Raw genomic sequence first — 138,418 nt, 5'->3', positions numbered from 1 at the left:
CCAAAGTCAAAGCGCGGGCAGCTGCTCGCGGCTCAGGAGCCCCCCCCGCGCTGGTCGTGTGCTGCCGGGCCCCCGCGCGCGTTTGTCCAGTACAAGGAGTCGCCCGGACGTCGAGTGGCTGGCAAAGGCCGCCGAACGCCCGGTACCCCAAAGAGACCTCGCTCTTTAAGGATTCGTAAGACCCGGGAACGTTTGTAATGAACGTCAGTGATTCACAGTGCTTCATTGGAAGCTTTGGCTTTGTTTGAAGGTTTACTTTACATTCAGCTTTAATGTCGATTGCAAAACTATCAGATCACGCATGCTGTTTATTTGTTGTTCCAGGGACGCTCGAAAACATACAATTTGTTCATGTTTTGTCACCCCCCCCCCTTAGGTGGGATCATGAAAATCCAGATTCTCCTGATTACACTGCTGAGAAACAACATTCAAACACATTTCCATTCAACATCTCCACCATACGTCACTCTGAACCTGCACTCATTTTTATTTCGATCAAATCCAGACGTATTATACCAAGACATCTAAGGTGAAATAGTTCACTCACCCTCAGCTCAGGTCATTATGTGCAGTAAGCAAGACCACCGCAAACATGAGCTCCAAGGCTGAAACGCGACAAAAGGTAGATGCTGATCATAGCGTTGACGTGCACGCGACGTACAATGAAGGCCAGAGTTGGGATTGTAGTAAAAGGTGTTTCATGCAGGCGCCCACGCGCCGCGGCAGGGGTCTTCTTCAGGGCGGATCCGTAGGTGTGGGCTCACAGCTCGCCGGTGCTTCAGAGATCCCTTCCGCGCCTCCAGCCATCGACTCCAAACAGCAGCGTGGTTTGCCGAGCGAGAGGTTATTCATTCTTTTTTTTTTTTTTTTTTTTTTTTGTTCTTGTTTCATTTCTGAGATGCTAACTTTATTGATCGAAAACACAAAGACCATAAGGAATACACATATTAAAATTCATGGATTAAGAGTCTTCTTCTGCACCGCCGGTCCGTCCAAATCAAAACACAGAATTCGACCACCATCGCTATTCCACCTTGGCTTTGACGTGCCGCAAACTCTGAACGTATCTCTTAAGTCAGTGTTTTTCAACCTTTTTTGCGTCAAGGCACCAAAAAAAATATCCCGGCACACCAACAACCGGAGATGATATGAAAATCAATCCCAAACATAGTTTCAGCGTGAGCATAATATACTCTGAGAAATCAGGGAAACGCGTGTTCCATTTGTTGTGTTTTATTAAACTTAACATCATCCTGATGCCAAGATGGCACCGGCTTTATGCCCAGGTGTCTCTAAAGCCTGGTTTATGCTTCTACGTTGTCCCTTGCGTCGCTTTTCACGTCTCCTCGAGTCCTTGCGCGTGTCGAGACATTTTTCTAGGCGACGCAAGCCTGCGATCGGTCCGCTAACTGCGTCCTTTACGGAGTCTCACGTTTCCGCTTTCGCAGCCCGACGCCGCCATTATTAAAACGAAGGATGTCTACGAGAGAAACGGATCAGATTTAAGAACTTCTGTCGGAAGAAATGCGTAAATATGAGCGTTTCTACGAGCCGTCATTGGCGGGTTGTAGAAGCGGGTTGGATTCACGGAGGGAGATCGCCGCAGACGCCGGTTTGCCGGTCGAGAGGCGCACAAAGTTGTGGAGGAAAATACGGGACAAATGTGACCGCGATGAAAAGCAGCAGTGTGGATGCACGGGGCAATAAAGTCTATGATACATAAATAAATAGACGTGACTCTCTGGGTCGTCTTCGACAAAAACACGTCACTCCGCCTGTTGTTCTGGCGGTGAATCGCTCTGCAACACGCGCAGACCCACGAATTGAAACGAGTGCGTCGACGCAGACGCAGAAACATGCGCCGGCCTTAATCTTAATCTCACTTTTTTTAAATTGTCGCCTCAGCAAATCTGCCTGTTAATTACGCTGCGTAGCGCCACCCACAGGCAGAGGGGAGTATTGAGCCTTCACACCACCAACAGCGCGACGACACACACAAACACACAAGTTGGCTCTTTTTTTTTTCACCTAGCAAGTGACCGTATGTAAAAAATGATATTTTTTTTTCACGGCACACTGGTTGAAAAACACCGTCTTAAAGAAACAACGTTGCGGCCAAGGTGAGCTGGGCATAAAAAAAAAAACGGCTCCGTCTCGCCCACTGACCTCACGGGAGACGAGAGGTCTCCTCTGATCTCAACGCTGGTTATTTCCGGATCAGCGGTGCGGAGGAAGAACACGTGAGGAGGAAGCAATTCCTCCCGACTTTGCCGTTGGCCCGGCACCCCCCCGGGACACCTCCCAACGCGCAGCTGGTCCCGCGGAGGTGTGCCGCTCCGTCTGAGGAAGCGTGCGCTGCATGACCGATCGGATCACACATGCGATATTCTCTGGGAAACAACATTTCCTGTGTGTTTTTCACACGATGGCACGCATAGTTTCTTTGATTTGACTAGTTTTGAGATTTAAGTGTTGCATTAGTTGCTTGGCTGGTGTCCGCCTGGCGTTGACCACAGTCTAGTTTAAGTAGTTTAGGTGGAGAACGGGCTTCTCTGATCAGCGCGTCCCAGAGCGTCTTAGCAAGCGTTAATCTTCAGTGTCACCGGTCAAACCGAGAAGCTTTGGGAGAGAATGGCCAAGTTCTGATACCCGACTTAGATGATGGGATAAGTGGTCCATGGGATTCATTTTCCTCTCACGCACTTCTGCTTGGAAGGGCAAATCTTCTCATGTGTGCTATCTATTTAAAATTTTCCAACTTAACTTAAAACTTGTTTTCACAAGAGCATTTTTGGGTTGAAAAGACGTTGAAAAGACGTCTATGTTTAGACCACATTTCAACGTGATTTCTTTGAATACGGTAATATTTCGTCCTCTCTTGTGCGCCATATCAATATTTTAGAGGTTTAAAAAGAAGCCACGTCCACATTTGTAAGTTTACCACCGATATTATGAATCGCGTTGATTGTTTGGCTCTGGCGGTTCTTCTTGTCGGTAATCCTTGTGTGTAAAATACTTTGGTTTGGGTGATGGTTAAAGAACACAACATAGTCAAACACTGCAGGAAGCTGTTTTTAATTATAAGGCACTTTGAATACTAGTAAAGCACAATCATATGAGCTATGATACAACCATTGGACAGGTAATTCCACATAGTCTACCAATGAACAATTAACCGCTCTGTGGAATTAGGATCGATCCTCCGAAGTAAGTGCAGGTTGTGTTGAGCGCTTAGAATACGCCGGAGAGCATTGCTGCCTCTGGTGAGTCACGTTGAGCCGTGCGCGGCGACGCTTGGCGCCACGCTGCGTCGTCTCGGGCCTGCAGGGGTTGTTACCTTTATCTACGGAGGATTTGTTTTTCATGGGGTTTTCTTGGTATCTCGCCTCTGGCTCCTCTGCAGGATACAGATTAGCCGTCGGTGTGGCTCTTACGTGTCTCTATATTCAACCTGCGAGTGTTTGATCATCTTGGCGGGTCGCCGGGGTTCGTTGTAACGTCGCAGCTGTTGGTGTGTGTTAAAGCTGTCGCGTGTGCAGATATGTGGCTTCCGTCGACATCGTCCCATGAGAATCTGGAGGCTGGATGTAAAATGGTTTGCAGATACAATGTTGATGATTAAAGTATAAAGCAAAGAGCACTGAAAACATCAGCTGCTTAGACGCGCATTCCGCACTAGTCTCCTAAAAGAGACTCGTCCCAGATACATCAGCACTTTTATCTGCTGACGTCGAGGTTTTCTCGTTTGTTTGCTTCAGGATTTTAAAATGTTTGCCTGTAATTTGTCAGGTGAACACAAACATTTCATCTTTTTGCTTGCCGGCTGTAGCTCTTTGTTTTTGGTGTCATATTCTATTCTCTAAACGTTGCATGTTTGCCAACATGAGTCCACGTGTAAGAGAGGAGATAATGAGCAGAATTCTTTCATCCGGGATTCTGTTCAGTAAAAACGAGTATTGGCCAAATGTCCCAATGTGTTCAATTCAATGTGAGAGAAACTTTCAGACTACAGTATTACGTAGATCACAACCATCTCCGAGCAGACTAATACATATTCATTCCAAGAGGCGTTCAACATTAAACAACACGCAACCTTTTAAAATAGGATAGTTATTATTTACCATTAGCGAAGTGAGGGGACAACAGTTATCGCTCCTGAAGGTTCACGCTTACGTCACGACGTGTGAAATCATTCGTCTCACTGCTGTGAAGCTGCTCAAATAAACCAGAACAACAGAGTGAAAACTGAAATCGGCCAGAAGGACTCGCCGTTGATCCGCGTCCCCGCAGACCGCCCACAACACGGGACGGGTCGTCGCCGAACGCTATTCATCACCCCTCGCTTCCCTTCCTTTGACTCCAAACCCTCTGTGATCCATTTCTGCCCATTGATTAGATGAGTCTTCATTGCTCCCCGGGGGGACAGGGGGGCATCGTCAACTATCATGTGTGGGGTGCAAAAAATGTGGTAGGGGCACATAGTCGAATGTAAAAAAACTAAACATTGCCGTCATTTTTCATACTTGAATACTTTAATTTTCTGTTGTTTAATTAAGAACCCTGGTGTATAAGATAATTTAACTTTTGACTGTGCTTGTTTGGTTAACAGATTTTTGTATTACAATATTGTAATTTATGATTTCATAACAATGTATTATCATATGAAAAAAAGGACCTTAACTCTGATGTAATTTAATTACAAACAATGCAAATAAGGATATATTTCGGGATGGTGATAAGTAGTATCTGTCAGCTATAACAAAAAAAAAAAATAGAAATCACATCACCAGTTTCCAAAACCTGCCCACACATTCTGGAAAACAAAATGCTAAATTATTTAATATACCAGGGGAAATGCTCTAAGAACTCAAGCTGCATTGATGATTCAAGGCGGCTGTCACAGGTTGGAAGTATCCGACAGGAACATGGTTCACAAATACGCCACAGATTCCACCTTATAATGTAGATATCCCCGACCAGAAGGACACATGCATACATATATATATATATATATATATATATATATATATATATATATATGCACTGATGCCTGCAGAGATCCTTTGACCCGTTAGCGGCGCACACCTCTCCTCGGTTTTCTCCTGGATCAGACCACGAGGCCATGTGGGAGGCGATGCAGGGATCCCAGGCAACAGGAGCCTCGTGGAGAACACAGACATGCTTTTGAGAGGCCTGCGGAGAAAACGCAGCCAGGGACACTCCTTTTCTTCCGTCTCAGGAAAGCATTTCAATTATATTTCAGGTCTTTGTTTTCCTTGTGAAAGCGTTTGAGGAAATTATGCATCACGAGCGCATGGAGCTCGGTGAGTGCTTCAAACTGCTTAGTAGAGAGAGCTTGGTTACCTTCAGTGAGTTATGACTTGCATGAGTCAGTTGAGATGAGACTGTGACAGGGTGAGAGGTCCGCGGAGAAAATGCAAGGGCAGAAAGAAAAGACAAAAGGCTTCTATGCTCATGTGCCTCCAATGCACGAAAATCTTTAGGAAAAGAAATGGAAAGAATCAGGCGGAGGGGGACAAAGAGGGCAACGGATGGAGTGCTAGAATGGATTCTTTTTCAATTCTTTTTTTCAGACCCCAATGCAAGAGTAAGAACGGTATGTGTGCACACAACGTAATAACTGAGAGGCAGCTCTCCGTTTCAGAATCTCAGCTCGAGTTCCACGCAAAGTGGCGATACAGCGAGCCGCGAGGCCCCACTACACTGATAGTCCCGCTGCCCTTACTACTCTCTGAATCATAAATCATGCATGCCACTCTGGTAAGCAGATCGCCGACCGCATTTGAGGGTTTTTTTTCTGATTCGCAAGGACATCAGCGAGCTTTGGTTTGAATCACAGGGCCGACGCGAGGAGATGGAATGAAATCACACTGCGATGAACATGCAACCCGTGTGCTGCTTTCACATTAACATTCTAGAACATATTTTGCAATCCCCATTGCACGAGTCATGCAAAATGCAGTTGCGTGCAAGACAGATTGGAGTGTTGGTTAGCAAAGCAACCACAGGTTCCTAAGCTTTTCACTATTATTTTTCCCCCCCGACGCTCTACGCGAGGCCCCCGAACAGTCCGTCACATGCAGCCTGCAGAACACTCGCGGAGGAAGTGAAAATGGACGCCGCAATTACCGCTGCCGTTGGAACTCCTCCGACCACAATCCCAACTGCTCGAGCCCCCGCGGCTCTAATTCACCCGAGAGTGATTCTTAATGTTTGTCTGCGCAATGAAAGAATCAGTCGGCGCTACGACGTCAAGCCTAATTTATTCCTCGGACGCTGGAGGAGCGAGGTAAGACGCTCACAGGAGGTTTCTAAATGGCACCACAGCGATAACGCGAAGCTCTCCCACCGAAACACTTTTCCCGGCGAATGAGTTGCAGACAGAACACGCGGTGCCTGTTCGACGCCCACGTGTGAAAGCATGATAAATACTCTGACAGACTGCATTATATTCTCATAATGGGATTTCCTCTTTGAAATCGAAAAGACACATTTTCCTTACGTCACGGTTTATTGTTTAATGACATCACAATAATGTGGAATTTAATTACTCCTCCTAAGCAAAGCAACGCGCTACTTCTTCATTACATCCCACCAATTTTTTGCTTCAGCGTTCACCTGCTTTTGCTCAGCAAAAAAATGCCGAAAATATGCACAAACCAGGGCCTGATTTCTCTGTTCCTCCAGCTCCAACTGAAGACGCGTGATTGATGTGCGAAGCTGAGCTTGAAGGTTTTAGCAGGTTAAAGTTCCCCTGAGTCGAAATCAAATAGGGGTTTAAAGTCCTCTGACAACCGCCTTCTCTCTCATTTGTCAGCGCTGGGCAGAAATCTCTGTTTCAGGTCAGCGGGAGGTCAGGCGCTCGGCAGCGGCACGGGAACTGTTAAGTTTGCAAATATTTCAGGGAGCTCGTTACAGCCTTTTTAAAGGCTTGGAAGGTACAGGCTTTAATGCGAGCGAGCGCTAGATTTGTTTAGCGCAAAAAGGTGAAAGAAAACTGGCAATAGCCAGCGTAGGTTAGTAACCGTGACATTTATTGACCATCGAGTTACCCAACAAAAAACGAAGCGAGGACATGAGGGTCTCAAGAGGCCAAAACAATAAACAAAACTCCCCCCCCCCACTAACTGGAAACTAGAGTTCGGCTAACCTTTCGAAATAAGGACAAACAGTACTGACCTCGCTACTCTGGTATTTAGCTGGGCTGCATGAGGCGCAGCAAACAAAAAGGGCCTTTTCACGAGGACACGAGGAGGAGTTTATGTGGAGCGTTCCTGCGACGCGTCGCAGGTTTGCTCGTCGGGGACCCGAGAGGGCCGTGGCGGCCCTGAAACACACACACACACACACAGAGTGCATGCTGCATCACGTCAGGGGGACGTAACAGAGCCATTCAAAGATGTACTGCGGCATTTTCTTGGATGCTAATTAAAAAACGGTCTGTATGAGCGGAGACAATGTGTCCCTGATATTGGCAGTAATTGTTTTCAGCGTGCTCAGAAGTCAGAAGCACAGCAGGGTGGTTATATAGTGTGACCAAGTCCTTTTAATGATTGGCTGATTTCATTGCTTGTGAGGGAAATTACCATAATGAAATGTTATGCAGGGGAAAAGACTTGCAGCATTTTAAAAGGTGTGCAGATAAAAGCCGAATTGTGTTTTTTCACTGACTTTGCAAAAGTTCTAGATTCTTTTATGGTGTGACGAATACATTCAGCTCATCTTGTAGATTACGTTGGGGAAATGGCAAAGCAACAGGTCATCAAACTGCCACGGCGTTTTTATAAACTAAAAACCATTTTAATGACGTTTGAGAGAACTAAATGTAAGGAAAGCGTTTCAGTAAACTCATTATTGGACCATAAAATACAACATATCCTTGTTATTTGGTTGTACGGTTAATACTTAAATAAATGGAAACTGTGTCAGTGAATAGACTCACGGTCGCTTTTGCTTGCCGGAAGCCTTCAGGAGTGTGTTCATTTTGTATGAAGGACACGCACTATTGACGACATAATGTGATCATGGGCTGAATAGGGGCCACTTTCTAATCTTACAGACCTTCGACGATCTGTTTAAAAGAAATGAAATGGAATTTTTTTTTTTTTACGTCCACTCCTCTTTCTCCATGTCTCTGCAGGTAAGCAGCAGGATGGTGTTGGGCGAGGCAGGGGGGCACAGCTACTTGGTGGCATGCTGGCAGCCCATCCTGATCCTCATGCTTGGCACCGTTCTTTCCGGATCCACCACTGGCTGCCCCTCCCGCTGCGACTGCAACGGCCAGGAGCGCTCCGTCGTGTGCCACCGACGGCGACTGGCAGCCCTCCCCGAGGGCATACCCACCGAAACCAGGGTGCTCGACCTGAGCAAGAACCGCCTGAAAACGGTGGGAACCGAGGAGTTCATCGATTACCCTCAGCTGGAGGAGCTGCAGCTCAACGAGAACACTATTTCGTCCATCGAGCCCGGGGCCTTTGTCAACCTTATGAACCTTCGGACTCTTGGCTTGCGCAACAACCAGCTCAAGCTCATTCAGCTGGGGGTGTTCACAGGCCTGACCAACCTCACTCAACTGGATATAAGCGAAAACAAAATTGTCATCCTCCTTGATTATATGTTCCAGGAGCTGTACAACCTGAAGGCGCTGGAGGTCGGTGACAACGACCTAGTATTCATCTCGCCTCGATCATTTCACGGCCTAAGCAACCTTGAAAGCCTCAACATTGAGGGATGCAATCTGGCCTCAGTGCCCACTGACGCCCTCAGCCATCTTCATAACCTGCTCTCGCTGCGACTACGCTATCTCAACGTCACCGTCATAAAGGATTACTCCTTCAAGAGGCTGTATCGGCTCAGAGTGCTCGAGATTTCCCAAATGCCCGCTCTGGAGACCATGACCGGAAAATGCTTGTTTGGGCTGAACCTCACATCATTGTCCGTCACAAATTGCAGTCTTACCGGCATCCCCTACCAAGCCATCAGCCACGTCAGATACCTCCGCTTTTTGAATCTGTCTTTCAATCCCATTCGTACCGTGGAAGGGAACAAACTGTTCAATCTCCAGAAGCTTCAGGCTTTTCATTTGGCGGGTGGGCATTTGGATGCCATTGAGCCCTACTCGTTCCGGGGACTCAACCACCTCCGTGTGCTCAACGTATCCAGCAATAGCCTGAGCACCCTGGAGGAGTCCGTCTTCCACTCCGTGGGGAACCTGGAGACTCTGGCTTTGTACGAAAACCCGTTGGCGTGCGACTGCCGCTTGCTCTGGGTCTTCCGCCGGCGGTGGAGGCTCAACTTCAACAGACAACAGCCGATGTGCGCTTCACCAGAGGTTGTTCAAGGAAAAGAGTTCAAGGACTTCCCGGACATTCTCCCTCCTGACTATTTCACCTGCCAGAAATCAAAGATTATGGATTACAAGGTCCAAGAAAGCCATGTGGATGACGGAACAACGGTACATTTCACTTGCCAAGCTGAGGGCGATCCAGTCCCTGTGATAATGTGGCTATCCCCCAAGAAGGACTACATCACCACCAAAACTGCGGGGTCAAGACTTTCTGTGTCCAATGAGGGCACATTGGAGGTTCGCTACGCCCAGATCCAAGACAACGGTACCTACTTGTGCATCGCGAGCAACGCAGCAGGCAACGACACCAAAGCCGCTCACCTTTTTGTGCATAGCTACTCCCCCAACTGGCCCCACCAGCCAAACAAGACGTTCGCCTTCATTTCAAACCAGCCCAGCGACGAAGGTGGAAATGTGACCAGGGCCTCAGTTCCATTTCCATTTGATATAAAGACCCTCATTATCGCAACCACCATGGGATTTATCTCTTTCCTCGGAGTCGTCCTCTTCTGTCTTGTGATATTATTCCTCTGGAGTCGAGGGAAACAAAATAGAACAACAAGTATAGAGGTTGAGTACGTGCCGCCTAAAGACGAGCCAGAGGAGCCCAGTCCGACCGAGGCGGCCATACAATTCAACATGAAAATCATGTGAACTTTGAATGGATGCAATCTTACAAACTGCGGTTGGGATGCATACTATCTTCGCTTCAAACGTGTACTCAAGTTGATGAGCGATAGAAATGGCAGCGCAGCAAAAGCATCTTGACGATATACACTTGACTTTTAATTTGTTTTTTTACTTGGGGTGTCGAGTCTTTAAAAATAAATGTTGAAATGAAAATTTCTGTAAATTTGTATTGGCAATACTCAATCAGTATGTTAACATGCACACAACAACCCACTTATTCCGTTTAACCAAATTGAGGTGAAGGTTGAAATAAAGCACATGGGTCACAGCTGCTGGATTTACAAAAATGAACGTGAAAGGCGGGTCGATGTCTGGAAGGGTGTCAGTGCACAGATACAATCTCTCCATTAGCACCAGTTAAGACAAATATCTTGTCGTGATTTTAATGTTGTCTCTTGCTTTGATTGATGTTCAAAGCACGATAACCCACGTTCTGTTTTCTTGAATGATGTATAATGTCGCAACGAGCCACGATTCAGTCTTATGACGCGAGTGATATTGGGTAAATTAAAAAATATATGTAAAGAATATAGGTATATTTTAAGAAAATAAAGAAGTGTTTGAAATAAAAATGTATACATAGAACGTTGGGAGAGGAAAATAACAGTATTATAAGTGTTAAGTAACAGTTTGGGGGAACAGTTCTTACTATTTAGAGAAAGGTGTAAGATTATAACAAAATGTCATGTTCTTAAAATATTTATGGATTGTGATTTTACATGTTTTTATAGTTTTCTATTAACAATCATTTGGAGGCCTTGATGTTTTACATGGAAGAAAACTCAAAAACTCGTACCTCCGTTACTTATCACGGATCAAACACACTGTCCACTGGGCTTCATCTTAAAGACATATCAGTTGCATCATTTATTAACCTGGTAACAGTCCATTTGAGAATCTGTGCATGTTAACACACTGAGTAAAAGAACAATGAGCCATTTCTACAGTATGTGCTCCATTCTGCCAACAAAGGAGCTGTGTCATTAAATGTATTAACATGTTCAGCTATACATATTCTTTCTGTATTTTATTCGTTCCCTGTACATTATGCTATGGCACAATAGTGACGCTTTTAATGGCTGTGAGTTTTGGAAATATTACGATCTAAAGAGCAGATTCTGCTTGAGTTAGTGTTTTTGATGTGACTAAACTAAAAAAAGAGACTACTCTAGAAAGTTATCGGATTGACAATTTGTCATTAAGTGGAAAAAAAAAGGTTGTTTGCCCACTTGGCAGGTCGGCGGGTGCGAGCACTCGGTCCTGAGGTGATTTTGTCACTGGTTGATCAGAAAAACGCTGACGTTACTCATTTTTTGCCTTAAGTAACCCATTTTCCAGCTTTTAGCTGAGCACTACCCGATATTTATGCATTAAATGGAGTTTTGTGCCATAGGGACTTTATGTTGTCTAATTAATTTCACAGTCAAGGTCTGCTCTGAAGATAATATGTTCATTAACTCTTTAAATACTTGTTTAAATGGGATGGGCAGATGGAAATTCTATTAAAATAAAAAACATTTTATACTACTGGCTGCTTATTTCATAATCTAATTCACGATAGAATGAATGAATTTGAAGACACGCTGCTGAGAGGGGCTCTACTGTCTTGAATTTAGTCCACAGAGCTCCTTGCTTTCCTTACGAGGCACAAAGTGAATCACACTTCTCTGAATACCTCACTTGTTTTAATGTTGGTATCATCGGGATCACACAATGTCATACAGGGGGACTCGGGGACTGGATGTAATGTTAGACGTCCCGAACACACTTGTCCGAATGGCGTGGATCTACGGTGTTGTGCAAATGTGTAGAGATCTCGTCAGATTTTACGCGTGTAAATAGCCACACCTGGTTCGACTCGCATCCGTCTTGGCTTCATAGCGTAACCAGTCGGCTGCCCTTTGACCTCAACAGAAAACAGCACCGTGAGCAGCTTTTGCAATTTAGAAGTTGTGTCAGCAGTTGTGATGAGAAATGTACTAAAAGGGTTAAGACGCCCGTGAGAGTCAATAAAATTCAGACATACGTTTGCACTTACGGCCAAATGCCGCTTTAAACCACGAGTGATGCAATCTGATCGAGGCATCGTAACACCAACTAGCCAGGCGCTTTTTTTTTTTAATTAATAATGTAAGATGCTCTTTGTCTGTGCAATCTTAATTAGGATAACAAGGCCACGTGGATCCCGTCAGGCATTTCATTTCTTTCTATTACGCCTTTTCTCTAAAAAGGAGAGAGACCGCCCGGCCCATTGGACACGCCAGGTCTAGACCCAGTAGGACTAAGAGACAGGAAAAAACGGGAACAACACAAACGATGCGGAGACGGAATCCAGCTCAAAGTAGAACCGGCTCATTGGGCCACTGATCTCCGCCAGGTGTTTCTGACTGCGTGAGTGATGAATACAACCCACATTTAACCCCCCGCCGAGACCACCAGTGTGTCAGACGGCTTTATTACTGGCGCGTCTCACACCATCACGCCCCCCCTCGTTTCAAATCAACACGGACGTCCACACTGCCCGTCTCCGATCCGTCCCCCGATCGCCTCCGATCCGTCCCCTAATAACACCATACAATTATTGAAGTCTATTTTTTCCTACAACACATGGGAATGTTTACGTCAATAAAAAGGAACGGCATAACTGTGTCTCAATATTCACGATTATTTTCAATCGGTGGGTCATGATTAGATTTTTAACGATTTCCATCAAATGTGTTTCTAAATTCTTAGTGGAATAACGTTATATCGACTGATTGCAGTAACGCGGAGTCCTAACTATTAGGACTAAACCGGCACAAAGAGAGGTTTGGAGAACGTGGACACACCCAAACATGATGGAGTGGACTGCAGCAGAATGTGAGATCTGCTGTGGACGGACACAGAGACGCACAATCGATCATGGATGCACTCACACAAGCAATCGCATGATCTAATAATAACTTCACACACTCGCACAACGCAAGACAGCCTGAGGGCAAAAGGCAAAATGATTGACAACAGCGAGACAGAGCACAACTTATTTTAGGATACTGGTTTTTATACAAGAGAAAAAAAAACCTTACTCTTTCCTCTCGTGGTGGTCTTTTCCCTGCGGGACTGTTGAACACTATAAAGCAAGCCGTTTTATTTATTCCTACTGGGCTGCCACCATAACCGGCCACATGTGCTGATTGATGAAGATTTCTGTTTCATTTCCACGCCTCACTGCAGCTGCACTCGAGACATGTCCAGAAAGCTGGTGGAGTCCAGTGCAGGGAGCCGCTTGGTAGGAACGTGGAAGGGATGTGATATTATTCATACCGTGGTTTTCGTCCTGCAGGCCACGCGATCGCAGCTGCGCTCTGAGCTCACGGAGAGAGACAAGCAGCCAGGAATTACTGAGTCATGTAATCACCGGTTTCCCTTCGAGAAGAAGACAAAAAGATGCTGCTACGGAGGAATGATGAGTGTTTATTCATTATTACGAAAATAAGCAACTCACTGCCAGCTGAAACGCACTCGCGGCCACGGCTTTGCGAGGACAGACAGCAAATCATTTAAGAATTAAAAATGAGTCAGCTTCACCTATTGAATATTCCAAATTTGATTAATTAACGCTCCGGTTTATAATTTGAGTCAGGACATTTTGAATTAATGCGGGTGAACTCGATGTACAACTTGCGGGCTGTGTAACCAATTTGTTGATAAATATATTGAAACCATCGAGGAGGGCCATCGTTATGTGGAAGAGAAATGTTGACTGTTTCCACCGCGGCTTTTAGGGGATTGGATTATGATTTATAACACAGCCGAGAAATAACCAAAGGGGAGAGAACTAAAAAGGCACCGCCAGTAAATAATGAAGCAGGAAGAAATGTACACGCCCAAGGACTTCATATTTCCTCTTTGACAGGTAGCTGCATCTGGGGGTTCTCATGCGCTGTCAACAATTTAGAAATCAATTCCAAGGAGTGCATTGGTGATATAAGGCCTAGAAGAACTGCTAAAAGAGACGTATTGTGATCAATTAGATCCTTACAAGTAAATGAACGATTTCCATCAGATGAAGAATGAATCAGTCAACCGCACATGCGTTGATTGAGATATTGGCACAGGCGCAACACAAACAAATGGATCACTCTGCATTGCCTCGATGCACAGAAAAACACCAGATAAAGAAAACCAGCACGGGATCCCGTGTAAAAAGTGGGCTCCATCCCGCCATCGAGTCAGAGCGAGGTGAAGTCCTACGCGAGGTCCATTTCCAGTGGACTCAGCAACGTCATCGCGGGAAATGCAGGCGCAGAAATCTATAGGAACCCGAGAATGTGAAAGAGGATCCTTAACAACACAATCCATTCCTACAAATATTTTCCTGTGAAGATCTGACTTCTGAGAAGACATTATGCATGTAACATGATTCAGAGTGTAGACACATTGGAGTGAGACTGTGCTGGATATTAACGTGAAAACACACAGATTTGTGTTGGATGTTGAAAAGCTCGGGTTCGGTAACACTGGAGAAAACAGCGACAGCAAGACAGTTATTCAGAATTGAGTGGGTGAGGGTAGGTGGTCCGCCAGTAAACCCAGTTGGACTGAACGAAACGATTGGATAGCAATTTCATTTAGTGATCGCTGACGCGATATGAAGATAGTTTAAACATATTCATAATACGGCGTTTTGACTGGTTCAGAGTGGGTACATTATTGAGCGGTGACGTGCAGGTGCTGTTCACATTGACCCGAGCGTTCCGTATCACTGCGCACTCTAAGTAGCAGGTTAGATTTGGCATTTCACCTTTTACCTCTGTGACGATCGCCGTAAAAAAAAACCTGTAAATCCCACAAATGATCGGTTTGGGGCAATGCGAGCTTTGCCAACCGGACAATTGAGGTGGACGTCATCCGCCGTGTGAATGAACGAGATGGTGCGGGACCTGATGCTGTTTACATGCACGTACAGGAACTATTTGTTCTCCAGACTATTGAAATGAGATACACAACGTTTGGTGGCTACAACTATTTTGTGCTGAAAGGCAGCTATTTACTTAAAAGCAACAAGGTATAATAAGGCAATAAGGTAGCAGTACTTGAAGCAGTACTTTATCTTTAATAACGTAACAGTTCGTGGATTGTCGGGCCTAAAAAGACTCCCGAACTGTTGCATTACTGGACCTCTCGTACCTTATTGCTTTAATACACACCGAACGCACAATGAGAAGGGCATTGTTTACATGTCATCCTGTTATCACAAGGTTGGACAGTTCGACCCCCGGCCCGTTGACACGGGGGAAATGTTTGCCAAAAACTAAGGATGTCTGTGAATACTGTTTGTTTCATTATCCTTCAACGTTGTCACAAGGTCGTGGCTCTAGTGTCACTTCTACGCCATACGACGATGTATCGACCACCGTGTGAAGTAAACACAAACTACCTGCCACACCAATCCACCTCAAATTGTTCTTTATTGCAGGTATACTGCCGCTCGCTCTCTATTTATTCACATTATTTTATATATTCACATTTCTGAAATGTCTTTCGTCACTCATACTCGGTAATAAGCACAATAAGTTTTCACCTTCAAGGGAGAACGCGTTTAAAGTAACTGCCATTTCTATCTACAACTCTCTGTCTATGCTGGAATGTTTTGACAGAATTAGGTCATACAACAAAGTAAAACGATGGCAGTAATTTTGAAGTTCCTCCAAAACATGAAAGCATTCACGGGGGTTTTTCGGGAAGCGTCGCGAAAAAAAAGAACGGAACATTGTGACGATGCACTCACGACAAGACGACAGTCGCGGCTCTTTGCGACCGTTGTTTTGTCTCGTTAAAAGGGGCGACTGAAGAAGTGGCATTTCATTACACTCGGGGAGGGTTCTGTTGCTTCCATAAGGGCACAGCCACTTCCCTCAGGCAGAGTGAGCGGATGATGTAAGACGAGTTCGATCACATTGTTGCAGCAGAGCTGCTTACAGATCATCAACATGTTCGGGCAATTTGTTGGTGAGGATCAGGATGGCTGCTGTTTTCTGTGGTGTGAGGATGAGAAATAAAAGGTTGCTTGAATGTATTCTTATAAAAGCGGGAAGACAAAAACACACATAAAATGTCCAACCCAATAAAAGTGGGCAGGAATATCGACACAAAGGTATAGTTTGTAACACTGCAAATGCGAGCGCCACGCGATCTGTCTGGCCTCCAATTTCACCCAAAATGCGTCGTCTTGGTTGGTTCGATCGAAGGAAACAAAAAGCCGAGCCCCAAAAAAAACAGCTTACACCTGGACGAATGATGTTTTTAGAAGACTGAATATTCTTAAAAGTAATGTTCAGGTTGAGGTTTTTAGTATTCCCATCACACAAATCCATTGGATTTAAAAAAAAACAAAAAAGACAGGGGGATAAAGACGAGATGTGAGAGCGGCACCGTGTGTGGGTGTTGGAGGAGGTTGGATGGTGGGCGGACTAATCTGTTGTGACATATCTGGTTACTTTTCTCTGGATGAAGCACAGTATTTTGGCATCGCGGTGAGATTTCAATGCTTTACGGTTGGCTGCTGAGATGTGCATCTATTTACGGACCGATATTCTGGCAAAGCGGTTTAACTTAATGGATCCTCGTAAAAAAATAAAAACTAATTTGACAGGACAGATCTTGTTCTTGAGAGCAAAGGTACTGTAGAGTCTTTATTTATCTTCATCTCACTTTATCAAAGATGCAATTTCTCTTCGTTATCTGCCGACTGCTGATTCATTGTTAAGCAAAGTCTTTCATTTTTCACTCAGCGAATCATTTAATATCAATTCCCTCTTTATTAAATGATCACAGTTTGCAGTGAGAGACGTGTTTGCAATCAGTCAACGTTTACAAATTTGCACTGCACAGCTGTGTTTAGCAGGGAGCTACTTCATGATGCATTCAAGCCCAATCCTTTCAAATGTGATCCATTACGCTGTAAACAAAGATTTATATACAGTAAAGTACGCGTCAAACGTCTAGTCACAAATTCTCATTGAATGACAAAGTGTGTCCAGACTTTTGACTGGTACTGCAAATTATCTTAATTTTTATTCCGCTAATAACCACTATAAATGAACAAAGAATCAAAAATCAGAACCATCTGAAGCGGCGGTATGTTTTAATCACACTGTTTGAAGCCTGATTCCACAAAAGAAAATTCTAGTTTATTTTAAAAGGATTGAATACATGTGCAACGGAAAACACATCAGATAAAAAATATCAACCAGAAAAACTTTAAAGGAGGACAAAAAAACAAACCCGAGGAAAAAGATCTGACATATCAAGAGTTTGATCAGTGATGTTTTTTTAGGTTTTGCATTATGCACAGTGTGTATTTCATGTTATCCAAGGACAAATCTGAAACACATCAGATCACCACCTAATTAACATTCAACCGCAGTACAGTGGCCTCATAACTGCGTCTGACATTTCTGCAGGGCAGTGATACTTCAGTGTTTCCGACTTCTTAACACAGTTTTAAGTCTATCAAGGGTTTCTCACTGGCACTGAACCAACTGTGTGTTTTTATCAAAGTGAGATTCACAAGACTATTTCGCTTATTTTTAAATAAAATAATTAAGATAACGGGAGCACTGGCAACATGGGGGAAAAAAAGGCTTTTCTTTTTCACACTTTACAAGAAATCAGTGGTTGATCTATTGTGATCCCTTTGGATCAAAGGGATCGCAATGATGTATTTTGTTTTACACCTGGTGGGTTTGTTAGCCAGACGGTGGCGTAGCTTTCACGGGTTTCATTCAGAGTTGACTTTATCTTTATACTTTACATTTCCTAGCAGACTTGATGACATGATGATCATGTCACTTTAAATCCAAAGGTGGGCAGTCTCTCGAAATACTGCATTGTTAACAAACTGTTGAAAATGACTGGAGTTAGTAGCTAACGGCTAACGAACCGAGGTTCCATTCAATTGCTTTCTAATGAGTATTAGCTAACGGTAAATTATAACGTTAGCTCCTCAGTGAACCTTGAGTTTAATCATCCGCAGCAACAACACTGTTTGTATGCCCCAATGGCGCAAATCAATACCAAAAAAAATCATTTAAATCTCCGGCATGCAGTAGTTTAATCAAAGCACTTACGCCAGAAATATATATAATTCTATCCCAGTAGTTAGTGAACTCAACCGAACTGAGTTCAACCACATCAAGCGTTTTTTCCTTTGTTTTGCTGTTGCGGCATGCAGCTTCCAGCATGTTTATGTATGAAGTATAATTCTGCAGCGAGATGAACAGCCGGATGGACCACCGTCCCTTAGGACACTCGTGGAATTCATTAATCATTAGCAGCGGGCATCTGACCCACAAGCAATATTCCTGCCGTGAGGCCCGTTAAACTGAGCCACTCAGCTAGCGCCTTCACACGGAGCATCGGGTTGCACAAATATGGATCTCCCAGGAGGAACGAAGTGGCGTGAACGGGGCCTCGTCTCTGCGAGACCCGCCCATATGCCGTTCCAACGGGCCAACGCGCTCCCACTTGGCCCAACGATAATATGCAGCAGCACAGCGTGCAAGAGGGAGCCGAGGATTTTAAAATGGAACTAAGTCGCCCCGAAGCAGACCTCATAATTGAGAGTGATAAGAAATTATACGTCTCACACATTCAAGTGAAAAATAATGTTTTTTTTTTTTTTTTAAACCGCGTGACATTTCGTTGCGTGCCGTGTGATGCAAACAATAAGCCGTTGCAAGGAGTTCTGGGTTTGCCGTGCTGCAGAAGAGAGACGGAGGAACAAAAGGTCCCCCAGAGTTATCGGCGCCGCGAAGCGACATTCAAGATGAAAGAGCGGATCCCACGGACAAGCGCCGGGTGGTGTAGACAATGGTGGTGTTTGAGACGACTACGGGAATGCGGGACTTGGGGGGGGGAAGAAGGAGATAAAGAGAAAAAAAAAGGGACATGCAATTTGTGCCTTATGACGACAATAGAGCTGCGGGCGTTTGGCAAAGTTGTTCATCCACCAGGTGCTCAAACTTTGCTTAGATGCTGCAGCTTCTAGCTGGAGAAAGGAAAAAAAGGGAAGATCTCCTTTTGTTGTTCATGCTCTGGCAGGTAATCACAAGATGTATCTTGATCCGATAACCACGCTTCAAATCAACCACACTCATTCTGAGTGCGTAATAATTGTAAAAGAAGAAACAAGGTACTCAAGGTCACAGTGGAGCTGCAGGACATCTCCGTAGTATGAGAGCGCCGTTTATTTATCTGGACCAAGGGAATGATGTTATTTATCTGTCCTATTCCAGATTGAGAATTACAAACATGGCATTTTTAAAAGAAAGCTTGACTAATTTACTAAAACATCTGGTTAGTTTAATGAGCAAACATCACTCAAGGCGCGCACAACCACACCCCATCAAATTGCAGTCCTGAAGGTAACACTTTAAAGTTTCTTTAACGTTCCTTTAAACATCCAAGACACCTCTTCCACACGTGTGTTAGAGATAGATACTCACATCGGGATTTAAACGAGTTAGACCCTAAAGCACTTTTTTCTCAGATTTATGACTGGTTTGCCTGTGACGACTAATACATTTCCAGAACCCCTGGGGCCAAATGTCAGGAGTAGAGTTTCCATTAAAACAAAATGATGACTGGTGCGTTAACAGCAGTACAGCACACATATTGCCTCCTAAGTGATATGAGCGGGTGCCGGGGCTTTAACCTGCCAGCACTCATCACTTCCAACAAACCTACTGTTGGTAGAAATATCTCCACCGTGACAGATAGTAGTAAGAAATACTTTAAAATGTTTTTTTTTTCCATCTATTGAATGTATTTAATATGCAATTAATATGTCGAGCAACATAGTGCATAGTGCTCGCTTCCTTGGTAACATGTAACCGGTCTAAATCACCCGATCTTCTTCTCGGCACTTAAAACCCTCCCTCACGTCCCGCTGTCTGTTAACGGTTTCAAGGTCGAGAGTAAGTGCTATGTTAACCGTCTCCACACCGGAACACACGCAAAGGTAAGAAGTGACAAACATCCAGAGGAAATGGAACGTCTATATAGTCAGTTTGCAGATACTCGGTGGATCAAGGTTAGGGATACAGCAATTACACCTTTTATTCAGACCAAGTACAAGAGCTTACGCTTGAATGCCTGCACAACTACTCAATAAATGCAATACAATTTAAGAATAACAGTTTTTTCCTCAGCTTTTTGAATGCAACGCATTATTATTATACCTCGCTTTCAAAACAAAGAACCTGCTTTAAAGCAATAGAGAGTCATTGCAACCTTTGACCACAAGTCCCCGGGTATTCTTATTAAGGTTCGGGCAGGAGGCAGGAGGCTAATAAGGCAACTTCTTTGAATTAACGGTCTACCCCTAACCTCCAGATCTCTGGAGCCCCGCGGCTGTGAAAAGCTCTGAGAGCAGCAAAGAGTCAACATGATAAATCGGCTCTCGGGCTTCTGAATTCTTACTCGCAGACAATACAAGCAAAGGATTTATTCAGCAGCATTACCATTATGACTTCAACAAGACAAGAAACCGCAGTGAGGACATTAATGATGCCTGAGTAACATACTGCGGTTTCTATTTTCATGCAAATAGATTATTTTTGAGTTAAGAGCACCTTGGGTACAGGATGAAAGAATATTGCTCTCCTCACACAGAAACATTTGCACGCTCTGCAGACTTGACGATTGTTTGGCAGAGATTTAATGTCCCCGGTTGATGGCCAGCTTTCCAATTTCAGTGGAGTTCTTCCAATAGTTATAAACTCAGAATCAAGTTACGCTCATCGGAGATTAGATTATCCTCGCAATCATGTGAGATCTCTTTACAGTCAGAGCTGCACTAACAGGAAAATACACTTTTATATGGTTGGGTCATATTCCTGTGAGTACTACTGAAATTTAACTGATCGGTATGTCTGTTAATTAAATCTGAAATAGACACGGTTTTAAAATAACTGCAACGGAAAAACCAACACAACTTTTGACTCAAACACAGAATCCCTTTGTCTCACTAATGAAAGTAAAGGAAAAAATGTTTGATGGCATTTACAAAGAAATGATCCATTAAAATGAGATTTTGAGTGAAAACCGCCTTTGAGGACAAATAGGCCTCTGCGTGTAACCATAGCAACCTTCCCCTGTCAAACGTCCAATCAGAAAACACCTCTGGGCTCAACTTGTGTTACTTGATCAAACTGAATTAGTGTGAACAATGACCTCGTGTCATGAATTTGTCACGTCACTGCACAATAATATCCCTTTAGAATTATGGATAAGAGAACTTTGCTTTTGAATACATTTCAATTGAATACAAAATTGCAATGTAATCCAAATTGCATTGAAGAAGAGCTTAAAACAAGTGAATGGCTGCAACATGACGGTGGTCACAGTAAAACAGTCACATCGTGGGGGCAGCTAAACAACAAGCCCGGAGGATTTCATATTGTGAATGTTCTCATTTCAACTCTCACAAAACAACTACTTGCCTGTATTGTTATGGATGAATGAAAGGGTTGCAGAATCAGGGCAGCTGGGAGGAGACCTCTGGTCAAGAAAATGCATCAGCAGGGAGGATCAATGGCATGACTGTGCATTATGTGATCAATCGTTGAACCGGAGAGCACATGGGAGGCGTGACATGCATTGGGTTACTGCATACATCTGAAGGGATCGCTGAACAAAGCGCTCCTTGTACATTTACGGAGATGTGCTTGAATGGCCAATGAGAGCGCTTTGGCGGCCCGTAGGGGAGATTTAAAGAGGCCGTGCCGCTTCCATGACGTGTGTGTTACTAGTAAAAGCCCAGTGCCTTCCTTCGGCTGAATTTAAAGAGTATCGTATTGCTCATTATCATTTAAATTGAAGCTCTCTCTCATTGGAAATCAAATATTTAATCAGGCATCGGGCTGTTAGGTTCCAAATGTATGATAATGCACTTACGATAGTTACATCTAATCACACCCTCTTAAGCTAATGTTTAATGCATTATGTGAACTTCTGGTAAAGGCCACACAAATACTAAAATGAATATGTGAATTGACTGTACTAGAGAATCAAAACATTTTAATGTGTGGAAAAAGAGATGGTCATCAAGAGAGAAGCGTTTTCACGATATGATGTAGCGCACCATTAGCCATGGACGCTCATGAGCAGATCAGGGGTCCAGAAGACGGCTCAGATGTTCTTAAGTTCTTCCTTACACAAACAGTGGGGCTCTCTATATAAGATAATGACTGCTGTTGTCAGCAATGCTCAAAACATCACTGTCACTGTGAATGGCTGCTACCTCTACAAAATGTCTGGTCTGGAAGCACTTTGAAATGTGCTGTATAAATATTGCCTTGCCTTGAAACAGAAGGTTCTTCTGCACTTCAAGGCATCTGTAGCTCGTGCGCTCCTAAATGCAGGATCCATCAAAAAAGACCAAGTGCTACCCAGCCTCTTTGAAGACCAGAGCAGAGTCCAAGGCCCGCTCGAGATCGGGTTTGGTTCTGGAAACCACTGGAAACCGCTGGAAACCCCCGGCTCACTGAGGCACAAAATGCCAACGCCATGACGCTGCATTCACACAAAGAACCAAGTACATCAGCAATGCAGTGACTTTGTGCCCTGGGTTAGGGTAGGAAATATCATTTAGGGGGCAAATAAATCTACTTATTTGGGCTTACTGTATATGCAATTGTCATCAAACAGCAGTAATAACACTATTAGGCGGTAGGCTGCATATAGTAGTAGATTCAGTAGGAGTGTTTTCTTAGATTTTAACCAAAAACAGAAAACATAAGTCAGACTCATTCCATTTTATTCCTTTGTGTTTCGCAATATGTTGAGCTATCAAACAGCGTGACCATTTTTGAGCTGATCACGTCATGCTCCTGTAAAAACAAAGAACAAAACGTTTAAACCAGGGCTCTCAAGTTTATCAAGAAAACTTGGGAGTGAAATTTTGTCGGGGGTGGACGCTACGGCTGACGGGGGTCGGACCTCCTCGTAGGGGTCGTCTGGTGACGGAAGGACATGTATTTAATGTTTTCGCTCCCCTTAATTAAGTCAGCAGAAGAATTTGCGGTGCTGGTTGACAATGACGCTGGCGTTGTCGGCAAGTTAAAAGTGCCTCGAGTGCTTTTTATAAAATGCAGGTGGTTCTCTTGTCGTCTTCCTCCATCCAAAACTAATCTATCTTACATTTTTCAATGGTCGATGGGTGCGTGGATCCTTTCTTTTAAGAACGTTTAATTCTTGACGCACACGCAACATCAGCCAAGGTGAGAATCTAAAACATTGTATGGAAACTGGACTAGATCATTAACGCTACGATGTTTGACAAGTTTACTCAATTATTGTTAGAGGAAATTATGGGGGCATTTATTCTTCTCTCCCAGTGATATTGGGTGCAAAATTATGTTTCTTGCGGGCAATTTTGCCCTTGTGTATTTCCGACGTTGCCTGCGTGCTTTGCCATGTTCTTTGTGTTCACATATATTCTTTTATAGCTTTCGTATCTTCATATATTATTTTATTGATTTGTTTCGTTGAAGACATGTTTCTTCAGGTGAAAGCCCAAACGGATGCCATCTATCCACCTGAATGCACATGTAAAAATCTTTTTGAAAAAAAATGGATCAAAAAATCAAAGGGTTGTATAAAATGATCAAGGAAATAAGTGGAGGGTCCATCAATAATGGAAAAAGAAGCAGCTGAAGGAGATGCCTTTTTCAGACTGATAGCCAGCTGGTTGCTGGGACAACGGGCTCCTTCGCCGCGTGCTGCCGGTAACAGTAACACCGTGACTCGCCTCTGCTCAGGGCGCTCCTGCTGCTACAGCGCCGCAAAAAATGTCACATACATGTCAGGCTCCCCTTCAGGACAAAGTCTCCAATTATCCTGAGCGCTGAAAACCCTAGAGTGCACCCTGAAATGTGAGGAGGCCGATCTGATCCCCTTCAGGCCCGTAGACGCACTCGGTTTTTCCACCTTCTTTATCAAGAAAAGAAAAAAAGAGCCAGCTGAGGTCTCTTAATTAGGTATACTTAATAATTATTCATTTTGTCAGCTCTTCCGAGCAGAAAATCCCTGAACACATCACACACACGACATTAAATGCAGACGTTGTCATCGTGAAAGGATTGTCAGCCGAGTCAAGGTACAAGATAAGTAAGCGTTTTTTCGTCTGTGGTGCCGCATCTGGGCTTCTGCTCTCAGCCCGTGAGACTTCAACCTCTCCCCTACGATAATGTTTCTATTTATGGTTCTGTTCATACTTTAGGAGAGAATGCGTCATTAGCCACGAAAACAACTTGTCAAAGGCGACGTCACAGGTTGGATGGCCGAACTATTTCGAGCTGTACACGCCAAAAAGGAAAAAAAGGTTCACAAATAACAGCTCAGGACAACTGATCAAAAGGGCTTCTCTGAACGCTCCACTCATCGGACCTTGAGGCAGAGTGCCAATTTAAGTCGAGAAAAACGCTGTGCTCCTTTTCTGTTAGACAAGAGCAAGAAAATATGTTACAACAAGCCTCCGTTTCAAATGGGGAGGCTAGTCTGAAATGTCCAGGCTAATTGATTTGTTCCAGGTAGAAGGTACTTGCGGCTTGACTACAGGAAGTCATTTAAAAAAATTCAACTCCATACATCTTTCAGGCAATTGAGAGGGATCCCAGTCGTCAGGTGTAGTTTTTACGCAATCAAGTGGCAAAAAAAAAGGCTGTTTGAGGCCAAAAGTTTAGTATGGAAGAAAATTGGTCACATGTTTAGAGGGATTTCTGAGATATTTCTTGTTAATGTTACCTCTGCAAATGGGGAGAATTAATCACAAGAGTGATTTTATGGTGTTTCCTCAGTAAATTTACTAGAATAGATCTACATTTACAACATAGACCAGAGATCACTTAACTGGCGGACAGACGTACCACATCAACACACCTGCAAATGGGGAGAAACTATCACAACTATCAGGAAGGGGGGAATGCAGGACTCAAACGTAGAGTTTTTCAAAAACAAAAAGTCAAAAGCAAAGCAGGCCAAGGGGAAAAAACGGAGACAGGAACCAGGAACACTCTGACTAGAACTTCCGGACATGGAACAACGACGTGACAAGAGACACACATGGCTTAAATACACGAGGGAGGTGCAGGTGATTGGACACAGGTGGAAACAATCATGACACAACAGACAATCACAGGGGATGACAGGACAAGGCAGGAAGTGAAGTTACCCGGGGACACGAGTGGCAGAAAACTACAAAATAAAACAGGACGTGAACCCAAACCGTGACAACAACAGTGGTTTTACTTAGTTTAGTTTCCACGTATTTACCAGAATAAGAAACCTGTGAATTCCCAGAATATGCAGACATGATAAAAAGACATGATTAAAAATGATGAAACAATGGAGCTAGAAACCTCGAAGGAACTTGATGGATAATAGCTGTTCTTTACCAGACTGTAGCCATGTTTATTTCAGTTTTTTTAATGCTGGTCATTTCAGCATGGAAGTCAACGGAGATTGATCCGCTTTGTCTCAAAGCTGGAGGTTAATGGACTCAACCAACCACTACATATCTTTCATCCATTCCAAGCCGTTCATCCAATGATTGCAGGGGCTGCCTTGCAAGTCGGCCGCCACTATCGGCTCATTCATAACCGTTCATGCATCCCGGATCTGGGGTTCATCGACATGATCACTTAGCCACGACTTCTACACCAATCAATGGACCAACACTTGGGGCTTAAAAAATGACCAAGAACCGTAAACCAATTAGCAATGTGGATCAAACCAGGAAAGAGGCCAATTCTTCCTCGGGGTGTAAAGAAGGAAGGGGGGGGGGGGGACCATTTGCTCAGTCCACGACCTCATTCCATCTCGACCTTCATATCGACACACTGGCGGCTACAAAGTCACTTTCTTTGGTAGTTCTCGAAACAGGCGTCGGCTACAGCACCACGTTTTTCCACGAGGACGCCAGCAGACCCAGAATTGTCACAACAATAACAACAATAGCAACATAATCAACACCTCACATACAGTGTTTCAAATAGCATACAACATCCATCTTTGTGAGGCTAGGATGTATCGCAGGCTTCTTGCTCAATAATGGAGTGCATTAGTTTAAGCTACATGTTTCAGCTTGTTAATATTGTCTATTTTCTTTGCGGTTTTATTACAACTCTTTTCTTGATGTTTCGGGCAAAGTGCTTTGAATTGGAATTTTGCTGAAATTTGCTGTACAGATAAGCCTGCCTTACCTAGTAACCTGGCAACTGTTTGTACGCTCATTATCAAACATTTCAACAAAGAAAATTACATGAAATGTCATTTTGCAAAAACTAGTTTGATACCTGGCTGTCCACAACATCACCACTGCCTCTATATTACATTTGTTTTGCTTATTCACACTTCAAAAAGGGAACAATTTGTCGGCACTGTCGTCTTTCCTTTGAACACCACAGTCGAACCCCAGAAGTGCCGGCGATGATTACCGTGAGCACGCGTCACTCTTTAGGCATGGTTGTGATGGGAGAAAGATCACAAGGATAAGGGACCCTTCCTCTAAAAGCCGCCCCCCCTGGCCACACCGCCTCCTCGTTAGAGTCCCATTACACTTCTACTGTTCAGGCTCATTAGCTGCTCTGTGAGGGGGATTCCTGTTGAAGCGCACTGTACAGGCAACAGCCCTAATGAATTAGTCGTGATCCGGGAGGGGAAAAAAAAAAAACTGCTCTCCTTCTGCAGAGTTGAAAGAGGAATAATTTCGGGGGAAACGCCAAACAGCCCCTGTGTAAGCCCCGCGGCACGTCATCAAGCTGAAATCTAAGCGTGCCCTTTTCATCAGAATGTCTTTGTGTTTGTGAACACAGAATAAATATTTTAATAAATGAATGTTACACAGCATGGATCGTGTTCTTGGCCTTAACTCTTATGTGTACAGGAGAATTGCTTTCTCTATCGACACTCTCCCTGTTATTGCGGCAGCTTAAGTCTCGTCAGCTTACACGACAGCTGCTCGTTTCTACAGAGCGGCAATACGGCACGTAGATATAAGTGAAATATCTCAGCCTTCTGTCATTTCCCACTTTCATTTCTGTCTCTTATGCCTCCTTTCAAAAAGGACTTATTGCATTGCTTTTAATGCAAGAATGCAGCTAATATTTATTTTAGATTATGATCAATCCTTTGTGTTAGTGCTATAAATGATCTATAAAAAAGCTGCTCTATAAAACCTTCCTATCTCTCAATCAAACTTTATTTTTATAGGACCTTTCAGTCGGGTTTGTACGGCTTAAAGCGCTTCTACAAATCCAACATGCACACCAAAACCAACGACAAGTTGACTTCCTCTCTGGGGCTCGGCACTAAACCCATTAGTGCCTGAAGATCAGAAACATAGAGAACGTGGTCTCTAAGGTCTGAATCCAGATGCAAGCGGGTTGCCTTTTTCGGACCTTCCTTGACGATGAACACATACATTAGAGGAATAAATAAGAGAAAAAGGTAAAAGAATCACTTCTACTGATGCACGCAGGTATCAGTATGTAATGTTGTGCTGTTGCAAGAATCAATCAAATGATGTGATGAAATATATACATTATTAAATAATAGATTAACGCCATAGTAGTAAAGCTGTGTGAAAAATAAATTATATATATACATATTTGTATTTTATATATTTATTATTTTTAAGTCATATATATCTATATCAACTCAAATACAATTAAAAATATATATTAATTACAAAATTATAAGAAACAAAAAAAACTAATTGAACATTTTAATTGAAAATGTATATATTCATGTAAATCTATAACAGCCAATACAATATTTTACTCAAATCCTTGCAGATAAAATGAGTAATGCCCATGTCCCATGTAATAAATCACTCAGGAAGCATCACAATGTTTCTGGACTCGCTGTGGTTTCAGGAGAAGAAATATTTGGACTTGGCAGCATGAGCGCCGCCCGATGAAAATAAAGTACTTCAAGCCGGTGCCAGCGCCGGGCTGTCAGGCGTTTCCGGCTCCAATCGGCCCTGTCCCCGTACCTGTCAGAGGTTTCCTCTCACACCTCATATATATATATATATATATATATATATATATATATATATATATATATATATTGATCATCTCCTGTCATGGTACTCGGGATGCTGGAGTCAACTGAGAGCAGGGCAGCGCAATCCTCTCCGACTTAGGCGCCCCCACAGGACATTGTCACATCAGATTTAGCTGCAGAGTAGCACGTAGCTAATCAGATCATCAAAATTGTAGCTTCAAGTGTCCTCCTACAAAAGGACGCAACGCAGATGTTCCCTATTCTGCCTCACTCATTTCTGGGATGGTTGAATGAGGAGAGTTGCTCAAGAGAGCGAATGTGTTTCCACCACATAGCAAACTAAGCTTGTCCAATCAATCGATATAGCATGTGCAATCCAGTCATTAGTGGAACATCTGCAGTTATCAATACTATCTTTCTCCAATTTATTGGAGTTGGGCCTTTTACTGATTGCTTGTTCGTTCATTTGGTTATTTACTCTCCCCAGAATTCCCAATTTCATCACTAAAAATGAATCCCGCATGGCCGACCACTTCTAAAAACATTGTTCCGGTTTCATTTTAACACAAACTCACAAAAAAACAACCACTGCAGGTCTCAATATCAAATAATTCACCAAATGTCTCCATCTATGAATCCCACCGACTGATTCTTCACTCTTTTCTAAGAAATATTGTGAACATGTTGTGCTTCTAAAGTCATTACTTGACTCTGAACACTAATGGCAGTCAGTACAAGTTTGAATCAAACTGATGAATATTCATGAGTTTTACTGCTGTTCCATCACCCGCGGCCTCCATTTACAGCTAACGTAACGGTGTCCTGACCCGGGCAGCGAAAGCTAGCATTGCCCTAACCCGGACACACGCAATTTGACGCTGTTTTCCGGTATTTCTTTTGTCAATCAGCATGAAAACGTTAGAAATGTTAATTCATACATGTCAACAAATCTACGTGTCAAGTCTCAAGAACAAATATAAATATTTACTTGTCTAGCTACTGCAGGAAAGTTACTTTGATGAGAGAAAGTTGTAAGAACATGACTGTCGGGCAATGCTGGGGCCATGATGAAAGAGCTTTTATTGTGCTATTTGGAGGCGTTGAAGCGGGATATTTTAATTATAAAAGGTTAGAATCGGAGGTCTGTCCGGATTAGGACAATACCAGAGCACGGCTAATTCACCGGCGTTAGCGTCCTTTTTCCGACTGGTTAATACAATTTTAATTTTCAGAATTAAACTAGTATTTGGCTTGAAAGGTAAGGAGTTAACTATGTAATGACCTGTATGTATGTAATCACCTGAATACATCATACAATAATTGTAAGCAATCGTTTTACTGGATAGTTAGCTAAAAACTGCCTGGGTTAGAACACCGTTACGTCAACGTTAATGAGGAAAACACAAACACAACTTGGCATTACTTCAGTCAACCGGCTCACTCAATGGATTGGTGTGACTGAGAACCCAGTTGGGTTTTTCTTTGGCATCCCGTCCGACGTCGTCACTTCCCAAAGAGCAAAGCCCAGAGTGCAGACTGAGAGGTGGTGCTAATAACAAAAAAAAAAACGCCTGACCGTCGCTGGGAGCATGTAGCACCCCGGTGAGGCGAGAAGGACCGATCTGTGCGGGCCTCAAACCCCACCTGACACATGCAGCACGCCGACAAACACCAGCTCTGCACCGGATTATTATTCACTTGAGCGTGTCAAAACTGACACAAAGTCATGAGAGCGGTAAGCCGCTCCACGTGACGTGCTTTGGCGTTGTTTGATAAGCGGCGAATGACCATCAGTACACGGATTTAAGCTCCAGGTTGACTGAGGGAGCCGCTGAGCCAAGAGCAAAGGGCTCAGCGGTGTAGATGTAATTATGATAGTGCGAACAGTGCGAAAGCAAGCTGTCAAATAAAAGCTTTTGTTTTCACTTTAAACATGTCTTCCAAAATGAAGCTTAATATGAAGTGCGTGTGGAGAAAATGTGAATTGAAATGTAGTGTGTGTGTGTGTGTGTGTTTGTGTGACAAAAAACATGGGGAAACAAGAGCTATGTGGCGGACAACAGTTATACCCCCTAGGCCCGATATTTCACCACAACACGGGCGCACACAATGAGAGCATCGGTGCCAAAACACACACAAAGATACACAAAGCCTGAATTCCCAATCTGTGCCACTGCAGAGTTAATGTAACAGCAGGTTCATTAGCAGCCAGCATTCACAGTGTGGCATTAAAACAGCAGTAGTAGCAGATAACACTAATAGGAATAATAATAAAGACCCGAGCACCCACATTATGGAATAATTGAAATATATATATAATACAACACATTCACTTTCCAAGTTATACAGCACATCTTTGATAACATCTCCCTTCTGTCTTTTCAAAACGAACACGATTTTAAGTGATAAGAAGCCTCGCATCTTAATTTATTCAAATGGAATCTCTTTGTCTGCCTCCGCCATTCACACCTCACATATATCCTACATTGTGAGCAGAGGAATACTGTGGATTTCAGAACAACGCCCAGACAACAGAATAGGAAATGTGAACAAAAATAATTAAGCGCCTGGAAAGAAGAATTTAATGGTGAAAGGCAGTGCGAAGGCACTGCACTGATTTACATCCCTCCTGTTCTGTTGATTTGTCACTGTGCTAATCCACGAACAAAATGAGAACACAGTGAAGTAAAATGAGTGCAGATTATCCCCCAAAGACGGTCCCACGGAGGACAGAACCAACAGAAGTGATACGCCTTTATTTCACAAAGAATTTGAATTTACATTTACTGACCTTTGCGCGTCAAAAGGAGAGACACTTCCAAAAGAACTTTCCGAAATAGCCAGTGACAGCTGACAAAAGAAATGGCTGCCCGTAATCCTCCCGGAGATCCCGCATGTTTAAATGTCAACTCGTGACCCTTCGTTATGTGGACAAAGGCAGTTTTTTGGGGGGGTGGGAGGGCACTGTCTGCAAATTGGGATTTTTTTAATACAGAGCAGCTTCAAATATATTCCAAAGGGGAATGTTGAGATATTTAAGATACAGACTTGAATTTGCTCATGCCATCACATGCCATTTATTTTTCCAGAGAGCCTATCGGTGTCACGTAGAGTGAAAAGATCAATTCAGGAGCACAAATGTTTACATTCAGCTGTTGAAGGTTATTCAATCACTCATCTTATTCTTTATGCATCGGTGCAATAGAAGTGCCCAGTTTATTATTTACAAGAGGAAGTAGACACAAAAGACATCTGTTATTATTTGCACAAATATGTGTATTCCACCGGTCACTTTCTTTCTTTCATTCTGCACATGTCACTTTACTGTCATTTTTCACTTGTTCGCTAATGCACTTTATTTTTTAAATATTTTAATTTTTAACTTTATTCTCTTATTTTAAACTAACCCATAGCCTTATTCTACTAACCCATAGCATTTCATTTTATTTTATTTCATTACTTGTGCACTGCTGTCTTTGTCACAGGGGTCTCGAGGTGAGGACTCGGACGCAGAGTTAAGGTTCAGTAGAAGCTTTTATTGTCCATCAAAGAACGCAGGGACGACCCTGGAAACGTGAAACTTCTCCAAAGAGAGAAAAATGGAAAATGCTCCAGCAAAACTGAGCGAGCGGATCAGGAAACGAAAGAAAAAGGCCAAACTCTCGCTTATCAAGGAAATAATAACCAGTCAGTCTATTGAAGGCACTTAACAAACGTGAGGAGCTGTAGAACCATAAAAGGCTCATGATCCTCTATGGGGATCTCAAGGTGGCTCAGCAAGAGCATAAAACTGTGACCTGGGCATGAATCCTTCGTGGGGCGGGTGTGCACGGCAAAAGGACATAACACACTGGCACAGGACAAGGGGAGACGCAGACTATAAGTGCACATGAGGGACGTGTGGGAACAGGTGGACACGATCAGGGAAGACAATCAGACTGGTGACACACGAGGAGGGGCCCGGAACCTGAAACGAGAGGAGGGTTGATTATCAAAATAAAACAGGAAGTCACAAAACAACCATTGAGACGGGACAGAAGCCCAACTTGACCTGCAGGTGTGACAGTCTTGTTGTCTTGTTGTTTCACTGTCTAATTCAAAGTCAAATTCCTTGTATGTTTGACATATTTTGGCAATAAATGTTTCCTGATTCCTGATTTAGATACTAGATCCTGCTCTGTAGGCCGAGCTGTGAGCCTCGGCTGAACCTTCTCAGCCGTGCTTCCCTCTTGCTTGGTTTCAATAAGTAAAAGATAAACAACTCTCCTTCTCCAAAATATAAACACGGAGGTGGCACTTCTCCGACATTCGTTGAAACCAAAAGTAAATTAGTCGGCATCATCCCTCCCCACCTCTTTATTTAATTGCACCACGTCCCGGCAGTCCTCTCGGGGCCCCGTTGCCTTCAGCCCTCATGAGTGGGACTGATTTGTTTCTTCTCGGGTGGTTGGGTCACATTTTAAATGAAGCCTCAAAATTGAACGCTGTTATGTGGGGATGAATAATACGAGCATTGAGCATTGGGATTCCTGGATGCTGGACACTATATCGTCACAGCGGCGCCTCGGATTACCGGAGATTTCTTCAAGGTTTGTCTTGTGATCCGCTTACAGACTTGATCCAATTCCTTCAGCAGTTTGGGACAAAGGGACCTCCACGACAACGCGGCGACCCACTTCAGTCGCGCCGCTTCTTCCTGCCTCCGCCGTCGTTTTTTGCACGTTTTCCTGCACGTTCCGTAGCTGCCCTCGACCTGCTCCAAACCTGCCTTGGATCTCCAGCAGCCCTCCCGCCCCGCTGTGTGCAAGATCACCTCCCCGACTTGGATCGGAGCCTCGCCTCTTGTTCCCCGCCTGCCATGTTTTTCTCCCTGACCTGGTTCCAGTTCCCCCCCCCCCGCCCGCCGCCTGCCGAGCTCGCCCTCGCTGACTGATTACCTGTTGCCTCACTGCTTTGAACTCCGACCAACTCGACAGCGTGATTGCTTTCTGCCGCCCCGGCCTCTTCGCCCCGCTTGTGGGTCCACGTCTCTGCGTTGGGAGCTTCAAGAGTCGCCTGTATTTCTCCCCCGTTGCCATCTCACGCAAACACTCGCCGCCCCTCGCCTCCTCCCTGTCATCCCTCTTCAAAAAAAACCCTCGGTTCAATTTTTGTTGTGTTCTATTTCTTTGTCATTTAGCGCTATTCATTATACATCAACTTCTGCATTTCTTTGCTGTGGTCCTGCTCCTCTTCTCCCCCCCCCACGGCTGGAGGCTCGTCTCCCGTGTGATGTCTGGTGAAAATAACAGAAGAGCAGACTTGTGCTCCGTGGCACCGGCGAGACAAAAGGCCACAGAATGCATTTCCCAGAGTGCTGAGGCGAGCTTACGCGAGGGCCACGGGTCTCGCACATTTCTCGGCGAGGCGGTTGAGGCGTTGCTCCCCTCATTTTCAGTGCTGCAAAGCACGAGAGGCGACGTGACGCCTGTAAACTGGTTTTCTATGAGAAATATCTTAGTTCTTATGAAATCATCACGTACGTGCACGGTGAAGTAACCCCCCCCCCTGGAAACACGGTGCATCATTGCATGGAAAATACATACAACTAAAAGCTCCGAATGCCGTGTACTTTACATTTAATGTGTACAGCATTTATTGTCCCAAGGGGATCTATATTCATACACACAAAAGAAGTAGGAAATCTTTCCTATTCAACAAATGGGGAATAATTCTGTCGAGCCGATGTTCAAAGTGCACAAAAATCCATATTTTGTCTGATGATTGTGCCTTCAACTTCTGCCACACTGGCCAACACACTGAAAGGCAAATACAGAGGCAGATCGCTGTATCATCCCGGAAAACTGGCAACAATTAGATTAGGTGTGTCTTTTAAAGACAAAGGCTAATGCTTTAATGTCATTTTAAGCTGATTTAATCTTAGCTGCTCCCCAGCAAGTAGGTAATGCAATCCTGGTATTATTACTGATAATAACTGCTTGTCAGGTTCAGATTTGATTTATATATTTGACTGATCACTCCTACGGCTTGAACAGCTGTGGCTCTTATATCTTCCATACAGGTTATTCTTTCTCTACTTGAGCTCGTGCCTTGATTCCCCAGACAGTGTTTTGTTTGCTATTTGGATGAAGACACAACATGTAACACACATAAAACACTAGATGGATGCTCAGGTGAAATCTTAGTGACAATCATAAAAAATCAACGGTACGTAGGCCCATTATTTCCCTTTGATACGATACAATGGAAAAATAATGTTCCATGAAGCTAAGAGCTTCCATCTAACCCTTTGTATCTCTCCTGTTTACAACATTTCTTTTGGTCCTGATTGCATGAAACCGTATTTCAAAACAGAAGCTCCAAGCTAAATATAGATGTTGTTAAAAAAAAAAGAAAAGAAAATGACAGTATTCTCCTCTGCAGCTGTTTGGTTTCATCATCACAGCTGGTGGCCACTTTTATAATACAGTCAATCAGAAATAACAGAAGAGAAATTCAATCTCAATTCAAGCGCCATATATATATAGATATATACAGAATACATATAAATGTTTTATTCATCTATACAAGGCGAGAGTAAGTAATGAGAAAGTGTAATTACAGCTGAAGGGAATCTTGATCCACAGGAATAAATGGTAAATGATCTGTACTACGGCGCTTTTCTAACACTACATGACATCATTCACCCACAGAGCCACCTGCCCATCAGTAACCAACATTCACACTCAGTAGTCGCAGCTACAGGAGCAATGTTGGGTTAGACGTCTTGCCCGAGGACACATCGACACGCGGGTCAGCCGGGCCTGGGATCGAACCACCAACCCTCTGATTGGAGTTCGGTCCCACTCGCCCACAATCCAGCTCCTCTCAGCTTCTCATTTCATGCTCTGGGGGTTTGGCTTTGAGTGAGGTTCTGGCAAACACACCGGTGGGAAACCAGTGACAAACACTGGTGCCCAGACTGAGCAGCGCCTCCACAATTCAGAGATACTCAAACTGGGGTCTGTGGCCAAGGGATGCGTGAAATGAGCCGCCGCAGAACGACCGAATTCAGAGACACGGCCATTAAAAAGCATTTATCTGCGAACGGGGACCCAAAGATATCGCTTTGATTACTCCCACCTGACATGACTGGGAACATTACGTGAATCTTTTTTAAATCGGTCGCTGCAATCGGGGGGGGGGGGACGAGCCCTTCCAGTTAGCTCAGCCAAATAGCCTGCTAGCCGGATAGCTCGCGAGCACGGAGAAGCGTCATCGTCTAAGACCAAAACAGCAGAAATTGAGCAGATAAGATGGGAGTCTTAAATTTGATTGTAACGGCGACGTGAGACCATACTATGTAACTAATGGCTGTTTTTCATAGTTTCAGTCATGGAGACAAAGAACTCCGCGGCGACAGGCTGCTCCGTAAATAGTTTTTCAAATGGTTTTACTGTTGCTCTTTTCATAAAATGTGTCTAAGAGAATAAGAAAAATGTGCGCTGACCACTACTGCTGCTCTCTGGCATATTGTTATACCGCACGTCAGGTTCGATAGTCCTACACCGAAGGAACGTAGCTGTAACAATATGCCTCCACAGCTTCTTTTCGCTCTGCTGTCAGCATCATAAACGCCGCTTGGCCTCTCATCCTCTCTGCAGGACACAGCGACGGGAAGCACAAGCTCCCCGAGGACACCGCTGCCACGATTACACTTAACTCTCGGCCTTTGAATGACAAGGCAACTGATTGAGAAGTAACGTGTGGCGCAGAGAAGTGTCGGGTGTTAAAATCGTTTGCCCGTGGGGGAGTGGGAGCTCGGCCAACACAACAAGCAAGCTGCACAGGAACGTCTCCCCCTTCGAGCCCCTCAGAGGTTCTGCAGACATACAGCGATCTGCTTCCTGAGACACGGCATCTAGACGAGACGACACATCAGCCTGAACTGTGGACTCAACGCCGCCGAGTCTCCGGCTGGGGGAACGGACACACCGATGGGCTCCAGCCCGGATTTAATGGGAGAAATGTTTAAATCATGACTTTCACTCTGTGCAGCCGAATCAGGTAGATGCGCTCGAGGTGCCGGGTTGCATCGATGGTTTTGTTTTTCATTGACGCGTTAACTACTTCCAGCATTTCCAGACCCTTAAAAGGCACATTTAAAGGAAATAAATGCATCATTAGTTTCTAAAATTGCTTTTTGGGGACTGACAATATTCATATGTGAAGAGTCAGTAAATCAATATTTATTGTCCCAGTGTTGCAAGTCCATGCCATTAAAAAGCATATTTTTATAGTTAGTCAGAGAAAGTTGTGCGTGAATCCTGCGCTGTCACTTCATTGTTCTATACACACAAATAGTTGATGACCACACAACATGCACACAAACTTTGTGAGCGGTATAAATATTAGAAGTAACTTTAATGAAAGCTTTATTTCACCCACAGTTTGGGAGTCTCGAGAGACTAAAACTTTTCAGTTTAAATGGCTGTGCATTTAAAGTTTGGATATGTAAAACATGCAGAAGTGCTGCAGAGGGATGTGATGCAACTAAAATAATTTTTTCGGGAGCCGTACATAAACAAGTACTGCATTTGCCTAAAATGTCCTTGACTTTTCGTTTAGAGAAGTAATTTCAAAGTATTAAAATGGGGGGAAAACGTAGCATCACATTTATTGGTCAGATATGAGTACGCATACCAAGGTTCTATTACTCGCTTTGCATACACAAACACTGTAGAAATACAGCTAGCATTACTTAAAGTTAACTTTTAGCATTTGACCGAAGTGAGTCATTGGTCAAGGAGCCTCTGTCACTGGCGTCCAAATGGGCCTCTGGAGAGAACGTAGGGCCTCGTAGTTTGGGGAGCAGCAGCACTGACCGACCTGCTTTACTGGACTCATTATTAGTAGAATAATGTCATTAAAAACACAGCGGTGCTGCATCGGTATGCAGCGTTTACGGTTTATTCAGTAGGCAGCAGTGACTGTTTCCTGCAGTCCAGACTGTCCACTGAAGTCCTTTATTGTCCCAGTTGGTGGCTGATCCAAACCACACAGGAGCCCTGAAGCACCGGCATGAAGTAAAGAAATGCAATACACCCGGACACGGCGAATGTTTACCTTTGCACATATTGCCTGAGGGTGCAATAATCTCTTTAGTTCCCACAACGCTGAGTCGTATCCCCTCCCCGCCTCCCTTTGTGTGTCTTTTTTCAGACGCTGACATTTCCCACCTGTCCGCCAGCCACCCTCACGGCGTTTCCCCTTGAGCCCGACTTCCTGCACAGCTGGTCCTCCTCCTCCGCTGCGTCTCAATCATATATTGCACGGTGCTGCTGAGCATGTAGAGGTCCTCGCTGGGTAAATACCTGTAATAAACAACAGATTTGCGTAACCGTTTCGTCTTCATGCAGCTGGTTGTGAATGCATGTTTTGGAGGAAGTGGCTCATGCTTCCGGTATTGAGTCTTTTTCAGGAAGAAGGGGAGAAGAAATGTAAAGTTAAATAACGGTGAAAATGCCCGTGGAAACAGATCCTCTACGGACGACTCTTGAGGAATGATGGCTTCTTTCTTTTGTCCTGAATACGATAGCAAAAGTGTTGCCTTGTCGCCAGCCTGGATCCTTCTGCCGTCGACTGAATGAATACTGAATATGCATCTCGACAGAGACTTCCGTGTTCTCCGATGGCCTCCACAGTTGCTGGATTTCAACCAGACAGAAAACTGTAGGGGCCTTGGAGAGGAACAACAAATTGAGGAAAGAGAATATGTGATGCTTTCATGTCAGTTCTTGAGGTGTGAGGGTTAATAATCCATCCATCCATCTGCAAACCGCTGCAAACACCACACAGGGTCGCGGGAGGGTTAATAATGTTTTTGTTAAAATAATGGACACTTTGAAGGCCTCAGCACTGGTAAATGTTTAATATTTATTTAAATTGGTGATACACTGTGCTGTATAGAAGCGGCCATTTGTAAACTGCTATTTCTAAACCACTAAACTTGAAGTAAATTGAAGTAAACTTGAAACTAGAATATTTAAACCATAAATGCATGTTTGGAATGTTTACTGAGGGAGTAGAGCCATGTTGTGTAGCAGACTCTACAACTGAAGTATAGATCAGAGATGAGACCGTGTAGGAAATAACGTGTATATTTTAATGGACGTTGAATCAGACAAAGAATACCCTGCATTCAGTGCAACTTCACCTTTTTGTTTATGGGTGCCCTGTAGGAACAAACTTAATATCAATACACAACAAGCCAGTATTTCCTGAATGTGGCAACCTTGCTTGTCTTGAAATAAGACTTTCTTCTGAAAATCTGCCGTGAAAATCAAGACGAGTTGGTGGTTTCAAAACAGTCAAGTTGGCTTTTTCCAGCCAACGCGAAACAGTTGTGTAGAGATCAAAAGAGTTTTCAAAGAAGAGTCCATGACAGCCGAGTCTTTCTTCTGCAGTCCACTGCATGTTTTAGCCTCGAGTATCGGCACAAGGACGCGGGTTCACACAGAGTACACCAATTGTGTCCTTCAAATTCAAGCAAAGGCGGGACCCTTTTCTCGCAGCCTTTGGACGGAGAAAAGTCTTGTCATATTGGGTCTAGAAACGGGGACTTCAAAAGGCGGCGCCCCCCCCCCCCCCCTGAATCGGGCAACAGACAGCTCAGCACGCTGGACGCCTCATCATCATTATTCATAGACTTATGCCACAAAGTGCAAGAGAACCCTCGGCGATGTCCGGGCGTCATGTTCCAGATTGGCCATGTGTTCACATGAATGAGCTCCACTGATCGTTTCTTCATAGGGCCGTCGGGGGGAAAGCCCCCCCGTCCCTTTGTGGGGTTTTATTACCCATAAATATGCAGGACAATGCAGTCTGCGATCGCGTGACTAATTTCTAATGACTTTCCTGAACGCTTGCACGGAGCCTGTTTGGAGCTCTCTGAGCGACCCTGAAGAAACGTCTCGACCTTACGTAACTGCTCAAAATGTTCAAAGAATTTATGACAAAGGAACTGCTTAGAATGCTTCCTGCGTAACCTCGCTCCCTCTCACCGGGCAATCTTTTTTATGATGTCTCTGGCCGTCATTTTCTTTTATTCGAGATGGCCGATTAATTACATCTGGGAAAATAATGTCCAGTGGTCCCCTGACAGCCCTCTGGTGTGCACCAGAGGTGTGAGAGAGGAGGTGTTTGGGGCAAATACGAGTCTTCAGAACGACTCGTCGGACATGGCGTGTACTCACAGAATCAGGAAAGGACCATTCAATAGGAATTCAAAAAGTGGTCAAAGCCCGCTCTGCTTTTGTCTTGAGTCTTTACAAAAATGAATACTTTCTCACAACGATCACTTGTTTACCATGAATGAATTTACTCTCATGCTTCTTAGGCCACATTTACACATAGCCGAGTATTTACAGAAACGAATATTTCTGCCCCTCCGTTTTCAAAAATAACGTCGTACACACAAGGTCGTTTTCAAAAAAAGTTTCTGTTCATGTGAACCCGCATAAATACGGCCCCGGGCACCATCATAACTATGCCAAACCTGTAGTCGGCAGCGCAACGAGAAGCATAAAGACATGCAAACCAATCCGAATTCTCAAAACCAACAACAACTACGAAAAACACGATCAACTTCCTTTCTAACTGTAAACACAGGACGCTCACATGACGTGAAGCATTTTTAGTCGCATACTGTGACGTTTGACAACCTAGAACTCCGTTTGACCTTGTTCACACGCAAACACAAAAACAGAGTTTTTAGAAATGATGGTAAGCCAAAACGCATGAAAATACATGCGTTTTCCCATCGTGTAAACGGGGTCTGAAACTAAAACCAATGTAAACATTGGATGAGCTGCAAAAGGCTATGGCATGAAACTGGCAATAATCTCTCAAACAGTGAAGTGTTGGTATAGTAGAGAAGATCAATCGTCAAGCCACATGCTTATTAGATATCGAATTGTAGTAGACTTTTCATTTTCTTCGCACGATCAAATAAAGAAGTGACCTTCAACACAACTGCTCTTTCTGCAGGAGAAGTGAACGAATGTGTGGTAACAGCGGGTTTAATGCCGAGCTGGTAACGGATCCTGTCATCGCGCCGTTAAAACACACCGCAGAAAAGCCGTTTCCTCCTCCACCAACATGTCCAAGGTCCCTGCAAAGGAATCTACAGGGTAACCTTGTCAAACTAAGCTGCGTGTGTCCACAGAGGTCACTCGATTACACCAACAGCAGGATTAACAAAGTTACTCTCAAGCTGTAATGAATCACACACGTGAGGAGAGAGGCAAAGCAGAAACATGCCATGTGTTACTCCAGTCTCGGTCATAATACTAACTTTAATTCTATCATTAATGTGTGCACGTTTCGCCTGTTTTGGATAGTCGTCCTTTTGTTTAGGTTTGGGTTAGGCCTTTAGATGACGCAATTCAAAGCTTTTGTTTGCTTTGTGCATGCAAACATTAACTTCAACTAATGGGACATAATTTCCAATCAATCCATTGCTGAGTATATTTTTCAATAGAGAAAACGTCAATGACAAATTGTGTCAACAACAAAAATACTGTCGCAAACAAATGTGTTTGCATCATGTCTGGAAAGCAGTTTTCGGCTGGCAGGGCAGTTAATGGTGCGGGGTCTGTTCCCCACGCAGGGGTGGAGTTGATCGCCTCCGGACTGCTGTCGCGCAGTTTGGCACAAACAATGAAACCTCTGAGCGGCCGGCGACTCGTGGCGCACCGCCTGATAAGGGCGGCGGCGGCGGCGGCGGCGGCGCATCCACTCCCCGGGCCGAGGCTCCACATTCCCTCAACAACCGAGAGAGAGAGAGAGAGAGAGAGAGGGAGAGGGGGAGAGAGAGGGGGAGCTGCAAGCTGAAATGCGTGCGGGTGATCTGGAGCACAATCACAGAGCCCGGCGTTATCGCACCGCTCCATGCGCGCCGCGGCGGGATCGGGCGCGCGGCAGAAGGTGCGCGCACGTGGGCGCACACTTGTCTGTTTGAGTCAGTGGCCGATACAAACAAATAAATAACCGTGAGAACAATAGCTGGAAGGATAAAGTGTGGGAGGGAGGAGGAGGGGGGAGAGGGAGGGGGAGCCACGATGTCGAACTCGCGGAGGTCTTCCGGCGCGGCGCGAGGGAAGAGACCCCCGGATCTGGAACTTTCGGAACCTGCGTTCCGCGCGCCCGACGCCGGGGCGCTCGGGGGCGACGACGCGTCCTCCGGGAGAGAGCGCATGCCGGAGGACGGCAACGCCGCCGCCACAGATGGGCCCAATGTTTACCTCCACCCGTACTTATCTCACCCGCGGATGTCTGTGCGCATGTCGGTGTACAGCACCGGGATCCGTCCGGTCCTCACCCGCGCGCACATCCAGGGACAAGTGTATAACTTCCTGGAAAGGCCGTCCGGCTGGAAATGCTTCGTGTATCACTTCACAGTGTGAGTGTTTTTTTGTTTTTTTTCTTTCCTTATTGTTATTTTCATAGTCCTCCTTTTCTCTTGGGTATTCAAGGGTATAATTGCAACTCTAAGATCCTAATTAAACAGGGAGTTAATTGCACATCTTCTCTCTGAAGCTCTCGCTTCAAAGAGGTGTTAAGCCTGTGGATCTTCAGATGCTGCAGGGATACGACAGAAGGACTGGCCGATCCCTCAAGGAATATTATAAGTACATACGAGTCGAGCAGATTAAAATACACCATATAATTCATCACAGGCGAGAGAGAAAAAAAAGGCGTCCTCCCGGGAGTACCAAAGGATTATTATAAAGATCCATCATTTAGCAGACTACTTCTCCTCAGCACCACTGTGCACTTTGAGTTCTAAAACACTGAGTTGGTTTTCCTTCAGCGAGGCTTCGCAACCTGACAGGGGACGTTTCAGCACTTGTTTTCCTTCCCGGCAGCGTGACGTGTACGTGAGACTTGTTTAATGAAAAATGAAGTATAAATTATAGAGCTAAAGATCATAGCATCCTGCTACACGTCCTGGTGTAATCCAGTGTGGGATGTCACATTATGCTGCCACATTACAAATATAGCCGTGACAGCTTTTCAGGTGGCTTGAAAAAAAAAATGAAGAGCTACTCGTGATGAACGTGTTGTTTATACACCGGCGATGTGACGCAAAAGGATACACTTCATTTTGTTTTTCTGTCTCGGTATCAGCCACATCCGGGAAACCGCCAGTCGAGCGGATCCAAAAAGGAGCGTTCGGGTTTAAGAATGTGGGACATGATCCTCCGGCTCTCACCCCCCCTATGTGGGCCGTCTGTCCTGGCTTGCTGGCACTGATAGCGGGCAGCTAAACTTGGCAGTGTGTGTGTGTGTGTGTGTGTGTGTGTGTGTGTGTGTGTGTGGGAGGTAGCGGTCCCCGCCGGGCGCCGCCACCCTGTGACCTCGTAGTGTCAGAGGGGCGGCACGGCGACGAGGCCTGTCGGAGCGGATCAGGGTCTCGGTGACTCAGAGCCGACGCGATGCAACTCCACCACAATGGGGGCATCACCAGGAATAACGACACGACTAAGGGGGGGGGGGGGGGGGGCGGCGGCTGTGATCACGGGGAGATTTTCGTACATGCATTTCAAAGGTCGTGCTGTTAGACGAAGGTGAGATGCGGTGCCGGCGACCTTCCCGCAAGGGGTCAGAATTCACAGAGTGACAGGAGACACCCTGAAGCCGTACTTGAAATAGAAAATCAATATGTTGTTCAAAAAGCCACAGTGTCAGAGGCCCGTTTCCCTCCTTTTGTTTGCTGGTGATGCTTCACCTTTACCGCTGTGACGCGATGTTAAGGATGGAACCAAAGTGTAGACGGTGACCGGTGGCAGCTCAGGCTGACCTTTTGAACTAAACCCCCCCCCGCCAGGACACGGTGGGACTGCCTCCTCTGATCCTTAGTTTGGCACCTGGTTTTGGCGAGAGTTTAACAAGTTTCTCCTTATCACGGACCCACAACTCCCACGTCCGAGTGACCCGAGGCGTTATCAGGTACCCTCGTGTGTGTGTGCGAGTGTTTGCACATGTGTGTGTGTGTGTGTGTGTGTGTGTAGTGATACAGTCGGCTGGCTGGAGTCGGGTCAGTTTCATTATGGTAAAAGAAAAGCAACAGATCATAGAACTGGAAGCAAAGGTGCTGTATTTTTTAGCTTCAAGCAATTAATAAAGCAGATCCGTGCTCCCGAACCTCAGTTGGGTTACACTTGGTTTGGAGCAGCGTGGATTCACTCCCACACGCTGGTTACAGATGAGTCCACCAGGGGAGTTGAGACAAAAACAGAATTCTGAGTTCTATCCAGACTCGGATCCGTTGAAGCAGATATATCTGTCAAACAGCAGCAATTTGAAGGAAGACACCGTTTTTTTTTTATGATTTCACTAAGTTTGAGGATGTTCTTCTGTCTCTACTGCGTCCTTTAGTTTAGGAACTGGGGAACAGACATATATAGATTTTTCTTCCTCTGTTTTTTTGTTACAAAAGACAGGAGTTAGCGTTCCAAACGGAGAACGTCACGTTTTACCGCTCAGCCGTTGACCCCATACAGGCCAAAGGTCAAATACCAGACCTTCAATCCTCATCTGCATTCGTCCTAACCCGTTTGCTGTTGCGTTGCTTTTGCTTGATTCATCAACCGGTGAATCCACGCATCAAAAGGACGGATTGGGGGGGGGGGGGCGCGACGCTTTGAGCCTTTTGTGGCTGAGCCGCCGCGTCGTTTTGTCCGCTGCTCCCCCCCCGAGCACACTGTGAAATATGATGGCGCAGAGGAAGGTCGTCTCAGGCGGCGTGTGCCCCGCATACCGAGCGCGTGTGTTTGCTGAGCGCAATTTAAGCGGAGCCACGGCGGCAAATTACACCCATTAGCATGTGGAAGTGTTTGGCTCCCAAAGTTTGATGCTCATTTGTGTATCTTTTGATCCTCTTTTTCAACTGCGTGTGTCACGTATAGAACATAAGATGGTGTAAATTGCACCCCGCGCTAACGATGTGAGCAATTTTGTTTATGCCGAATGTTCCCCGCGCTCCCTAATGGACACATTTGCTCCCATTTAGTTGTTGTTGTGTTGGGTTCTTCTTCTTCTTCTTCAGTTCCAGCTGCTTTCTGAGCCGTGCAACACGCCCGCTCATCTTCCCCCGAGCAGGTCTCTCCTCTGTCTTTTATCTGTGTTGACGTGTGGCGTGCACGGTCAGGCCTGTGTGCGTGTGTGTGTGTGTTATTTTAAAGTGGGGTATTTGGATTCCTGGCCAGTCGTCAATAAACCCGGACTGTAGCATGTGGTGATAACAGCCTCCACGGGTGCAAACACTGACTGGAAACTCCCTCCACACATAGTTTCCATTGAACTCGCTCCTACATAGGAACAAGGCCGCGGTTCTTCGGGGGGCCGCGGACGTTCTGAACATCGGTCGGTTGAAAGATTGTCCGGATTTCACGTCGGCGAGGAAGCGACATCGTGCTCTCAAGATGGTGCCGGTTCCGTGTTGGTCGTCTTCCAGCACACGCTGTTCTCTTACGCTGTTCACTAAAGTAACCGTATCATTTTTTTAACCGCACGATATCAATTCCTGTGCGCTCGGCATAATCACGGGCCGAGAAGTAGCAGGAAGCACTTGTCCAATAACACAAGACTTTCCCCCAGGAGACGTTGTCCGTGTTCTGTGCGAAAGTGGAATTTGATTTGTTTTTTGAAGCGGGGACTTTATTCTGTAAAAAGATCACATAGCTTTAACAAAGTCGGCTTTCTGGTGACGTCATTGCACTCGGCCTCTCTCTCCTCTTTCTGTCTGATCGCCTCTGTGCCGTCTCTTATTTCATAAATAGTTCACCGGAATGGTTGTATTTAGAAGCTCGGGTGAAGGAGAAACAATGTCGATGTCCATCCACGTTTTGATACCCGTACGCTGCAGACGCGCGTACATTGAACAAATTGAAATGGTGTGAAAACACAATCCTCAAGCCACGGCCTGGACGGCAAACGCCATACGAGACTAAAGGAAAAAAAAAAGCTCTCTGCGGGGCTCAATCACCAGCGAACGATTGGTGAGTTCGAAGAGGCCTCTTCGCCTTCATTACAGTCGGCTTTCCAATCCTCCTCCGCTGCCGTCCAATTAAACCGGATCTCCGTCTCCCGGCTGTGAACAGCGGGGAGAAGGTTAACCACGGGAGTTCATTGGGCGTCACAAAGGCAGCAGCGTGCACAGCCCTTAGTCATATAAGCTGTCCTTCAGAGAAGCAGATTGCGAGAGTCAATAACTCGAGCGGCGCGGCAACTCCGAAGAGCCTGAAGAAGAGTCGCATTTCTTCGCGTCCCGTTGTTGCTCCATTCAAACACGTGTGACCTTGAGGTGGAAAGAGCACAACGTCAAGGAGCCATTCGGTGTTTGCTGACTGCATGCGTGTCCGTGTGTGCGCTCGTTATTTGTCGAGTTTATCGCGCGCGCTGCGTTCACATGGCGGAGTCCAAACGGTCCACAGCGTTTCTGCCAATGTTTGTTTGAATTCAGTCCGATTCTTTTCATGACAAAAACATTAAGTCAGGTTTTGCTTTTTTTTGCAGAAACCAGCTTCGTTGTACGAATCAGAGTGAAATGTGAGGTTTGACTTTGATTTGAGGAAAATTGAGTTAAACCACAACTTGTTGGATATTTTGATCCGACTGTAAAGGGAATAACAACTGACACGACCAACATAATACTTACAAATGTGACTCTTTAATCCTATTTCAATGGTGGATTCCATCCCCGTTCCTCATACTAACTTGAGTCAGGACTAATCTGCTTTGTGTCCTCAGGTTCCTCATCGTTCTGGCCTGTCTCATCCTCAGCGTCCTGTCCACCATCGACCAGTACCAGGCGCTGGCTCACACGACGCTCTTCTGGGTGGTGAGTGCTGGACTTGATCAAATTGCAAAATGACTCTTTGGATTAACCATTAATGCATTGTTTTGTCTCCGCGTGGTCGCATTGTACGATTACATCGACCTCCTACGGGAGGCTTTAATTAAAAGCCTAAAGATTAATTGAATCCCAATAAGAGTGTCCTTACCCTGCGAGTGGAGCGGCCGAAAAACCGCAACGTCCCGGTCTTAAAAAAATCAATTTAACAACAAACTTAACAACCTTAAACTCCTTAAACCTCCTTTCTATTGGACATCAAGCGAGCAACTTCTCTGGTCACAGAAAGGGTTGAAAAATGACTCTACCTCTGCTTTGATTTATTACCTTCACGGTCTCAATCTCCAGTTTCACTTTGTGTAAATCAGGGTCCAGTTCAGAGTAACGTAGACTATTAAGCAGGCCATGCTTTAGGCGAAGCTATGATCGGTTGCTACGGCAATGCTTTAACTTTTAGCATCTGGTCATGTCTGGTATCCTAAAGAGAAAATGCAGAAGACAAGGCCTCAAGCCAACGGGTGACCTCACAGGGGTCATGTCCACCTCCTATAAACTGTCGGTGCTCAAAACGAGAGACTTCGAAGCCCTGATCGGGGGCAGAAAGCTCGTCTGCTCCCCAAACAAGCAGGACAATTAGTTTTCTTCACTACAAGAGACGTACTTGTACGCTGCTAACAGCTGCAGCCTGGAGATCCATGTCGCATCTCCGTTGTGGGTCAGTTTGTTCTCAAGCAGACGATATGACGGCGGACCGAGTGACTCAATGAGCGTAAACAAACGCCGCGTCTGCTTGCAGGAACGTCCTCGTTCTGTGCGCTTTAATGATCCAGCTCAGTGGTCCATGAACCACGAGTGTCTGACCGATGCTGCACGAGGAGAGCGATCGCTGCTGGAGAGCCTGAACCTCCCATCCAATCTAAATGTTTCCTCGTAATGCCGCTGTTTTGGGTCGGATGCAGCCTGTAGTCTGCAGTCGCCTTGCGGCGCTCTGATCTGCTCTTTGCTTTGACTTCCACCATCTGCTCGCCACTTCTGGGGGGGGGGGGGGGGGGGGCCGGCATCTGCAAACGCCCCGATTCTGATTTTGTTGCCTTTGCCGTGTCACGTCTCACAAGTAAACGAAAACGGAAACGATGCTCGTGTAACAATGCCGCGTTGAGTCCATGTAAAGTTCCATGAAAGGACTTCTGTATATTGAATATTAGTTTATCCTTAAGCACTTGTTAGTTAAACAGTAAAAGGAGTTTCTCTCAAAAGCTGCAACCATCTACGCCGCATTTGTGGCAGCGTTGCTAAGACAACAAAAATAAAACTCCAGGTTCTTTTTTGTTGGAAAAACAATTTCGCATGTTGACGGAGAAAACCAGCATCGACTGTTTTTTTTACCCTGCAAACAATTTCGTGGCGCCCTGCTGGCCTTGAAGGGCAACAGCTCCTCCTCTAAAGTCAATAGGAACTGTTGGAAATGTTCAAACCTGACACGCTGGATGCTGAGCGCCGGAGCTGTTTGGGGGCGTCGGGTGAGTCACTCGAGCTCCGACAAAAAGAAAAAGGATAAAAAGGGGTTCAGGTGAGGATTGAGGGGTTTTCCGTGCGCGCCGCTTGCGACGCGTTCACCTCGGCCCGCGGGTGACGGGAGGTGGAGCCGACGCGTCGCAGTCTCAAATCCTCCATCGTCCGTTGTTGGGGCGCAAAGAGGCTCCTCTGTCCCAGTCACACCTGTAGTATCTGCTGGCAAAACACCAAAAGGTCTTTTAATTTCATGGCAAGTTCACCGGGGAGCAACGATAACGAATTATCATATCCGCCACGCTGCTAAAGCTGGAGAAATCTCCAGCATTCATCGTTCCCACGCTGCGGCCCGAGGGGGCTGTTTTTTGTACCTGGTGCTTTCTAGTTCAGAGATTCGCTGTGTCCCTGCCAGTGCCCCCCCCCCCCCCCAACAAAGAGGCATCTCCTTTGTCTCGCTGCTTTCTTCCTGCACACTCAAGGTTAACAGAGACCGCGCTGTTCTGTACTTGGAGATGCGGCGGCGTGTTTGTAGCTGTGTGTTTGGCCAGATGCCCCCCCCCCCCCCCCCAAAGACATCCACATTCCCAAAAGGATTCCTCCCCCAAAAAAATGAATAAAATCTTTTTTCTATCAAAAAAGGATCCCGGTCTTAGTTCTTGGTTCTACAGAAAGAAGAGAATCAAGTGATGCTCTATAGGAAAGCGGGTTGAATGGGGCAGGACCGGGGGGGGGCGAACGGGGGGGGGAATGAAACGAGGCTTGAATGGGGATCGAAGGCGGGTTCGGGTTAGAAGTTGTTGTGGAGTGGGGACAATAACTAGAAAAGGTGTTTCATCCCCTCTGTGGTGACAGAAAAGGAGGATTTAGTTGCCGAGGGACGTGACGGAGAAAGAGATTAGCTGCAGGTAGATGGAACAGAATAAGTGTTGGTGTTTCTTTCTCACTTCACATGATTATAATGATTATTTAAACCTCTAACCAGGCGTTACTGCAAACCCGAACTGAGCCTAATGGACAGAGAACACCTTTTTCCGTTAACAGCCATGATTGTAAAAGAGCGTCGGTGTAATAACAGTAATTACAATAACGATAATGCCCGAAGAACAAACATAAAGTAAGAGAAACTTCCCGGCTCCAAGTGGAGGTTTAAACCCGGCAGCCAACAGCTGCTCCGCTCAAAGAAGTTTCAGAAGTTCTCCTCCATGTTTGACAGATGCTCCTCGACCGTGGGAATAGTCGTCGACAGCGACGCCTCAAACGCAGGTTCACTTTCTTCATTGTTCCGGAGTTTCTCATTTTGTTTTAAATGGAGCTTTTGCTTTTCAACCTTGAAGTAGAAATATAAACTCAAGAATATGTTATTTTACATTCTGTCTTTCAAGAAAACACCGTATCACACGGCGGATGGTGATTTGTTGTTTTCTCTACATCTTCACGTCTTTGGCTCTCATGAAGGAAAAAGCACTTCATCAGTTCCGAGCTGAAACGACCACCTGCTGTGCAGCATGAAATAAATCCCCAGCCTCGATGGCCCCGGTGCTTCCTGCCGTCATCCGCGCCACCGTTAAAAATCTATAGGGTCACTTTCCGACAGCTTCATTCCAAATTCTTGTCAATGACTAAAAAAAGAACAACGGAGGGAATTCTGTTTGCAGTTCATCCATTTCCACGTGCCGATGTAGTTGTGCGCTGTAATTGATTTTCTTCTAATCCGTTTGTCCTCGAGGGGCACCGGAGGAATTGAAACGCAGCAGCTTTAATTGAGAAGCTCTAATTGTACGAGCCTCCTGTTTAGCATCGGACGCGTGCTGCTGTGGCTTGTTTCGCTTTATTGTCAAGCAAATTAAAAGTAATGACGACGAAGAAAGAGAGAAAGAAGGGATTCAGATGTGGTACGTTGGATATCAGCCCATTAGCTTAGCTTAGCTTTAGCACAACGACGAGACGCGGGGGGAAATAGCTAAAATAAATGTGCCTCTAAAAGTCACTAGTTACCAATCTAAGATGGAAATTTGTTTTAGCCGTTATGGATTCAACGAGAGGAAACTGACACATCCAAAAACTTTTAAGTGGATAAACAAATGGGGACAAAGCTAAATTAATGCGCTTTGGAGCTGCTGCTCGCTGCCTTTGGACAACGACGGCTCATTTCCAGTCTTTGTGTTAAGTGAAGCGGGTTCACTTTCAACCACAAGGTCGAGGGATCAATCCCCCAAAGAGTCCCTCGCTAGTTTCCCGAGGGGGTTCACAGGGACAGGATGAGTTAAACGCTGAGGTCAAATGCTAGAATGCGTGTGGATGAGGGGCAAAGAAAAGAGCCAAGATATTTTACATCTGCTGTTACATGATTGTAGGTTTTACTTCTATTTATATTCAATAAATAGAGATGTTTGATAGTCATTCTATCCACATTACCGATACTAACAACAAAAAACAACATAATACTCCAAATCCCATGTATTGTAGGTATTGTTCCCAATATCTCGAGCCCTTCCTCTCATTAAACACATTGGATTTAACAAATATAGATCAAACTATTTGCCAAGGTGATGAAATCTTATTTTTTTCATCAGGTCTGAGCACGTGTAGAACAAAGCAGAGGATGAATCAAAGGAAACAGTGACAAACGGCACAGCTGGTGATTGAGAATCGATAATCCGTAATGAATAAATGAAGAAGCGACACTTGGGGAAAAGAAGAGGAATTCAAAAACAGCAGTTGTGCAATCGTTGCATCTAAAAAAAAAGAAAAAGAAATCCGTTTTAGAGCACAGCCTGAGCAGCTGTTCAGGTGTTGCACTCGATGACTTGCAACAACAGCCAATGTCCTTCCAGCTCATTTGTGTCTCCCTCCTTCCTCTGGCAGGAGATCGTCCTTGTGGTGTTCTTCGGTGTGGAATACTTTGTCCGCCTCTGGTCAGCCGGCTGCCGCAGTAAATATGTCGGCATCTGTGGCCGACTGCGCTTCGCGAGGAAGCCGATATCTATAATAGGTGTGAATACGCCACACACACACACACACACACACACACGCGCGCACACACACACACGCGTGTATCTATACAAACACGCGTGCCGCCTCTCACCCACACAGTATCTTCAAACAGCATCCGTGATGTGTACGGAGCTGCATCCCAAAATGAGATACCTCAGACAAACTCAGCATGAAATTAAAACTGTCACCGCAATATTTCGTTCTTCCTCCATATTTTTATTCTTAAAATTGGAGCCTCCAGGTGCTTCTTTTAAAATATGCAGCAGTGACTATTAGAATGCACATGATTTGTAACCCATCTCACCTCAACAGGGTTATTTCCTAATCACCTTTCATCCATTTGTGCTTTTCGCTCGTACTCACGCTCAACATCTGCATATCGAACGTCTGCATATTTACCCCTCGTTCTCGTTGCACACAGATCTGATTGTGGTTGTTGCCTCAATAATTGTGCTGTCAGTGGGCTCCAAGGGCCAGGTCTTCGCCACCTCCGCTGTAAGGTAAGCGCTGAGGGTCTGATCGAGGACCGAACCCTGCTCTGTAAGGACAACACTCCATCTTCCTCTTCAGCTGTTTACTGAACTATTGTTTTCAAAAGTTCAACCTCCTCAAGTGTAGGTTTGAAGTAAAGTTTGGATCACATTTTAATTAAATCTATGTTCAGGACCCAGGAGGGGAAATGTAGCTGTTCAGATGACAGCATGTGGTGTTGTCGCCGATGCAACAGCTTAATGTTTCCAATTTCAACACAACAATGACCCCAACTCCCCCCTTCACCCCCCCCCCCCCCCCCCCCCCTCCACTGCACGAGGCCCGCGAGATAAACGGCCTGCACAGGTCCCTGACCCTGACCCCGATCCGGCCCCTTTGGGAGGATTTGGGGGGGGAGACACCGGATGACCAAACATGTTTGTGGTCTGATGACAATGTCGGCATTTTACCACCAACCTTTGATATTTTCCAGGGGGATCCGCTTCCTGCAGATCCTCCGAATGCTCCACGTGGACCGGCAGGGGGGGACCTGGCGTCTCCTCGGCTCCGTCGTCTTCATCCATCGACAGGTACTGATGGTGTTGTCGCTCTGAAGGAGGATGCGAGATAATGGGGGTCGATTTTTCTTTTTGGGTCACAACAGGAAACCGCCACCGATGTAGTGACACCAAGCTCTTAAAAAGTATAATACAGAATAAAATGTTTAAATTCAATGTCAGAGAAAGCGGCTGAAATGATCCCTAATCCTGTTTTGAATACCATCCATGCTCATTGACTAGTGTTTAATGTCTGTGCAGCACACACACACACACACCAAGAGGTGCTTTCACCAAAGATACTACACAAACATCATTTGTGCAACCAGATTCACTTTGGCATAAAATAGCTCATTAGTCCCGGTGGGGCTTCTCGGGCCGTCACGTCTTTTTAAAGGGAAGCTTCTGTGTCAACATCACACCTTAAACGTGTTGTTCCGCCAGCCTCTTACCTCGACGCGCAGAGCTGCAAGCGCATATATTAAGTGTTAAGAGTCAGCGGAGTTCCAGGCACTTCAATCAGCATCCCTTCTCCGGGTTACCACGGCATTTAGAGGAGCGTGCGACGCGCCCGCCGTTTCCAAAAAACACAATTTGCAGCGGATCGGGAGCACACGTTTCCTGAATGTGTTCCCCCGAGTCGCAGCTGCTGCATGTCTAATAAAGCGGCGACAGTGACTGATGCATCTCCGTTAATCAAACATGTGCGAGTTGCTACGGGCGCCTCGCTTCGACGGGCTAAACGTCCAAAATACAAAAGTGTAGCGGCGTGAGGAAATGACAAAGCGCCCGTTGGGCCGCGCAGTAATCTGTGGTGTGGAATGCAAGGATAGGTCGATTGCCGTTTAACCGGGGGGGGGGGGGGGGGGGGCGTTTCTGCAACGGCGCCGCAGTTTCCCCGGAGGAAAAGTCACTGAAAGTGACAGTTTTGGGCCGAGATCAAATAAACAAATTTCACTCTTCGTGAATTCGGGGGGGGCGACTTAATGCATTGAGCGCTCCGGCACTCCGAGGGATTAAGCGCAGTTTAAGTGACGTGGCAGGTGAGACGGGATAAGAGCGACGCCCATTTAGGCCGCCGGAGCCAATCACACGCGGCTTCCTGCAATAAGCTTCGTAGGTGTTTTAAACAGCCAGGTGTCAAACCAATTCACACAGAATCCGATCAGCCACCGCTGCAGTGATTATTACAGGACATGCTTCAGGTTTCTACTTTGTTGCACAGATTCAGTTATTTTGGGAGTTTGAGTAATATTGTGTCAATTGTAAAACTAGATGTTTTGGTCCACACATTCGGGGACATTTCAGTCATCGAGATTGATGTGAAAATTAAAGGATGAACATTAAACAAACACGAATGCCCTCAAACAAAGTTTGATTCAGAATTTTAAAACTGCCACAAAACGATTAAGAATGCAGCTTTGGAGGTAGAACATCTAGTCCGATGTTGTTAAATCAAGAAAAACATCCAGGCGTGAAACATGTTCTTATTTGCATTTGACTATTAAACAAATAGTGTTCCACAAATGAGGCCTCGGGGTGAATGGAGCATACGCTCTTTACAGTAGACACTAATTGACCGATGGCTAAGGCCCGCCCCCCGGGTGCTGCTCCGTCGAGCTGTCAAGAGCTCTGTTACCATGGCGATGAAATATCGACGTGAGTGAGAAGCAGACAGAACGATCTACAAGGTTTTCGGGGGGCTGATTCACTTTCACACTGTGATCCGTGGCTTTAACTTCCATCGTTACCTTTTTTCATTTCCCGCTTTCCCTCTTTTTGCATTTGCAATGTTATGAGTTTTTAGAATCTATATTCATATTATATTCAACAGATAAACTACATTCAGCGGGTGTGCAGCCATTCAACGTCAACCTATTAACTGTTTGATGCAGACTTAAGTTTAGCGATAATGTCACCACATCCCACGAAAAAGATCCAATTGGACAGTGGATTGACTTGAGTGTTGTCTGAAGAATCTAATCCTGGTATAATTTACTGCTTTGTGCCCCAGAGCTCCATTGTTGTCCAAAGCATAAAGTGAGCCCCGGCGGTGCAGCGGCGACGTTTGTTTTCATCACAATGAACTCAGTTTATTCAGAGCTAATCCCCCCGTGCACCATCCTGCTGACATAGATACCCGCTATCTCCCCACGTATGTATTCATCTGTGGCTTAGGAGGGTTAATACAGGCTAGTCCGTGTCTAGCCCCGTTTGAGAAACATTCTAGGAAACACTACAATGCCAAGCTGTTTTTCAGAAAGTCCCAGAAATATATTTAATGACCCATTTTTAAGATGTACGTCTTGTGAAGGAGCAGATCGGGCCTTTGGGCTGCGAGCCGGGCCGTTAAGAAATGGACTCTCGCGTCGCTGCTTTTGGTTCTTTCCGTGGGATTCGTTGACTGAAGGGAAAAAGAAACTTGATAGCATTCCAACCTTTGATAAGTGGCTGCCGCCCCTTCAAGTGTGAATCCACTTTTAGTTTACCAACGAGACAGCCGAGACAGCAGAATACTCAGGAAATATAATTGAATCATTACATTCAGCACATACTTACATGAATATTCACATCCATATGTCATATAAATACACAGCCACCCCAGACCTATTAATAATAAGGATGCATTTTATTTATAATGCACTTTTCATCAACACCTCTCAGAGTTTATAGTAATAAAACATTTATTTATATAAGGTGCTGCTTTTGTCGAGAAAGTTGCTGTTTTTGTCATCATTGCTGTTTTACTATAGAATTATTGTGCTTACTACTCTCATTATATAACGAATGAATGTCACATGCGTTGACTGTGTACCTGTTCTGTACTCAATGACATCACCTCAGGATGCCTCCCCGACATTCCTTCTCTCAAAGGGGCTTTTGGGGTCGTTTCCTGTGCAGATGTGAGGGTTGCAGGACAGAGGGTGTCACATGTGCACAGATCACAGAGCCCTCTGGTGCAAATTTGTGATCGGTTATCACACCCGATGAATTAAGCTGATACATTGTGGCAGTCAGGAGGGGCTGTGAATAGAGTACAGATATATAAATATTCATAGAGCTACTACTACTGTATTGTGCATTTTTGCATCTGTATTGTGTATTTTTGCCTCTGTATTGCGTCTTTCAGGAGCTGATCACCACCCTCTACATCGGCTTTCTGAGCCTGATCTTCTCCTCGTACTTCGTCTACCTGGCGGAGAAGGACGCCGTCGACAGCAGCGGCTACAGCGAGTTTGAAAACTACGCGGATGCCCTGTGGTGGGGAGTGGTACGAACCTGTGTGTGTGTGTGTGTGTGTGTGTGTGTGTGTGTGTGTGTGTGTGTGTGTGTTTGTGTGGCGACTGGCCTAATCAATTCAATGTTCATCCCATTCACATTGGCAGCTCTCTGTGTGCCTCTGGTGGGAAACCTTTAGTGTGTGAGTGGGACACACTGGGCTTCAAGTAGCTACACTTACTTACCAGCGCACAAACATTCACATAAACGCTGCTATATTTCAGAGAAAATACTCTTTCAGTCTCTTTCCCGTCTTGGCAAAAGTTATTATTTCTGCAAAACACATCGAGTTGTTTTAAGTAGTATTTGGCAAGTGAAAGGTCGAAGCACAAACGCTTTTCATGTGCAGTGCTGTTGTTACAGTAGGAGTTGTGTGGAAACCCTCGGGCACATCCAGTGGGCCGCTAATACGAGCAGCGAAACCAGCGGAGGAAACCGAGTGAAAAGGTATTTTCAGGCAATAAGTCACCACCCACTCTGCTCTTCTGAGAGACGTCAGGGGCTGGATGATAAAACACGTACGTAAGACGTCAGATGGATCGCAACCTTCAGGGTGGTTTGTTCGGGGGCCGAGGATGAAGTCACAAATCATTTACACGTCGAGCATACGGGGAATTGCAGACAGAAGGAGCCGCGCTCGGACTGTGTTTGGTGCCGCAGCTCGGCGCGGTTCAATGGACGGGGTCGATGGACGGGGTTTGAGGGACGGGGTTTGAGGGATGGGGTTTGAGGGACAGGGTTCGATGGACGGGGTTTGAGGGACGGGGTTTGAGGGATGGGGTTTGAGGGATGGGGTTTGAGGGACAGGGTTCGATGGACGGGGTTCGATGGACGGGGTTTGAGGGACAGGGTTCGATGGACGGGGTTTGAGGGACGGGGTTCGAGGGACGGGGTTTGAGGGATGGGGTTTGAGGGATGGGGTTTGAGGGACAGGGTTCGATGGACGGGGTTTGAGGGACGGGGTTTGAGGGATGGGGTTTGAGGGACAGGGTTCGATGGACGGGGTTTGAGGGACGGGGTTTGAGGGATGGGGTTTGAGGGACGGGGTTTGAGGGACAGGGTTCGATGGACGGGGTTTGAGGGACGGGGTTTGAGGGACGGGGTTTGAGGGATGGGGTTTGAGGGACAGGGTTCGATGGACGGGGTTTGAGGGACGGGGTTCGATGGACGGGGTTTGAGGGACGGGGTTTGAGGGACGGGGTTTGAGGGACGGGGTTTGAGGGACGGGGTTTGAGGGACGGGGTTCGAGGGACGGGGTTTGAGGGACAGGGTTTGAAGGACGGGGTTTGAGGGACAGGGTTCGATGGACAGGGTTCGATGGACGGGGTTTGAAGGACGGGGTTTGAGGGACGGGGTTTGAGGGATGGGGTTTGAGGGACGGGTTCGATGGACGGGGTTTGAGGGACAGGTTTTCCCTCGTGTGGATTTGTTAAGATGCCGTATGATCTGCTCTCTGTTTCAATACAAAAAACCATTAAAACCACACGAAAAGGCTTCACGAACTCAAGTGTGAAATCCTCCGTTTTGTGACTAATCATCAAATCTACGGATCGCTGGTTTCTAAAGTGAAGCTTTCCGCGTTCGTTCTCGAAGGTGACTGTGACGACCATCGGATACGGAGACAAAGTCCCACAAACCTGGATCGGAAAGACCATCGCATCCTGTTTCTCCGTCTTTGCCATTTCCTTCTTCGCTCTGCCTGCAGTAAGTGGAGAAGAGACGCTTCTTTCTTGCTTAATCGTAAAAAAAATTCATTTGGATAAATGTCATCTTTTTTTTTATATTTTGGGTGCACTGTTGTTAATGGCGAGGGAGAGACCATCTCCCCATCTGAGAATAATAGTAATAATAATTCTGATAAAGATTTAGCATTAAGCATAGTTAGCGCTCAAAGTATATCCAGATGTGGTTCAACGTCTGGAGAAGCGAGGAATCTCGTCGGCGCCGAGCTAACGAGCGCCGCCGTTCACAGGGAATCCTGGGCTCCGGCTTCGCCCTGAAGGTGCAGCAGAAGCAGAGACAGAAACACTTCAACAGGCAGATCCCCGCGGCGGCCTGCCTCATTCAGGTATTAGTCCACAGAAGAACGCGGAGACAGAACCGCCACTCGGAGACGCCACCTCGTCACTGAGGCCGTCCTGTCTTGCGAACAAAATGAGTCCCGTGCGAGCAACGCGCGGCTTTTCTTTTCATCCCCTTCAGACGTCGTGGAGGTGTTTCGCCGTGGAGAACTTTGATTCTGTCACGTTCAAGAAGTTTCTGAAGAAGAGAGCCCACATCCCCGCCTCCTCTCTGTCCACCCTCAAGCCCAAGAAATCGGTTAGTAAGCGTTTAATACATTTCACTGTAACTTCCCCTCACTCGGTTTCCAGCTCAGTGGGAGGACCGAGGCGGAACTGAAAGAGCTGTGAATCCCGCCGTCAAGAAGGTAATAATGTTCCTTTTTCTTGGAAACGGGCGTTGGATTCAACACCGTGTGGAGAAGCAACGAACTGGGCTCTCAAATGACGACTAAAGGGACGCTACTTAAGTGACACATGCATTTGCTGCTTGACACGGTTTGAATTGTTTGTCCCGCGCCTTTTTTGCACTCCATGTTCACTCACTGATAGCGCCGGCTATCATACATGCCGCCAAACGCGAGGACCGTCTAACCCGTTCCCACCCAGACATGCCCGTAATGTATGCCGTTTTATTTGTGCCACAATCCTGAGCGCGTAATTGTAAGTTTTGAGCACAGAGAACTATATTTTAGCAAAGAAAAACAGCCGCTCGCTCGACTTGCAGCAGCGTTACATTTGTGCCACAAAACCAACCAATCAGAGAGTTAAAGAAGGTCCATTGTGATTGGCTGTTGGTCTCCAATCACAACGCTAGTAGAACTACCTACAGCGTCGCGGAAGCTCAGCGAGTTGTTGAAGTTTGCAGCATTTGTGCTAAATGCTAACGGCCTGGATGAAAACACTTGCTGTTCTCATCATTTGCTTCGGTCACGTCTGATGGTGGCTAGTCGGACTTCTAATATCACTTTTTTTCGTCTTCTTTAGGAAGCGTTGTGATTGGAGACCAACAGCCAATCGCAATTGACCTTCTTTAACCCTCTGATTGGTTGGTTTTGTGGCACAAATGTAACGCTGCTGCAAGTCGAGCGAGCGCAGCGTGAAGAGGTGGAGAGAGAGAAAACCAGAAAACCAGTTCTCTGTGCTCAAAACTTACAATTACGCGCTCAGGATTGTGGCACAAATATAACGGCATAGTAATGCACAACGCTCGCGAGTGTCTCGCACGAGGACACGAGGGCGGAGAGCTGAGCTGGGACGACCACAGCCGCACCTGCTTGTGCTGCACGACAAACCGTCTGCTGCGCATTCACACCCACGAGGTCGTAGCAAATACAGTGTTACAACAAGGCCTCTCTCGCACAACTACTCAACAACCAATGGCGTGCACAGGAAAACACACACACACACACGTCACCGTGCAGCTTTCCACACGAAGGTCTTCTTCCTCTGCTGCAGACCCTTTGCAACGGCGTCTTCCACTGAAAGAGACCTTAGCTGAAACAATACACAAGTACTCACATCATCATTTTCTCTGTATTCATTTAATGAATTCATGTTTTGCAGCTTGAATAATACATGCTGCTCGAGGAAGCTTTTCAAAGGCACTTGATAACAATTTAAAGGGACAAGGAGTTTTTAAGAGTTCACCACGGACGCCCTTAAGTTTTTCTATGGAGGCTTTCCGCTGGTCTTAAGTGTCAATCAATGGATCTCGGACCCCCCACCCACTATGTTCTTTGCACATTCATTTATTTTCATGGTGAAATCTGATTGAAAGAAGTGCCCCAGTGGGACTTCTGTAATGCTCAGTTCATCGGTGATTCATAAGTGATATAAATTACAGGGAAAGAGGAGCCACCCGCCACTAACGACTGGGAAATACACTATCGTATTTATGTTGTGATTTGAAGGGTTCAAAACTGGTTGATAAACCATTCAATTTACTTTTAAAAGAATTAGCGTCCTTTGTGTGTAGGGAGGCAGAAAAGGAAATCAGATGCATCCAAGAGAGCTGGCGGCAGTTAAATATTAATACAAATTTTACAATTCAACAGGTTGAATTTTTGCGGTTGAATTTTTTGCCGTTGAATTTTTTAACATTGAAAAACATTCAGATTCCAATGCATAAATATTCAACTGCAAAAAATTCAATCACCGTTTTCTTTCAAAATCCGATGACAAAGTACGTCAAATATTTTGTACTAATATAATATAAACAATCATCCTGCGCTGCTGGACCTGGGGCCTTAATCACTGCGCATGCATTCACTGTCCAATCGACGTAACCGGAGCAACGGCAGCCCTGATGGCGCGTACGGAGGAGGGAACGCGGTGAACAGGAAGGCTTGAGCTGAGATGTTTGCATTCCTTGGGCAGGTGAAGACAAGGAGGAAGCCGAGGAGCAGCGACAAGGACAACGGCCCCACGTCTCCCACCGTCCCCAGCATCACCTACAGCAACGTGTTCGACAGCGGGAGGGAGCTGAGTTCGGACGTTTACAGCACCGTGGGCACAGGTACGCGAGACAAGGCACACGCTGGCAGCACAAAGCGCCGCCTCCTGAGCATCTGAACCGCTCACGGGGCTTCATTTCGATCTAAACAGGCCTGCGCAACGTCGTCGAGATGCTGCTCGAGCAGGACGGGAAAGAACTACTGCAGCACCGGGGTGCAAAAAAGGGAAAAATACTCTGAGATGATGGAGTAAAAGGGAAATGTTTGATTTGAGCGTTCCGTGGTGGGGTGGCAGCCGCAGATGTGGGCAAGGTCCAGACATTAAAGATGAATGAGCACATTGCAGCAGTAAAATGTGACGCTCGCACCGATGAGCAGATTCTCCGGAGCTGCACTGCTGAACTGAAGAAAACGTCACACGGGAGAAACCGCCGTCACCACCGAGCGATGTCGACGAGCCTTTTCAAATCCGAAAGCTGCAACAAATGGGGACAAATGGGGACAAATCGTGTCTCCGTCCCTCACTGTCCGCAGACAAGAAATAGGTGGGTGTCGTCATCGAGTGACGTCACCTGTTGGTTTGTGGGCTGGCGTTTTTAAGCGTTGCGTTCCCCTTATTTTGCGGTCGCCATATTGGATTTCAGCTATCGCCATGTTGGTGTTTTCTGCAAACAATTGACCCCTCTAACACAGTGGGACAGCGACGCACGGGGGGGTGGAGAGGGCGCGCTGGGAACCCGAAGGGTTGTTGAATCCCGGCTGCTCCATGTCCGGCGCTGAAGTGTCTCTGAGCAAGACACCTGACTGCTCCGTGAATTGGTTCGAGTCTTGATTACTTCGTTCATGGCCATTAATGCCTTTAATACCTGCAAAACCAGTAGCGTTCCCATCAGCTCAAGTTGTTGTTTGTGTCAGAGCGCGTTAGCGAACGTTAGCATGCTAACGCGGTAAACCAAGATGGTGGACGTGGTTATACATAACATTATACCGGCTTAAATACCAGTGTACTTTAGGAGAGTAATGGGATCGTTCCAGTGTTATTCAGTCAATCTATGTTCACTTCATGATTGTCTGATAACATTAAGGAGAGAAATGAAATAAGGCGCCAGCAAAACACGTTTCACAGATGTTTGTGTTTTTTCACGGGCAGATTTAGTGTTTTTTGGTTTGTTGTGCTTTACTTTTCAAGCCTTACTCGAACTGCAAATATTGCCATTGGCTGTGGTAAAGAAGCAGCCCTGTTTCTAAAGTGTTTTCTGAAGTAAAGCTTTTGACTATTCATGGTCAAACTATAAATAGTGCACCGTAAAATCACCACAAAAGCCCTGCAAGTGCAGTGAATAAAAAAAGGCATTATCAGCACAATGTACTTAGCTGTTGTTATCTGTTCAAAGTGGAGCTTTCAATTAGAATATAACGCCTAACAGTTGCATGAATAATAATGCATTCTATTTGGCTGTGGCCCTCAGGCCCAAAGTAGCTACCTATAGTAAAAAAGGCCTCTGGCGGTGATTCTTCAGTGAACTAGAATGTATTTCGCGTGCTTCTGACAGGAGGAAGCTGCAGCTGCAAAACATTGCTCTACACACAAGAAAACATGCCGAGCGTGAAAGTTGTTTGTATAATTGGTTCTCGAGAGAGAGATGCAAGTGTTGGAAGTGTTACAACATAAATGATCCTCTGCGATCTTCTGCCGTCTCCAACACACGGGATAAAAGTAACCGGGACTATTCCATCAAACCTAAACGCTGCCCCAGAGGAACAAACACCCACTAATTACAAAGCATCTTTGAAATCACTTCATTATTATTTTCTTTTTTAATTCATTTCATTTCCCGTGTTTATTGCTTTTAACTCGAATCGCGTCCCTCGACGACTTTTCCTAATTTTATGTTTTGCTTGTCTTTGTAAACTCTACCTTGAGAAAAGATTTAATAACACTAAGTGAGTCATCATTAATCAAAGAAGAGAAGTTATGCGTTCTGTTTGCTTTGTTAGTCAGATTTTCAGGAGAATTATGGAGAAAAAAAACTAACCAACATATTCATAAAACCTGGTGGTGTCGAATGGGCCATTAAATGTGGAAGCATTGACTGTGAATGTCCTCTGAGGTAATAATTATCATCAGCGCCTGAAATACTGAAGTACTTGACCCCTTCTAAGGTACCCAGAAACAATTCAGCACCAAGAAATATTGAAACGTCTCCGGGCTGCATTTTATTTTATTTTTTTGTCCAACATCAAGAAATTAAATATATTTTTACGTTTTTTTTATTTTTTATAAGCAATTGTGAGATTAATTCAGTGAATTCAGGTGCAGAGATGCCACCAAAACATCCAATGGTATTGCTTTGCTACACGTGTGTGGCATGTGACATTCTGTGTAATACAGCAGAGCGAGGACACGATGAGCATGACTGAACGATGCAAACATGTGATGGGGTCTCATCCTTTGCCCCCGAGCCGCCAACCTGCAGCATCACGTATTCGGACCGACGGGCTCCGCTTGCCGCACAGCAACGCGTAGGAATCAGCCCGGTTGTGAAGACGCACGCGCGTTTTTTTCCGCTTTGTGTCCAACGGCAATCGGTGTCTTGGATTTTAAGCCGAAAGAGCTTTGGCAGTTTCCTACCGCTCGTCTTCTTATCCACCGCGTGCTGCTTTCAACTGTGAATCATTTAACTAAATTGCCACGTCGCCATCTGGGCCGACTGGATACACGAAGCGCTCAGCTGCTGACGGACTCCGCTAATGCCGCTGATCTCATTTCAGTCATTGTTTCAGTTTTTGGGATGTCGAGATTATTATCATTGTTCTGATTATTGAGCAGTTTTAATTAGAGGATACGAGCGATCACATGCTGGTTTTAAGCAGTGTTGGATATATTTCTACTCGTGTTATACTGTAAGTTTATCAGTTCCACCTCGCTGAAATGAAAATTGTGAACTGCAGCAGCTCCAAGGTTAAATGATAATGTTCATTGAACTGTTTTTGAGGGGTTTTAATTCAACTTTCGAGTCTTCAGGGAGGGCGCACTTGGTGTGACTATCATGTTACACTCCTTATCCACCAGATTAATATCAATGAGTGGATGATGAATGGCAGAAACATCTGCACATGAATATATATATTTTTTTATACATATATATTTTTTATATATATTTTATATATATTTTTTTATACATATATATTTTTATATTTTATTATATATTATTTAAATAATAATATATATATATAAAATAATATATTATTTTATTATATATTATATATAAAATATATTTATATATTTTTTATATATATATATTTGGATTCTGTGTCTTCCGTTCCTCCCCGGATGCCGCTTCAGCAGGACGCCACCCGTTGGGCGGATGTGTTGAGCTCCTGTTGGTGTCCTCAGTGTCCTCTCTTACTGCCCTTTCCAGCCGCCTCCTTTATCTTCTTAGGTACCCTAAAAGCCGTCCTTCTTTGTTTGTGGATCCCCAGCGTGACGAATGGAAAGTTGCACGTGTTGCTGGGTTTTTAACATGGATGACGTTTGTGATTCTTCAGATTGCCAGCAGTCCTGGACGTCGTTGTCGTCCCTCCAGTTCGGCTCACCTCCTCCAGGTAACCAGCATCGCATGGGTCCCGTGTAGATTCAGTTCAAAGCGTGGACATCTCGCTTGCTGGGAGTGCATATGTTCGTATTAGTCGATAGTGTAACGGCTTCCATTTGTTTTACTATGAGAAACACGTTCACAAATATTTCTGTGTGTAATCACAAACCAGCCAGTGGAACTCTTGTTCCTGAGAAACATTATGTAGCTTCTCCGTGTTGGACGCCTGTTGGTCCCGGTAGACTTTACTCATTGGGGTCGGTTCTTTTAGAGGGTTCCACACAACGACTCTGCCGTCTCTGCTGCAGACTTGTATATATATGTATATATATATATCAGTGGATATTAATGCAACGCATTGAAAGGACGATACGTACGTAAGGAGTAAAGATTATTCCCCAGTGGAATTCCAGATGTTTTTTTTCAATGTTGTATTTGTTTTCCTATATTTATTTATCATTTTCCCTCCAGGAAACATCACTCACACTGGTGTCGTGTGGTTCTGATGAGATATCTCAATTCCTGTTGAAGTGATGCTTATTTCCGTTGTGCACTCGAGGGAGCTTCAGGCCAACTGGTGTCAGCTTATTCATCTCAGTGTCCTTTGTCTGTTTGTGAAAATGACCCTTGTGTACACAGAGTACGGTTTCACACAGGAACAAAATGCTTTTGAAACAGCCACAATAAACGTACACGGAATGAAAGGGCAGCGCGGGACAAAGTAGACAATGGACATTTCCACTTAACGTATGTGGACATGAAACGAGGCGAGCTAACACAACACAAAGGCTCATTCATTTCACGCATCCTATTGGACGTTTAAGAGATCAACCGAGACTAAATTAAATAACTGACAAATACACAAATTTACCAACAACGCATCTTATCGACGGTCAAATCAGTTGCTTAGGTCGCTGTTTTAATGAGTTTTATTTAGACGCCCGAAATAACAAAGGCTTTAATGTTTTGTTTTAATATCTGTTAACGCCGACTTGTTCTAGCAAGTGGTTAAATAAGCACTAACTTTAACAAACCGCAGACTTTAATTCTGGCCGCTACTCAAAACACATTACAGTGAAATGCAGATTAGGAAGATGGGGAGGTGCGAGTTAAGCTGTCCGCATACATATTACCCACCTGTGGTCATTGAAGTTATGACAAACATGAAAGATTATTTTAATAGTCTTTGTAAAATCAGCATGGGATTGTTTTGCAAGAAAAGAGAAGCACGGCCCTTCGGGGGAACACCACGCAAACGTACGGGTTAACCGCGGTCGGCGTCATGGGGTCATGAGTGTCCTGCACGCACAGAGATGTCGCTGACCAGTGTGTGTGTCCCCCCCCCCCTCATGTGTGTGTGAACGCGCAGCGGAAAGACGGCGGCCGGGCCTCCTGGACGTCCACTCGCCGGGCCCCCTCCGGCGGAACTGCAGCTTTGCCGACGACCTGGACGCGGAGGCCGAGCGCGACGGCGAGCTCGCTCCCGTCACCTCCCTGTCGCAGTGAGTGCAAAGCGATGGGATTGCGCCCGGTGTCTTGTGTGTGCTGCGTTGCTCCTCGCCAATTAACCCCCATACGTGCCGAACCCCCGGGGAGCCGACGTGAAAGGAAACGAGCGTTAACTGTCAGAGGTGCAATGGAAGGTGCGGGATAAGTGAAAACGAGAAGCGCAACACTTTTGACCCATGGGAGGTCGGGGAGGGGGGGGTTCCTTCCTCATTGGCGGGCGTAACGATGCAGCGAGGGAACCGCGTGCGGTCGGCGAGGATCCCTCCGTTACGTATTGTGTCCAGAAGAAGTAGAGACGGCTCAATTTGGATGATTTGAGTTTGGATTCTGGTTCACGTCACGTGTTCCTCAAAGGGAATGATAAATGAAGGTTTAAAAGGTTTACGCCCCCCCAGAAAGATTTGTCCCACATTTCTCAACGTCACACCGGTTTTTTTTTCTCGATCTGGCGAAGCAGCCGGAGCGAACGCATGAGAGGACACAAAGTGCAGAATCAGTTGCACGGAGGACGCGCTGAGCCGAGGCGACGGGGCGCTTTGATCAAACACATTGAAGCTCGATCGCGGAGGCAATTTCCATCAAGCCGGCGTGTTTTCAGGGATGGCTGCACAAGTCGGAGTCCCCCTCCAGAACATCCGGCTGTTCACAAAAGAAGAATCACGCTGGTGGGGATTTTAAATAAAAGGCTTTAAGAGTTGGATCTTCTCAGAAATGTAGACGTACTGTAGACTGTTTTTTGGGGGGGATGGAATTGGCTTTTCGATAAACGACGGTGAAAGACTTACAAGCCTTTGGTCAAAGACGAGTCCCCCCTTTCAGGTCCCGTCCCCAGCTGACACGCAGATGTTACCGCGGGTCGACTCGCTTTCCATGTTTCTTGAAACACGTTGAACTGCTGCGTTGGGCCTCCTCTTGTTGTCCCTCGTGGGGCTTTATTGCAGAAATGTAAATGGATGCCAGTCAACGGCAAGACAAATCGATTGGGCCGTCAATAAAAGAGGTTGTTCCACTTTTTGTTGACGTGCAAAGATAATCTCACAAGCAACGTATGAGTCATCCATGGCCCGAATGTGATAAAATAACGGGGTTTTGCCGTTGGCCGCATGTAAATAAGGTCCTCCGGTGGTCCATTGGAAGGGGCGGGACTTTGCCACTTTATTTAAAACCAATTTAATTCATCTACTGCTTCACTGACTGTGGATCCGTTTCTGACACTGACCCCCCCCCCCCCCAAAAAAAAACGATGTGTTAATCTGGGTGAAGATGAGAAACACTCCCTTTCCAAACTGCACTTTCTGTGCTCTCCATTTGTTCTCCTCGCCGTCTCTTTCCGGGTTCCGTCCCCACCAGTCGTGATGGCGATGGGGCCGCGTGAAAGATCACGCAGCACTTTGCGTTTCACCGTTTGGCTCTAATGTGACAAAATGTTATGATGCATGCGCTGCTTTTGAATGTCAGACCATTAGATACCCGGTGAAAAATCCATTATGAGTCACGGACCTTGTTCCTATACAGCACTTGACAAAGAGCTACTCGCCGCCGCCTCCCGTTCTCATTTACTGCCTTTCCGCGTGAACCCAGATGAGTAATAGCTCCTTAATACGTCCCGCAACATAATAATGGAGCCTCATTTATTCTGAGCTTTCTATTTATGATTTGAAGGACACGTGGCAGTAGCTCACCTAGTCGACATTCAAAGGGAGACGAGGCGCAATTAGAGGCTTTTCCCGTGGCCTGAATAGTAATAACCGCCTCCTCTGAGTTTGGGTGTGACGGCTCCGTCGGCCATCCTTCCTCAGCGACGTGTCCCACGACAGGACCGTGAAGCCCAAAGGTCCAAAGGGATTCGCAGCAGATCGACCTGGTGATTCTTCCCCAAAAAAGGAAAATAGTTCCCTTTGACAATGTTCCCGGCTTTGTTGCATTTTTCTCAGAAGAAATGTGAGTGTGTTTTATTTATTTTCGAGCTGTCGCGCACAGATTGACAGAGTCACACCGGAGAGCCATCCGGGTGATCCAGAGGATGCGTTATTTTGTGGCCAGGAGGAATTTCCAGGTGTGTAAGATCCACACACATGTTTTCAAATTGTTTAAATACTCGACTGACCTCATCCGGGTTCATCATTTAGCCTCATGACATGCACGTAATAACAGTGGTTCTCAACTGGTCTGGCTCCGGGACCCACCATCACCCCCTAATTCTCAACTTCTCGAATTTATTTAATGAAAATATGGTGCAGTTTGAAGCTGAGATAGTGTGGAGACAGAATACGTACGGCAACACAAAAACAAGTTCAATGAAAAAACTAAACGGCCGGCTGTTAATTCTAATTTTTACTTTCCCAGGCAAAGGCCACTAAAAACGGCTCCCACCAGTTGAGAATCGCCGCTTTACAACATATTAAAACGTCAGCAGCACAAATCGTCCCAGATGTGATTAAATGTTTTTTTCTTCTTCTTCTTCTTCTTCTTCTTTTTTTCACGTAACGGTTTCAAAAAATGTTGTTCCCTTTGCAGCAAGCTCGTAAACCGTACGATGTGCGCGACGTGATCGAGCAGTACTCCCAGGGTCACCTCAACCTCATGGTGCGAATCAAGGAGCTTCAGAGGAGGTAAAGCTGGAAGAATTATCCACCGGCCGTAAAGCGTCGCTATGTGTACACCTGACTTTTATATATACATATATATATATACATATTTATATGTATATGGTTGTTTTTGTCAGGCTGGACCAATCGATAGGGAGGCAAACGTTGTTCCAGTCGGGTTCCGGTAGTGACTCACTCTCAGGACACACATCACAGTGACTGTGGGTCAAACCTCGGTCTTAATCCTCCTGTCTTATTATGTACTTCCCTTCAAAGACCGAGCCAAAGACAAAGGCACCAACTCTATCGGGTCCAGGCTCAACCGGATGGAGGACAAGGTAACGTGTGGGATCATTCCTTTTGAATCGTCGACTATTCACGCGGCCGTGCTTTTTGTTCCTCGCTTTAACTTTGGTGAAAATGTACCGGAAATTCACTCAGCCAAATAAACAGAGAGTATCTGCGGATGACGTTGAGCCGCTCTTTGAACATGGAACATCTGCGCGTACAGCGTGCTCGGGTGCACCTGTTGTCCTTGATTCTAAAAAGAAACTTTCAACAGCTTGTGCTGGTTGAGCGGCGTCCAAAGAGAACCCGTCATGTTGCTTTTTCTTGGTGATGAAAACCTCTAATTAGCACCGTCTGCTGAAGTCTAATTGGGTTCGATGGGTCATTATTCACCGTTTACTGTACAGGAGTAAGATAATCCGGCACCGCTCGAATACTTTAATGCTTTTTGACGGACGAGGGACACGATTGTGAGTTGGAATGACCGTTGAGTTGATCCGTTTCCGCCGCAGATAACGCACATGGACCACACCCTGAACCGCATCGCCGAGTCCCTCACCTCTGTGCTGCACCGGAGGGACGGGCCCGAGGGCGAAGGCGGGCCGAGGCCGCGGCCCCCCGGGCGGAGCCGCGACGTCCTCCCCAGCCGGGACAGCCTGCCCAGCTACGAGCAGCTGTCCTCGTCCCCTCCGTCCTCCACCTCCAACGCGGCCGGCGCCAACGATCCGGCCGCCGCCGCCGCCAGCCAGGAGGAGAGCGGCTGACGGCTGGGGGGGCTCTGCTCCTCTTCGTGTCATTCGTGAGAGGCGTTCAGGTCGCGTCTGACAAAGTCATGTTACGTCATCAGAAATGCAAAGTGTAGGTTCCATAAAATGTTAATCTGCTGCAAAAATATGCCAAATAATAGACCAAACGTTTTTGGTCAACCACCCTTTTGCCTTTTTGATTTTTCTACATGTCCTTGTAGTTTGAAATCTTTTGGAAATGATTTACAATTTTTTGCTTATTTAAAAATATCACCGGAAATCTGTTCAGGTTAAAGCCAAAGAAGTTGGGCTGTTTCCTCTGGAAAGAAACAAATATAATTCATTCCTATTTAAGGGAAGGGGGCCTTAGATATCAGCTCTTCGCTGGAGAGTTTTCCGTTTAATCAAATAGTGTTTTTCCCTTTTTTAATATTCAGAAATATTCTTCTGTTTGAATAAAAGATTGTTGCAATTATTACCAAGAACTGTCTGCGTTGTGTCTGGTGCCTTGAGGGGAAACAAGATGAATTTGAGTTACGGTTTCGGGTCAGGAGTCTCCTTTATTGTAGTGGGGTGGGAGGGGTCTTGGGGGGGTCTCGGGCGGCTCTTGGGGGAGGTGGGGGGGGGGCTTTGTTGCTTCCTCGCTGACTTATGTAAAGAGACAGAAGCGGTGGAACTAAGGCCATGATCCTTACACGAGTGACCTTTGGACGGCAGATGGTGACCCAGCCCCCCCCCCCCTGCTGACCATCCAGGGGGTGTCCAGGCATTCCTTCACACAAGTGGCCGTGTGGAGAAGAGGCCCAAGTGACCATCTGCCTCTGGTGTCCACAACAATGGGCCGACCACCCTCCCAAAGTGTGCTGATGGTGGTCGGCCTTTGTGCCGACCAGGAGGTGGGGGAGCGCAGGGTCCCCCCCCCGGGGAGAAGGGTGTGGAGGCTTTAAAGGGACCCCCCCCCCCCCCCCGGGTAAAACGTACAACAGTCATAAACACTGCGTTGAATTTAGTGAATCCTCAGAATAAAACACACACCGCTACAAATGTAGTTAAATGATCTTTTTAACTGCTCTCCAAATAGGTTAATTTATCAAATCAAGGAAGCTTTTTATCTTTAACGCCCCTCACGCCCTCCGGTTTTGTCATTTAGCTCCTTCTACTTCGATCAAACCTGATAAAGAATCAGACGTTATTCCGATTATCACTGACCGGTAAACATAACAGCATACGGTTTTATTTTAGTGGGTGAACATACTTCTGAAATACATTCAGCAGCTGCTGCAGCCGCAAAAACCTCATCTACTGAGCAGCTTGTAGTTACGTGGTTAACAGCATTTAATGAAGCCTAAAGCGTGCGATCCCACGGGGTCATTTGGACCAACGGCAGAGTTTGTTTATCGGTTTCTCGATGGGTACAAACACAAATCCATTGTGTGTGGGGGGCCGAAAGATCGTCTGTTCCCAGTTCAGAAAGGACGGCATAACTCTGGCTGTCCTTGGACTTGAGGTGTTTCCAAAAATATAAATGTGATGTTTCCTCTTTCTTGTTTTTACGCTTGAACACATTCCCTTCGCCGCAGTATCACACAAGTAAACACGAGCCAAAGTGAGAGAATAAACACGGGGCGGGATTGGTTTGGTCCCACGTCGGCTGTCAAAGGGAGCAGGGTGGAGGAATAGACCTGGTGGTGGGGGGGGGGGGGGGGGTCAAGGAGCTCCAAAGGCTGATTTGCAGGTGAAATGGAACGGCACACTCTGGTTTGTGGCCATTGTCCTCCGCGGCCAGATGGCCTGTCTGAGTTCTTTAAAGCTGAAAAGCTCAACTCTGTGGGAGTGAATACGCCTCTGTGGGATTTGGCCCCTCTGATGGGCTAATTTGGCAGCTCAAACGAACGGATATGATTTCAAGCCTGAGAGCACAGTACTTAATATTGCGATGGCGAAACATCTCACAATATAAGCCGGGAAAACGCAATCACTCGAAAAAGAAAACTTGATTTCTCTACAACTCGAGAGGCACACTCATTATTAGCTCACTCGCTTGTGGCTGCACAAAACCAAAGTTGCGCGTTCTCATGGAACTGAATTCATGTGGCTTTCAAATTCTTATGAATCTAAATGTATTTGAGTCTAGAGAGTCTTTTGTGCCAGAATGCGAACAAGGATTTAAAAAAAAATTATTTACCTTCAAAGTCTGATACTCCAGTTGCAATAACCAAACTGTTGCATGTCTGCAGATATGAAGATAAAGTTGAGTCATTTCTCCCTGAGCAAAGAGTTTTCTTTCCCTTTGTGTGTTTTTATTAGTGCGTCTCAGGGCTTTGCTGGCAACGTTGTTGCAGAAGCGTTACACCTTCGCCGCTGTTAGCGCTGTTAGCACCGCTAGCTGCAAACCACCGGCTAAGCCATCGACAGTAGAAATAGCACGTTTAAAATATAAAAAAAATTATTAAATTGGTTACTTCAGGCAAACTTTACCAATGCAGAGCGGAGACGTGTGGTTTGCTGGTAGAAATTGGAAACAAGATAAAGATCCTATTAGTGTTCTACACGACTGGATAAACCACTAAGATTACAAGATTAAACTGATCATCTGCAAATATAAATCAGAACGTAGAATTGGTGTCACCGATTAAACAGTTTATTAAAATTGCAAAGCAGTCATTTACAATCTCAGTTCATTGAGGCAAACAAAGGAGAACAGAAGCAGCTGGTGTTGCAGAAAGACACAAACAAAAACAGATTTAATTTATCAATGAGAAAATGAACACGGATAAATAAATGTATTTGGAAAATAATAACGAAACAAATGCAAAGACATTCAATAAAACTCCATAAATAGAATAAATAACAGAAAATGGTATAATTTAACCCCAATTGACAAAGGCTACAAGTGGCATTAATGAAATAAACATAAAATAGAATCCTTCGGTGCAGTGCAGAGTCTTTGGTCCAGTCCGTGAGACATAAATAGTCCTCTTTCAGCTGTGGCTTCACCGTATTGTTCTGCAGGGAGCCGCTTCGCTGGAGCTCACGACGCCCTTAGTCTCCGTCGTCCTCCTCCTCTTGGCAAAGAAATCTGCCAAATGACACAAAGAAAGACACGTTTGACACTCGCGTCCCTCCGGTTGCATAACCGCGACCGAGCAGACCTGTGCGTCCTCTCACCTGTGATGCGGCAGAGGGCTCCGGGCCCGGCCGCCGGCTTGGAGAGCGTCCTCTTCCTCCGCCGGAGGGGCGTCGCGTCGGCGGGACGCTTGCGCGCGTTGGACACCACCCCGGCGCGGTTCTCCTGGTCGGTCCCGGAGCCGTCCTCCCGGCCGCCCGGCCGCCCGCCTTCGCCCGGCTCCGCGGCGCAGTCCGCGGGGACTTCCTCCCACTGGAACCTGCCGGACAGCGGCGTCTCCGCCTGGAAGTTGAAGTTCCAGCGGCGGGTGTCCCGCTCCGCCATCTCCCGCAGCTGCAGCGCCAGGTCCCGGCGCAGCTGGTCGTGGTCCACCGGGCCGAACAGGCTCCTGCGGACCGACTCTCTGCGGCCGATGGGATCCATCCTCTGCGTGCTTCTGGGCGGGGTGCGGGGGGGCGTGGGGTCGCTTCTTTTGGATGGTGGACCTGTCCTCCGCTCTGGACATCGCGGGGCTGCGGGACCATTTAAAGGCTGCAGGAAGCACGATGCTTTGTTTGTACACAAAGAGCGGAGGCTGCTGATTGGCTGCCTGATGGGGGGGACGAGGGCCGCCCCGGCCGTTAATCAAAGTCCCCCTTTGCCATTTGCAAATGTTTGTGATGAAGTCTTTGTCCTGCTTTTTCCATTTCAATGATCTCAAGCTGATTAGCTCGTGCACAACGACCCTAAAAGAAAACGGGAGTGAAAAGACCCCGACATGCAGCTTCCGGGGTGATAAGTGGCAACTACACGCAACCGTAATTATATTGAGCCAACAAAAGTCCGTTTGCCAAAATGAGGTCCTGTCGGGTCTTCAATGAGTTTTAGTTTAAGCTACATGTAGGTCAAGATAAGATTAATTAAGTCCTTTTTAATTGGTTTTGCTAAGAGAAGAGGGTCCCCTGCAGATTAGGGTGGTCATCATTTTCGCAATAGCTTTAGAAACACAATTAAACCCACGACTGTATGCTAATTACATCGTAATTACTCCTTGATTAAAGCCTCTTTTTTTAAAGTCCTTCAAAGGGCCTGTTGTCACTCACTTTATTGGACTTGTTTATGCTAGAAATAATATTGCGAACACATGTTTGGCGAAATGAGCCGCAACCTTTCACACGTCACTGCTTCCATCGTCGAGCTACTTTAACCAACCGGTCACGATGGATCACAAGGATCTGACATCCATCTAACACTATACTGACGGAATGAACCGTCCACGGACAAGGGCCACGCGTGGTTAGATACGCTGGGACGGTGCAGGTGGTTGGACACAGGAGGAACCACCAGGGCAGGAAGTGAAAATGAGAGGCAGGAAACAATTTTTGTTTTACATGTTGATCTGTTCTAAAATGTTGCACTCACTCACAAACATGGATCCTAAAATGTAAAATAAATAGACGCAGTAAAGCAATGAGAGACATGCAAAGCGGCGGCGCACAGCACAGCCCGGGGGGGGGGTTGGTCGGAATAAAACAAAGGGAAACCTCACCCTTGCACAACTTCCTGCTCTGCCCAGGTAGGAAAGAAAAAAAAAAAAGAAAAAAAACTCATCACCTGTCAGGTGTGTTTCAGCGGGCGGACGGTTGGAACCTTCATTTGAGTCATGCAGGAGAGTGAAGGAACACCTCTGGTGAGTACGGACTGTCTTTCATTCATTCACCGCATCTGCCAAAGGAAAGATTATTCACGGTTAACGGGCGTAATGTCGGTGCACCGAGGCCAAACCCCTCCAACGCACGAGACTCCCATCCAGCTCACGCTGTGTGCGTCAAGGGCGGCAAAGGCAGAACAACCACTCCGTGGTTTGAGTGTCGTATAATAGAAAATAGTTCGTTGGGCATATCTGGAGGATGTAAATATAAAGAGTGACTTTGAGGATGAAGCAGAAGTTGTGGGTTGCATAGTTTCCTTCTTCGCCATAATGACCTACAGTCTTTTTTTTCCCACTTTTCTTCCCCCAGCTATCCTTTTCCTATGTGCAACGTCTTATCTCCTTTGGTTTATTAAAGTGAAAGATTCAGTTTCTTCCCACGATAATTCTACTTCGGATGCCGGGAAATGTTGACATTGAAAAACTGAATATTGATTTTGAAAGAGAGTATTGCTTTTTTCGCTCGTGGGCACGTTCCATTTTAATAGAGGTTTTGGTGAGTGAGAAAGGGGCTTCTGGGCATCGACAAATACACGAATGCTCTCCTAGAAGGAAGCTGTGTGCCTGCTGTAAATCGATTAGGACATCCCAGATCATCATCTCGTCTGCTAGAGAAAGGACAAGTTCATTAAGCCAGACTTCAAGCAAGATGTAGAGAGGGAGTGTGCGAGTGAGTCCATTGGTGCATGCAGCTGAGTTATTTCGATTTTTGCAGGTTTGATTTCTTTTTTTTAAATGAAAATACCGTTGCAGAGATATTTCTGCATGATAAAATGACCAAAAACTCAGGACCATACTGCTTTGCAGTGGTGAGACGGTCCACTGTTGGTCATCAAGGAGCGTGTGTGTGTGTGTGTGTGTGTGTGTGTGTGGGTGTGTCCGAACCTTTGCATGCAAATCGTCCTGTTTGCATATCCGATAGAAAGTTTCCCTCGCAGATCCAGACCTGTAGTCAAATGAAGGCCCCCACAACAAGCTGCTCACTTACATCAGAACAGATGGCTCGCCATGAATTCACTCTCACTGTGTGTGTGTGTGTGTGTTAACCGTCGCACCGCAATTCTATTAAGACACTGTTCCTCCGCATGCCGGCGCTTTGTCAAAGAAAAATGCGCTAGTGCATTTTTTTTTTTTTTTTTGTTGGAATCATTCCTCTCAAACAAGCAAACGAGGCCGGCTGATGAAAGTCTGCGTTCACTCAGGCAAACGGATCTCTATTAATAACGAATGACTTTCCTTCCTGAACTCAGCGTCAGTCTTTGCAAACAAGCATTCACAGATAAACTGCATTTTAATGTAAAACAACGACCGAATACGACCCGGGTCGCACTGTCAAATGCTCCTCCGCAGGGCTCGATGGAAATAAGCACTTTTGACCAAACGGCAATTGACAAAACATTCAACAAGGCCGTTTTTTCCAGCGATTCTGCCGACCGTGTTGTGGCCCAGTTTTCCTCGGTTTCATGTGGATGACTGACAATGTTTTGTGAATTCCTAGTTCGGGCATTAGGCAGGAAGCGTTTTGCATACCAAGCGAGGATGAAAATTCTGCCAGATTTGCATTGACCAGAAGTGTTTGTAGGAGCCTTTCCCCTCTGTGAGGAGAGAGGGGGACTTATAGGGGGGGGGGGGGTGTGTTTGTTTGCAGGGGACGCTGCGGCCACGGACCCGATGTCCTCGATGTGGGGACCTGCTGGAGTGGTCGGAGGAGCACAGGTGTGTGTGAGACAGGTGTCCCCTCCCAAAGCTCTAATCTGAACCGGATCACCGTGGTGTTCGAGATGAAGAGTTCTCCCATCAGATCATGTTCGGGCAGTCAGATCAGAATCAGATCAGAACACATGGTTATACTTTTGTGATTTTGATAAACCCTTTGCTTCCGTCGTGGATGCTGGAGGGAACAAACACGAGGGTTCTGGTGCAGTGAGTTATGTCTGATTCTGTGTCAAACATGGCACATCAAAATAACCAATCACTACCAGTGATTGTGATCATTCAAATATGTTTCTTGCCTTTTATGGTAAAGCAAAAAAAAAATAGACTCTGCATGAATGTGTAATTTGTTTAAAGCCCAAACAAGGAGGCAGAACACACTCCCCTCGGCAGGAATAAAAGGACCACTTGTTCCGGGCCATTAAATCCGAAATCAGCTTTAAGATACAAGGAATACAAGGACTTTTTTTTTTTTTTTACAATACTCACAAGGTGCTCACACAGACTATTAGACAACAAAGTTCAGTGCTGAATGAGGTACTCAGTACTAAGTACTAAGTACTTCTATTGCTTTCAACCGGCAGCGGCTCGCTGAACGCGCTAACTATGCAAGCCGCGTGCTACATTTCTGTACCCGAGCCGTTAGTCACGATGGCGTTATCGGCTTTGACTGCGTGAGTGCAGCACAAAGCGTCCGCTGCCAGCTGACCGGAGGAGCGCGCTCTCATGCACTCTCATGCACTCTCATGCACTAACATGCACTTACAGGCTCTTCTGGCCTCTGCTCGTATATGTTTGCTGCTCCGAATGTTGTTTTACAATTTATCACTGAGCTATAACGATAACAGGACAGGTTAAACCTTTCTATTTAGGAAAACCTCGACATTTGAAGTCAAATGCATATGATTGCCACGCTATGAGCAGGAGGTCAGAGGTCATGAACACACGGATCTTTCTCCCAGTGTCCTGCTGGGCTGCTCCTGCTGCACCACAGTGGATGAGGCTCTGCAGAAGGTCGCCAGAGGCCTCGCCGGCAGGATGAAGGAGAAGAGCCACTGGGCATCCGGAAGGGTGGGCGACATCAACTTCGTTGGCGCTACGAAGACGAGAGGAAAGGTGAAACCAACCAAAAAGTTGCCACGTTCGAGTTTGCAGAACACACCGTTTCGTCTCTGATAACTCGTTGACTCGTCTTTATTTCCAGTTCGTGAGGGTGCGCAGCGATACAGACCCGGTGCTGATCTACCAGATGCTGATGGAGTGGGGCCTCGCTCCCCCACACCTGGTGGTGGCGCTGGTGGGCGGAGACGAAATGACTCAGATGAAGCCTTGGCTCAGGGACATTCTGAGGAAAGGACTCGTGAAGGCCGCACAGAGCACAGGTGATGATCAGTGGGCAAATGGACGGTCATTGATGGAGATGTTGTTGACTGGCACAAAACACCAACAAACACTGAGAGCAAATCTTGTCTTTCGTTTAGATGTTGGAAGTTATTTTCATGTTGTTTTAATTTGCACTATTCCGTTTCAGTAGTAACTTAACCTGCATAATCTTTAAACCAGCTTGGAATCCACAACTTGACGCGCAGCAGGACGTCGACCTCCCTTCCAACGTGCACAAAACATGACCAGACATTTAAATGCAACTGCTCGTGTGCTCTCCAGGCGCGTGGATCCTGACCAACGGCCTCCGCTTTGGCATCACCAAACACTTGGGCCAGGCGGTGAGAGATCACTCGTTGGCCAGCACCTCCTCCAAAGTCCGCGTCGTGGCCATCGGCATCGCGCCGTGGAACATGATCCACAACCGGGAGGCGCTCGCCAGCAACTATCCCAAGGTTGCTGCCGGTGCACAGACAGCACGAAGGGCGAACGGGAAGCGAAACCGGCCGCAGGGCTCTCACGCTGTCCTCTCGCATTCATCAAGGTGGAGGAGCCTGCGGTGTACGAGCCCCAGGACTTGCCTCACGGGTCGGTGTACTCGCTGGACAGCAACCACTCCCACTTTGTGCTGGTGGAGGAGGATCCCGACAGACCAGGAGCCACCAGCGAGATGAGGGTGAAGCTGCTCAAACACATCTCTCTCCAGCGCACCGGATACGGAGGTGAAGCCGCCGTCGCGTCACGACAACCCTCCGCGACAACACCAGAAATCCAATTATTGAACTTTACTTTTTGCATTTATAAATAATAAAAACTGTAAAATCCCATTAAATATTGAAAGTAGGAGTACTCGTTTTATTTAGATGATAAATGCAGTATTTCTCTGTAGTGCTTTGGTGCCAGCTTCGTCTTTTAAGACCTTTTTATATGGCTCGCCGTAATATCATATGGCACAAGTGTGTAAAAGGAGTAAATATATCAAATAAAATAAAGAAACTGTACATGAGCAGACTCCCATACTTTAAAACACCAGTTAGCTAAAGCAGATACCTGCTGCTGCATCGCAGGATTTAAGCCGCAATCCAAAGTGGAGGTCAGAAAATATTTGTACATTTAAAAAAATATTCTAGTTTATAAATGTAAATAGTGCCCCGTGTGCTTTCTTTTTTTCTTTCTCAAAGGAGCCAAATAACACTGAATAAAATATTAGTCAGTTATTATTTGCCTTTGAGAGCGAATGCAGATGTGCGCAGAATGCAAAGGGATGCAGTAATTTGATGTTTCTCCAAATCTGCTCTTCTGCGGTGCATTCAGGGGCAGGCAGTTTCGAGATCCCTGTCCTGTGTTTCCTGGTCCACGGGGAGCCCAAAATCCTGAAGGTGAGCTTCGTTTGACTGTGCTGCTGGTTCGTTGCTCGCCAGCTTCAAAGACGGGATCAACCAACAGGCCTTTCTGAATGTTGCACAATCAAGCAGCGGCTTAGGAATTAGGCTCCGAATCAAATTCTGGTTTGTGCCACCTCCTGAAGTCTCGGTCCCAAAGCCAGCCGGAGGAATCAATTCTGTTTTCACAAAACTAATCTCTCGGGCTCGAAATGTGCACAAACAGACGCACAACTGCGTTCACGCCGCGCCGCCCGACCGATAAGAGCCTTTGTTCGTGCTCGCTGGAGAAGTTCTCCGGTTTGTGAGAGCTGTGTGTGTGTGTTCCTGTTTGCAGAGGATGCACAAAGGAATCGGCAACTCCACGCCGTGGCTGATCCTGGCCGGCTCGGGGGGCGTGGCCGACATGCTGGTCACGCTGATGAACCGAGGCTGCTGGGACGAGGACGCCGTTCGCGAGCTGCTGCTGGACACCTTTCCGAACGCCCACCACGGCACGGACGTCAGGAACTGGGTCAAGCTGGTGAGAGCCGGGAAAATGGGGCACACCAGGGGAGGGTTGGGATTTTCATCCGTATCTCCAAAATGTGCCTTTTGATGACCTAATTTAAGATGGGAATGTGAGGGGGGAGATGGGGCGCTGATAAGTTGTGTTTGTTTTTGCATTAAGTTGTAACGGACCGTCTCCCTTCCAATCAGATTCAGAGGATCCTTGATCACGGGCATCTGCTGACCGTCCACGACCCCGAACAGGAGAGCTCCGAGCTGGACACGGTCATCCTCAAAGCTCTGGTCAAGGGTAAAGCAGCTGGAGAGAGATGTGTGGTTGAGATACGGGAAGTGTTTTCAACTTCACAGCTGCATGGAGAGAAAGAGAGAGAGAGAGAGAGAGAGAGATGGGGGACATTTTGAGCTCTTCATATGTTGTGAATCTTGCATGTTGTGTGTGTCAGCTTGTAAGAGCCAAAGTCAGGAAGCACAAGACTTCCTGGACGAGCTGAAGCTGGCCGTGGCCTGGAACCGGGTGGACATCGCCAAGAGTGACATCTTTAATGGAGATGTGGAGTGGAAGGTGAGTTGACCCGTGAGGAGAAGTTGGTAATCAAACCTTTTTACATCGTCGTTTGGCTTGATCATCAATTAAAGAACCACACAAGCAGGGAGGCCACACTAGTAGTGAGACTTCTAATACACTTTACATAGTCCTGTCTTATTTTGTAGTTTTCTGCTTGTCTCCCTGGGTAACTTCACTTCCTGCCTTGTCCTGTCATCCCCTGTAATTGTCTGATTGTTTCCACCTGGGTCCAATCACCGGCACCTCCCTAGTGTATTTAAGCCGTGTGTGTCTCTTGTGTCACTTGTGGCGTCATTGTCTATCGTCCTGGATGTTCCGAGTTCCTGCCCGCCTTTTTCCCCCCCCTGTTCCTGTGTGTGTTTTTGCCCCTTGCCCTTTTGCTTTTTGACTATTAAAGTATTTTTGCTTTAACCTCTGCATTTGAGTCCTGCCTTCCCCGCATCCCCTGACAGAATGACGCCACAATTAACACAAGAGACACACACGGCTTAAATACACTAGGGAGGTGCCGGTGATTGGACCCAGGTGGAAACAATCAGACAATTACAGGGGATGACAGGACAAGGCAGGAAGTGAAGTTACCCAGGGAGACAAGCAGAAAACTACAAAATAAGACAGGACGTGAACCACACCGTGACAGTTTACTGTATCAGCTTGCTAATATCTGCTAATTAACGCTATCCGACTGTAAAATATAGACATAAAACAAACTGTCATAAACAGGAATATAAGCTATAGAGACCAAGAGCATTTTTTGGTACCAACATGTTTATTTCGATTGTATTTATATCGTTGCTTTTGGAGCCTCGCTCAATATGTCATTTGAGGAACTGTAGTTTTTGGCACCATGATGGCTTCATTTTGCATCGGCGTAGTTTGCCAACACATATCGGTAAAAAAAGTAATTGAGAGGACATTTCACTCGAAAACAAGAAATATGGATCGTGGAGCGTGAATATCGTTGAATATATCGATTCGTTCCCGTCCTTTGAGCCTTTCCAGCTGGCGTTGCTAAAATAGTGTTTTGCATTTGTCTTCCATTCTTAATCTAATTTACTTGATTTACAATCAATCTGAAGGGAACCAGTGACTCATTAGAAAAATAGCCTTTAACAAACGCTCCATCTTTGCAGGCGTGCGACCTTGAAGAGGTGATGATGGACGCGCTGATCAATGACAAACCCGACTTTGTGCGCCTCTTCGTGGACAACGGCGTGAACCTGGGCGAGTTCCTCACCTACGGCCGTCTGCAGGAGCTCTACTGGTCCGTGTCGGAGAAGAGCCTCTTTCACAACCTGCTGCTCAAAAAGTACGAGGAGAAACAGCTTCTGCTCGGAGCCGGAAGGACGCCGGGGCCGCCCGGGCACCATCCGCCCGAAGGCGACAGGAAACCCCGCTTCACCCTCTTTGAGGTCGCCAAAGTTCTGAAAGACTTCCTCCACGACTCCTGCAAAGGCTTTTACCAAAGGGTTCCCACAGTGAGTGAAGCGTGCATCTCCCTCCCACATTGTACTCCTACATTGATTTTGAGATGTCTCAAAATCAATGTCTGCAGTGTTTCTGCCGCCTCGTCAGAGTTTGCATATGTCTGTAAGTTGTCACCATAATTACAGATAGAAAGAGCCGGATCACACCCTGCTTTCATAGGCAATCTCATCTAAATATACCCTCCGTATTTGCAGTTAATTATCCATCTCTGTATGTTGTTAGCACTGTATCAAGCTGTTGAAAAGAAATTACAGCTCAGTTCGTGACTTAATATCGAATTGCTCCTTGGCACAGCGTCTGTCGGCGAAGCGTGTTTCATGTATTTAACATCTCCTGTTCACAGAACCAACCCACCACTTAGAAACTGAACTTTTTTCCAGGCAGCGGAAGTTATTTATTTTGCAATAACGACCACGGATCAGTAGATCATGTGACCCGAGTGATGACTGCTCGCCCCCTTGAAGCTGCGTCCCGGCTGCCGGTTTAATAAAGTGTGTGCGCTGCAGGAGAAGCCGGCGAAGGGCCGACTGTTCCACACCCAGAAGAACATGGCGGAGTCCGAGGAGCGCTGCGAACATCCTTGGAGGGACCTCTTCCTCTGGGCCGTCCTTCAGAACCGACAGCAGATGGCCAACTACTTCTGGGCCATGGTCAGTGTCGTCAGCTCCTGTGCTCGGTTCGCCGGCCGGCTCGTACGACCTCAGGCTCCGTGTGGATCAATCCGCACGAGCCCAAATGTGCCCGCCATTGGCAAAGTTAAACAAACGCCCGGGCTGGTTTGTGTATATACAAGGGCGATGATCCGGGGCAGCGCGGGGAGCAGGTCACTCCCGCCGTATGAAAATGCCGGCCCGGATAAAACGGCATATTTCTAAAGAGCTCGTCTTATCTGCAGGAACGTTATTCAAATGAAGGTCGTGCCACTTCCCGGGGCGGTTCAGTCAGCGAGCTGTGAGGGTAATGCGGGCGTATCTGAACCCCTGATGGAGTTGAGGTGAAACGCATCTCGACGCGAGATTGATGAGCCATTATAGGTTTAAAAGACACCAATCAATAAAAATGTCTCCCATGGGTTCAACGTCTCTTCGGGGGAACCTTTCATTTAGTAATTTCTCTTCCCAAAACTGAGGGAACCAATTATTGTAATCTCCTAAGCGGTCACCCTCATGTGCTCCTTTTCCTGCGTCTCAGTTCAAACATTATTCGAAATGATGGTAATTGCGCTGAGTGTGTGTACAACCCCGACTGAAAATCTTTTTTTTTCTTTTTTTTTTCCCCTCTCACACTCTAACTGGGATATCTGCATTCCTAATTTCATTGTTTGAAGTATCCCTCGCGGTGAAAGCCGCATCACAATTATCCTCGCAGGCTGACTTATGCTCGCAAGATACCCCCATTTATGAATTAAGGAATATGGAGGGTTCAAACGGAGAGCCGTCTGTTTCAGGATGTTGCTCTTCTTTTACGTGAGTCGTGTTAGTTGTATAAAGGTTTCTTCTTCGAGGTGTTGTTGTGCTCATTTTCACTTTGGTAGTTTTTATTTCAACTTGTTTACATGCTGCGGTGTTCATGTTTTTCTGTATTCAGCCGCTGTCAGAAACGCTCCTTTCCAGCGCCGTCTCCTTCAGCCCCCTCGCCTAAAAAAAGCCCAGTGCGCTCTGATTAATTTGTGAGAAAAAAATATGGGGCACCTTGGCCGAGGTGGCTCTCAAACGGCTGTTTGCACATTCAAATGAGCCGAAAAGTCATCGGACAAAAGACGCACTGGTTTGTGTTGTTACACCAAAATGTATGTGCACAACCAGGGAAACGGTTTCTCCTTGATATTCCCCCTTTAAAAGGTTAACGCCAAATTCACAGTATGATACAAGCAAACATAATTTACTATAATGCAAGAACATAAAATGCAGATCTTTCTGTAAATGAAATATCAGCTTCTTCCTTCTGTCCTCGTGCACATTTTGACCTGGAAGGCGCCAAAAAAAATGGTTTAAAGAGTCTGAAAAGTCCTTTTAAAACAGCTATCCGGCCCATTTATATTTGAATCTGAAACTAGGAGACGGTTCACATGCATTGACAGGGAAATCTATTTACTCATCCAACTCACCGTAAGAAAAATAGAAAAAGGCGGCTGCATGTTCTGCTGATTATTTCAACCCTTTAAATATATCAGGTAACTTCCTCTGAAGTAATCGAATGCGTGCTGCACCAACGTGATGTCAGAATATTCTGCAAAATGGGTTTCCAACCCGGAGACGGCCCCCCCGTGGTTAAACGCTCTGAGCAATAAAACACTTATTCTCCCACACAAAGAACACACCCATTCCAGGAGAATTACTTCCATCCGAGGAGCATAAGAGTGCACCATCGTCTGCGCCCTAGATTTCCTCATCATTTGCTTCCCGATTCTTTCAGTAGACCAGCGGGCTTCTTAATCCGTGCTGGAAACGGAGACTTTCTGCTGCAGCAGCTGACTGTCTCGTATCCAGCGCTTGAGGGGTTGTTGTTTTTTTGGCCAAAAACCTCCCAAGTAGAATGACAGACGAAACCAGTCGTGTTGTTTCACAAGATGAGCTTTAAACAAACTTAACGGGCGCCATGTCTCCTGTAACCCTGCTGGCTTTACTGCCTCAACTCTACACGCAGACGGTTCACATTACATTACATTACATTACATGTCATTTAGCTGACGCTTTTATCCAAAGCGACGTACAATAAGTGCATTCAACCATAGGGTACAAACTCAGGAGAACAAGAAACAAGAAAGTGCAATTTCCTCAAATAAGCGAATTTACAATTTGCTATAGATGAGTGACGTCACAAGTACAATTTAAGTGCTGCAATTTGTTAGTCTTTAGTCGAGGTAGAGTCTGAAGAGGTGTGTCTTTAGTTTGCGGCGGAAGATGTGAAGGCTCTCTGCGGTCCTGATGTCTTCAGAGAGCGCGTTCCACCATTTCGGCGCAAGGACAGCGAAGAGTCGAGACCTAGTCGAGTGTTTTGCTCTCAGTGAGGGAGGGACGAGTAGTTTTGCAGATGCAGAGCGGAGAGTGCGGGTTGGGATGTAGGGTTTGACCATGTCCTGGATGTAAGCTGGACCCGATCCATTCACAGCATGGTACGTGAGCACCAGTGTTTTGAACTGGATGCGGGCGGCCACCGGTAGCCAGTGAAGAGAGCGGAGGAGTGGAGTAGTGTGGGAGAATTTCGGAAGGTTGAAGACCAGTCGAGCTGCTGCATTCTGAATGAGCTGCAGAGGTCGAATGGCGGTGGCAGGGAGACCTGCCAGGAGGGAGTTGCAGTAGTCCAGGCGGGAGATGACAAGAGCCTGAATCAGTACCTGCGCTGCCTTCTGAGTGAGAAGGGGACGTATTCTCCTGATGTTGTAGAGCGTGTATCTACAGGATCGCGTTGTCGCAGTGATGTTGGGAGTCAGGGAGAGTTGGTTGTCGAGTGTGACGCCGAGGTTCTTAGCAGTCGAAGTGGGCGTTAGCACAGAGTTTCCAAAGTTGACTGTCAGGTCCTGGGTAAGCGAATCATTTCCGGGAAAGAGAAGTAGTTCAGTCTTGTCGGGGTTGATTTTCAGATGGTGGGCGGACATCCACTGAGAGATGTCAGTTAGACAGGCAGAGATCCGAGCCGCCACCTGGGTGTCCGAGCGAGGGAAGGAGAGAATTAGTTGGGTGTCATCGGCATAGCTGTGGTAGGAGAAGCCATGCGAGCGAATGACAGCGCCAAGAGAGTTGGTGTAAAGCGAAAACAGGAGGGGACCCAGCACGGAACCCTGAGGAACTCCAGTAGTAAGAGGACACGGTTCCGACACAGATCCTCGCCAGGTTACCCGGTAGGTGCGGCCATCGAGGTAGGACGAGAGAAGGGAGAGAGCAGAGCCTGTGACACCAAGTTCTTGAAGGGAGGAAATAAGGATCTGGTGGTTGACCGTGTCAAATGCAGCAGAGAGGTCCAGAAGGATGAGGACAGAGGAGAGAGAGGCGGCTCTAGCAGTGTGGAGTTGCTCAGAGACAGCAAGGAGAGCAGTCTCTGTAGAGTGGCCTGCCTTGAAACCTGACTGGTGGGGGTCAAGGAGGTTGTTACAGTGGAGATAAGAGGAGAGTTGATTAAAGATAGCACGTTCAAGGGTTTTGGACAAGAAGGGAAGAAGAGAGACCGGTCTGTAGTTGTTTTCTTCAGAAGGGTTGAGGGTGGGTTTCTTCAGGAGAGGGTTGACTCTTGCCTCCTTCAGAGAATTGGGAAAACAGCCAGATAACAGAGCGTTGTTGATGAGAAAGGTAAGGAACGGAAGAAGGTCAGGTGCGATAGATTGTAGAAGATGTGATGGAATGGGGTCAAGAGGGCAGGTGGTCGGACGGGCAGAGGTTACTAGGGTAAGAATTTGGTTAGGAGAGAGGGCGGTGAAAGAGGGAAGTGAGGGCGAAAGAGGTGAGGTCGGTGGGACGCGAGAAGTAGGTGGTGGGTTTGAGAAGGAGGAGCGTATGTCAGCTATTTTCTTGGTGAAGTAGTTGACAAAGTCTCCCGGAAGAAGGGTGGAGGGGGGAGGAGGGGTAGGGGGTTCGAGGAGATTGGAGAAGATCGAGAAGAGTTTTTTGGGGTTAGAGAATGAGGATTCGATTTTGGACTGGTAGAAAGAGCTTTTGGCAGCAGAGATAGAGGCAGAGAACGAGGAGAGGAGAGATTGAAATTCAAGCAGGTCGTCAGGTCGTTTATATTTACGCCATCTCCTTTCCGACGCTCGCATGGTGGCTCTCATGGCACGGACCGGTTGAGACAGCCACGGAGCCGGAGGGGATTTGCCAGTCCGTCGTGTCGTAAGAGGGCAGAGAGAGTCTAGAGAGGAGGAAAGAGATGAGAGGAGAGTCTCTGCAGCAGCGTTCGGATGCAAGAGTGAGAAGGAGTCAGTTGAAGGGAGAGCTGATAGAACAGAGGATGCCAGCGAGGAGGGAGAGAGGGAGCGAATATTGCGACGAGCCGGTATAGAGTTAGTCAATGAAGGAGGTTTGTTAGTTATAGAGAGTGGAAGGGAGTAAGAGATGAAGAAGTGATCAGACACATGAAGTGGAGTTACAGAGAGGTTAGTGGTAGAGCAGTTTCTAGTAAAGATGTAGTCAAGGTGATTGCCGGCTTTGTGAGTAGGAGGAGAGGGAGTGAGTGACAGAGCGAAGGAAGAAAGTAGGTGTACGAGGTCAGATGACTTCTCTGTCTGGATGTTGAAGTCACCCAGGAGGATGACCGGAGGACCATTTTCGGGGAAATTAGACAGGAGAATGTCCAATTCTTCCAAAAAATGACCTAAGGAGCCTGGCGGACGGTAGAGGACAATGATGGTTAATTGTACCGGGTGAGTGATTGTTACAGCATGGAATTCAAAGGACAATGGGGTGGATGGTGGTAGAGGGTAGAGAGAAAAGCTCCATTTGGGTGAAATGAGTAGACCTGTGCCACCACCCCTACCAGTGGGCCTGGGAGTGTGGCTGAAGGAGAAGGCGGAGGAGAGAGCGGCTGGGGTGGATGTGTTCTCGGGTGTGATCCAGGTCTCGGTCAGAGCGAGGAAGTCGAGTGACTGCTGGATAGCAAAGCCGGAGATGAAGTCAGCCTTGCGAGTCGCTGACTGGCAGTTCCAGAGACCTCCTGTGACGAGGTGCTGGACGTGTGAGGAGCGGGTGGGATAGGAGAGAGAGGAGAGGTTACGATAGAGAGCAGATCTAGCCCGAGGCCTGTAGTATCTGCGGGAAGAGATTCGAACAGGCACGGGTGAAGGGGTCAAACACATTATTAAAAATAGCAGAAGAAGGCGCCGCATTCAGCCGCCCCGAAGACTGCCACGAAAGACTCCTTTGTCTTTGTTCTGCTCGTCTTGACTCCACGAAAGACTCCTTTGTCATGAATGAAGCGGTAACTGTGGCTTTTCTCAACATTCACAAAGAACTATTTGGCACATCCACCATCTGAATGAGTCATTCGTTAACACACATCAGGAACCATTTATTGCCAAAATATGTCAGACATACACGGAATTTGACTTGATTGGTGCAGAACAGCAGACAGTTACACAGTGGACCAGAAGGTTAGTTTGTTAGTGATAATGAGCTGAATAGTGACTCACAGCGATGAGGGGAAATAACGGGCCAAGCCCTTTAAGTTCGAGACTTCTCTTTCATGACCTCAAAACCACTTCGGTCGTATCCAAGGTGCCTCTCTCGCTCAGACTGACAGGCGGAGACGATCAGCCACCGTGCCTCCCAACGCTGTGGTAAATGCAGGGGGAGGACGTCTGTGCTTCCGAATACGCTCACTCGAGCAGCGCGGCGCGGCTAACGTATCATTTGAGTGGTGAATTACACACCCCGCGGGTTTTTGCAAGTGCTGCAGCCTGACGCTCTCCAAAACTCTCGACTAGACTTCTCAGATCCGTCTCTCAGACCCCGGGTTTCTGAGACGCCGCTTTCTTTTAATCCTTCAGGGCCCCGAGGCAGTTGCGGCAGCGCTGGCGGGTTGTAAGATTCTGAAAGAGATGGCGCGACTGGAATCCGAGGCAGAGTCTGCGCGCAGCATGAAGGAGGCGAAGTACGAGCAGTTTGCCCTTGGTGAGTACATGAACCGTTGCGCCGCGGTGGCCAGGCGGCCGACCTCAAGCAACACCTGCCCTTTTGTACCCGCTCTTCTGCTTGTGGCAGACGTCTTTGGAGAGTGCTACTCCAACAGCGAGGACAGAGCTTACGCCTTGTTGGTGAGACGAACTCACTGCTGGAGCAAATCCACGGTCCTCAACTTGGCCACCGAGGCAGACGCCAAAGCCTTCTTTGCCCACGATGGAGTTCAGGTAACGGGGGCACGCGTGCTCTTTTAGATTTTCTGGCTCGTACCTTTGTTTTGAGTTTGCATTTGAACCTGTTGCATGCGTGTTCTGTCTGTCGCAGTATACCTGTTTTTCACTTCACCTAAAACACTTTCGGTGCCCCAGTCAGACTGTAGGCAAATGTACTCAGATGTACATACAACGGAAGCTAAATCGGCCTGGTTTGTTCACAAACTGGGATTTTCATGGCGTGTCCCCACAACCTTTGCAGTATTGGCCATTGCCCTGAGCTTTGCATTGGGAGCCCTTTGATACTGTATTTTAAAGTCATCTCACTCGCCTCGTCATTGGACTCCATTATCTGTTCCATTTTACAAAGACCGATGCCCTTGACTTCACAAAGTCAACATTCGGAGTTCATCTGTATTCCATGTCAGCAGTGAAAGGACAGTTAATGTGCACGCAGTCTTGGGTGGGGGGGGGGGGGGTGTTTTTATTGGTCCGTTACGAATGGAGGATGGACCCATGAACGACCATCTCCTGAAAGCGACTCGTCAGACTGCAGCAAGAAAGCTGCAGAGAAGAAAACGTTTTGCTCGTCTTATGAAAGGGTTCCTAGAGGGGAGGGGGGGCAATAAGCATTATTCATCTGCTAACCAGCTGGGATGACTCCCTGTCGATGGCTGCCGTGGATTCAGTCACAAGACTGAAGGGCAGAAACACTCTCAGGCGGCTGACGCCCCCCGGTGGCGAATTTCACTCGTATGCCGAGTTAGTTCCTTGATGTCTTGATGACCGACGATACGGATCTGGACTGCTTCTGGCAGGCCCTCCTCACGAAGATCTGGTGGGGGGCGATGACCACGGACACGGGCATCTCCAAGCTGGTGGCGTCTTTCTTCTTTCCACCGCTCATCTGGACCAACCTCATAAAGTTCAGGTGATGAAGCGAAGGGCTTCTCCTCGGGCCGTGTGGATGCGCCATGCGTCCCTTTGTTGTGTGCACTGACTGACTCTCTCTCTCTCTCTCTCTCTCTAACGTGCTCCTCAGCGACGAGGAACTCGACAACAAGCTCAGCCAAGGGCAGTTTGTGGAGCTGGACAGTCTGGACACGGAGAAGGCTTTACTGCTGAGCGACGACGACGACCCTTTGTCAGTTTGCACTTCAACTCCAATGAAAAAGAATCGGAAAAAGTCTTTTTAGATGTTAAACTGCTTCTATTTCATAAATTCACAATCTCATCCAATGTGAACCGACAGTAAACCTGTCACATTTTCTGTTATCGCCCCCCAAAGCGGAAGTTATACACACACTAAAACATGATGAAACACTTATACCGTAATAAAAATGAGTAAAACTGTCTCCAAAGGGACCCGTCGCCTGAGGGCCAGGGGGCCCAGAGCTGCGCCTCCGTCTGGTGGCGGTTCCTACACCGCCGCTGGCGCCGCTTCTGGAGCGCCGCCGTCACCGTGTTCCTCGGCAACGTCATCATGTACTTCGCCTTCCTCTTCCTCTTCACCTACGTGCTCCTGCTGGACTTCCGGCCGCCGCCGCCCCTCGGCCCCGGGCCCACGGAGATAATGCTCTACTTCTGGGTCTTCACCTTGGTGCTGGAGGAACTCCGACAGGTGATCGCCGCGGCAACCAGACTCCCCCGTGTGCTTTTAGAATCCACATTCGGAGTTCTCCCATCGTTGTTTCGCGTTCGTTGAGGATACCCACGTGACCATCAGTGGGAATCGCTGCAATGAGCTGATCTCGCACCGTTTCATGGTTGACGTTGGCAGATTATTCCATCGCCTCCGTATGATGTCAGCCTGGGAGAGATTTAAGTATTTAATCAATTCCAAGTATTAAGAACACACCAATTAAAGTAATGACATTTGATTAATGTGCTCTCAGTCTCTCAAGTAAAGAGCAAAGGAAGACTTGACTTTCAGTACAGCTTTTATTTAAATATCTTAGTTATGAATTCATTTTCTTAAACCCGATGAAACCGGATCAAATAGAAGTAGAGTTGCGACTCCTGGGGGTATTTTTCCATTTTGGGGCATTACAACCTGGAATTTCAATGATTTAGATTTAATGCCTTATATTTACAACGGTTTGTCAAAATTGGTCAAAGATTTCTGACAATTAAAAAAGGGAAAAGTGTCACGTGCATATCTATTCACCCCTTTTTGCCACGACTCCCTAAATGCATAAATTACCTTCAGAAGTCACATCATTTGTTAAAAACATGTTCCCAGTCTCTTCTTAAAAGACCACAAAGACAAAGAAATTGCGGCGAACAGGTCAGCGACAAAGTTCTGGGTTATTAAAAGAAATATCCAAAAACGTCCCACAGCGCATCAATAAATCCATTATCACACAATGGAACGGCCTTTGCAGCGAAAGCGTCCAAAGAGGAGCAATACTCTCGGCAGGAGAGCAGAATATTAATCTGAGAGGCGACAAAGAGACCAAAGATAACCCCGAGGGGGCTGGAGGACATTGGACTGTCTGTCCATGAGCGAAAAGCCGTTGATTCAATATAGAAATTAAAACATCCCCGAGGTCCCCCACAGACGCCTCAAGCATGTTTTATTTCTCCCATTTTGTCGCCGTCTTTGTTTGTGTTGCCATATCCTTCGCATTCTTTAATAATGGATTAAACGCTCCTCGGTAGGATGTTAAAGGATTCGTTCATTTCTTTTTAGAACGCTGACCTTCTTTGACCTTCCTTAAGAGCCTCTTGCTCTTCGGGGTGCTCACTCAGAGATGTTGCTCATCTGCTTTACAGAACATGAGAGTGCAAATGTGCATAAGCATGTATGTATGTGTAAGCACGCATGTATTTATGCATGGATGTACATGTGTATACACACATATATATATATACATTATTGTATATGTATATGGTGTATGTGTACATGTGTGTATATGCAGTACAGCTGAGCCTCACACAGCCGTCCTCCACTTCCCACATCTTGTTCTTAAGAGCCGCCGGGGGGCCGCTCTGAATGCACTTCCAGGTTCCCCTTTTCGTTCCACAGGAGAGAAGCCGACCTCACACTCTTAAGTGCTGCAGACATTTTACAGGCCTTGGCAACGTGGAGGACATGCATGTGCTTCTAGAGCAGCAGTACTCTGTACCTGCCAACTCCCTCCTGACCTCGCAGGGGTGACTTGGAGGACGAAGGCATATTGTGTGATTTTGAAGGCTACGTCAAAGCCTCATTGAGCCATGAACAGCCGGACCTTCAGGCTTCTCACACATTATGATGTGTTGAAAGACGAAAACATCTGGTTTTCTCATGAACTCAATTTGATTTGATTTTTTTTTCAAAAATGTACAAATAATTACCGTAATGCGTGAACCGTCTTCTCTGACACAGAGCTTCTTCACGGACGAAGAGATGAGCATCTTGAAGAAGTTCAAACTCTACGTGGAAGACAACTGGAACAAGTGCGACATGGTCGCCATCTTGCTCTTTGTGGTCGGGGTTTCGTGCAGGTAACTGCAGCGTTCAACATAAAATGACGCGGTTTGTTGTCACCGCGGCTTGGAATAGAGCATTAAAACAAGCGAGCAACAAGAATTACTGAAAGGCAAGAGGGAGTAAAGCAAACAGTTCTTCCTGTGTTGGGTTGGCAGGATGGCTGAGGACACGTATGAGGCGGGCCGGACCGTCCTGGCGATAGACTTCATGGTGTTCACTCTGCGTCTCATCCACATCTTTGCCATTCATAAGCAGCTGGGCCCCAAGATCATCATTGTGGAACGAATGGTGAGCTAAACAAAGCATCGTAGATGTGATCCTTTTAAGGGAGACAACACAAGGCTGGTTTTAATGTTCCAAAACACTCTCTAAGTCTCTTTAAGCTCCCCTGCACAAAATGGGAGGCCTTTAAGTGATGCCCACGGGTTTTTGGATATGCACACTTATCTCAAAGCCAACCTTGTTCAAGAAGTCTGTTGAAGGAATAAAAGAAGGTGTTTGTTCAGTCGAACAGCCCGCCGCTGGTTACGTTAATCGCAGTATAAACGACATTATTGGTGCAATATCCGCCATGTCAAGAGCGTAGTGAGACTTTGAGTACAGTAACAAAGTCAATAAAGCCGTTTTTTTCCCCCCCTTCACAGATGAAGGACGTTTTCTTCTTCCTTTTCTTCCTGAGCGTGTGGATGATCGCGTACGGCGTCGCCACCCAGGCCCTTCTCCACCCCAACGACCCCCGGATCGACTGGGTGTTCCGCAGGGCCTTGTACCGCCCTTACCTGCACATTTTTGGCCAGATACCCCTGGAGGAAATAGATGGTAAATTACAGCAACTTTTTGAATATGCGGCGTGACTCGTTTAGAATCGTTGCATGCAATCGGTCGGCGCTTACTGCCGGCCTCGTGTCTTCTGATCTCATTGTCTCCGTTTAACTGAGCGCAGCTGCTCGAATGCCCGAAATCAACTGCACCAACGACTCGGAGGAGATCATCCTGGGCCTGCGCCCCCCGTGTCCCAACATCTACGCCAACTGGCTGGTCATCCTGCTGCTGGTCATTTTCCTTCTCGTCACCAACGTCCTGCTGCTCAACCTGCTCATCGCCATGTTCAGGTGGGGAAAAGCCCGCCGGACGCTGACACGCGCGCGTGCGCTCCAGACACGGGCTGACGTTGACGTCTTTATTTCTCCGCTCTCGCGCAGCTACACCTTCCAGGTGGTGCAGGGCAACGCAGACATCTTCTGGAAGTTCCAGAGGTACAACCTGATCGTGGAGTACCACAGCCGTCCGGCACTGGCCCCGCCCTTCATCATCATCAGCCACCTCTCTCAGCTCCTCCTCAGCCTGGTCAAAAAGCCCGCCTCCAAGCACGAGCATCTTGGTAAGACGGGTCGTATTCATTTGAAAACAGTTGAGTGTGACTCATGAGGCTAAATTAGGTGTGAAATGCTGGAAGACCGGCTGTGCTCCGTGCATGATTTGTAATTGGACTACCTGTGTGTGTGTGTGTGTGTGTGTGTTTGCTAGAGAGGGAGCTGCCTGAGGGTCTAGACCAGCGTCTGATAACGTGGGAGACGGTGCAGAAGGAGAACTACCTGGCCAAACTGGAGCACCAGCATTGGGAGAGCAGCGAGGAGAGACTCAAGAGCACTTCCTCAAAGTAATTGTTTTTCCAAAAATCTGGAGACCTTTCATACGGTGAGGGTATCTGTGATCAGCCCACAGGACAGTGCCGTGGACTGTACATGAGAGGTGGAGGTGGTCACCGTGGTGTCATCGATCGGTTTGTGGGCCGTCGTTTAGCTTTTTTTGAATGATTAGATCGTGGAGCTACGGTTGTATAATAAACTTTCTAATCGACCAAAAGGGAACACAAACAATAAAAGCACAACTCCCAGAAGAGACAACACGTGTTCACAACTAACAACTCAAATCTTTACGGTCAGTTTCCCTTTGAATTAACCATCATTTACTAAATAAACATCGCGCTGCGAACAAGAAGACTTGGAAACAGAGACCATGAACTTGTTTGTTTACACTGAGGGAATAAATCAAGTGAGAAGTTGAATCATTTTCTCATAGACTTCTATACAAATCAGACTTCAGTCGTCGCCCCCTAATGGCCGTTAGAAAGAATGCAGGTTTAAGGCGCGGCTGCACTGGCTTCACTTTTGAGGCCCAGACGCTGATGACAGGAGCCTTTCTTCATGTGTGTCCAAGGGTTCAGAGCTTGCTGAAGATCGTCAGTGGGTTCAAGGACCAAGATAAGCGACTGGTATCCATGGATGCTCAGGTAAGTCGGAGATGTTCGGTCGTCAAACCCGTATTGTGTTGCATTTATCACTCACTTGTAAGTCACGTCAGAGAGACTTTGCATAAGCCCACTTTTCTGGCGTCGCCTACAGGTCAGATATTGTGGAGAGGTGTTGTCCTGGATGGCAGAGTGCTTCGCTCAAAGCACACTCAAGTGCGGGAAAGATGCGCCGAGAGCTCCAAGTGAGTCAGAAAGCTGAAGGAGTGACTCGTAGTGAATATGCACGTGACAATTGTAGCGGGCTGTGATTGTACTCCTGTATTACTGTGCACGTTATGACCTAACTAAATATAAATATCATGACGTTACAGTGTCCCTGAGCGGCACCAAGGACGCGCCCGAGAGTCCACCGGAGAAAAAAGTCCAATCAGAAGAGAAGGCGGCGGCCAGACCGGGCCACTCGGGATATGGAGCCAAAAAAAAGCTCCCATATATTGACGAGTAAAAGGGATAACGGCAACTGCAGCACACAGACAGCTATTTAAGAAATACTATGAAGCCTTTAATATTTTGAGGTGGGATTGGTGGGAAAGGTGATTGATTTGTGAACTTCAAATTTTAAATAATTATTTCACAAATGCATACTGGCTTTTTGAGAGTTGTCGGGACGGTTACCTGTGGTTTATCACAATAAACAAATTTGATGAATTACCTCTCATTGACTTTTTTGCTTTTCAAGATTACATTTTGTTAGCCCAGACTTCTATTTATGTACATTTCTTATAGGAAATACGTTGCTTTAGGGCAACAACAACAAGTAAACATTTTGGTTACTTGGTTTAAATGGAAAAGAAATGCATGAATGTCTTAATTTATGGTTAGATAAATTCAGATTACAACACACTTGTTCTTTACATGAGAAATTATTGTCCGCTCCAATATTAAAAACATACTGAATTAAAAATGTAGCATAATGTAGCTAAATTACATTAAAAAGCATTGTTCTGTTTTATTGATTAAAACAAAAATCACAGACATTTAAAAAGGTGGAGGACAAATAAATACAAGGATACTTGCAGCGTCCCCGATGTGCATGATTTAAAATGAATCGAACAGTATTCAAACACTGACATGTGGTCTGCTGACATCTCGTCGTGCGAGTTTGACTTTAGTCCCTCGAAACTGAGGCCTCGGGTCCCCTGGGCTGCACGGTCGGCCCGTCGCGGTGAAGCACATTGTCAAAGCGCGGCGTCACTTCGCAGCGAATGAGCAGAGTGTCATCTTTAACAAAGGCTCTCTGAGTCAGCTGATGCAGGTGCAGAAAGGTGACGTAGCCGAAGCCTTTGGGGTTGCGCTGGATGAGCGGCTTCTGGAAGGCCTGCAGGTCCGGCTTGGTCTCCATCACCTCGACGTGGTGCTGAGCCTCGGGGCCCTGGTCCAGGATGGCCAGGCGGATGGTGCCCTGGAAGGGCCAGCTCAGCTGCCCGTCGAATGCCCCTTGCATGGTGTGGACAAAGAGGGAGATGAAGTTGGAGCAGCGCGGCGCGTTGGGGGTCTGCAGGTGGAGGCGCAAGCACAGCTTGTAGCCAGGGCGGCCCGTGTAGAAGCCGGGGCTGTGCTCCACCACCGGCTGGCCCGCCTCCTGGTTCCGCAGGTGGGCGGAGAAACCTCTGAGGCGCCAGATGAAGATGCCGTGGCACTGCTGTGACTCCAGCTCCTTCACGGTGTCCTCCAGCAGCGACACGCGGCGCCTGAGCTCAGCGAGCTGGCCGGCCTGTGGCGGACACGGGAACAATGTGTCACATGACCAAAGCCTGCACGCGTGTTTCGTCACAGAGGCGCTCTTCGGCAACGATGCATAAAAGCTTAGCTAGCTAATGGCTATGCTAATAGCTGTGAGCTCTATTTTTTGTACCGCTGCTTAAGGGAGATAATTTGTTTTCATTAAAGAAATTATTAATTAATTATTTTTAATTAACTGCCTTTTTAAAAATCCCATGACAGGTAAAAAAAGTTTACTTCTGTTCAGACACAATATCAAAAATGTCTGCTCAAACAGGCAGAGAGCAACTGAACCATCTGGGAAAACAAATGGAGACACGAGACGAACTGAACAAGAATATAACTCGATGGCTTAAAACATCCCGGGTCCTGTGGCTACACATACCGGTACCCGAGGACGTCCCTTTACCTGCGTTTCCTTTAGGATGATGAGCTCCCGCAGCTGGTGGTCCTGCTTTACAAGCCGTCCGTCCATTTCCCTGAGCCTCTGCATCCCCTCAGCGGGTTGACTCGGCGCACAGCTGTTGCTGCTCATGCTGCTCGGGGCCCCTCTTGGTCCACTGCAGACCGCCGCCAATGCTGCTGTGGCCCCTTGATCCTCGGGGTAAGCGGAGGGCGCCGGCGCCCACAGGGACTTGGGCGTGGTGCCGTTGAGGCTGAGGCCGCGCAGGAACTCGGCCATGTAGCGCATGTGCATCTGCGTGAACTCCTGCATGTGCTGAGCCAGGTTGTGGCGCTGCATCTGCAAGGAGGTAAACTGTTACAGCGGGTGTGTATCGAACGGTGGACAGTGTGTCGGAGATTTGAACGCGATCACTTACGCTCTCCTTGCACCCGAAGGCGCTGAAGTTGCAGGCGATTGGTGCTTTCGGACAATCTGTGTCACAGTGAGATTCAATCTGAAATAAAAACGTCATCAGCTCAGCTATATTTATGTCCATTTATAAAAAGTCAGTTATTGCTGTGTCATTGTGTACGGATGTAATGGGTTCAATTGTCTTGGAAATGGGTAACTTCCGGTCTCATGCAAAAATCCATTGTCTATATATTAACAACTGCACTTGCAGCAGAGATGTGTACGTGCGTGGAATACTTCCCCATTCACGTGAACACAAGTTACCAAAAATGCTAAAAAAATTGACCTGTAAAGAATTTAGCAGAGGCCGTTTTACTTTTTTAAAACGGCACAGTGTCATAACTCACCTGGTCTCTGATGAGCTCCAAGTCGCAGAACAGGCACTTGACAATGGCGAACGGACACCGCTGCTGATGAAGCTGAAGGAGCAGCAAAAACAGCCTGTGAGGAGGCAGCTGTGCGACTCTCCTCTGAGAGGAGCGGTTAAGATAAGCCGGCCCACGGTACCTTTCTCTCTTCGTAGAAAAAGCTCGCCACACAATCGGGACAGGACACGGGTCTCTTTTGGCACTCGGCGGTTTGGTGCTCCTCGAGGCGGCTCTTTCTCACCGCCTGCTGGCACTGTGAGCAAGGCACAGTGGCAAACTGACACCGCCCCAAGTGATTCTGGGGGGATAAAACAATGCAGTTCGTTTTACACTGTGGCACAAAGAGTGGTCCAATTCCATCGTCCACACAAGACAGATTGCAGTTTCATTACTTGGCATCTGATGCGGGTTTTTTTGTGCAGAGTGAGAGGAGATGTAGGAATTAAAAACTGACATGGTGATGACAGGGGAAGTAGAAGATCACCAACAACTGACCTAAGTGGTCCATTCAGTGATGAATGCTGGGTAAATAAAACACATATCGAAGTAACCACAAAAAACAAAATCTACTAAGAAACTTCAAACGCTTGTGTTTTTAAACTCGTATTTCCTCTTTCCAGTCTGAGCTGCTTTTAAAGTCAGATGTGTGCTCACCTCTAAATGCCGGAGCTCCATTTTGTCGGCACAGTCAGAGTTGGGACAGCGAACGGTTAGCGATAGGATCTCACGTTTGGCAAAGTTGTCCGGGAACAGCTGGTCTTCCAACAGCCTCTCGTTGTCCACGGGGCACCTCTGTCCCGTGTCGCTGTTACGCGGGAGAATAAGGTCAGCAGTAATTAATACAGCACACTGCGCGTGCTGCACAAATGGTCGTCGCTTTGACACGCGGAGCACACTCGTGGTTTTGCACCGTAGCCTACCGGATGGACTTCTCGATGCAGTTCTTGCAGAAACGGTGACCACAGGGCGTTTGAATGGCGTTCCTCAAGGCCATGAGGCAGATCGGGCACTCGTATTTGCTCTCGAGGGGGGGGTCGAACTCCACGTCGTAGCCCTGGAGGGGCGCAGGGGCCTGGAGGCTGGCGGAGGAGCCGCTGATGAAGGTGCCGGGGCTCTCCGACGGGCTCAGGAGGGATTCCCGTTCCTTTTCCATCATCGCCAAGGCGCAGCCGGACAGCTCTCCTCCGACGGGCCCTTCATAGCTGTCCTCCTGCAAACTCCCCTTACCGCTTTCTGCGGACGCCATCTGTGGAGAGCGAGGCCACACGTCGGCTATCAGGTGGGAGGAGTGGCAACACGGTTATCATGTGCGTCGATATCCCATATGTTTTGGCATCAGTGGTGAAGAAAGCCGAGCAAAGACTGTTCTACTGGAGACAGACAAAACGCCATCGGGGCCACTCTGATAGATATAGATAGATAGATGTATAGATAGGTAGATGGGTCACCATAATTGGTTCATGGTGCCAATAGGGCCCTTATGTGACATTTTTTTATTGAATAATCGATTTGTTTTCCAATAATAACTTTTTGTCATTGATTTTGTGTTACAGCGAGGTGAGGTTGTGTTTCTTTTAACCTTTAAATTAAACCACCATCATCATTTCTAAATTACTTTACGAAAAGCAATGAATCCTTCAATTAGAAAGATGTCCTGACTGTGTGTGTGTGTGTAGTTTAACACAGTGCGGATGTGCCACACGCATGAATCATGCTTACAAATAGCGTTTTACTTAAGTTTAATACTTGAGCTAAAGTTCCTCTTCGCGGACGAGGCAGCGGCGCCGCTGATGCTACGCCCGTCGCGGAAAGTACGGCGTAAAAATCACTACTTTTCACAATAAGCGTGACTCAACAAAGTCCCACTTCGTTAGCTCGCGTAAGCTAACACGGTGGCGAACCACCTCACAGCGGATACGTCGAGACGTCGGCGTCGCTGTCAGCTGCTGTTAGCACTGCTCGGACACGCACCTGGATGCGGAACTACGACTTTTGAATCTTAAGTGGCGTGAAAAGAACGATTGAGAACAATATGTACTGACCGAAACAGCGGCGACGGCCAAACTCACATCCTGTTCACCAACAACGGCGCTCGGGAACTGACCACAGCCGTGGACGCCGATGTTACTCGTGTATTAATACGCACCTTTTCACTCGAAAATGTCTGGAACTTTTTCGTTTCTGCAGAATTTCCTGTTTTTCTTTTCCAGACGTCATCAGCGGTGCTCGCGTGGGGTTTTTTTTAGGGGGTGGAGGGAGCGCGCGCTCGGGCGTTTAGCGCCCCCGCGTGGCCGGAGGCCGCGCGCGCGCCCGTTGCCACACAGCAAAATGAGACAGAAAAAATGGCGGAGCTCAGGAGAATCTTTCCTGGGTCTTTGCCGTGTCGCGTCAACAACTGTTCGCGGAAGCCGTCATTCCGGGGGAAGCTTTTTGTCCTTCTCTGCGCACTTTTAGTGGACTCCGGAGGAGCCACGACCCATTGGGTTGTCACCGAGGATGGAAAAATCCAACAACAGGTATGACAGTCACCGCTAGCTCCTTGACCTGCTAACGCGTAACGTCAGGCGCGGGCTAGCTTGCGCTGCTCGTTGGCGTTTTTTTGCCGGCAGTTAACTCAACCTCGGCGACACTCGCCGACCAGGGGGGGCGTTACACACCGCGGGGAAAGCGGCGTTTGATATAAACTGTGTTTTGCTAAGTTGGTTAGCTTGCGCCACCTAACGCTAAGCCTCGGCTCTGACGTTATCGCGAGGTGCGTGACATCGCGACGACCCGATGTGTCACGAGCCGCGCTGGAGCAGACGTGACCGGAGCGTCGGTCAGTGGCCGTTGGACGTAAACCGTCGTGTGACGGGCTTTGACACTCAGACTCTTCCCACTGCCAATTAAAGCCGGAGGCTAAGATCTGAGTCTTTCTTCATAACCTTAAATAAACCAGCTGGTTGATTTGTATTCCCCTGTATTGGCATTATTCTGGGGTTTGTTTGGTTTTCAGGTTGACTCCCCTTTGAATCTGAAGCATCCACATGACGTTGTGATCTTCATGAGGCAAGAGACCCGTGTGAGCTACCTGAAGAAGCTGGAGGTGTGTGTGTGTGTTTCCTTTCCTTTGGCATCTCATCCGAGTGACTCATTTCATTTTGTGCAGAAAACAGAACAGCTGGCCAATACCCTTCTCAATATCCCATCACTACTTCATTCATGGAATACCATTACTCACTGTTTACTCTTGTGTATTGATTAGTCTGATTGTTCTCCTTGGCTGCTGCTGAGCAGAAGCAGCTGGTGGAGCAGAAGATCCACATTGAGGAGAACGAGGACAGAGACACGGGGCTGGAGCAGAGGCACTACAAAGAGGATCCAGACTGTGTCATGGCTAAGGTGCCCCTCGGAGACCTGGACCTCTATGATGGCACTTACATTTCCCTCGAGAGCAAAGACATCGGGTAAGCTCTTCTCCTATAGTGCGCTCGGTTTAGAACATTCTAGTTATTTCTACTGTGTCAATCATTGGAAATGTGTTCAGAGAAGACATTTGCTCCTGAAATGAAATTGTCATCTCAAAAAGCTGTTTTCTGCCCTTCTCCTATAGCCCCGACGATTATGTCGACTCCCGGGCAGCTCTGCCCCCCGATCTAGAAAAGCCGGACTGTGCAAAAGTCTTTGAACTACCTTATAGTATCCATGCTTTCCAACATCTCAGGGTGAGTAGGGTCCAACGTTGCCAGTAGTCTAAATGAGGTGCCAGTCATACGAGGTTACACCTAAGCACTTCCTGTTAGGAGTGTGTTTAACCTTGAGCTTGGTAGAGCCAATGTTTTGCAGCATGTTTTGCTTAGAGCTCCAGTAGGTAATTATTTAAATTGTGTAAGAACAGACACGCACAGGGGAGATTAATACAGAGGCAGAAAAGCTCGACGAGTAGACATACACGAGCTAACCAACAGAAGGACGAAGATTAGCGCTGTAGAAAGCAGTAGAATCCCTTGTTTACCTGCGTGGAGAAATGTTCCTCTTGTGTGAGCAGCCAGGCTACTGCTTGCGCAACTATTGACATAGCAAATGTCAGTTTGCAACGCTTCTTTAGCCACTCTGAGCCTGGCATAGGCTGCTTAATGGAAAAGGCACTCTACTGAGGTACTGAGCTGCATTTTTATGTTTTACACCCCATTAATCTATGACATGCTGGTTTGGTTTCACTGAAGACATTTAAATACGAACCCATCGCCACAACAGGATATTCTGTGACCATTTAAGCATTTAAAATGGTCTCTGTAAGACTAAAATATATGAAAATCTGTGTAATCTTTGTCTCTCAAGAAACATCCTGATTGTATCTTAAGGTTGCGTTTAGGGCACACACACACAAATGAGGCCCTTGTGGATAAGAATGTGTTTTGAGGAGGAACAAAAACTCTAGTTGATATTTAATAACGGTCAAATTGGAAAAAAAACACAGATCACTGCAGCGTTTCTTTCAGGCCTCCAATACTGATATCTGCATCGTCACCCTAAATTCCCAATCCGCCCTCTCTGTCCCGTACTGCAACCGCGTCCTTTACCAGCTGAAGGGATCACACGATCCAAGTCCTCCTTCCCGATTCCTCTGGTGTGCTGATTCCAACTTCCTGCACGTCTTAAGGGTCAAACATGGCGTGACGTGGTGGTTTCAGTTGTCCTTCCCACTTTGAGGAACTTGTTACCAAAACACTTCAAAAATGCCGTCAAAGCCCAGACCGGCCTTCCCCTTCTCCACTCATTGTCTTCCCCTTCTTTAAGAGTCCAGCGCACGCTTACCAGTGGACATTTCAACTTGGACAGTTGCTATACATTTTGTTTTTCCGTTGCGTGACCGATCACATGCGAGTAAATCCTAGCTTCCGTCTGTTCCAGGGTGTGCAGGAGAGAGCAAACCTCACCTCCCCACTGCTCTCCAAGGAGGATCCCATTTTTAGTTCGTTGTCTCACAAGCTGGGCCGCAGCGTTGACGAGGTGGGCCATCGCATCCATCAAGAGTTACTGAGGGTAAGGTCTCACTGAACTGTACAAATATCAAAGACCTCTGTTGTCCCCTTTATCGGGTATATGGACAAAAGAAGCTTAGCATGGAAGGACAGAAAGTCCACCTTTTTTTCTGAACGTGTGTTCCAGAATGCGTCGTCCTGGGTGCTGTACAACATGGCGTCTTTTTACTGGCGCATGAAGAACGAGCCTCAGAGGGCCGTCGACTGCGTGGTGCGCGCTCTGCATTTCTCCCCCAGGTACCGTCTTGGCTGGTCAGAAGCTCAACTGGACCGCCGCACCGTTTCATCGTGTGAGGCCGCTCGCAGGTGTTCAGGCCCTCACCCTGCGCGTGTGCACTGTGTGTTGTTCTCGTAGGCAGCACAAGGACGTAGCGCTGGTCAACATGGCCAACGTCCTGCACCGCGCCCATTTCTCGGCAGACGCAGCCATTCTCGCCCACGCTGCCTTGGACCTCACGTCGGATCTCTTCACCAGCCACTACACGCTGGGCAACATCTATGCCGTGAGTCCCAGAAACCACTGCACAAACGTACCGGATTAAGCTTCCGTTCCTGTTTGGTTTGTCCTGCGATGTTTTTACTATCTCACCATTTGTAGTACAGCACCGGTCTATATAAGGTACGTGCCATCCGAGACCCATCGGTAGAGAGCTTTTGGCTTTGAAAGCGTCCTGGGTTGCTTTTGTAGTCCGAGGAGTGGTAACCAACAATGCAGGTGAACAGTCCGTGTTGAGAAAAGGGGCAGAACACGAGGAGCTGATGTATACACCGCCTTGGCCCCGGAGGAGCTGAAGAGTTCCCAGATGAATCCTCTTTATTTGACTAGACTCATATTTCCATAACACCCCTTAAAGCTTAACGCCGGCAGCATGTAGTTCTTTCTCTCTGTATATAGTTCTTTTAGTTTTGTTACATGGGGATTTCTCCCCGTTTGACGTCCACCGTTTGTGTCGTCCTGCGTCGCCGCGTGACCAGATGCTCGGGGAATACAACCACTCGGTGCTGTGCTACGAGCAGGCGCTGCAGGCCCAGCCGGGCTTCGAGCAGGCCCTGAGGAGGAAACACTCCGTGCTCTGTCAGCAGAAGTTGGAGCAGCGGCTGGAAGCCCAGCACAGGTAGGCGAGCGGTCGCACATTCGCCCTCCTAATAGGTGATGGGGGGGACATTTTCAAACTGCAAGGCCTCAACAAGAACAGAACTCTGCCCACCAGTAGTCATCACAGTTGGGCCTTGTTTTAGGTTATCTGTTTATTCTTTTTTCTTTCTTTTTTCTTTTTCACGGTTTTGTTTAAAACTTTCTTGAAAGTTGACAACGTCACAACATAATTGGTTGTTTGGATCAGAACTTTTCAAATGGCCGTTTAAAGCTTTGTTTCCCTGCCATCTCCTCTATTGGCCTTCCTCACCTTCTAGATCCCTACAGCGGACGCTGAACGAGCTGAAGGAGTACCAGAAGCAGCACGACCACTACCTTCGCCAGCAGGAGGCACTGGACAAACACAAGCTGCTGCAGGAAGAGCAGATCCTGCGCAACATTATCCACGAGACCCAGATGGCCAAGGAAGCCCAGCTCGGTAAGACGCCATTCAAATAGATCCGAGGACACTTATTTATTAGCGCCTTTATAGCAGTGTGTCATAAGAAAGTAAAGTTACTGCGTTAGGGTGTATGTGGATACCGGATTGTATTGTCGTATGAGTTGAACGTACTGGACGTCTTTTACTAGGGGTGGGAATCTCTTGGCACCTCACGATTCGATTCCGATTCTAAACCGATTATCGATTCTAAACTGATGAAATGATTATCGATGCATCTCGATTTTCTAAATTTTCTCAAATCTGAGTTTGCTACTCAGAGGTTGCTAATCACTTCCTACTCTATTTGATAATTAAAGAAAATCAACAGATGAATTACCTTCTCTAATTTTTTATAAGAGGAAAAAAAAAATCTTTGTCACAAATATGATTTTCTATCAACAATCATTTGTCTTTTAAATGAAGAAAAAGCTGCTCTTAGTCTCAGACCGGTCCGTATTTGTAAAATACCGGGAAAAAGTCCAAATCTGTGAATATCTTGCCAACTTTCAATACGGATCAACTTTTTGGAAAATCGAAATAATGAGTAAGATGAATAATGGGTAAGATGTGCGCAGGCTCCTCCATAGTTCGGTAAAGTTGACAAGATATTCAGATTCAGACTGACGGACCGGTCTACGAGCTGAACGCATTGCTCTGCCGGTAATGCTAGTAAATTACGGTTGTAGCTGGTTGTCATCTACGGTCCACCACAATTACCGAAAGGGGGCGTTTGTTTTTTGACAACATTTTATCTCATAATTTCGACTTTTTATCCCCTTTCTTCAGTGCGGAAATGGGTTTCTATAGTTGTGTGAATGCATCACTTCAGCCAATCCAAAGACGGGGTTTGTAACCAATCCGGTGTAGAGACCATGGTGACTGGCTCCGCCCCCTTACTGTCAAAAAGAAAAAAAGCGACCGCGTAGAAAACACCTTCGAGCGCGAGCAGAGACTAACCTCACGAGCATTGAAGTTCACGCTCTGCGAACGAGCAAATATCTTGCTTCTTGCGTGCTTCTATCTAACTTTTTTTTTTTAAATTTTAAATTCCGATTATTAACTTTTGTGAATCGAGACTGAATCGTTCTAGAGAGAATCGAGAGAAATCGAAAAATCGACCCCCACCCCTATCTTTTACGCTGTTCGTTGCATCGCTCCCATGAATCCAGCTTTGTCTTTGTCTCCAGGGAACCATCAGATGTGTCGTCTGGGTCAGCAGCAGCGCAGCCTCTACTGCCCCTTCGACCTGCCTGTGCGCTATCACCGCGGCGATCTGTTCGAGCATGTGCACTATGTCCAGGTGAGTCTCTGTCATGTCACAACGTACTTTTGGGCCCGCTTCGTTATTGAAAGCTGATATTTGGCAATTACAACAAACAAACGGTGGGGGGAAACAAATCCATACAACTATCCTTTTCTGTCTTTGTTCATAGTTCGGGGAGAAGGTATCAGTGGCGTCCAGCGTGGCACTCGTATCCGAGCACAACTCCAACCAGACGGCGGCCAGCCCCCACCTCCACCCGTCTGTGTCCGGGGGCCAGGACCCTGCTGCTGCCCTGTGGGGCAGCCGTCAGGAACACACACAGGTCAGCTCAGTGAGCGCACAGTCCACCAGCCAATGAAAGCAAAAGGACGAGTGAAACCTCTGCACATCACACAGTCTTAAGCACAAAAGTGAGGACAGCGAGGACGTGAAAGACAACGTTGCAGAGGATGGAAATTGTCACTCAATGTACACCAGAGGTTACTGAATAATTTGTATTCCCTGAATACCTTTGGTAGTTGAAAGCACAAATATTAACTGTCTGCTCAGGATGTTCTGTAGGGGTTGACGTGGCACCGGGAACCGCAAGGGTGGCGGTTTGAGTCCCAGCTGTCCCTGAGCAAGACACCTAACCCCTCTTTGCTCCCCGGGCAAACATGTAAAAGCCATGGGTTAAAAATGCAATGTAAGTCAGCTAAATGACCTGCAATGTAAAATAGGGATAATTGAAATGTGTTTAGATGTTCATTTTTGGCATCAAAGAGGTGTAGTTTTGTAAAAAGGTTTAATTTCTTTTGTTTTTTTTGTCCGACTTGTTTGTGCAATTATTTACAGACTGAAATGGCCTTAATTAGATAACATGAATATGTAACGGTGCACTTGTTCCAGAGAATGAGAGCCGTGTGCTTTTTCCTTTTTAGGACATGCAGAAGAGGTTGTGGCCTCAGAGGGCCGACTGTGCTGACGAGTACCCGAGTGTTCCCTCTGCTCACCTGCTGCCGACCTACTATCTCCCACCTGAAACGCAGGGCCTGGGGTCAGTACACGCTCCTGTGTGTGTGTGGGGGGGGGTACATAGTAGCAGCATAGCTCCGCCTCTCTTGGTCTTGATCTTGTATAATTTGTCTGTCTGTATATTCAGCCCAGTGGCAACTGTCCTCTACGGGAGCATCAGTCCTCTGACGGACGCTCTGCCGGACTGTGGTCCCGTCCCCCGACCGTATCCAGCCCTCCTGCCCGCCTCACTGGACTGGCCTCTGGAAGAGAAGAAGCTTCCGGATCCCTATGCCACCCAGGTGTGTGTGTATGTGTGTGTGTGTGGATATCAATGTATGCATACCATGTGCAGAATGTTAATTGCTCTGCTATGTGTGATCACAGGTCCTGCAGCTGCGTAGTGGAGGCTGGACGCTGGAGCAGATCGGCTCCAGAATAGCTCAAGCTATGAAACAGGTACGAGGGCCGAGTCTCAGGGTGACCTTCCATCGACCGCACGTTACGGAATTGGCGGCAATTAGGAAGAGCTCATTTAATCTTCTGTAGTTGTAACAGTCGTGTGGAATGAGAAGCTGCTTCTCCAGCGTTCTCTACACCGATCAAGACGAGAGATAACTGATTTGTTTTCTATCCAAATCTTTCCCAGAGCAGTCAAATATTCGTTTGACTTTACTCACATTGTATCTCGCATGGTGAGCGAAGTGAATGTGATGTTACACGACAGTAAAAACCCTCTGAATCGGTAACTCCCGTTTGTTCGTGCAGGCCGCCGTGCCGCGCTGGCAGCTCCACAACGAGGCTGCTCTGTTCTGGCGGGCCGAGGGCAATGCCAGCCGCGCCCTGCAGTGCCTGCGCCAAGGGTTGAGCTCGGCCCCCCCTTCCCACCGCCACTTGTCCCTGAGCAACGCCGCCAACCTGCTGCTCCACCACGGCTTGACCACCCACGCGCAAACGCTGCTGGAGCAGGCGCTGGCGGTTAATGCGTCGGAGGTAAAGGCACATCGGGACGCTACGCATGCACGTGTGCACGTGTGCTTTGACTCGTGCTGTTGTTGGTGAACCGGTGTTTAGTAAACTGAGAAATACCAGGATGAAGATGGAAGCTAAAGCTACAGAGCAGAGGGGAGAAGTGGAGAAAAACAAAAGCCTACTAAAGCCTAGTTTGTGCTTTTGCGTTTTCAGAGAGGCGCAAGGACACGCACACGCATGAGCCCCTTGCGTGCTTGTGTGCGTCAACCCGTTTTCCTAGGCCTGCGTCAAAAGCTACGCAAGCCTCTCGCAGCCCGCAAGGCTGTGATTGGTCTGTCTCACATTTCCGGTTTCATAGCACAATACCGCCATTATTAAAACGAAGATTTTCTACGAGAGAATGAATCAGATTGAAGAGATTTTGTTGGAAGAAATACTTAAATATGACCGCTTATGCAACCCGTCGTTGGCGGGAGGGATGGATGATCTCCGTCGGTGATCTCCCTCCTCATGGAAGGAGATCTCCGCTAACGTCGAGGGGTGTACAAAGTTGTGGAGGAAAATACGGGACAAATATGTCCACGATGAAAAGCAGCAGTGGCGAGAGAGAGTTGTTTTTACGAACCATGTTGATGATACATTACTCGTTACTGATCCAGGAACAGCAGGTAGATTACGGTTAAGAACGGGAGAGTCATTTCTTTTGTCCTTAGAACTTTCTCAGAGCTGCGTCTATCTGCTCAAGCTGAGCGTTCGTTTCCCTCGGCAGCTAATGTCCCCCTGTTTTTGTTACGCCCCCCCCCCCCCCCCCCTCTTCCTCCCAGCCCCACACCCTGCTCAGCCTGGTGAGCGTGCAGTTGGCTCAGGGCAACGTAACGGGGGCTCTAGCGGAGTTCCGCCACATCCTGGAGACGGCCCTCTCCTCCGCCTCGGCCTTCTCCTCCTTTGCTGGCTGTGAACAGTGTCGCCTCGGCCTGCCTCTGCTGCGCTGCCTGCAGTTCTACCCGTTCCTCTACAACCTGTCACAGCGGCAGCCCTGCGCAGGTGAGTGAATCCAACGTACCCCTCTGAAGCCTAATTGGTTGGTTTTCTCCGAATGCTCTTTACTTATTATCTTTCCCATAAAACTGCTCACTGTGTTCGTGATGGTCAGTCAATTATTTCTTTGATCAAGGACAGACTGGAATACAGTAAATTGATATTCTCTCGGTTTTCATCTTTGGATTGATTTGACGACTTAATAAAATTAAATCTGTAAATTTGTCTTTCTAGAAATTTCTACTTTAATACTGTTTGATGCAGAATTGTTTTGCGTTGTGTAAGTTTTACTGTTCTAATTTATTGTTTCTTACAAATAACCAAAATATGAAAAGATTTTGTACATCCCGGGCAGGTTTCTCACCCCTCTGCCAACACACACACACACGCACGCACGCACATTCCCTTTGAAGCTGCAGGAGTAGCTGTGAGAAACGAGTGTAGTATGTTGCACTTCTGATGTGAACAGAGGCCTCGCCTTCTTCTTTACTCACATCAGTGGGAGAAAAGAAGAAAAGTGCTTTGCGGTGGAGAAATTCTGCCACTCAATAATTTAGACTGCAGAAAATAGGCTGCCAAATTTAGACGGGTCTATATTTTACTCACCTAAGCTAAATATTGCTCGCTCCTTTAGAGCACGGCGGGTGCACGAGGTCACATTGGCACTCACAAAGCAACCCCCCCCCCAGGTGAGGGAGGGAGAGAGGTTTACATATGCAAACAAATGCACAATCCTTCTTGGTGCTGCACGTTAGCGTTGCTCCGTTCCTCCCTCATGTTCGACCCTCTCCAACAAGAGTCCTTTGGTCTCTGTTATGACGGATTCCCTCCATCACTCCCCGTCGATGGGAACATCCAGTAATAAACTGCACACAACTAATGTCGCTCTAGCTGCTGTCCTGTAACGCACACAGACGCACAGATGGGTGTTTAGCGGTTTCAGTGCCTGCGTGTTTCGCTAACAAGTGTTGTCGTAACGTGTGTTCACCCAGAGGGCGCCGACTGCATGCCGGAGAAGGACCTCGCCGTGCAGCTGGAGGAATGGGAGGGCGGCGAGGAGAAGCGGGACGCAGCGGCCGTTTCCGACATGGACGACTCGGTGCTCTTCCATAGTAAGAACAGGATCCAGCCACACCTCCAGAGTGGATGGATGAGCTTCTTCAGTCAGTGATGTCATTTTCATGGGTTGACTGGCCAAATGTCATCGTGTCACATGTCAGTCGGCTTAATTCACTGGCTGAAGAATCGAATAATTGGGCTCTGATAGGTGCAGTTCCCAGATGACCGCCCCCCCTCTTATGCATTTCCTCTTCCCCTTCACACCTGTCCAGAGGTGATCTTGGACAGCAATGGGTCAGGCGAGGCAGCCGGACAGCAACGGGCCTCCCCGTCCGACGGGGGAGCGGCTCAAATGCCCTCCCCCTTTGGAGGAGCGGCTGAAGGGGAGGAGGAGTGGCAGCTGAAGGAGGACCTGATGGGGGCTTTCGAGGGAGCGCTGGACGTCGGAGGCAAGCGAGGGGACCTGCGCGGTATCCGGGTGCTGAAAAACGACCGGGTCATGGGCGCCCGCGCGGGGGGAGGGCCCTGTTTCGGAAACTGCGAGGACGACGAGGGAGCCGAGTGGGTACGTGTGAACGCGCCCGCCCCCTTTTTCACAGTGCGCCAGCTGCCGGCAGCAGAACTGAGCTCCAGTGGCTTTCCTCCACCAGATCACCTTCCAGGTGAAGCGGGTCAGGAAGGCGAAGGTGGACGGGACCGAGAGCGTCGCCGCCAATGACGACGACGACGACGGCGGCGGCGGCCAGAGCGGGGAGTCGTCTCCTGGAGGTCACTCTGTGTTGGAGATAAGCGGCCCAACTATCCCGTCTCCGGGCCCTGCAGGTAATACACATAAACACACACACACACACACACACACACATATGTCTTCCTTTTTTAGCTTTGACGCTAAAATGAAAAACCTCTAATGTTATGTGTGTGTGTGTGTGTGTGTGTGTGTTTGTTTTCGGTCAGGCCGCTGGAGGGACTACACCAGTCTCGGCTGGCCGGGGCCAGAGGAGTGCCAGCGCACACGGAGGGTCGACCTCACCACCGTAGCCAGCACCTGGTTGGCCGTTTCCGCCAAGAACATTGAGTATTGACTCCCTCTTCTCACCTGAGGTCACATTGCAACGAGTAACGTGCGGTTAAGTCAAGTCTTGTGTTTGTTTTTCGCTCTTTCAGCATCACAGAGCACATAGACTTTGCCACTCCGCTCCAGGAGCCGGCGGCTGAACCTTTATGCAACGCCAACCTGGCGGCCAGTATGCACACGCTCGACCACCTGGCAGGGGTGGCCAATCGGGCCGCCATCCACTACACGGGAGAGAGCCAGCTGCGGGAGGTAGGACAAGAATCGACATGCGCACCGTTCCCTTTCTGCACTTGTTCAGACTGCGCTGAAATGTTTGCGTCACAGTGGATTTTCCACCAAAACCAACGTGGAGCACGTTAATCCAAGAGGTGTGGTTCCACTGAGAGCGACTGGTTTTACCTTAAGAACAATTGTGAAATACTCGTTTTGTGGGAGAACGGAGCTGTAACAATATAACGAGGAAAAGATCTTCCGGGCTTATGTCCTCCTAACGAGCTCCTAAAATCAGTGAAACCAAATGTTCCACTATAACCACGCATTCATATAGTTTATGATCATCATAAATATTTGGGTTCATCAGCTTTATTACAAATATTTCCAATAATAATCCTGTCCAACCTGGAAATGCGCCTGCAGGTGTACCGCCATAAAGGATGTATTTAAAGGTCCAAACAGTAGTTCATCAGAAGGAACTGAACGTGTGCCAAAGGTAGAATTAAACTCTCAGGAGGAAATTCACTTCAGAGTTCTACACTAGAAAAAACGACATGATTCCCACCCGTCAGCAGAGTCCCCCCCCCCCCCCCCCCCCACACCTCTTAGGCAGCCGGCTCATGTGTGTCTCTGACCTCCAGGTCCTGCAGAACCTCGGCAAGGACAAGTTCTCCCCTCAGTCCTTCGAGCAGGTGGGAACGCGCATCGCTAAAGTACTGGAGAAGGTAAGAGCTCTCACACCTCTCCGTTCTAGAGAGGCTTTAGTAGTCAAACGTTGTGAAGTATCACCTGGAGGGGCTCGCTCAGCCCTTCAGTGCACCCCCCAAACTCAACGGCACAAACGGGAGCCCTCGGTGGACCCAAAGTCCTACGGTTCTGTGGGGACAGTTTTTCTACCCTGACGGGACGTTTGTGTTTCAAGATGATAAAATAATCCCAGCCATTAACACGTAGTTTTACTCGCTAAGGAAACCGGCGAAACGCCACAAAGATCAGAGTTTCCTGATCTCTAAAGCTGCATAGGAGCTCATCATCTGCTGTACTGTCCGTTGAAACTCCACATTTGTCCCCTGAAGAACCAAACGTCCTGGGTGTTATCCAGCATGGCCGCTCTCTACTGGAGGGTGAAAGGTCAGGGCAAGAGAGCCATCGACTGCCTGCGGCAGGCCCTCAACTACGCCCCCCACCACATGAAGGCGAGTTAGAGCGTCCGCCAGCCCGAGCTACCTGCGGCGACCAAAGTCACTGTGGTGAAGACACTAAAATATGTCTTGTTTCCTGCGCGTGCTGGACGCAGGACGTGCCCCTCATCAGCCTGGCCAACATCTTCCAGAACGCCCGGCTGTGGGAGGACGCCCTCACGGTGGCCCGCATGGCCGTGGAAATCGCGCCGCACTTCGTGGTGAACCACTTCACCCTGGCCAACGTCTACATCGCCATGGTAACGTGTGCCGCCCCGCCCTTTTGGGGCCGCTCCGCTCCGCCGGTTTAAACCGGAAACGTGATTGTTGTTGTTGTTGTCTCGACCACAGGAGGAGTTTGAGAAGGCCATGCGCTGGTACGAGTCCACGCTAAAGCTGCAGCCGGAGTTCGCGCCCGCCAAAGATCGACTCCGAACCATCCAGTGCTACCTGCTCACCAAGAGGGAGCGCCGCCAGCCCTGAACCGCCGAGCCCCTCCCAAACACACACACACACACACACACACACACACACACATCTGAAGACCGCACATAAGTAGCACTGAATAAAAGTGCTTGAGGTGATGTATTAAGATTCCTATCCATCAGAATCCGGTTCTGACTCCCCAACAGAATCCGGGGCAAACTGGAGTCCAACTGTAGATAATTTTTCCCCACAGCTTATATGTTCAATGCCAGACCTCTTCTTATCAATCAGATATCAATATCAAGGCTTTTTTTAATTTTTCTTTTCAGGATCCACGAATGGAAGGTGAATAAAAACCAAATAAGTTTTAAATGTGGTTAAATCTTCCGCAATGTTTTGAATTTCAACGTATTGTCAATCTAAAAGCATTTTTAGCATTGCGGTACCTGGAGGTGCAACAGTAGCATCCCACAGCCTGAAGATGGCGCCGTGTTTTAGATTTTAAAATGAACAGAATGATGCACAGTATTTACTAGTCTCTCTACTCGGAAGTTAAAGGAGTTCAGATGAACCCTGACTTCATTAAATGGATGGGAATTATCAATTGTTGCACTTTTATTTCTATGTCATTCCTATTTATATGGAACCGACCTTCTTTGATTTGGCTCCACGGTGATTTAAATACAAAAGAGAGGAACTAAAACCTGCTGCTACATTTGCTTCTTAACTTATGCAAAAAAGGGTTTTGCCATTGACCATCTGTAAAACTAAAAAATTGGAATCTGTATCTAATGTACAATATTAAAGGCAGTGTGTGGATTTCATTAGTTGATTTCTCTGTGTCAATTCTTTTTTCTTTGGAGAATATAAACATACACATTTACTCATTATTGTTAAAATTAACTGAAGTTGTAACTTTTTGTCTCTAAATGACTGATTAATCATTAAGTTCGTTAACATTTTATAACCGGCCGAATGGTGTCTCTCTTAAATCGTTCCTTCTGTATGACGGCCCAAAATGTTCAATGTTGGGTTAAAGTCAATTTTTCATCAAAGACCAAAAGCGATCCTTTTTCCAGCCATCAAGCTATTTTATAGTGTCAATTATTTAGATATTCATTTGGTTTTGTAGTTGAGAGGAATTTGTGCAAGAACAACTGTGGTACAAAAGTCATTACATGGCTGCTCCTATGTGTTGAAGATTAAATTAAAGCTTAAATTTGCTGTGCTATTGCTTGGAAGCTTGCAAGGGGAATTATCAACGGTGGAGAGACACACGGGCTCACTGATCATTATCCTCCTGATGGTCAACAATAATTAAAAATGTTAAAAATCCTTCTTCTCCCACGGTTATTTTGTTTCATCGCTTCACGAAAGAAAAAGCTTTCACACACATTGTGTATAATTCAATACATATTATCCATCTAAATATCAAAAGCTTGCCTGCATACGCTGTTTACTTGAATAAGAAGTTGCAGAACGCCACCTTTTTCTTTTTTTTTCCTTTTAAATTACAATACCTAAAAATGACTGAGGCTATTTTTAGAATCCAGTAGGGGAACAAGATGGTCGCAGAGAAGCTGAAGTGTGTGCGAGGACTCCTATAAATACCAGCACAACACACGAGACAAACGGGCCGCTGCATTGCTAATGGACCTCATTCGTTGTGAGCCCCCCCCCCCTGGAATGTTTCTCAATGAATAATGGAGTGGTATTTGTTGAACGGCCTCGTCTTGGGTGCAGCTATAAATAGGCGGTGTGCAGTAAAGCGTGCGTGGATCCGTCGGGGGCGTTGGGCCCGGCAGTGGGAGCCCTGTTATGTAACAGGCATGTGAGTTGGCACGCCGCATCGAGCGTGTGCGTTGTACCCATTGAGTGTGGTCGGACTGATGGCACACCGGGGGTCCTCTGTAAAGTCTGCCACAGCGGAGGCACTTCATCTCATCGCCTTAATCACAACCTTCCATCCACCTTTGATACGTTCAAATAATGCGCACATGCATTTAGCAGTGAAGTCGGCCTCTATGGATAATGTTGATTAAACACAAAACATGTGTATTTGGTCAACAGTTGAGCCACATGGTGCTGATGACGTAAATGGAGTTGGTATGTTATTAATGGATGAATGAATAAAGGGCATGTCAGGTCGAGGGGGATTAGGAGAATTGTGCACTGTTGAGATGCTTTTGATGCGCAAACCCACTTTTGACGTTTTAGCTAATGCGTATTGTGCAGCTAATTTTGGCTCGGCGCTGCTGAATATAGTTACACCGAATGAATATCCTCGCCAGTTATTACATAACGATGGTGAATTTCCTCCATCGATGTGGAATGAGACGACTATTTTAGAGACACTGAGACCGAAACGGTGGAGTTCTGAACTGTATTTCCATGTTTGTGATCGTTGAATCGCATTAAATGAAATCCTCAATCCCAAAGTCCACAACACCGATCGCGACGCACATGTGGAAATTTAAATCCATTTTGTGAATAATTTCCCCCTTCGTGTTTTGTCCAGAATTCCTCACAATGCTGCGCGGTGTAGAGAGTCACACACATCGTCTGTTGCTATGGCTGTATATTCACCAGGGATTTAACGGCCGTTTGTTACTCTCAGAGTAATAAAAGCGTATTGGCCTTGTGGGGACAATATTCTCCACTGTCGTTAACACCAAAGACCCTTCTGCCCCCCCCCCCCCCACCCCCTTTACTTTTACCGCTGCCTGAAGCAGCCTGGTTCCCTGCTGATGTAAACGTCTCTCAGGCTTCACTGTGGCTTCAGCACCACGGACAGCGCCGCACCACTTTCTGATCACACAGGCTTCATCTTTTTACATCTCCTGTTATTACGCCGTCCTACTATCTACTACCTGGTAGCCTGGTAGTCCTACTACCACTGTGTGTGCACCACAGACATTGGTGCTTTGTCTTCTCTTATGTAAAATCCGTGATTTTCGTGTGCGATTCCACACATCCGATCTTCTATGACTCGATGGTTCCTCTTCTCTCCGTAAATATTGTCTTTTTTTTTTAATTGAGATGATTGTAACAATTTTGACCTTCTTTCAAGGGGTTGAAATCGTCACTTCACATCTTCACAACGGAAGGATGTCGACAGGTTCTCTATTGGCACAATTCTCATATAATGTTGATATGTGGGTTTTTATAATCACCTGAAAGTAGGTAATCGTGTTTTTCACTTATGAGCCTTCCTATTTCTATTTCTCACATGGAAGTTGCTCAGTTGGACCCCCCCCCACACACACACAGACAGACACACACATTTTAATGCCCCGTCTGTAAAGCATCCGCTGTAAAGTGGTGTGACTTCAGACCTCTGCGTTAATCATATACACATGCTTAAGCTTGATTGCTTTAAGGATAAAGGGGGCTCTTACATAATCTAAATATAAAACAACAATGATGCCATTATGCATCAATTGCTAATCCAAGACACCAAAATGAAATGAAAACAAAAAAAAGGACCACAATCTAAATGCAATGCCAAGGAAATCCTCGTGCAGGTCGCAGCTTTAATGAATGAGAGCGGGCTCATTCTTAAAGAGACACATTGATAAAGAGAAAGAAAACACAATCGGACGAGGGCGGTTTTATATACTTTTGTTGTTCCGTTGGGGAGGGGGGCAGTGGGGGGGAGTAAGGGGGGCGGGGGGGGTCGTTTCGCCTCCCCCCGTACAGTATAGCGGGCTATACCCTGAGCACAGAAACCCGCAGCGCCGGCGCGTTGAGGAGGGGAGTTAAAAATAGCATCATCGGTCGGCCCAGCGCCGCTCCGTTACTACGCGTTTCAGCATTCTGCCCTGTGCGGGGGGAGTGTGGGGGGGGCGGGGGGGGGGGGGGGGGGGGGGGGGGCAGCGTGTAACGAGCCTTCTGCATCATCACACTCCTGCGTCCCTCCCCATTATATTACATTTCGAGTGTAAGATGCTCTATACGCCGATAGTACAGAGGTTTGACCACAGCCAGCACACAATACCCCCCCCCCCCGTTCTAAAGGGTGTGTGTGGGGGGGGGGGGGGGGGGGCTTTTGCATATCGCTGCTATTTTATATTTTGATGATATTTCAACCATAGCTGTTATCAGTTTTTTTTGGACAACGGGGCTCCTGCTTCCATCTTTCAAAGTGGGAGATTCTCCACCTGACGTCAATCGGGCTGACGTACACCCCCCCCCCCCCCCAACCCCCCTTCCCCGCGGAGCAGGAAGTGTATTTTATCCATTTATTTGGTGTTTGGGGGGAGGCTGAAAATATATATGAGCTAGAAATAGAATAAACAAAAAAAACGTTGTTGCTTCGTGTGAGCATTTTTGTCTTTTTCTTTTGATCGGGGGGGGGGGGAGGGGGGCTGATGGAGTGGGCGTAAAGAAGGGGAGGGGGGGGGGGCACCATGCCGTCGGCAGCAAATACAAAAATAATTTTGCCAAATTCTGCACACTTTTTCCACGGCAGCATCAGAGGAGATGCTGCAGGGCGCGCGCATTCGTCGGAGAGAGGGAGAGAGGGAGGGAGGGAGGGGGGGGGGGGGGGGGGGGGAGTGCTCGCGCCAGGTTCTCAAACGCTGCACGCTCGAAATTCCTCCAAGGAACCTCTGCAAGCTTTTTCTCTCCCTCCCTCTCTCTCTCTCCCTCCCTCTCTCTCTCCCTCCCTCTCTCTCTCTCTCCCTCCCTCTCTCTCATCATCATCACGCGCGAGCTAAAAATAGAAACGGGGTTGGATCGTGATCCAGAAATAGATAGGGGGCATCGCTCCTATAAAAGGGAAACCATTCAAGAGTACAGTGTGTGCACAGTGTGAACGGGCGCGATGCAAGTGCGCGTTTTGTGGAGGAAAATTGTCTTTTCCTGGTACTACTTTTCGTGTTTTTTCTAGAGGAACCTCCGCTGCTACGACGGTGAGTTGTGGCTGCACCTGTTTCCCTTTCTGTCTCCTCCTTTAAGGCTCATGTGTTCATCTCTGAATTATTATTCACGCCACTGCAAAGCGCGGGGCAGTGACACACGTCTGATTGAAACGCGTTGTCACGGGCTATTTCAAGTGGATTTCTGCTATTTCTGCACGGATGCTTAGGGGGGGATGGGGGGGGGGGGGGATCCAACCGATGTTTGTCTGCGGCTACACGGGAATCACCCTCAGCTATGACTAAAAAAGGGCGGATGTCAGTTTGCTGTAGCTGAAAACATCATTAATATTATTGTTATTGGTTGAGGGTGTTGTCTGTCATCCAATTAAATAGATTTTTAGAGGGGCGGGAGGGGGGGGGGGGGGGGGATTATTTGGAAGATCATTGAGAGTGAGTGGGGGAGCTGTCCTCTGTCTGTGGTGCTGAAGTGCTTTACAGACTCGACTCGGGGGGGGCGGTGGGCACCCTTCCACTGTGGTTCTGAGAAGTTCGGGTGAATTGGGATTAATGCGCGCTCTTTCAATTTGTGCACGTTTTTGACCGCGCAAAACGGCCCCATCGGAGGGGCTCGGTCACGCGGCCGTTACAATCCCGTCCTTGTTTGCAGGTTGTTGTGCGCCCCCCCCCCCCCCCACCCTCTTTTTGTGCACGGAGAGTCTCGAGTCGTGACTGCTAAAAGTGAGTAAGGCGCGTGCTGCGTCAGTGGCGTCTGGCTCCGGTGCGCTCGAGACAGATAGGGGGGGGGAGAGGGTGTGTGTGTGGGGGGGGGGGGGATCGTGACCGGCTGGGAGAAGCGTCCACGAATGAGAAAAGGGCTGGACGGGCCCAATGAAAACGGAGGGTGGGGCCCCCCTTTGCTTCAGCAGCTGGTGGTTCGGGGCCAAATTAAAATAAACGCAAACTTTACTATTAATGCAACGTGGAGGGGTTGATAGTGCCCCCCCCCACACACACACCCCTTCCCCTCGGATGGAGCCGTGGACTGTTGTCCGTCACGAATCTTTTTGCGGTCTGGGCTTGCTGTGCATACACGACTCTGGAAGCCCTTACCCCAAAAAGCATTGGTGGAGGACGTGAACGTCGCTCGACCGGGAAGCCATCGGAACCGGTGGACTCCCCAAGGTTGGAACTACAGAAGCACGGAGCGTTTCCTTGTGCACCCCCCACAGCAGTGAGCACTCATTCAGCAGTTGTTGGTTTCTGTTGTGCTATAAATAAACATGTGATGTGAAACAGATGTGGGGGATTCTCATCACATTGCAGAAATGTATTATTATAATAAATAAAAAAAAAACGATTGTTTTTTTGTCGGCCATTTATGTTTTATATTATGATTTGTCCTCTGCCTTGTTACGGTTATTTTGGGGGTTGAAACACTCTGAATCTTCAGGGTAGAAAATGTTGCACAGGGAATATTGTTAAGCAGAAACCTGTACTATTAAAATATTGCATTTTTGTAACGCAGCTCTCGTTTTCCACTGATCCTTCGCTGAACGTAATTCATAATATGGATGTTATTAATATTTCGAATGTTGTCTTCTGCATTCTTTGTTACATTTCCCTTTATGTTCACTTTTCCTTCTCAATCGTGATATATTTGCTTTTTCTCACCTAATCTTTTTTGTTTTTTGCCTTTCAAACTCACAGGTTCTCCACGTCACACACACACACACACACACACACACACACACACACGCTGCGATGGGAGACAGCAGCAGTGACTGAACCCCGGTGAGGTCAGCCAGCCTGATCTCCAAAACCTGTTCGTAAAAATGTATACGAACATCTTGAACATACAAATTCGTAGTGATACATACGAAATAAATACGGATTGCAACTGATGACGTCACCCTATTCAAAGTGAACGGGGAGCTGCGCCCCGTAAACACACTTTGTGACGTCTAACGATGTAAAATAAACGTGTTTATTGCATTTTTAACGAGAAATTAATGTTAACTTGTAAGAATAGAATCCTAACCAAAACCCCCTCAAAAAATCCAACATGGCGGAGAGACGTTCACTCAAGAATCCGACATGGTCCGCCATGTTGTTCACTCAAGGGGCGTGGCTAACCACCGCCAGTTCCTATGTATTGTTACCAATTTGTATGTTCAAGATTTTTGTATACATTTTTACGAACAGGTTTTGGAGATGACGTTGGGTCAGCAGGTGCAGCCCACAGAGTCGGAGAAGTGTCAAAGGGAAGTCAACAAACGCACTGCATTTGTGTAATAAAAACACAGTGTTTTCATCTCAATTGAAATACTCAGTTTCCATTCGGGCTCAGCATTAAAAACATGCAGGAGAAAGTCTTACAACAGGATATCGTGTTGAGCCTTCTAATAGTTACATATACAGGGAGGAATAACACAATGACATTATTACAAAAACCTCCACGCGCACCACGGCGCAAAAGCCGATTCAAAGATGAGTTCAAGTGGAGTTCTGAACGTGGCGAGTGACGCAGCGTGTCTGAGCAGGAGGTCTGGACTGTGTGAAGGGGCTTACAGCTGGGAAGGCTGATGAGAAATATTTGTTCGAAATTTGGGATAGTATCTTGTCTCCCTCATCGTGTACATTCTGGGGTATTCCCATGAATCGTGTATTTACTAGGGCTGCCAATAGATAAACAAAAATTAACAAATTAATCGCACATTTTGAAATTCATTAATCTCGATTAATGGCGATTAATGGTGATTAATGAATGTTGTTGTTGTTACAACGTTGTTTTTAATTTTCTTTTACTAAATCTTACAAGTAATTACGAGTACACTTTAGAAAAGGTGTATTTTAGACACTGTTTTTAAATTGTCAATGTTATTTTAAACACAAAACTACATACATTTTATCATCATGGAGGCAGAATTCCACCGGGTGGAACTAGCAACTCTTCCAGCTAGCTTAGCCTAGCAGATAGCTTAGCATAGCGGTGCTTTCAGTGGTCCGTTTGCCACTCACCCCCCTTCTGTTTGACACGTGGAGGAATTCCTCTGCACACTTCTCCGCCGTATGTCGCGTATCTGTTTGTTTCACTGCACATCTGGAGCTACCGTCTTGCTATCTCCGATGGAACTGACTGCCGCTAGCGGCCGTTTCGTTTCCGCGGTCAATTTCCGGTTACTTCCGGAAGTAAACAAAAGTACGTTAACTATGTTAAAATATTTTGTTGCATTAATGTTGGCCACATTAATCGCATAGATTAATGCGTTTATGTTGACAGTCGTAGTATTTACCTTTTGCCGTGATGAAAGCTCCAGCTGCTGGAGGCTGAGAGGTCTTAAATGTCCCCCCTCCCTTGGATTTTTTTCATCCGCTCATATTCTTTACAGTATACACAAGCTGGTTGGGAGACTCAGTCAGTTTGGAGAGGCGTGAGGACTGTCGCTGATGGGTTAAACAAAAAGAAGAGTATTTGATATTTGAAAATAAATAAATACTTGAAATGACACACAGACAAGGTAAAGATGAGTATGTCATATTATGTGTCATTCGCATTCTTCCTCCTCATTTCGTTTTTTCTGTAATGTGTTAAGATACACCCTATACTTTGTGTTTATTTATTTATAAAACACAGTCTGAGATGAGATGACATAAACATGTCCTCCGTGTGCAACAATCACGGCAGCTCACAGTTTAATTCTGATAAGTTTGTTGAGATCTTACACATTGATGTGCAAACATTGCTGAGCCACCATCCACTCTCACACACACACACACACACACACACACACACACACACACACACTCACACACAGACACACACTTTCTGCTGCGCCGTGTCCACGAGGCGGACCAGTTAGAATCATCAGACTTGACTTGACTTAAAAATCTGGAAATATTCAACAAACAATTCCGTACACTTTAATTATATTATTACAATAATAATCATCAAAAAGTGGATTCATTTTTCCCTGAATCTGTGGTTGGTCTCTGCATGATGAAATGTGTGTGTGAGTGTGTGTGTGTGTGTGTGTAAGTCACCTCATACTTTAATATTATTTGTGTGCTTTCTTCTCTCCCTTTCTGTTAAAATTCAATTGACGTAATTTCATCCTTCCGTCTTAATTTTTCCAATGTACATTCTTTCAAATATGTCATAACGTCTAGAGAACTAATCATATTTGTTTTTAAATACAATAGATTTGACTTATAATAATTATGGATTAATGTGTTGACATATTCACCTCATTTGCTGTGATTATGAATGGATTTAATTGTATGCTGTTGAGTAGGTATGTATTTTATTTCAATATGTATGACGCTTTAACCATTTCTATTCAGCAGTGTTGTAATAAAAGCAGTGTAAACCCTCTATGGTGTCTCCCTGTGGATCTTTGCATAATGTAGTTAAGTGAATAACCACTTTTTATGAAGACACTTCATTTGTGCATTTGTGACTGCGCAGTAAAATAACATATGGATATAAACAATATTAAAAGCGTGTGACTCTGAATCTGACGGACGCAGAATAGATGCACAACAACTGCTATTATCTTGTAAAATCCACAAAGAACAGAGTTTATCTTAATTATAAACTCCGCTACAGTCGCTCGATAAATGTGGCTTCTTCCCGACCGTGTTTTCAAACAGACTGTTATTCACATATTACTTTTACTCAATTCAAAGATCTGAATGTTTTTTTCTCCACTTCCTACAACACGGTCGGACTCACAATGGATTTAAAAAAAGAAACCGATACTAAAGGCTTTGTACCTTTTGATGTATTACTCATGTGAACATAGCAAGAAAACTGTCGGTTAATACCAGCGATTTGTGCGTTCTTAATACATTCAAATGTCAAGTTCTGAATTGCCTCAGTTTTTAAAATGATTATTTATTTTAAAATGGCCTTTTGGTGCATATGTAGTCTGAGTTACTTTTATACCAGTCACATTAGTCACAATGTCTGACATTACTAGCGGATGATGTTCAGAAGAAACTCACACGCCTAAATTCATATTAATCTTTCATCACTCTTTTTTACCTAAATGGAATCCTCGGACAGGTAAATAAATGCTGCAATATCATTGGCTGTCACTGTAAGCGACGGGTAACATTGGTTAATATCCAGAATTTGAGCTCTAAAGCTGATGTATATTGTTTTTTTAAATGTAAAGTGTTGGATTGAGGCAGTATTTTGAGGTTAGTTGGCATTACATGTCAAAGCAAACGTGGATGCAAAGATCATTTGAACCCAGAAGGATTCTGATAATCCTCCTGAACCGTCTGCCCAGTTACCAACCCGGTCAGCGGAGAAGCTACACTATGTTTTGTGTTCAAGTGCAGTTCAAAAGTCTCCATATTTCCTCTTTGTGAAAACACACGGCACACATTTTAGTCTGTACAAATAATTTAGAACAGATACAAATGTCCCTTTGTATTCATGAGCGAAGACACCTTGTAGTCGCATTAGCATTTGTTGTTTAATATGGATTTACTTTTTCTTTTATTACCCCTCGTCAGACTTTGTCGAGGCATATTTCATGCTGGAAATGCTCGTAAAGCTGTTTGCCGAGCGATGCTGTGGCTCCAAAGGGAGTTACCTCAGCAACAACTGGACCACGTTGGAGGTGCTCATCAATTTAGGAGAATGAGTGTTACATTTCATTACATGTTATTCAGCTGACGCTATTAATACCTAAAGCCACTCACGATAAGTGCATTTCAACCATAAGGATACAAACTGAAAAGAACGAGAAACAAAAAAAGTCTCCCTTTTCTGTGCGTGCACATCTACATACATCTATGTGTGTGCGTATGTAGACACGGCGATGCATACATGTGCGTGTATGATGCTCCACAGCGTGAGCAGACGGCCGTCTCACCGGCAACTAGCTGGACCTCTTCATGGCCGTGCTGATCTTCACCAATGGCAATCGAACAGTAATGGTGTGCGTACACACACTCAACAAAAGGGAATCGTTTCGCATTATTAGGTGTTTGTGTCGCACACAGTTATTCACGCCAACAACTGTGTCTCTCCTCAGTCCTCAAGGCCCAAAACAACGCTGTCACAGATAAACGCTGACATATCGTATTCTTATATTTGTCTTGTTGGATTGAAGTGAGAATGAGCGCTTTTATTTTGGTTCGTTCCTGCCGCCTTTGTGCTTGAGTTGAGGTGCAATAACTCCACGGTTGAGCGGATTGTGATCCTGGAGCATCTGTTGGCGCGCTAGGAACCCCACAACAGTCTCGCGCGCCCAACAAATCTGCATGCGACTAACGATCGCATGCGTCAGGTGGGGCCTCATTAAGAATCTCGTGCAGCAGCATGAGTCGGACCTTCGTTCATTTAATGGGGCATTTGGTGGCCAATTAAAGTCGCAAACAAATTCTTGTAGTTGTATCCGGTTGAGGCACGCGGTTTGGTTCAGAATTCACAGCACCGACGTTGTAGCGTTTGCTGCGTGTGACGGAGCCGACGTGCACTCTGGTTCCAGGTTGGAAGTGCACGCCTCCTCTTCCTCTCGTCGATCTAGGTCAGTCACACTGCTAGCAGAGCACACACATGCACGGAGGCTCACAGCAAAAGATCACCACGGCCCCAGAGCTTATCCCCGAAGCCGCATTGTTGCCACGGAAACCAAGAAAAGTTTGAGCTGAAGGAGGCTGACGCAGCAAGTATACGTCAGGAACCGCACAGAGAGACGGCTAATCGTGATGGTGGACTAGAAGCCAGTCGACGTACTGTCGGCCGACTCTCATGCTACGCTATCGCCGTGTAACAAATTACTCACTTGATAATGTGTTCAGCCAAATCTCAAGCCTATGCACGTCCCGGTTTTGGGGATAAATAAACCGCGTTAGCTTGAACTCGAATTCGGCACATGTCAAAGGTTCAAACCGGCATATCGGCGGTGCAGTTAATTTACGTGGGATTTTTCAAAAACCGAATTTTTATACCGGTTGGAAAGGTGTACCGCAAAGCCCCAAACTGGAGTTTGCAGGCACACACACACACACACACACACACACACACACACACACACACACACACACACACACACCAACTGTGGACACGCACTAGCACCGGGACCCCGGCGTGGAAGCAGCGGCGGGCCAGAATTACTCACGTCGGCGATGGCACCAGGCGATCGCAGTCATCGAAGGGGAAACTTTGAGCTTATTATCCCACCAAATGCTACGGCCGCTCACCAACGAAATACCATGTTTAATCAAAGTTTGATCTGGTATATGGATTAAGAACTGGAAGCTGACATTGGCCGTGGCCCTCTGGCTAATGACCCCTCTTAAGTGGGATTTGACAGCGGGTGGGTTTGTTTAAAATGTTCTTTTTTTTTCGTGTCTATTAAAAATGACACTTTGTTTAATAATTTATTTAAAACATTTTCCTTTCATTTTCTGGTAGTTGGTGGAGAGCGTAAACTTGCACTGGCAATACCTTTGTCTCAACGTGGATGTTTTATAGTGTGCAGCAGGGAATTACTGGTGACGCTCAGATCTTTCAGGCGTAAGATGAGAGTTTCTCATGTCTTTTAAGCTGTTATCGATAATGCTGGTAAACTGTCTTGATATTGAACTTCAGAAACTTTAACAGGGCATCTGTCTTAACATATTTTGGCAATAAATGTTCCTGATTCCAGATGTGAACAGGAATTCAAGTGCAATACTTATATTGTACTTATATTATAATACTTATATTGCACTTGAAGAGGAGCGATATTTTCATATACACAAGTCCAAAACTAAAACGGATGGGAGTGATGGCCATCATCATTGTCCTGGTGGAACGTCTTCTGGTCTGGAAGTGTCTGGGGAGCTTCAATTTGAAGGAGCAGTTGATTTGGGTAATTTGGTAAGTTACAACCTCAACGATGACGTTTCTTGCCTGCAACTCCCACAATACCCAGAACGTCATGAGGTCACAGGGCACATGCGCTGATATGAGAGAAAATATTATGTATGCAACACCTTAAATCCCAAATGTTTGCAACTTACACTATACTTATCTGTGCATTGCGACATCTTCGGGCAGTTTCGGCCACACTCTCAAAATTCCTGTGGAATTTGCTATTTTTAGATGCAATGCTCTTATGTAATGCTGCTCTCACATTATGGACCACTGATGTCTGCTCCACTGGGCAGAGTTGTGTTCTCCCTGTGTGTGTGTGTCTGTGTATGAAGTCATATTAAATGATCTCTTCTAACTTAATACAGAGATAAACAGATGCATTGCAGCCATATGTGTTTTCAGGGAACCGGTAAGATCAAATAAACAAACAAACAACTCTTTATGCATATTCGGGCCACTTTGTCGAAGTACACTCTTGGGGAACATGGTGTTCAATAAATACAAGCCATGAATATGTTTGGGGAATGGATTTCTCCCAACAATGTCAGTATCTTTGAATTATCGTACCTCACATGTAGCATTTCCTTAAGATTCAATAAAACAATAAAAATATAATCTGCCAGCTTTCATTCAGACAGGTCATTGTTTTTTTCATAACCATGAGATTTCAATGTTGGATTTGTACTGTTGAACAGCTCCAAACTGTGAAATCCCGGAGTGAAACAGAATCAATGAGTGTTTTTGTCAATGTTTTTATTAGAACTAAGACAGTCCTATTACCAAATTTAGATGAAAAAAAATTGAAGAAAAAAAAGGAATGACATCTAGAGATTTTAAACGTGAAGTAAATAGTCTGAAAATATAGCGGAATACCACTTCAAACAAATCAAATCACAGCAAATAAGATGAGTAAAAAAAACACAATGCAAACAACGTAACATAAAAATGCCCACGCAATGGACTTATTATGTAAAGGAAAAACAGTGGTAGTCTTTATGTCTGTTTAAAACACATTTATATTTAAAAGAAACCTTTCCAAATCATGTCATGATGAATGCATTCAAGGAGTACGTCTACCTGGGGTTGATCAAGTTCTCTTCCCCCAGTTGGAACAGATGATTGGACTAACGTTAATTGTCCCTCGCCAAGCAGGACTGGTTAAAAATACACCCCTCAACCTGGATCCTAACAGTGGGCAGTCCTTTTACCTGACTTACCTGACATTATGAAAAAGAAAACTCTAATTACATATAGATGCTGTGTATGTGACCGGGGAGGTCTGAGCTAAACCACCAGGCGGCAGTGAAGCTCCGATAACGCTGCTAATTCTACTCTGAACCCGTCGAAGAAGAAGAAGAAGAAGAAGAGCAACGGGCACACGCGCCGATTCAACGCGGAAGTAGCTCTGTGATCCGCTTCTCTCCTCGCGCGCGTCCCGCACTTTGAGCGAGTCTGCGTTTGTATTGTTATTTGCATTAGTTCCTCGGCCGTCACAGGCGTCTCCCAGCGTCGGACAAGCACCCGCCCGTCCTCCTCCTCCTCCTCCTCCTCCTCCTCGTCCCCGTGCTCTGAAGGCATGTGGTCCGCCGGAGAAGCAGCGCTGCGCGCCGCGGAGACGCCGCTCCTGTGGCTCGGCGCCCTGACCGCCGCCTGGCTCTCCGTGTGCTCCGTGTACCGGCTGCTGTCCGGCATCAGGGTGTGGGGCCTCGGCAACGGACGGCTCGTGTCACCCGCCAAACTGGGGAAATGGGCAGGTGAGCAACTGCGTGCGTGAGTGTTATGAAAAAAAAAAAAAGGATGAGCAGAGTTCTATTCTATCGCGGAGACGATGCGCAGTACACAGCGTTGGCAAACAAAGGGGACAGTGTGACGATGAAAGGTGCCAGTGTGGTAGGACACAGACACAGTAGATCCCCTTCTGTTCCGTCATAATACATAATGCCCCCCCTGTCCAGCCTCTCCACCAGAGAGGTCATAAGGTCAGCGCGAGAAAAGCGGTGCCTTTCAGATAATCATCCCAGTCCCCTACACAGGAAAGCCGCTTGCCAGCATGTAAAAGTAGCCCTCTACAACCGACCCCCTCTTCAACTGACTCCCTCTCCAATGGGCTCTTCTACAACTGACGCTCTACAACCGACCCCCTCTACAACCGACCCCCTCTACAACCGACCCCTTCTACAACCGACCCCCTCTACAACTGACACTCTACAACCGACCGCCTCTACAACTGACACTCTACAACTGACACTCTACAACCGACCCCCTCTACAACTGACGCTCTACAACCGACCCCCTCTACAACCGACCCCCTCTACAACCGACCCCTTCTACAACCGACCCCCTCTACAACTGACACTCTACAACCGACCCCCTCTACAACTGACACTCTACAACCGACCCCCTCTACAACCGACCCCCTCTACAACTGACGCTCTACAACCGACCCCCTCTACAACCGACGCTCTACAACCGACCCCCTCTACAACTGACACTCTACAACCGACCCCCTCTACAACTGACACTCTACAACCGACCCCCTCTACAACTGACACTCTACAACCGACCCCTTCTACAACTGACGCTCTACAACCGACCCCTTCTACAACTGACGCTCTACAACCGACCCCTTCTACAACTGACGCTCTACAACCGACCCCTTCTACAACTGACGCTCTACAACCGACCCCTTCTACAACTGACGCTCTACAACCGACCCCTTCTACAACTGACGCTCTACAACCGACCCCTTCTACAACTGACGCTCTACAACCGACCCCTTCTACAACTGACGCTCTACATCCGACCCCTTCTACAACTGACGCTCTACATCCGACCCCTTCTACAACTGACGCTCTACATCCGACCCCTTCTACAACTGACGCTCTACATCCGACCCCTTCTACAACTGACGCTCTACATCCGACCCCTTCTACAACTGACGCTCTACATCCGACCCCTTCTACAACTGACGCTCTACATCCGACCCCTTCTACAACTGACGCTCTACAACCGACCCCTTCTACAACTGACGCTCTACAACCGACCCCTTCTACAACTGACGCTCTACAACCGACCCCTTCTACAACTGACGCTCTACATCCGACCCCTTCTACAACTGACGCTCTACAACCGACCCCCTCTACAACCGACCCCCTCTACAACCGACCCCCTCTACAACCGACCCCCTCTACAACTGACGCTCTACAACCGACCCCTTCTACAACTGACGCTCTACAACCGACCCCTTCTACATCCGACCCCTTCTACAACTGACGCTCTACATCCGACCCCTTCTACAACTGACGCTCTACAACCGACCCTTCTACAACTGACGCTCTACAACCGACCCCTTCTACAACTGACGCTCTACAACCGACCCCTTCTACAACTGACGCTCTACAACCGACCCCTTCTACAACTGACGCTCTACAACCGACCCCTTCTACAACTGACGCTCTACAACCGACCCCTTCTACAACTGACGCTCTACAACCGACCCCTTCTACAACTGACGCTCTACAACCGACCCCTTCTACAACTGACGCTCTACATCCGACCCCTTCTACAACTGACGCTCTACAACCGACCCCTTCTACAACTGACGCTCTACAACCGACCCCTTCTACAACTGACGCTCTACAACCGACCCCTTCTACAACTGACGCTCTACAACCGACCCCTTCTACAACTGACGCTCTACAACCGACCCCTTCTACAACTGACGCTCTACAACCGACCCCTTCTACAACTGACGCTCTACAACCGACCCCTTCTACAACTGACGCTCTACAACCGACCCCTTCTACAACTGACGCTCTACATCCGACCCCTTCTACAACTGACCCCCTCTACTGTTGCTTATAGCAGTGTCTTACCAATAGACACTTTCTAGTTTCCGTGGCTTATGATTGCACGGCGTCGTTCACTGGCCGCAGGTGTCAACGCCTTTTATATTCGACTCACATCCATACATTCTGTCTACAAATGGTCCAGTGGGGCGACTCAAATTACAGTGATGCTGCTTTGATTTTTTTTTTTTATTCAGTAAAAAAACTCACGGCACAAAAGTAAATCAACGAAGGTTTCTGACAATCAAAATGGGAAAGATAGTGATGGATGTGTCATCGCTCATGCAACTGATTGTGTGGTGTACAGACTTTAGACTTTTGCTTCAGCACACACACACACACACTCACTCTCGTATCTGTCGAACTTGGATCCCAGAGAGCGACGGGCAGGGAATGATCAGCCTTTTGTCCCCCGGTGTAAACTAGTAAACGTCGTCATGGGGATTACGGCTCGAGGGGATTATCAAAGGAGACGCGACGGTCTCCATCTGTCCGACTCGACCGGCTCGACCCCGGAGTCCGATCAGGCAGCTGCCGTCGCTTTAACCTCATAATTAGAGAAAAAAGAGCATTGGACCTTTTTTTTTTTTACCGTTAGTCAATTATTATCTTTTAAAATAATATATTAATAATTAAACAAAGTAGTTATTAGGGATATTACATCATCCTTTCCCACTGTGTGCTCATCTGTCTGCCAGAGAAACCCACATGTTTGGAGGACGTGTGCCAGAAAGACGCCTTTTGATCTTTTTTTTTTTTTTTTTTTTGTGCAGCTAAAAATGAAAAACGAGTCAGCGTGTTTCTTTTTCTTTGGTTGGGGGGGGGTAATTATTTTTGGACTGAGCCCCACATGCGCAGTGATGCAGGAGTGTGTCGGCCTCGGCTCCCATTCACCACGTTAGTCTCGGTGAAGTGGACTTGATTGAGAGGACGACCCGGTTACATAAGAAGGCCGACGCCGTTCATGAATGAGACTCCTCGGGACTCTGGTCCACTGCTCCCTACGTCACGCTTCCCCAGTAATTACCATCATTACACCGTCATAAAAGGGAACTGCTGTTCGTAGTGCGGTGAGCACGGTGGGACTTTTTATTTTAGGGTGCAGACGGAGACTACCATCTACTCTCAGTGCTTCAATTGTTTTCACCATGAAATGTCGCCGTCTCTCAAGCCCCGACACCCCCCCCAAAAAGCCTCGTTATCGCAGCTCGCCGGTGTAACCTACATTCAGCCGAGCGCCGCGCCTCCTGAAACAGGACTGCAGGGAACATGCGCTCAGATGTAAAGGCTGCGTTTGTCTGTCTGTGTGTTATTCTCGTCTTGTTTTTCATTTTTCTTTTTCCTACTGGAAAAAGGTTAATTCTCAAAGCTCTATAAATAGCCCCGGCCTCCCCCTCCTCCTCCTCCTCCTCCTCCTCCTCCTCCCTCATCGTGCCTGCAGACTCTGCATCACTCTGGCCCCCCCCCCACCTTCCTCCTCCTCTGTGCTATCTTTAGTTGCCCCCAGGATCCCTGTGTTTATGTTTTTCCTCTCCTTTTTCTCCCCCCGCCTCCTCCTCCAGAGGATGCTCTGCATCATCTGTCCACAAAAAGGGGACATGGGTGAGAGAAGGAATTAAAAGTATTCTCAAAAGAACAAAATGTTTTCTTTAAAGATATTCGGATCGTACGTTTTAGCGAAAGCGCATAAACGTCTCGTGAGGTGCGGTACACTTTTTTTTTTTTTTTTTGTGCTCCTGTATTTGCTGAATGTCTAAATTAAAGCGACATTCAGTGTGTTTACATGATGGTATAATTGGAATCTTTGCTTAGTCGGACTGTGCTCTTTCGGGGGGAGATGCTATTATCCCAATACACATGGCAGTGAATAAATCGAGTCATTGGCCGAAAGCACGTCGTATCCGATACGATAGGTGGCGCTGTTTTCATTACAACTAGTCGTGATACAGCCATTTCACCACTACCAACAACAACCACCAACATCAACATTAGGAGAAAGATGGCGAGCGGAGAGCGAGGTGAAGCTACGTCCCTCTACTGTCTGTGCATGATGCTAATAGGAGCACAGCGGATGCGAATGGCGCTATCGGCTGATTTGATAAGAGAAGACGTCGTCGGAATCTCGAGCATACGCAAAGACGCAAAGTCCAGTTCCTTATCCGATTCACCGTCACATGCCGCAATAGTCCAACTATCAACTGGATCGGATGGAGTTATCCAGGCGTGTTAGTCGGATCGTAGTCGGGCCGCACGTAGTCGGACAAAAGGTGTTTTGACGGGTTGACCGCCGAGCCCCGAACAACCAGAGCGGATTCCTCCTCCTAAATTCACCGTGGCGGAGCTTGTTTGTTGATGAACGCCGCCCTTAATTTGGCGCACCTCGCGTGTCCTCCTTAAAAGCCCCGCTAGCGCCCCCCAGAGGAACCCCCAGAGGCCCCCCGGACTGATCCGGTTTGAGCCCAGAGGCCAAAGCAAAAACCACATTGCCATCAATAATTCCTGTGCTGACACAAGACGCCGGAGAAGGACGCACAGGGATGAGACGGGTGTTGTTCTTCTGAAGTGTTTAAGTGAGGGGGGGGGTTGTTACGTCCCCCGCCCCCCCCCCCTCCGACCTGCTCCACCTTTTCTTTTTGCTACATCCAGCGACAGGTGTGATGAATAGTCCCTCCTGATGGATTGGAACAGGCTAACAATAGGCCTCCGCTGCTATTTGTGCCGGGCAGTTCTCCACGACCCCCCCCCCCCCCCCCCCCCCCCCGCCCCATTTGTCCTTGTTTTATTTACCCTGGCAGCTCTGTGGTTGCTCACCCTGCAGTGACTCCACAGCGACCTTCACCCCTGGAAGTCCTTTTGTCTGCCCGCCATCATTGGTGCTCTGACATCCTTCTTTTCCCTTCTGAGGTGCTATGTTCTTGTTGGGGGGGGGTAGCAGCAGATGAATGGGGGTGTCACGACGTCTGCATACTCGTGTTTTATTTTTTATAAAACATGTTTAAGAACTTTTTCCAGTGACTACGGAGAAGCATACTTTGCCATATCTGTGTTTGCATACTTCACGTGGGACACGTTGTCCTCCTAACGTCTCCGTCTGTCCCCTTTAGTTGTGACGGGGGCCACGGACGGGATTGGCAAAGCTTACGCTGAGGAGGTGAGATTCCATGAGCTCTGTCCCAGACGATGACACGAAATAAAATGTTTACTTTCAAATAAAGGTTTTATCACCGGCGGCCCCTTGTGACCCTGGCGTGAGGACGACTCGGCTCTTGGTGCTGAAGTTTACAGACAAAAGCTCAAATCTTCAGACAAAAAGCAAAATAAATCCCTTTGACATTTTAAATCGAAACCACAGGTGCAAATCACACGCGTTTACCGTTTGTTTGGTGGCACTTTTATGGAGCCAAATCCAGGTCAAAAGGTTTGTTCCTTTGAATGCGGTTGAGGAAGCTGTCACTCATGATGACACGCCCCTCCCAATTGATGCCCCGCCCCCCTACGCCACATCAGGGTCAAAAGTCTGAATGTGGGGAAAAAAGATCCGAACGAGAAAAAAAAAGTTTTGAATCTGAAAATACAAAATCTCCAACCGAAAAATATAATGGAGTGAATATAAAAATATATATATAAGTGAAGTGAAAAAATGTTTTATTCAAAAATAAAATAAAAAAAATAGAGGAATCTTTTTATCCCGAAAATACTTTTTGTCCGCTTATTTTATTTTGAATGCATTATTGTATTTTTCAATGTTCAACCTAAAAACTTTCAGGTTCACATTTGTTTTTCAAATGAACAGAACTTTCATTTGAAAAATGAACCCCCCTTTTTGAAATAATAAAAGTGTGTTTCTGTGTTTGCAGCTCGCGCGCAGAGGCTTCTGCATCGTGCTGATCAGCCGCTCTCAGGAGAAGCTGGATGACGTTTCCAAGTTCATCTGTGAGTTCTGTGATATCATATTTTTTTAAGTTGCAGACAAATGGAAAAAAAGAAATGCTGCAAAGAGCATCGACAATGAATGCAGAGTGAGTGTGACGCACAGCAGAGGCATCAGTACTCGGTCTAACTGATCAGCATCCCTCAGTCGAGGGAAATCACAAGCACCTTTTCGGTCCGAGGGCACGCGGCCGACGCCCAAACCGGAGTGCTGCTGCCAGATGTTTTTCTAGAGCGAGCCGTCATCCAGCGGAGCTTCGGAGGGCTGTTGTGGTCTTTGTCTGCGAGGCGGTAAAGCCTCCTGCTGGAGCTGAAAATCAATCTGTCCAATTAAATCAAAGCCGCCTCTTTAGAGGAGGATATCCACTCTGATGAAGGATTATTGCAGGGTCTCTTTTTTTTCTCTCCTGCTCTGGACTTTTTCCATAGTGACCGTTTGATGGACGCATCATAAGAGCCGATGAAGGTCTTTCTCTGCTGTGCATTTGTGCAAAATTAATTGTTATTTTTTTTTGCTTCCAGCGAGCAAATGTGGAGTGGAGACCAGAACGATCGTGGCCGACTTCAGCGCTTTGGACATCTACTCCAGGATCGAGGACGGACTTGTGGGGCTGGAGATCGGAGTATTGGGTGAGACTGTGTGAGATCCCGCACTGAACGCAGAGGGCGCAGCCTTCAGGAACGCAGATGAATCCTCTACGTTCTGTTTTTGCTTCCCTGTGATCACGCAGGTTAACTTCTCGCTGCTCCCTCAGCCCTCTGCTGCCCTCCTAAGATGCAAAGAGGAATCACACGCTGAACTCCACATGACAGAAATGCTTCCTCCTTGTCAGTTTTAACGTCATGCTGTGCTTTCTGTTCTCTTTATTTCCTGATAACAGTGAACAATGTTGGAATATCATATTCTTACCCTGAATTCTTCCTCAACGTCCCGAGTCTCGACACGGTCAGTTAAAGTTTCATGTATGAAAGGATTGTGTGATATAGTTTTTTTTATGCACGTCTGTTTAGTTTGAGTTTCCCCCCAAAAATGATGCACAAACCCACCGCAGCGAGGCATAAAGCCCCCGTTGTTGTTTGTTTGTTTCAGTTCATCGACACCATGGTCAACGTTAACATGACGTCCGTGTGCCAGGTGAGCGTTCCTCCGCTTAACTCCTCCCATGAATCTGGATCTGTACTCGACGCTCGCATGGCGGCGATTGCAGCCGACGTTTTCCTCGAAGAAGGTTCAAAGCCGCGGTGAAGTTTGAAGGGTGTGAAAGTGTCCTCGCCTCGGCGACGGCTGGCGGCGATGATTAAGCGCCTCGGTCTGCTCGCGGCCCGCGCTGCCTTTCCCGCTAATTAAGTGGCTCCCGGTGGCCCCCCCCCCCCCCCCCCCGAGATCCACGCCGATGACAACGAGAACAGAGACGCAGCAGAAGGACGCGGTGCAGGGGCGGGTCTCTGCGCCGCGCGCGCCCGTTCCCCCCGGGGCAACGGCTGCGGCTCCGCCCACTTTCTCCCGACTCTTTGTCCTGTTTTGATTCTTCTTCAAAATGCTCCCTCTGCTGCCGTTATTGCTGCCTCCTGGCTCGTACCCCGACGCACAAAGCAGATGCACCACACACACACACACACACGCGCGTTAATTAACTTTCTGTGATCTGTTGTGTCTCACACGTCCCCGTCTCTCTCTGTTTCGTTTCTCAGATGACACGTCTCGTTTTACCTGGAATGGTGGAGAGGTGAGTTTGTGATTTGTGGGAAAAATAACAATGAAAAACGGATACAGATGAAAACTAAATATCTGTGTGTGTGTGTGTGTGTGTGTGTGTGTGTGTCTGCAGTCTTGTTTTGTAAATATTGATAATTTAAGAGGTACATTTACTGTATTTTGTTTTATTGTGACATTGCCTGACATTGAACTTCAGCACCATTCACAGCAGCATATAAAGCATCAGTTGACGACAAAGTAAATGTGATGTATTGTCAGATTTTCACTGAAACCTTCTCGTAGTACAATAAAGGGTTTTAATAAGTTTGCATGATCTGCATTTTAGGTGTCGCGCCGCGATGAGAGCTCATTCAATTCTGATAGCCGGATTAAAGCGGATTCATGCAAAACCTCGTTTCTTATCCGTCCTCACCGGTCCGTCACCACCGATCCGTCCTCACCATCCACCTGTCGCTTGGATTAAACATCGTACGAAAAGCCAAACGTTTAAATATTGATCTAACCGCTCCTTATGATCTTTTCCTCCTGCTCTCGTGTGATGTGAGCTCGCCGCTTCTCCTCTCTCGCCGGCGTAAACATGCTTTTATTTATTTTATTCCCCTCCTTCGTGTTTGCAGGAAGAAGGGGGCCATCCTGAACATCTCGTCCGCCAGCGGGATGTACCCCGTTCCTCTGCTCACCGTCTACTCCGCTTCCAAGGTGATTGCAGTACACGGCGCGTGACCTTTCTCCCCTCCCCGACGCGCTGCCTGTAAACGCATCCCCCGGCACCGTGAGCACTTTGCGCCGCGCTCCCCACGCGGCGCGGATGTGCGTTACGGCCAATCCACCGTGGGCGCCGTGGACGGGGGCCAAGTCTTAAACGCGCTCAGAGAGTGGAAGCGACGCCGTGCTCGTTGGAAATGAGAACGCCCTGAGCCAGGTGTTCCCTCTCTCTCTCTCTGTCACCGGCCGTACCCCCGTATCCAGGGCAACCGCATCGTAGCAACCATCCGCAACAAAAGCGTCTCGAGTGAGAACAAACACAGATGTGTTTGGGATTTGGAAAATCCCTCTAAACCTTTTTGGTCCTCCCGAATACGAGAATAGCTTCCTTACTCGAGGTTGAAGTTGAACTTCTTCAGAATTTTTCCCAGTGTCAGTAATGCGAGTAAAATAAAATGAAAAAATCTTCCATTTAACGATTGTGTCATTGACATTGTACTCAAACTGCTCCTGCACTCATCTCTTACTTTGACTACTATTATTTATTTTTTTTACTTAATGTGTCCTCGTTCTTTTGAGAGAGGAAATACAAAGCTGCTATTTTTTCTTTTTGGTCTTAACAACCTGCTTTTATTTAATGCAGGCGTTCGTGGACTTCTTCTCGCGAGGACTGCAGGCCGAGTACAAAAGCAAAGGCATCATCATCCAGGTGGATTTCTATTCATATTCATATTCAAAACGCTCTCTTCCAGGATACGAAGGATGTGAAACCACACGCGTCGCTCATTCCCGTGTCTCTTCCTCCCCCAGAGCGTTCTGCCGTTTTTTGTTGCGACCAAGCTGAGTAAGATCCGCCGCGCCACGCTGGACAAGCCCAGTCCGGAGCGCTACGTCTCAGCCGAGCTCAACACCGTGGGGCTGCAGGCGCAGACCAACGGCTACCTGCCCCACGCCGTCATGGTAAGTCTTGAGTCTTGATTGTAAGTGGGCGCCGCATTTCTTCTTTTTCGCCACAATCTTCCCTCGGGGCACCTTTTTTTTTCTTGCTGACCGTCGCACAGAGCGAGCCTGGAATTGATTGCCAAGTGGCCCGCGGGCCAAACGTACCACTGAGAACGCGTAGAGATCCGAAGCGCTCCAGCAAGCCAGGTGCTTCCTCTCCGGTCCGCAGAGTTCTAGTCGAGGTCGTGGAAACGGCTCGTCCACGGACGCCATGTTGCCATAAATGCGTCTGTCACAGCGTCTGACGAGCATCCAGAGTGAGACGCAGGCAGACGTTGGTGTGAACACAGTCGAGATTGTAAATAGCCCCCTTTGCCCGCCCCCCCCTGCTCACACACGGCCCGAAACCAATCTTCCAACTTGACCTCCATTTCCATGTAAAGTTTGTGACTGCATCCTGGAGTCGGGCGGTGTCCTCTGGGTGTCTTTTTGTGTCATGACACTCGCGCACGCACACACGCGGTGAAAGCAATCGCCGCCTAATAGGACCCGGGGCCGTGGAGTGAAGGGGCCGATGGGGCCCATCCCCCCCCCACACCCCATCAAACCGAAATGTCAGAGCCCGGCTGAGGGGCGAGAGGCACCTCTTTGGTAGACGGTCGGTGCCTCCGAACTGACTGCATGTGGAAGCGAAGACGCTTCTCAGCCGCCTCCAGGATTCTTTATGTGGATTTAATTATTCATCAATTTAGAAAAAAATAACACATTTAGCTTTAAAGTAAATGGGAAATGAGTAATGAGGAGTAATAAGATAAATAATGCTATTGAGAGGAAACCTGTATTAGTGGTTGGGTGGATACGGATGGTCAATGAAGAACCCTTTACGATGCTGCATGAAGCTGCTACTTACTGGAAAAAAATTAAAAATAATTTCTTCAGAACTAAATCAGCTGTGTAAACCTCCGCACTGTTGTCTGGGAAATGATTACTTTAAAGCCGTTAACCTTCATAACCGTTTAAGCGGAAAAGTTTTCATTGCTTTAAAAAAAAATAAAAAAAATGATTAGTGCTTGCTAATATGAAATATGATTTTTTTTTTTAATTTATTCCACAAAGATCCGTTTTATCATACGTTACAAAAGATTTAGAGTAAAAATAAAATGACTGCATGAATCACCAGCAGCTGACCGTGTGCTTTCTCCCCCCCAGGGCTGGGTGACCACGTCCCTGCTGCCCGCCGCCATCCTCAACAGCCACGTGATGGGGATGGGTTTGTCCCAGCGCGCTCGCTACCTTAAGAAGCAGAAGCAGGGTTAGACCGACCTGCTTGGAGGGGGGGGGGGGGGGGGGGGGGGGCTCTACGGGACCACACGACGGTGCTCCTCTTCGACTGATCAGCTCCGACGGATGGAACACTAACGCGTAAAAATAAAAACCATCCATCTTCTCGGAGAAACAGGATTGAAAAATTAAGCCTAGATGATGTGGGGGGGGGGGGGGGGGGGTCTTAAATCAAAACAGTTTGCTCTTTGGACTCGCTCAAAGCTGATTAGTAGAACACTGCAGGTGAAAACGCTTCCTCCAGACTGAAAAAGGGGGTAATTTTGGGACGGTAATGTTTTCCTTTGTTTGACGCTTGATCTTGTTTTTTATTTTTATTCCCCCACATTTGGTCTGTTGAACATTTTACGAGAGTTTTGTGGACGAAGGACGAGCACAGACGGAGAAATATTGCACGGACGTTAAAATGTTCTGTCCGTTTTTATGTTCATCCCACAACCCGCGGTTATTGTTCGGCGTCCCGTCAGAATGCAGTGGATCCCCCAATCGTGCTAATCTCACATTTAATGTCGGGACTTAGGAAAAATGTTAAAGCGGACCAAGCGATGAGCAGGTGCGCGGTTCTCCGACCCCTCTGGCTTTCATGTCACATTTGAGTTCTAATGTATTAAACACAAGGGCAACTTGCTCAGGTGCAGCAGGGACCCGATGCGCGTGTGTCGTTTTAGGGGGCGAACCGGAAAACCCCAATTGCACTTTGATCTGAATAAACCAATGTGAGCAACAGACATCCGTCGGCTTTGTCTTCTTTGGCTCGGATTCACCTTTTTATTTGTGACAGAACACGGAGGGAACGCGCTGTCTTGCTTTCACCGTCATTTGCCGGTGTGCCGCCCCCTCTGCCGCCCCGACGTCGCAGTCCGGTTCCCATGCCAACAGTTTCTGGGAGATTATTCCGGCGCACCGGTATATGGAAGCCGCGGAAGTGTGTCATCGCTGAGAATGTAGGAGGAGGAGGCGGAGATGAGCTGGGGGGGCCCAGAGGAACAAACGGGTGGGAGTGGGTAGAGGCGTATTTAAAGGGGGGGTCCACGGCTCGCTGGGACTCGAACTCACTCGCTGTGATTTCGCTGCACGCTTCCAGAGCCGAGGGGCAGCAGCCACAGGATCTCGCGCATCACCGAGCAGAACCGGACCGACGGCTCCGACCCATCTCAGCGTTTCAGAATTGAAGAATTTCTTTTTTTTTTTTGGGGGTCCAAAACTTGTGGAAAGCGCTAACAGGAAGCACGGAATGTGTTAACGGAGGCTCGAGAAGACGCCGCGTCGCTGTCAACAGCCCGTCGCCCTCCTCGCATTTGGGCCACGCTTCACCATGGCGACCAGCATGGACACGCTCCCTGCCCATCTGCTGCCTTTGGTGATGGAGGAGTTCCCCCAGTCCCTGGCCACAGCTTGTGTCTGCAGGGCGGGACGACGCGAGCCCCGCCTCCGCTGCGTGCAGTGTGGCACCATCGAGGAGGAGGAGAAGGAGGAGGAGGTGGAAGAGGAAGAGGAGGTCTGCTCCACCCTGGAGGAGGACCAAGCCCTGAGGTGCTTCCTGCAGACCGTGGAGAGCCTGAGGAGGAGCACCATGGTGAGCTCCTCGCGAGGAGCTCCTCGCAGCATCGCTGGTGCACGTTTGACCTATTTGGCTTCCCGGCAAAATGACACTTTGTAGAGCGACGGGTGTGGACGGTATTTTACGGGAGACGTCTGCTCTGACTTCACAACTCAGTCGCGGCGAATGAAAAGCAATTTAGAAAAAACAGTTGTTTTTTTTCTGCAAAAGCTTTACTTTCATAATGCCAAGTTATTACATCGTTGACATGTTTCTATTCATAATGCACACATTCCCTGCTGCTAATTCATGTTCTGATTAATTTCTGTCGGTTTTCTCTGATTGCAAATCCATCTGTCAGGTTTCATGTTGACAACTTAAACATCTACATCAAGAAGTCTCCTTTCAATGGGGCGTAAGAACTAGCATGCTGACTTACAGACCTTCTGTCGTTCAGGCCTTTCCATGTGGGGGCGCTATTGATACACATTCTTTGAGCCAAATAGCACAACCCACAATGTGATGTACCACCTCCCCTCCTCTCAGTCCATCCTGACTGCAGCAAAACCTGAAATCTGCACGCCTGAAACGATGAGTTTTACCTTTGACTGTTTGATTGAGGAAGAACCCAAAGACGTGAATCGCCAGCCTCTGCACATTAACACCCCCAATAAAACAGAATTTCACCTTTTTAACTGTATTTTTTTTTTTTCCCTGCCTCTTTTTGACTAAATCAGTCCTCCTGTGACCAATTCATTTCCACCATGTTGAGTATCATCGGGGGCTTTTCTTACCAGCACAGTCGAGCTGCTCGTTGTTTGCATCCTCTCTGCACACAAAAGACGGTACTTTTCAGTAAAATGAAAAAAAAAAAAAAACCAATCAACCGCGGAGCCGCTTTTACAGAACGAATGAGGACTTCTTTGAATCAAGGATGAGATAATACTTCCAAAAATTTCTTGACGATTTACAGAAATGTTTTTTTGAGCGCGGATGCGTCTTCAATGACTGTAAAGCAGCTGCAGTGTGTTCGCATCCTGCTTGTTATGTGAACAACGGCGTCTTTGTGGGGGAGCCGCTAAAGTAAACTGCATAAAAAGGCTCTTTCTCTCCTCCGGTGTTTCCTTTAGTCGATCTCTGCGGGGGGGGGGGGGGGGGGGCTCTGCTTGAGTCCTCCACTGTTCATCCCTCATAAAGCCTCGATCTGAATTCAATTAATCTAATGAATAAACACTCTTTTTCGGTCAAATCCCATATTTCTCCACACGAGCACATATTGTTTCTAAGTAACAACACAGGGCCGTTTTGTAGATACTCACTGAGGGCCAAAGCCCCCCCATCGATGCCGTGATACGGCTG

General features: G+C 46.9%; 7 protein-coding genes across 10 annotated transcripts in view; 5 read left to right on the top strand and 2 right to left on the bottom strand.

The window, feature by feature from the left end:
- The window catches only part of lingo1b (leucine rich repeat and Ig domain containing 1b), a 15,848-nt gene extending 4,264 nt beyond the window's left edge, over window positions 1–11,584 (top strand). Inside the window, exon 2 of the mRNA XM_040204323.2 lies at window positions 8,162–11,584. Coding sequence (XP_040060257.2) covers window positions 8,162–10,021 — 1,860 coding nt within the window. The 3' untranslated portion in view covers window positions 10,022–11,584. The remainder of the gene's footprint in view (window positions 1–8,161) is intronic.
- Window positions 11,585–40,924: 29,340 nt separating this feature from the next.
- On the top strand, window positions 40,925–68,541 carry kcnq1.1 (potassium voltage-gated channel, KQT-like subfamily, member 1.1). Of its 2 annotated transcripts, none has more exons than XM_040204302.2 (17): window positions 40,925–41,552; window positions 45,905–45,995; window positions 50,385–50,511; window positions 50,935–51,013; window positions 51,478–51,574; window positions 54,672–54,812; window positions 56,414–56,524; window positions 56,793–56,888; window positions 57,023–57,139; window positions 59,260–59,398; window positions 62,886–62,942; window positions 64,302–64,434; window positions 66,422–66,497; window positions 66,959–67,053; window positions 67,167–67,213; window positions 67,306–67,367; window positions 67,830–68,541. In XM_040204302.2, the coding sequence occupies exons 1-17, from the start codon at window positions 41,212–41,214 to the stop codon at window positions 68,079–68,081; spliced, it is 2,061 nt and encodes a 686-aa protein (XP_040060236.2). In that variant the 5' UTR covers window positions 40,925–41,211; the 3' UTR covers window positions 68,082–68,541. The 2 variants fall into 2 exon arrangements, with proteins under 2 accessions (XP_040060236.2, XP_040060244.2); XM_040204310.2 differs by having other exon boundaries at window positions 40,971–41,077.
- Window positions 68,542–70,682: 2,141 nt separating this feature from the next.
- On the bottom strand, window positions 70,683–71,929 carry cdkn1ca (cyclin dependent kinase inhibitor 1Ca). Its single transcript, XM_040200802.2, has 2 exons — window positions 71,232–71,929; window positions 70,683–71,142 (listed from the first exon to the last, which is right to left on the bottom strand). The coding sequence occupies exons 1-2, from the start codon at window positions 71,611–71,613 to the stop codon at window positions 71,057–71,059; spliced, it is 468 nt and encodes a 155-aa protein (XP_040056736.2). The 5' UTR covers window positions 71,614–71,929; the 3' UTR covers window positions 70,683–71,056.
- Window positions 71,930–72,737: 808 nt separating this feature from the next.
- trpm5 (transient receptor potential cation channel, subfamily M, member 5) lies at window positions 72,738–93,181 on the top strand. Its single transcript, XM_040200735.2, has 26 exons — window positions 72,738–72,859; window positions 74,529–74,596; window positions 75,556–75,709; window positions 75,798–75,975; window positions 76,259–76,431; window positions 76,521–76,698; window positions 77,291–77,355; window positions 77,696–77,881; window positions 78,058–78,157; window positions 78,312–78,430; window positions 79,567–79,911; window positions 80,428–80,571; window positions 86,397–86,520; window positions 86,611–86,756; window positions 87,560–87,672; window positions 87,784–87,885; window positions 88,104–88,362; window positions 90,112–90,230; window positions 90,372–90,504; window positions 90,861–91,035; window positions 91,160–91,328; window positions 91,419–91,597; window positions 91,744–91,876; window positions 92,437–92,509; window positions 92,622–92,712; window positions 92,842–93,181. The coding sequence occupies exons 1-26, from the start codon at window positions 72,833–72,835 to the stop codon at window positions 92,973–92,975; spliced, it is 3,687 nt and encodes a 1,228-aa protein (XP_040056669.2). The 5' UTR covers window positions 72,738–72,832; the 3' UTR covers window positions 92,976–93,181.
- A 275-nt stretch (window positions 93,182–93,456) lies between these two features.
- Window positions 93,457–97,761, bottom strand: traf6 (TNF receptor-associated factor 6). Of its 3 annotated transcripts, none has more exons than XM_040200778.2 (8): window positions 97,623–97,761; window positions 96,397–96,722; window positions 96,131–96,281; window positions 95,616–95,774; window positions 95,456–95,527; window positions 95,074–95,151; window positions 94,662–94,994; window positions 93,457–94,244 (listed from the first exon to the last, which is right to left on the bottom strand). In XM_040200778.2, the coding sequence occupies exons 2-8, from the start codon at window positions 96,720–96,722 to the stop codon at window positions 93,639–93,641; spliced, it is 1,725 nt and encodes a 574-aa protein (XP_040056712.1). In that variant the 5' UTR covers window positions 97,623–97,761; the 3' UTR covers window positions 93,457–93,638. The 3 variants fall into 3 exon arrangements, with proteins under 3 accessions (XP_040056712.1, XP_040056723.1, XP_040056702.1); XM_040200789.2 differs by having other exon boundaries at window positions 97,546–97,704; XM_040200768.2 differs by having other exon boundaries at window positions 97,519–97,697.
- Window position 97,762: 1 nt separating this feature from the next.
- ttc17 (tetratricopeptide repeat domain 17) lies at window positions 97,763–111,125 on the top strand. The gene is made up of 25 exons (XM_040200755.2): window positions 97,763–97,992; window positions 98,472–98,561; window positions 98,753–98,922; window positions 99,069–99,180; window positions 100,370–100,501; window positions 100,628–100,737; window positions 100,856–101,003; window positions 101,476–101,615; window positions 101,914–102,074; window positions 103,265–103,377; window positions 103,511–103,663; window positions 104,262–104,377; window positions 104,483–104,636; window positions 104,722–104,793; window positions 105,103–105,327; window positions 106,131–106,350; window positions 107,337–107,456; window positions 107,676–107,968; window positions 108,054–108,225; window positions 108,358–108,478; window positions 108,568–108,727; window positions 109,333–109,416; window positions 109,768–109,887; window positions 109,989–110,132; window positions 110,224–111,125. The coding sequence occupies exons 1-25, from the start codon at window positions 97,819–97,821 to the stop codon at window positions 110,353–110,355; spliced, it is 3,636 nt and encodes a 1,211-aa protein (XP_040056689.2). The 5' UTR covers window positions 97,763–97,818; the 3' UTR covers window positions 110,356–111,125.
- Window positions 111,126–124,366: 13,241 nt separating this feature from the next.
- Window positions 124,367–136,247, top strand: hsd17b12b (hydroxysteroid (17-beta) dehydrogenase 12b). Its single transcript, XM_040165697.2, has 11 exons — window positions 124,367–124,790; window positions 129,989–130,035; window positions 130,742–130,817; window positions 131,337–131,444; window positions 131,696–131,760; window positions 131,905–131,949; window positions 132,507–132,541; window positions 133,149–133,230; window positions 133,880–133,945; window positions 134,047–134,196; window positions 135,388–136,247. The coding sequence occupies exons 1-11, from the start codon at window positions 124,613–124,615 to the stop codon at window positions 135,493–135,495; spliced, it is 960 nt and encodes a 319-aa protein (XP_040021631.2). The 5' UTR covers window positions 124,367–124,612; the 3' UTR covers window positions 135,496–136,247.
- Window positions 136,248–138,418: the final 2,171 nt, after the last annotated feature.

Source organism: Gasterosteus aculeatus, chromosome 12 (assembly GCF_964276395.1).
Source record: "Gasterosteus aculeatus chromosome 12, fGasAcu3.hap1.1, whole genome shotgun sequence".
In the NCBI taxonomy this organism is placed as follows: domain Eukaryota; kingdom Metazoa; phylum Chordata; class Actinopteri; order Perciformes; family Gasterosteidae; genus Gasterosteus; species Gasterosteus aculeatus.
This window is presented reverse-complemented; position numbering and strand designations above follow the sequence as displayed.

What these genes read in the sequence shown, in the direction of transcription:
- kcnq1.1 (XM_040204302.2), top strand. Translation starts at nt 41,212, where the DNA reads ATGTCGAACTCGCGGAGGTCTTCCGGCGCGGCGCGAGGGAAGAGACCC. An exon ending in GAAGCCGATATCTATAATAG is followed by an intron (nt 50,512 to 50,934) that starts GTGTGAATACGC and finishes CGTTGCACACAG; the next exon opens with ATCTGATTGTGGTTGTTGCC. An exon ending in CCCGTCACCTCCCTGTCGCA is followed by an intron (nt 64,435 to 66,421) that starts GTGAGTGCAAAG and finishes TGTCGCGCACAG; the next exon opens with ATTGACAGAGTCACACCGGA.
- cdkn1ca (XM_040200802.2), bottom strand. Translation starts at nt 71,613, where the DNA reads ATGGATCCCATCGGCCGCAGAGAGTCGGTCCGCAGGAGCCTGTTCGGC. An exon ending in AGCCCTCTGCCGCATCACAG is followed by an intron (nt 71,143 to 71,231) that starts GTGAGAGGACGC and finishes GTCATTTGGCAG; the next exon opens with ATTTCTTTGCCAAGAGGAGG.
- trpm5 (XM_040200735.2), top strand. Translation starts at nt 72,833, where the DNA reads ATGCAGGAGAGTGAAGGAACACCTCTG. An exon ending in AGCGACGACGACGACCCTTT is followed by an intron (nt 87,886 to 88,103) that starts GTCAGTTTGCAC and finishes CTGTCTCCAAAG; the next exon opens with GGACCCGTCGCCTGAGGGCC. An exon ending in CTCAAGAGCACTTCCTCAAA is followed by an intron (nt 91,877 to 92,436) that starts GTAATTGTTTTT and finishes TGTGTGTCCAAG; the next exon opens with GGTTCAGAGCTTGCTGAAGA.
- traf6 (XM_040200778.2), bottom strand. Translation starts at nt 96,722, where the DNA reads ATGGCGTCCGCAGAAAGCGGTAAGGGGAGTTTGCAGGAGGACAGCTAT. An exon ending in TTTTCTACGAAGAGAGAAAG is followed by an intron (nt 95,528 to 95,615) that starts GTACCGTGGGCC and finishes CTGCTCCTTCAG; the next exon opens with CTTCATCAGCAGCGGTGTCC. An exon ending in CCTTCGGGTGCAAGGAGAGC is followed by an intron (nt 94,995 to 95,073) that starts GTAAGTGATCGC and finishes ACCTCCTTGCAG; the next exon opens with ATGCAGCGCCACAACCTGGC.
- ttc17 (XM_040200755.2), top strand. Translation starts at nt 97,819, where the DNA reads ATGGCGGAGCTCAGGAGAATCTTTCCTGGGTCTTTGCCGTGTCGCGTC. An exon ending in GCCGTCAGGAACACACACAG is followed by an intron (nt 103,664 to 104,261) that starts GTCAGCTCAGTG and finishes TTTCCTTTTTAG; the next exon opens with GACATGCAGAAGAGGTTGTG. An exon ending in CCCGTCTCCGGGCCCTGCAG is followed by an intron (nt 108,226 to 108,357) that starts GTAATACACATA and finishes GTTTTCGGTCAG; the next exon opens with GCCGCTGGAGGGACTACACC.
- hsd17b12b (XM_040165697.2), top strand. Translation starts at nt 124,613, where the DNA reads ATGTGGTCCGCCGGAGAAGCAGCGCTGCGCGCCGCGGAGACGCCGCTC. An exon ending in TGACGTTTCCAAGTTCATCT is followed by an intron (nt 130,818 to 131,336) that starts GTGAGTTCTGTG and finishes TTTTGCTTCCAG; the next exon opens with CGAGCAAATGTGGAGTGGAG. An exon ending in GCAAAGGCATCATCATCCAG is followed by an intron (nt 133,946 to 134,046) that starts GTGGATTTCTAT and finishes TTCCTCCCCCAG; the next exon opens with AGCGTTCTGCCGTTTTTTGT.